Here is a 144,179-nt window from a genome sequence, read left to right as displayed (position 1 = left end):
AAAAATGAAGAACGTGGAACTTACACGTCACCCTTTAAAGGCCCTGCGTTACAAATTCATTCAGAAACACAGATTATGTCTGCTTGTAAGGGTGACACCGGGAGATGAATGTGATGCATCTTCAATAGGAGCTTCAGTAGACTCAGTAGGGATTTCCACGGCTTTCGCCTACCCTGCAAAATTTATTATTTTATGCTGTATGATGTTATTAAGTTCTAAAATGTTTACATCACAAATATAAAATATTGGCTTGTAGGCAAAGGAAGCTCTCGGTGTTCCCTCCTCTACCTCTGAGGTCAATCCCAGGAGGAGAGATGTTTGTATTGATTGGTCCTGTTCCAATCCAATATGCGGGGATATTCTTGGGCCATGCTTTCCACAGTGGGGCACTGGACGTGGAGCTTAAATAAGACTTCTGTCCTTGAGGATGGTTTTCTTCTGGAGGGAGAAAGAAGAGGGAGAGTCCTGACTACTTTGTTTCATTCCCTTCTTTCTTCTTTCCCATTTGTCTGGGTGAGTCGAAAGGGCAGAGCTGAACTGAGTTCAGCTGAGTGCTGGGGCTGACTGACTGCCCAGAGTGGCTCTGCCCTGGGCATCAGTACACCCGCGGGCTCGTGTTCTCTTCTTGGCTCTCGTTCCTGATTTCCATTGGATTGGTCTTGCCTTACCACCAAGTGTGGGTTTGAGGGGGTGACATTCAGGGGGTTAGACAGGAGGGTCAGTTGGGTGATTGGTGTTATTGCTAAGTTCCGGGCCACTTTACTTGGCTCAGCCTTGCCTGCCAGAGTCCAGTGGTATTTGAAGCCAAAGCCCAGGTTTCAAAGCTTTCGTTGTCTCAACACAGTTCATACATATGTAGCTTCTGAAGGGTTAGGGACAACCGCAGAGTTAGGGACTGAAAGGCTCTGATCTTCTCTGCAGGTCATGCGTTTTTCTGCTTTTGCAACAATATATCATAAGAGAAGGATTTTATGTAGAGAACGTGGAGAATGCACATTAATTCGGACAGTCCTGTGTTCGAGTTCATAATACACAGAATTGTTTTGAAATGTAACAGACTACAAATTCAAAGTTAGAAGACTAGGGGGCACCTGACTGGCTCAGTCAGTAGAGCATGTGACTCCTGACTTCATGGTTGTGGGTTTGAGACCTATGTTGACTGTAGAGATTTTTTTTTGAAACAGTAGAACAAAAAATAAAGTTAGAAGGCTGGGGTTCAAATCCCACTAAGTATGTGATATTGGCTAAGATATGTAGCCTCTGGTTTTTTGGAAGTGTGTGTGTGTGCGCACACGTGTGCACGTGTGTGTGCATGCGTGTGTGTGTGTGTGATCGTATACATTTTATCAGAGTTAGGAGTAAACGAGCTATAATATCTATCTTATACAAATAGTAATAGGTACTTGGTGAAAATTTACTGAATTTCTATGGTAGTTCAAACATGTTTTACTGGATTTAAGCTTTTGAAATGATTTCTCCTGAGCATTTTCAAAGACTTGCTTGTTAAATTCATAGCATTCTTTTAGCTTCAAATCAAGGGATTAAAAAACTCACATTCCTCAATATGCAGTCTACTATAAGAACCAAAAATTACTTCTTTTATATTCAAAGACTTGTATGGCTATGACATACAACTACTTTAAACTGTGGCTTCTGTCATTTAATTAGTCTCATTTAGTTTATTAGAATATGTTAATGCTAGTTAGGTATACTTTACCTAAAGGGATTAAAAACATGTCACAACAAATATTTTACCCATTTTTTTGTGCTTTCATTCTGCAAATATATATTAGTTATCCTGATCTAGGTTTTTTCTATTATTCTAATTGAGGGAGATTTTGTTACACAGCATCAACTTAGTATGTAATCAATTTTTTTTTAACAACTTGGCATTTTACTTTGTTCTTGCAATAATGTAATGGCAACATTAAGGGACAGTTAGCCATTTTATCATGGCTCTTGGATGGTTAATGTAAGCTTTTTAAAAGTGTCATATCTGCCCAAAGAAAACTCTAGTAATTGTGAAGTGTGATGTAGTGAAGTTCTGGTGTTTTGTTTTTAACAGCAATTTAATCCCTGCTTCAACTTGGGAAACAGAGAAGGACAGACATGAATGCCTGAGCTTGGAGAAAGATGGCTGTGGTCATTTGTGGTGACCTATCTTCCTCAAAAAAAAGCTGCACTGGACTCAAGACCCACGAACTTTTCTTGGGCAGGGCTGCTGCAGTAAGCCTCTAATCGTGTTAGGTAGGGACTTCCAGAGATAAGCAGGTGTCTGTTGAACACAAGTTCTAAAAAAAAATAAAGTGGGTATTTCTTAGGAGAGGTTCATTTGCTGCATTTTTTTTTTTAAGGTCCATTGTCAGAACTCAAAGAGGAGGACGCTGGTCCCTGACTGCCTCCTAGTGCCACAGGGAGACCAAAGGACTTCACAGTTCTGACACCTTTTCCCAGTGGATTTCAAATGAAAGGATCAACATGTATGGCAAAGCCTTATTCTGCACTCCTGCACCCCTCCAGCCAGGGTGAAATGGTCCAGCTCACCTGGTCTTGATCCTTAATAAAACTCACAGTTACTCAGAAAAACCATGAGCCATGCTAAGCACACTATATAGGTGATCTCATTTAATCTTCAAAACACATCTAAGGGGTAGGCTTTGCTTATTTTCTTTTAAGTTTATTTATTTACTTGGGGCGGGGAGGGGAAGAGAGAGGGAGAGAGAGAGAATCCCAAGCAGACTCTGCACTTTCAATGCAGAACCCGATGCAAGGATTGAACTCACAAACCATGAGATCATGACCTGAGCTGAAATCTAGAGTTGGACACTTAACTCGACTGAGCCATTCAGGTGCTCTGGCTTTGCTTATTCTTATCTGAATTTCAAGTATGAGAAAACTGAATCTTAGATTTTGTGATTTGCCCAGGGGCACACAGTTATTGAGTGGGAAAAAGACAATAGCCAAATCTGGGCAGCTGACTTTAGAGCCTGAACTCTGACCGGCACACCGCCCAGATCACGTTGCCCGGTGATCACCATGTATCCAGACTGTCTTCAACAGTCCTGGCTTCAAGTATTCTGTCCCTTTGGTCTATGAAGATGCTCTAACTTGTCCACTTGTTTATCCCATTTTCTGGTAATATTTCAAACATAGGTAGCAAGTAAGTACCTACTGAATAGGTACTTACTTTGTTCTTACTAGTCTAAATGCCCTTTTGAAATCAATTCTTGTCTCAACTGTATAAAATATGTATTACTATATCATCTCCATTTTATACAATGGGAAATAGAAGAACAGAGAGGTTAAGTAACTTGACTGAGGTTGAAGAGCGAATAAATCGTAAATGGCAGTGTTGGGATTCAAACCCAGGACACCTGGCTAGTAACCATTATGCCACATTACCCCTACATTCATGGCATTAATCACTGGGACATGTATCCCATGCTCAGCACTCAATTAAAGGAAATATAGACATGGACTCTGCTCTTCAGTTGCACACAGTTGCTATCATAAATAGCTGCTCAGAGAAGGGTAAAGTTCAAACAGGCCAGACCTAGCTCTGAAGGGGTGGCAGACACTGCTGATTGCCCATCTCATCTTTCGTTTCTTCCTCTTGCTTTCTAACCTCTTGACGCCAGTTTTGTTTAGGACAGCATTGAGCCCATTAAGAGGCGGCCATGCAGTCAGGTTCTACCCAGTGAGATGAGCCCCAGTGGGGCTCCCTGGAAAGCTATTACTTTTCTGATACAAAGACACAGATTCAGCTGACACGGACCTTTGACCCTTTGTCCTCGCCCTTTCTTTCATCCTGGGACCTGGACACAATACCCGGGGTGCAGCAGCCATCTTACAACCATGAAGACCAAAGCCAGATGCTGAGGATGGCGGGCAAGGAAGTTAGAAGCAGCCCGGTCCTTGACGATTTCTTTAGGCAGCTGTAGCAGTCCTGGACCGCCTACATCTGGACTTCCTGATGTGTGTAGTGAAGCCTCTGGCACAAACAATGGAACAAAATCCTCACTTCTGCAAAAGCCTTCATGGAGGAGAGTTCGACAGCTTTGAAAGAGAAATATTCAGCTTCGCTGGGGGAAAAGAGAAGTGTCCGAGGTATGGAGTATGTCCTACCCAGTGACAGGGAAGCAAAACCAGGATGGTGGCTTCAGGGGAAGGTGGGGAACCAGAGGGTCTGGGCAGAGCATAGTTAACACATCTCTGTGGTGTCTAAAGAAGAGCTAGAAAAGTAAGAGAGCGGCATCTGAAACAGCACAGAAGGGGCCAAGGCTCGGTGAGAGATGAATCTTGAGCCACGTCATGGATTTGGAGCTAAGATTTGGACTTTATGAATATGGAGGTTGGAGGCACCGAAGAGCTTTGGGCAAGAATCCAATGTCAACCAGCCACCACACACGGGCGAGTGTTCTGTCTCTGCAACTGTATCTTCACACAGTCCTCACACAGTTTCGACCATTCTAATATGTGTCAGTCACTGTTCTCAGCTAGGTGAGAGGTCAAGATTCTGTAGATAAACTCAGTTTCTGGGCCCCTTAACAAATATTTCAGAGAAGGGCTCCCTTTATCTTGTTTTAAATGATAAAAAGTGAAGTGTTCTGAGAGAGACTGCTTGGACTCAAATTCTGGTGTTGTCTTTTGACATTTCCGTGCCTCAATTTTCTCGGCTGTATTATATAGCCAATAAAAGGACTTGCCACATAGTTTATTTATGAAGGTGAAATGAGACAGCACTGACTCAGTATCCCCTGTCTGATGAATAGCGGTCCTAGCTTTCCATTGTTCAGTCCCCAAATCATGGACTATTCTTGACCCCTCTTCTCTCAGCAGCAAATCCTGTTGGATCTAAGTTGGAAATACATACAGGATCTAATTGCTCTGTATCCCTTTCACTGCTGTTACCTGGTTGTGGCCACCTTCATTTTTGCAGTGGCTACTGGTGCCCATTTTTCCCAGATGTCCGCTTGAGGACAGATGTGCTCATCACCACCTGCTGGGACTATTGGTTGTTGAAGGCACACAGGTATTTTCCCCATGGGGACTGCCTTGGTTGAAGAGAATTACTTCATTCAAAACTTACATCATTTCCCAAGGGCAACCCCACCGAAGATGGGCTGATGCAAAGATACAAAGACCGGCCACCTTGCCTGAATGGTCTCCATGTTTATACTCTTAACTCTCTGTAGTTCTTCTCCACATAGTAGACACAACAACTCTGTTAAAATGTAAATTCAATCAAGGGGTGCCTGGGTGGCTCAGTGGGCTGTGTCCAACTCTCAGCTCAGGATAGGATCTTGCACTTCATGAGTTTGAGCTCTGCATTGGGCTCTGCACTGATAGTGGGAAGTCTGCTTGGGATTCTCCCTCTCTCTGCCTCTCCCTGCTTGTGCTGTCCCTTTCTCTCTCAAAATAAATAAATAAACACTTCTAAAAAAACCCATAAATTACATCAAGACACTCCATAGCTTCCCCCCGCTGCATAAAGGTCAAATTCCCAACAGTGACTGAAAGGCTCCTTCATAATCTGCTTAATCACCTTGTCAACACCTCCTCTGCCTCACCTCCTATGATTCTACCCTTTGTTCACTCTACTCCAGTCACTCTGACATCCTTGCTGTTCTTGGACATGCCAGGCAAACTCCTGCCCCAGGACTATTTTTGTTTGTTTGTCTGTTTGTTTGCTTATTTAAATTTACATCCAAGTTCATTAGCATATAGTGCAATAATGATTTCAGGAGTAGAATCCAGTGATTCATCCCCTACATATAATACCCAATGCTCATTCCAACAAGGGTCCTCCTTAATGCCCCTTGTCCATTTAGCCCATGCCCTCACCCTCAGCCCCTCTGGCAACCCTCAGTTTGTTCTCTGTATTTAAGAGTCTCTTATAGTTTGTCCCCCTCCCTGATTTTATATTACTTTTGCTTCCCTTCCTTTGTGTTCATCTGTTTTGTATCTTAAGTTCCACATATGTGTGAGGTCATATGATATTTGTCTTTCTCTGACTAATTTCGCTTAGTGTAATACCCTCTAGTTCCATCCATGTTGTTGCAAATCTGCCCTGGGGCTTTTATATTGACTCTTTCCTCTGCTTATAGGCTACCTTTCTAGTGGGGTCTCGCCCATTTTCTCTCCTTTTTTTTTTTTTTTTTAATTTTTTTTTTTCAACGTTTATTTATTTTTGGGACAGAGAGAGACAGAGCATGAACGGGGGAGGGGCAGAGAGAGAGAGGGAGACACAGAATCGGAAACAGGCTCCAGGCTCCGAGCCATCAGCCCAGAGCCCGACGCGGGGCTCGAACTCACGAACCGCGAGATCGTGACCTGGCTGAAGTCGGACGCTTAACCGACTGCGCCACCCAGGCGCCCCCTCTCCTTTTTTTTAAAGTAGATATGTATGTATGTATGTATGTATGTATTTATTTATTTATTTTAATGTTCATTTATTTTTGAGAGAGAGAGAGAGAGAGTTGAGGAGAGGCAGAGAGAGAGGGAGACACAGAATCTGAAGCAGGCTCTAGGCCCTGAGCTGTCACCACAGAATCTGACCAGGGGCCAGAACCCATGAACTGTGAGATCATAACCTGAGCTGAAGTCAGATGCTCAACTGACTGAGCCGCCCAGGAGCCCCCTGCCCACTTTCTTTAAAATAGCAATTACCACTTGTCCTACTCTGGTACTTCTCATTCCTCTTACTTGCACTGTTTTCTCTCCGGGCCTGTAACTTTCTAATATACTATATAATTAAAAAAATTTTTTTTTAAACGTTTATTTATTTTTGAGACAGAGAGAGACACAGCATGAATGGGGGAGGGGCAGAGAGAGAGGGAGACACAGAATCCGAAGCAGGCTCCAGGCTCTGAGCCATCAGCCCAGAGCCCGACGCAGGGCTCGAACTCACGGACCGCGAGATTGTGACCTGAGCTGAAGTCAGACGCCCAACCGACTGAGCCACCCAGACGCCCCAATATACTATATAACTTAATTATTTTGCTATTGTTTTTCTCCTATTAGACCATACCATCTAAAAAAGCACGTGTTTGGTTTGCCAGGACAGTGTCTGACAATAGTGGTCACTCAATAAATATTTGCTGAATGAATAAATGACTCTATGCATTTATACATAAATGTATTTAGAATGGTGTCTGGCACATTGTAAATGCTCAGTGAGTGTTAGCTAGTGTTTTTGCCAGTAGAGAAGGGCTCATGAGAATCTTGGAGTTTCAGAGGCTGGTTATACAGAGGTTGATCCTGTGATCCTGCAGGAAGAGGAAGACAAGTAGTATCACACACTGATTAGGACCTTAGTTCCCTTGCTTTTATGGGTGTGAGCCAACCCCTGCGATGAGCTAAATTCCCTTTAGAACAGATTAAAAGCACAAGTCTGAGTTTCTCACATGGATCCAGGAAGTGATCAAGGACATGAGAGGAGGGTGTGGGCTGGAGCTCTGTTTGGAACCACAATTTGAGTGCAAGGAACAGAGGTCAGATGTCTGCTCTGGCTCCAGGTGGGGCCTGATCCATCCTGGGGCCTCTCTGGGAAATGGTGAATGTCCAGCGGTTATACTGAGACAGAGTGGCTGGTGGGAGTTTATAGTGATTTTAAACTCTTCAGTTATTGGAAGGACTGCCCTGTTTAGATGGGACTCCTACTAAGGGAGAGCTCAGAGCTCTATCTATTTCCTTGTTCACGAGCCTTATCCTTTTCTGAACTGAGTGTGTGGTCAGCCCTGGGTACTAGCCAAATGTGAGATGCCTTCTTTTGGTGGGTTTTGGGGAAAGAGGCTCAGAAATGTACTTTGAAACGAGAAGGAGAAGTGTATGTGCAAGTAAATGTGTAAGATATTCTGATTCCTGGGGAAATACACACTTGTCCTTAAAAAATACCTATTGAGGTGCCAAGGTGGTTCAGTTGGTTGAGTGTCCAACTCTTGATTTTGGCTTGAGTTGTGATCCCAGGGTCGTGGGATCAAGTCCTGTGTCGAGATCCACGCTGAGCGTGGCATCTTCTCTCTCCCTCTGCCTCTCTCCACCACTCACATGGTCTCTCTCTCACTCATTTTATTCAATATCAATATAGATTTGTATCTGACCATAGAGCAACATAGACACTTCTGCCATCTGATGGTTGTGTGAGCACTTTGAAGAAAGAGCTCTTGTATGTGTGAGGTACTTGAAATTGTTCAGTCCTTGACTCCAAAAAGTACAGAATGCCTAAACTGTTAGGAATAGGAGGGGGTTGGTCTTATTTTAAAGATCTTTCAAGACACGCGCTCCGTCTTTTGCTGCTTGTGCAATCCAAAGTTAGACAATAGATTGGAATGTCTTAGTAGTGTTTAAGCCCAGTTCTGTTTTGATCCCTATTAATGTCGGCACCTCATCAGATCTGTTTACAACAACCCTGGAAATTACATACTTGAAGATTATGAAGTAACTCCTGTGATTTTTTTCCCCCCTCAAATAAGGTTGATCTCTAATGATTTAATAGTTCTTTTTAAGGAGATGGGTTGGGGGAATTTTCTGAAATCTGTGTGGTTATTTAAATCCTATCAAAGTGCCCCATGACTTCCATGCCTATTGCCATAGCACTTGCCTAATACAAGTAGAATTCCTAACTACTGTGCAATTTAACTATCAAAATAAAACTATTCCAAATAGTGAACAAAATGTGACATAGACAATAAAAGGCACACGGAGGATTGCTTTTAGTGCTTGCATACCATACGTCTTTCTTTGTCATACTTCTGTTAATGCATTCTAGTATCTTGAAAACTTTTGATGTGGCATGTGTTGATGCTGCATGTCTTTTCAGTCTTGTCTCAGGACCCAAGAGGGATTGGACCGGATATGCAGCCTCAGGCCCCTACCCTTCCTGTATGAATTTCATCTTGGCCTTGGTGGGCCATTTTATAAATCTCATGTTGAGTAACAGCCAGACTTTCTAAGGTGTGATAGTCCTGTCCAGTGTTGCCTGCTCATCTCACCTGCCCCTCAAACCTTACAGTCCAGGACTGCTCCTTTGATATGGACTGATAACTGATATTTCTACTTACCTAGGACCTCATATAAATGATTTTTAAAATTTAATTTCTCCAAAAAATTTAATTTCCTCAAACATCAGTTATTACAAGGTTATTTCCACATTTTCACATACTTTTCCGAGAGGAAAAGTCAGTGAACGAATTACAGCCACGTCCTATCATTTCATGCTTTCTCAATTTCACACCTGAATCTGTGTTAACATACGCATGTGTCAACTTGCACTTATGTTAAAAACAAACAAACAAACAAACTGCTTTACTGCTCATTATCGTTTTGAATCCTGTTTCTTGGTATCTAAAGTATCTTAACAACACCTTTGAGCAACAACCATAGTTCTTTCCAAATATTACACCATTCAAGTCATCCTACTTGGTTGCTCATTGATATTTTCCAGGGAACCTATTTTTATATTTTAGGAATATAACAGGAATCTAGAAGCTAATGACTTACTGCCCATCTAACAACCCCTCAAGAAAACTCTTCCGGCCACGGGCACATTTCCAAGACTCCTAGACCATCGTAGGGAGCTTCTATTTGCTGCTGCTGCTCTATCAGCTATTGTTTTTGAGGTTTCCAGACAAGGCAGAGCCTTTTGGAGAGGTAGCTCAGCCCCTGTCCTGATGGGAAACATTACCAAGATCACTTACCAATATGAACACTGATTCTCACTATAAACCAGAGATTTAATTTTTTTTGATTGAGGGATAACGTAACTGTAAGGCGCACAAATCTGGCATAACCTTGACCATTATGCATACCCATGCCCCTGTGTAGCTGCTGCCTAGATCAAGATATAAACTATTTCCAATATCTCAGAAGACTTTCTTGTCTCCTTGGGCCTCTTCCCAGTTAATACCTTACTCCAGGTGACCATGAAACGGACCTCTCTAACCCCGTGATAAATGGAGCCCTACGGTGTGTGCACTTTTGTGTCTGACTTCTTACTCTTCAGTGTGTCATTCAGAGTCATTCAGGTTTGTACCTATAGCAAGACTGCATTCTTTTCATCACTAGGTCTTCCTCCACGGGTCAATGTTCCACAGTTTTTGTATCCATTCTACTGCTGATGGACACTTGGACTATTTGCATTTTTAGACTATTGTGAATAAAACTAGTTAGAGAGTTTTACATATAAAAGAACACTTCGCTATATGTGACTTCTGCTATTTGGACAATCCTTTGTATGAGGACAGACACAGAGTGGAAAACCGAATAAAAAAGCCTCTGATGATTTTTGTGAGATATTCAGACAGAACCCTTCTGCCATCCAAGTTGAGATGAACTGTAAGAGCATAAGCAACAGCGAAAAAAAAAAAAGGATAAATTGGACTTTATCAACTTCATGAACATTTGTGGATCAAAGGGTACTATCAAAGAAAGCAAAACGACAACTTATTGAATGGGAGAAAATATTTGCAAGTTATTTATCTGATAAGGGATTAATATCCAGAATACACAAGGACTTCTAAAATTCAACAACAAAAACTCAAGGGCAAAAATAAATAATTCAAAAAATGAATAAAGCACTTCAATAGATACTTCTCCAAAGAAGATATACAAAGGCCCATAAGCCCTTTTAAAAGATGTGCAATATCATTAGGGGTTAGGGAGATGAAAATCAAAACCACACTAAGATACCACTTCACAACTACTAGGATGGCTCTAACTTGATTTTACGAAAGAAAGAAGTGGAAGAGAAGTGTTGATGAGGATGAGGAGAGATTGGAACCCTCAGGCAGTGTTGGTGCGAATACGAAATGGTGAAGCTGCTATGGCAAACACTCTGCTGGTTTCTCAAAGGGTCGAGCACAGAACTGTCATATGATCCAGCAATTTCGCTCCTAGGTATATACCCCAAAGACCTAAAACCTAGGACTCGAACAGATACTTGTGCACCAATGTTCTTAGTGGCACTATTGACAATAGCCAAACACGGAAACAACACAAGTGTCTGTTGAGAGATGAATAGCTGAACAAAATGTGACATATGCATATGATGGAATATTATTCAGCCATAGAAAGGAATATATGTGTGTGTGTGTGTGTGTGTGTGTGTGTGTGTGTATGATATATACTACCAAATGGATGAATCTTAAAAACATGCTTAGTGAAATAAGCCAGACATAGAAGGACATCTACTGTGCGATTCCACTTATGAGTTACCTAGAATAGACAAATCCATAGAGGCAGAGAGTATAATAGAGGTTAGCAGGGGGTGGGGATAGACAGAAAGGGGGAAGTTATTGTTTCATGAGTAGAGTAGGGAGAAGATGAAAAACTCTTGGGTATAGTTGGTGCTGATGGTTATACAACAGTGTAAATAGAGTTAGTAACACTGAGCTGTACATTTACAAATGGTAAACATAATATTATACTGTGTATATTTTATCACAATAAAAAAACCAACCATAGGTGTAAAACAGTAGTTCTTTGGTATTTACTCATTCAACACATGCTTATTGAATATCTGCAGAAAGCAAGGGCACTTATGGAAACGAAGAATCAAGCATAGTATTCGTTTTCTATTGCTGTGGTAACAAATTGCCACAAATTTATCGGCTTAAAACAACACAAATGTATTACCTTACAGTTCGGTAGATGGGGTGTTCAAAATGAGTCTCACTGGGATAAAATCAAGGTATGGCAGGACTGTGTTCCTTCTGAAGGCTCGAGGGGAGAACCTGTTTTCTTTCCTTTTCTGGCTTTTGGGGGCCGCCCCCATTCCTTGGCTCATGGCCGTCTTCCATCTTGAAAGACAAGCGGTTAAAACCCTCCTGACTTGCTTCTTTGTAATGTCTCCTCTACCTCCAACCACCCTCCCTTCTTTCACTCATAAGGACCCTTGTGATTACATTTGTCTCACCTGCATGATCCAGGTTAATCTTATCTCTACAGCTGATTAGCAACCTTAGTTCCATCTGCAACTTTAGCTCACTTTCTGTGTGGCCTATCACATTCACAGATTCCAGGGATTGGGACATTGTCATCTTTGGGGAGCCATTATTCCACTTACCATACTTAGCTTCCTGACTTCAAAGATAGGTGGAGAGGGACACCTGGGTGGCTCAGTCAGTTAAGCGTCTGATTTTAGCTCAGGCCATGATCTTGTGGTTCCTGAGTTCAAGCCCCACATTGGGCTCTGTGCTGACAGCTTGGACCCCGGAGCCTCCTTCAGATCCTGTGTCTCCCCCTCTCTCTCTGCCCCTCTCCTACTCATACTCTGTCTCTGTCTCTGTCTCTTAAGAATAAATAAACATTAAAAAAAAAAAAAACAAAGAGAGGCAGAGAGAAACAACAAAACTAAATTATGAATGGTGCAGCTGAAACATTCTGAGCTCAGGGTGAGAGTATTCGGGTAGAGAGAATCGAGAAATTCAGAGACTAACAAAACCAGTCAAAATATATATATATAAGGGTGCCCTCTATGCCAAGAACTTTGGGAGTCTCGATGCTTCATAGTGTAAGTGAACTAGCTCTGTTCCACATCTGATGGTCAGGCAGGATCACAGAAAAGCAGCTGATCAGTGCATGTCAGAGGGTGATCCAGAGTGCCTGCCCAGTGGCATGATTCCAGCGGGTCAGCTGGGGATGGGACAGCTATGTTGCTGCTGTTTGACGAGGAAGGCTGCCAGGAGCATTAAGTCCCTGCGTGATCTATAGGTGATCTACACAGCACCTGCTAGCAAACTGGAAACCCAGAGAAATGTGAATTCTAGCATTAATTAGCATCAAAAGTGAATGTGAGAGACCTAGAAATGGCAGGCTGGCCCTGAAATTCTCTTACACATAGTGTGGCTACAATTTGGGCTACTTATTAGTGTTTGCATTTGCACTGCAATATCAAGAAAATGATCTCACAGGCTTTTTGATCTAAATGGTGCCTGATAAAAAGCAGCGAGACCCACTGTATTTTCCTTTTTTATTACTAAAATTTGTTTTCATGTTTATTTATTTATTTTGAGAGAGAGAGAGAATCCCAAGCAGGCTCTGCACTGTCAGCACAGAGCTCGATGTGGGCTCGGACTCACAAACTGTGAGATCATGACCTAAGCCAAAACCAAGAGTTCCATGCTTAACTGACTGAGCCCCCAGGCCCTCCTAGACCCAATGTACTTTCTGATGTAAAAAAATTCAAATAAAATTTTTTTAATGCTTATTATTTATGAGAGACAGAGAGAGACAGAGTGTGAGTGGGGGAAGGTCAGAGAGAGAGGGAGACACAGAATCTGAAGCAGGCTCCAGGCTCTGAGCTGTCAGAAGAGAGCCCGATGCAGGGCTCAAACTCGAACCCTGAGATCATGACCTGAGCCAAAGTTGGACGCTTAACCAACTGAGCCACCCAGGTGCCCCTGATGTAAAAATAAATTTAATGACATCTTTGTACCGTTGGTAGCACCAAAAAGCACTTTAGTCCCACAGGGAGCGGGCTGGGAAACACTGCTCTCCAGGTGTGGGACTGATGAGTTCTTTACATCCAACACACAACAGCATGGAACAGTCTACTACGTGTCTAGGGCATTCAGCAGTGGCCACTACCATATCCCTCCCCAACCTGTGTGATTTGGTTTTGTCCACCATATTTATCACTGAATAAATGAATCCACTGAAGATATAATATGTGCTCAATAAATGTTTAATAAGTGCAGGAAATAGGAATAAATAAATGACTTCAGGTACTTAAAATTCTTAACTTGGGCCTACACTGTGGTTCTGAGGGATCACACCTCTCTGATCCCATGTATTTCTTTGCAGTGACCTCATTGTGTGCACACATTTTTGCTTGGCCAATTTAACGGGCTTGCTTTCAGCCTATGTGAACTCTAACTAGAAAAATGTATTTAAGGATATTAGAAAAAATGTATTTAAAAATTGTCTTATAAAACAAGAGATATTTTCATTAGAATTTTTGCCTTGATCGAAGGAAAACGTTGTTGGACCCTTGCTTGGGTTCTGTCTCCAAGGACATATCCAACCACCAGATACAACTGCCTGCTGAGAGCCCAGAGGTTGGTGCTCCTTTCTCTCTAGTCTCTCTAGTCAGTGACATCAAGAAATAATAACCCCTTTCAGCTGTGTGACTCAAGGTCTGCAAGGTCCAAAGTATGTCACTGTTTACCCTGAGAGAATGTCCGGGAGAGCTGCTTGTGGGTCTCTAGACTCATCAAAGATGCCGCCCCAGACCAGTAATCCCCTTATAAATGGATATGTGAAGTCCTTAAGATACTAGGTGACCCTATCTCTGTGTAGGCCTTGTATAACCTTTTCTGACTCTCTTTTTTTCTTCTATCTCCTTCCTTCCTTCCCCCCTCCCTCCTTTCCATCCTTCCTTCCTTCCTTCCTTCCTTCCTTCCACATATTTATTAATTCTACAAATATTGTTGAAACCTACAATGTGCAAGGGGCTGGTTAGGAACTGAGGATTCAGCTGGGACTAAGACCAAGCGGTCCTTGCTTTCGTGGAGTTTCCATACTAATGAGAGGGGGAGGTAATGAACAAGAGAACAAATTGATTAGTGAAATATCCTCAGATTATAAATCTTAGAAAGGCTGTGAATAGGGTGCTGTGAAAAAGAATATCATGGGGGAAAGTATGTTCTTTCTTAATGCGCAGAAATCTAGGTGTCTGCATGTGTGTGAACGAATCTTTGGGGGGCAGCTCCAAGGGAGAAAGCTTGGCTCAATCTTTCTGGTAAAAGAGGGAAAAGAAAACCTAAAGTGATGGGGTAACCTATCTTGTGAGGAACTCAGGGAGTAAGGGACGTCCATCTTGCTTATCATAGCATGGCCAATGCATAGCACTGTGCTGGCATACAGAAAAAGCCCCTGAAGTAATTACTGATAGGAAAGTCACCTGATCCTGTAAAGCATACATTTATGGAACCCATTCTTTTTGTTTTTTTGTCCCATGTAGAAGAAAATCCAGCAGTCTTGAGTGATAGATAACCTTTCCATACATGGCCTCGGGGCAGGACCTCCTGTGAAGGCACTTAGTAAGGGGTGGCAATGAGTTCAGGGATGCAAGGCAAACTTTCTTCATGGCCTCATACAGGAGGTCAGACTGTGGGAGGACACCCCTTGGAGGTATTAAGACATTGGTGCCAACTGATTGGGTATTTGAGAGAGGATTATCTCTTGGGGCCAGATAGCTATTTCCGAGAAGAAAATGAGCACTCTTGACCCACCCCGGAAGGGTTCATTAGGAAAACACAATACCCATTATAGCATTTACCCTCTAGTAATTTATTTCATTGTGCACACATCAGTTTCCTACTCCAATAGACCATAAGCTTCTCTTGCGGCAGCTTTAAAAATCTGATGGGAAGATGGGACTAAATCTTGTCTTGAAGCTGCATTTCCATTAGCTTATGTTTTGAGAATACAGGTTTAGACCCATCAAAACAGGCTTTGCACTCTGTTCATAAGATTTACTATCATCATCCTCATCCTGGTGTTAACTGGGTGGTTTTGGGGTGGCTGCTGAAGATTATGGGCAGGCCAAATTCCTCCACACACACCCCTCCCTAAAGACCCCTCCCCCCAGCCTCTTTCTTGTTGATTATTTTAGGACCCAATGTCCAGCACATAGTAAGCAACTGTGGTATTAAGTATAAAAAACACTAAAATAAAAGAAGTCATTAAAAAAAAAAAAGGAAGCTTGGAATACAAGTGTCAATGTTATCTCACAACACCTGGACTTTGAATGTGTTTCCCATCATTATTTTTAGCATTTCCAATGGGATATAGAACAAGCTGCAACAGCATAATAATACTTGATTCAAAAAATTCATTCTGGGGCACCTGGGTGGCTCAAGAGGTTGAGCGCCCGACCCTCGATTTGGGCTCAGGTCAAGATCCCAGGGTTGTGGGATCGAGCCCTGCATGGGGTTCCATACTGACAGCACTCGAAGCCTGCTTGTGGTCATCTCTCTCTCTCCTTCTGTCCCTCTCCCCCGACTCGTGCACCTTCTCTCTCTCTCAAAATAAAAAACAAAAAAAATCATTTTAATGCTTTCCCAAACAAGGTGTACTGGAGACCACAGAGGAGAGAGTACAGAGGCTTATTATCTTAGAATAGTTCATGTAGGGGCTCCTGGGTGGCTCAGCCAGTTAAGTGGCCTGCCTTGGCTCAGGTCATGATTTCGCTGTTCATGACTTCAAGCCCTATGTCGGGCTCTGTGCTGACAGCTCAGAGCCTGGAGCCTGCTTCGGATTCTGTGTCTCTCTCTCTCTGCTCCTCCTCCGCTCATGCTCTGTCTCTGTCTCTCCCTCAAAAATAAATAAACATTAAAATAAATAAAAGAAAAAAGAATAGTGCATGTAAATGCGTGAACAGCAAAGATGTCCTTCGAGCTGGGTGCAGGTCAGACCTTTGTAACTGCTGCCCCATCCTGCCTCTCCCAACCCAAGTGCTTTGACCCCCAAAGCCTCCAAACCTTCTGTCAGGCCAGGTGCAAGAGGTAGAGACTAAAGAGGCCCTAGAGATAAAAGGCTGTCATGAAAGCCCCAATAAGCTTTTCTTCCCCAGGATATGGCATTAGAGAAGCCATCTGAGCTAAAACGATTATCGCTGGGCTGCTGCCAACAGAGAATATTCTATTCCCAGCTTAATAAAAAAAAAAAAAAGAAAGAAAGAAAAGAAAATGTAAGTTGAATCCAAATGAAATATAATTCTATTTCCTTTTTATCCAAGTGATTTCAGTGGACAAAGGATAGGAACTCTGCTGAGAGCAAATTAAATAAGTCCTCTGATGCATCACAGTAGCTTTTAGGGCGGTGAGGCCAGTGGCCTGGAGAGGGAGGTAAAGCCACCTTCCCCCCTCAGAATGAAAAGAGAGGGAGGTGAGGGTGAATTAAACCTCCACCCTACTGATATCTCCTCTCCGCACCAGAGGAGTGTTCATCCTCTGAACAATCGTTGCTGTAAGCAGTAGGGCGTTACAGAGGGTTCTTGAGTAGGGGAGTGGCAAGACAGAGGTAGCATTTAGGAAGCTGAACTTGTCAGAGTCTCATTAAATATTTGTTGAATGAGTGATTCAGATTAAGAACAAGACAGAGATGTGGATTTGGCCATTTCTGTATATGGATTTCAGTAAAGCTCTCTGAAGAAAGGATTAGAAAATGATGTTCAATCAACGCCACAAGTATAGCTTTAGGTTATTTATAGTTTTCTATTTGCTTATTCTTAAGTTAATGCAGCAAAAGTGTTGACCAGATTTGACTTACGGAACGTGATAAAACACAGCTTTACTTTTGTTCCTGCTGATCCGATGAAGTTTATTGTCTGTGGTAATCTTTCCCTGCCCTAGATAAATACGATTTACCCAGAGGCAATATACAGTCAGTCCTGTTGCCCTTTTAAGTCACAAACACTCTAAGGCACCCATTAGAATACCCAGCCCTGGAAATAATTAAAATGATGAATTTTATATAATGTCAAACCTCCCTTTGTCAGACCACACCACTAGTAGCTCGTAGCCCACATTTTCCCTTTATTTCTCTTTTCTTGTTCCTCTTCATTCATTGGGCTCACCCCTAGGGCTGGAACAGAGACAAAGGGAAGACAGGAGCAGAAAACGGTCTTGCTTCTGTTGTATCTGTATCACTTGGCTTTGTGCCGAGTTAGGCTTGTGTTTAAAGCTGATACTCTCTTGTGGCTCCGGGGTGGCTCAGTTGGTTAAGTGACCTGATTCCTGATTTCAGCTCAGGTCATGATCTCATGGTTCTTGAGATCAAGCCTCAAGTCGAGCTGTGCGCTGGGATTTTTTCTCTCCCTCTTTCTCTGTCCCTCCCTCACTCATGCTCTCTCTCTCAAAATAAATGAACTTAAGAAAAAAAAAAAAGCCGATACTCTCTTGAGCACCCTTGTGGGGGTCCTCCTGGCAGTTTCTCTGGAGATGTGTTGATACCCCTTCTTTAGCTGGTTGCTCCCAGCCCTCTCGGAGGACCCACTCCCACACTGTTGGAACCCCACCCCCCTGTAGATGGTCTTCTAGGCAGACCCTAAATCAGCCTCGGGAGGGCAGTCCTTGATCCTGTGCACCGTTGTGTCCTGCTGCAGGGGGGGATGAGGTCATTTTCCACATGAAGCGGTTACTTGCCCTGACTCCACCACCCCCAATATCGCTCACCCCCTCCTCTTCTACCCTGCATATTTTCTGGGGCAGCTCGCCATTCCTCAAACTCCAGGCCACACATATCCGACTCTCAAAGTGGCCATGTTGAAGGGCCCCCGAGATTTGAGCGGGGAGGTTCAGACACCCGCCCCCCACGTCTTATTTCCTCATGGGATATAGGACTTGAAGTTCTCAGCACAAATTTCCCCCATCCCATCTTTCCTCTTTCTTCCCACTGTCCAAAAACTTTTTATATTCTTGAGGTACAAAAGAAGTCCCTGGATAAATGTCCTGAATTTTTGAAGCTCAACCTCAGAATTTTTTTTTTTTTCTTTTTAAGATTCCTCTAATGGCACTCTGTCTCAGATATGCTTTGGTAAGTGAGAGCTAGACTATCAGTCCCCCTGGAGAAACTGAAGAGAGAGTGTTCTATTTAACATCAGGTTACGTTCACTTAACAAATTCTATGTAGGGCATGCTACAAAGTAAGTTCAATTTTTCTCATTTAATTTTCTTGTCCTTTCAAAGCTTGAAGTTAAAAGAACTTCCAAAGTACCCACACTGGTAAATAACATTTGCAGTCTTTACTAATCGCAGCAGTCGCTCTGGGTTGTATACATTTCACAGTTCAAGAAGACACTCTTTAAGGACATAAATGCAAAATTAAGAATACAGAATTGGTATAAAAACACATATTTAATTAGAATGAGAAAAAAAATTATAGCAAATCACAAATTTTGAAATGCTGGCTATACTGCAAACATCAAAAACCCAGCAAGATTACATAATGCGTTAGTGAATGAATGGTCTTAAATACATACCTCTGGAAGTTCTTTTGAATTTTGATATGGTCAGCAATTCTGGATGAATATAAAAGGTATCTGAAAATAAAACATACAGAGGAGTAATTAAATTGCATTAAAAAACCCCTACATTGCATTAAGCTACTTGATCATGTAATCACATTATTCTTAACACTATACGTTGCTTTGTTTATAAATAGGTACAGTGATTTCATTCTTTTGTTGTGCTCCATTGATAGGTAATTTTTCATCCCATTTTGTTTAAAACTACTGTCCTCTTCAGGATGTGATCCAATATATTGGATTAAAACAAAAAATTTTTTTTTAACATTTATTCATTTTTGAGAGACAGAGTGTGAGTGGGGGAGGGGCAGAGACACTGGCAGACAGAATCTGAGGCAGGCTCCAGGCTCTGAGCTGTCAGCACAGAGCTGGACACAGGGCTTGAACTCACAGACTGAGAGATCATGACCTGAGCCAAAGTCAGATGCTTAACTGACTGAGCCATCCAGGCACCCCCAATATATTGGATTTTTTAAATACATGACTAAACAAACATAGTCACCATAGAACTGATGTTGCTTTGTGCCCTACAAGCGCAGGAATGCCGATAAGTTCTATTTTGTGTGAGTTACATAAAAGAATACTGTGGGTTTATAACTGCATACAGTGCTTATTGAGTATACTCCAGGCAGGACAGAACTTTTGTTTTGAACGGGCATGTGTGAGAATCAAATCCTCTGCCTATAATTTTGCATATTTGAAGACTGGCAGAATTTTTCACAGACTAGCTTCTTGCTTCATTATTTTGGAAACTTGTTTCTTCTTCACTATCCACATACTTTCGATGCCCAGTGCAAAAGGTCATGTTCATATTGCAATATGACCCCTGGCATTGCTGAAGTGGGCGGTGGGAAGAATGCCAGAAGCCATTCCTGCACCAGAATAGCTAGCAATAACTTAACTAGATGTGAAAGTAAACCACATAAACCTAACCTTCTTAACCTAAACTCCACAGATCTTCAACTCAACTTCCCCTTAGCTGAACCCCTAACACCCCATGGTCTCTCTAACACCAGCCTACAGAAGGGCAAGTGTAACAGAGGGTGGGTTGGAGAGGAAAGGGACAGAGGTCCTGATTGTGGCCAATATACTTCTAAGTTTTACAAAAACATATTACCATGTCAACACATTGCATGGGCCCCAAACAGGGCCTTGAAAGAGGTGTGGGCTCATAAGGGCCCTGGGATGTCATTAACTTATCTGCCCTGCTAAGCGCGAACGAGTCCTGTTTGGACACACCACCTATTCACAAGACATTTCCATTTACAGTGTTGGTGCACTGGGGTGCATGTGGGCAAATGCAGGTTAGTATGTGCTACCACCAGCATTTGGCAGTTGGCTACCCTCCAACAAATTCAGCAACTGAATAGAGTTTTCCTGTGTTTTAAGTTTCATTCTCTAGCCTCAAGGCATAAGGAACCTCACTGACCTCATTAGTATGTTCACATGCAATTGAAAGGTGTTTCCCTTAGAAAGTAGAGGCAGTTTAGTAAATTGGCACGGAGGAGACTCGTGGAAGGACAAGAAAGGGGTGGGTTGTGCTCAGACTTTGGGCAAATTAAAGAGAGCACGATAAGATGTCCGAATTATCAGTTTAAGCATTTTCTTTGTCACACGTGTAGTCTAGAAGGGGGTCGTCACAGGAATGTTTCCAGCGGGAAGTAATAGAATACTCAACTAACAATGGCTTAAGTAACAGGGCTTAAATAATAAAGATAATTACTTCTTAGAACAAAAGCTTTGAGGGTAGGTGAATTGCTAATTCTGATATGTTGGGGCTATTTGTCCTTTTCTCTATGATTTTCTTGATCAAAAGGTGGTTGCTTCAGCTCCATATATCATTCATCCAAAGGCAGAAAACGGGAGGGGGGGAGGCAGTGAGAGAGTGTGTGCCTTTCTCCTTTTAGAGAGGAAAACAACCCTTTTCTAGCCAGTTTCCTATCAGAATTCCTCTTTAGGTCTCATTGGCCCAAACTGGGCACATGGTTGCCCCTCGGTGTACGGGGAAATTGGGAAAGTGGGTCTGGCAAAGGGACATGGGAGTTCCATGGCTTAGTCATGCTTCATCACTCTGGGCTGGGCGTATGACTTCTCTGAACAAAACAGGGACTCTATTATTAAGAAGAAAACGGGATGGGAGCCTGGGTGGCTCAGTCGGTTGAGCGTCCGACTCTTGATTTCAACTTGGGTCATGATCTCACAGTTTATGGGATCAAGCCCCAAGCTGGGCTCCATGCTGACAGCACAGAGCCTGCTTGGGATTCTCTCTTTCTCTCTCTCTCTCTCTCTCTCTCCCTCTCTCTGCTCCTCCCCCTACTTGCTCACTGTCTTTCTCTCTCAAAATAAACAAACTTTCAAAAAAAAAAAAAAAAAAGAAGGAAAATGGAATGGCTATTGGGAGGCAACTAACGGCATATATAACGGAAGCTTTTGTGTTGAGTATCATAAAACTATCTTTACTTGACAATTACTAAGCTAATGTAAATCAAGGACACACATGAAGACAAAGTATCGTTTAGTTAGCCAATATTCTGTGCCAGGATCTGGTGCTAGATGTTAAACATAAGTTTCCTGCAGTTAGCCTTGCCCTGCAAGATGGATATTATTATCATTATTTTCAGAGAGATTAGATTACCTCCCCATTAGGGAAATAAGTAGCTTCATTTTGATTTTATCATTAAAGCCATTGCCTTTCTTGAACATCAAATAAATCATATGCAATATTCTCTTTTGTTTCAGATTTATCTTGCTCAATATTAGGTCTGTGACTCATTCGTGTTGTTAAGGGTACTATCATGTGCCTCTTATTGCTGTGTATTATTCCATGGCTTGAAAATATCACAATTTAGGGGCGCCTGGGTGGCTCAGTCGGTTAAGCGTCCGACTTCGGCTCAGGTCATGATCTCACGGTCTGTGAGTTCGAGCCCCACGTCGGGCTCTGTGCTGACAGCTCAGAGCCTGGAGCCCATTTCAGATTCTGTGTCTCCCTCTCTCTGCCCCTCCCCTGTTCATGCTCTGTCTCTCTCTGTCTCAAAAATAAAATAAACATTAAAAAAAAAAAGAAAATATCACAATTTATTTATCTACTGCGCTATAGGTTGATATTTCGGTTGTTTGCCGTTCAGAGATATTATGAATAAAATTGCTTTTAACATTCTTAATATGAGTCTTTTGGCATTCCTTCCTGTTGGGTTTACACACAGGAGCAGCATAGGGTATTTTTAGCTTTGGTAGATACTCTTCAAAGATTTAAAGATTTTTAAATCTTTAATTAAATCTGGAAGACTTAAATATTTTGAAGTCTTTAAAAGATTTCCAAAGTGGTTGTACCAAGTTACACTCCCACCAGCAATTTGTGAGAGAGCCATCTGCCAATGTTTGGTGTTGTTACATAGAAGGTGGTAAGACATATGGAAAAAGAAAAGCTGGGCAAGACGAGGGGGATTGTTGGGGCTGGGAGAAAGTGGAGCAGGTTGAAATTTTAAATACAGTGGTTGAGGGGTGGATACCTGGGTGGCTCAATCAGTTAAGCATCTGACTCTTGATTTCGACTCGGGTCACGATCTCACAGTTCATGGGTTGAGCCCTACATCGGGTTCCACGTGGACAGTGCAGAGCCTGCTTGGGATTCTCTCTCTCTCTCCATTTTTCTCTGCCCCTCCCCATTCATGCTCTCTCTCTCTCAAAAATAAATAAATAAACTTAAAAAAATAAATACAGTGGTTAACATAGGTTTTTTTTTTTTTTTTCTTTTTTTCTTTTTGAGAAGGTGACATTCCAGCAAAGTCACAAGGAAGGTAAGGGCATGAGCAATGCAGGCATGTGGAAAATGTTGGAGGCAGAGGCCAGGGCCAGTACAAAGTCTGTAAATCGAGGCCCTGTGTGCTGGAGTCAGGGTAACAGATCAGTGTGGAAGAAGAGCGAGTGGGGGGAAAGCAACAGAAGATATTATAAGAGGCAAATGGCACCAGATCATGCAGGATCTTTGAAGACACAGGGAGGACTTGGCCTTTCACCCCAAATGCCAGGGGGAGTCACAACAGTGTTTTGAGCAGATGAGTGACATAATCTGACTTCCATTTTAGAGAGATCATTCTGGTGTCTGGGTTGAGGACAGGTTGTAGGGTGGGAGCAGGGAGAGCAGTTAGTAAGCTACTGCAGGAGGTGACAGTTGCTTTTGGGCCAGGGCGGTGGCAGTGGACATGCTGAGACTGATTAGATGCTGGGTGTATTTTGGAGGTAGAGCAATCATTTTTATTGGAATCACTAGCTTTAATATTAGCAATGCTATGGTAATAATAATAGTTATCATTTTCAATCTCTTACTATGTCCGTACTGTATATTATTCTCGTAAACTGAAGCTCAAAGATGTTAGGCAACCTCCCTAAAAACACAGGTTTCATAAGAGATAGACCAGGCACTCTATCTTAGCTCTAGCAGATTTCAAACTTAATGCTCCTAAAACTGCCTCATCACTAGGTTCTGGTTTCCGTTTTGCCTCTACCCCAGGCAGCGCCTTATACATAATAGGTGATCAATATATTTACATTGAATTCATTGACACCATTCACTTTTCCCTGAACTTTGTTTCTGGATTTTCTTAAAAAATAGGCTTTTACTGTTATATTTACACACTGTAAACTTTACTTTTTGGGTATATAGTTCCATGACTTTTAACGTGCATAGATTTACGTGAGCACTACCACAATCAGGATATAGACTATTTCCATTGCTTCTGCCTGCCCCAAATTCTCTCATGCTGCACCTGTGCAGCCAAACCCTCCCCCACCCAATAATTCCTGGAAACCCCTAATCTGTTCTTCATCTTTACTGATTATAAACATGAGTGTACAGGTTTTTGTGGGAGCGTAAGTGTGCAGTTTTCTGGGATAAAAGCCCAGGCATGTATTTGCCAGTCCATGTGGTTAATATTTGTTTAACTCTATAAGAAACTACCAAATTGTTTTCTAAAGTGATTACACCATTGTGCAAGTCAACCAGCACCATATGAAAGTAACAATTGCTCTGTGTCTTTGTCAATGCTTTTTGAAATTTACAGTGAAAGTATTTTGGACTCCAGAATATATTTATAGGCTAAATTCCATATTCCATATTTTTTTAATGTGTCACATAAATTTAGTCTGTGACATTTTCCTCATTGAAGATATTTTACAATACATTAAAATACATCAATATTTCATGAAAAAACCTAGTAGAAGAATTTAGATAATACCTATGATATACGAAATTTCACCCTGGCTATACATTTTTTTAATTTTAAGCATCAGTTTTTAAAAAGTAACATCAAGGGGCGCCTGGGTGGCGCAGTCGGTTAAGCGTCCGACTTCAGCCAGGTCACGATCTCGCGGTCCGGGAGTTCGAGCCCCGCGTCAGGCTCTGGGCTGACGGCTTGGAGCCTGGAGCCTGTTTCCGATTCTGTGTCTCCCTCTCTCTCTGCCCCTCCCCTGTTCATGCTCTGTCTCTCTCTGTCCCAAAAATAAATAAACGTTGAAAAAAAAATTTAAAAAGTAACATCAAAATGATAAGGATTGCTGTATTCTTCATATATCCCATGTCTCATAAATTTGAATTCAACTGCTAGTTCTTTTCCCAACCATATATGTATTTGCTTCTGTTTTTGAATGGTAACAGTACCCATTTTCTGTTCCTTATGAGTGATACTTAGGTCTTATTTTTCTGATTCTTCCAGAAAATGCTGCATGTTGCGTTTGAATAGGAATTGAGGGTTCAGAAAGGGGTGGGCAATTACAGATCTCTCTAATTTTAAAAACCTGAGGTATGGGTCCAGCCAAGTGCTCAGCTTGATTTCCATGATTTCTAAATAAACATGATATTGGCATACTTTACAAAATTTACCACCTGCCCTTTTTGATCCAGATACCTTTCCATTTGGAGACTGTTATTGCGATGTAATTAACACATATAAATAACACAATGTGCTTGCACGACTTCCAATAAAGAAGTCCCTATGAAACAGGCCTAAGCTTTTCTTTTCTTTCAGGGATGTTGTAGAAGTTAGATAATCAAAGGTCATAAGGTAGTGAATGAAAATTTGCTTTAAGGGACAAAAACATGTTACTATTATTATAAAAGATAAGTCACTTCTTAATTAAATGAGTACTAAGTACCTCATATACTGAATATCATGTAAGATATGTTCATGGAGAATATAAGTATAAAACAGAGCTCTTACCCTCATGTATTTATAATCTAGTTGGCAGAGAAGTAAAATGTTTAAAAAAATTTAGGGGCGCCTGGGTGGCTCAGTCGGTTGAGCATCCGACTTCAGCTCAGGTCATGGTCTCACAGCTTGTGAGTTCAAGCCCCGCATCAGGCTCTGTGTCGACAGCTCGGAGCCTGGAGCCTGCTTTGGATTCTGTGCCTCTCTCTCTCTCTGCCCCAACCCACTCACATTGTCTCTGTCTCTCTCTCTCTCAAAAATAAATAAATGAATGAATGAATAAATAAACATTAAAACAAAATTAAAAAAAATTTTAAGTAAGTATTCCAGTAACACATGAATATACGTTACAAGGCTTTATGTATGTGTGATTGCACAAACAGTAAAATATCCCACACATTGGTCTATTACATACATATATAAGTTTAAATGGTGCACTCTCACAAAGTATTGGTTTCGTCTCACAGCAGATAATGTGTGAAGTCATAAGCCCACTATTCTTATCTCAGTTCTCTGAGCAGGTGAAGAAATTTGAGCTGGACTCAGCAGAACATTAGAGAGGAGGGAGAGGACATTCCAAGCAAATAAAGCGTCAAGAGCCAAAGTGCAGAGATGGAAAGTGCAAGCATGTGCCTGACCTGTGAGCAAACCGGTTGGCTTAACAGAGGAGTAATGATAACAGCAGTCATTAATTGAGCACTGAGTGTGGCAAGCACTGGGCTAAGTCTGATACACGGGCTACCTCACTAAATCTCAACAACAAATAAACTGAGGATTTGGAATCTTCCATACAGGTACACAGCTAACAAGTTGTAGACCTGGGGTTCCAACCCAGATGGTCTGATTCTAGTCCTTAATCTCAACATTATACTGTAACACTAAGGCTAGAAAGGCAATTTGAGGACACATTGTAGGGAGCTGAGATGTTTGAACTTTAGCCCAGACGACTAGGGGTTCTCCATCTTTTCCCCAGCCCTCTACATTTAACTGATAGGATATCTTGAGGAACATCCCCTTGATAAAAATCGTTCAACATGAGCATGGGCTGGGGAAGAGCATCAACATCTCCAGCCTGTGTGTGGAAATGCTGCTCATTCTGTCCTGAGAGTGAGATGCTTCTCAAGGAAGGGTTCTCCCTTTTGAGGGTCACCACGATAGATGATGGGGGAAGCCTGAAAGTCTTAAAAAGAGAACGTAGAAGAACCAACGAGTGTCAATGAATTTGGCAGCAAGGTCCAAAATGGACTGGACACAGGTCCAGGCAATGGACCACTGTAGCCCAACTATGCAGATAAGGGAGAGCTAAGGTGGGACAATGGGGATGGCTGTTGGGAAGGGAAGATTGATAGGACCTGGTGACTAGAAGGATCTAGGGGCAATGGAGTGGAGGAGTTAGTCAATAAAGATTGTATAACTGTGGTTTCTTTGCTGTGCTTTCAAGAAGAGCAGACTGGTCCCTACAGCATCCTTGAGCCCTCAAAGTCTATTGTCATATCGGCCATGGCCACTAGAGGGCTGCCCCATCTCGTCTGGAGCCCAGACTGATTCCTACGCAGGGAAGACAGTGGGACTGTTTAAAATCCAAGTCCTGCTGGTCCCTGGAACTTCATGAGAGCCTCGGTTTACAACGGTTGATTTTCATTGAGACAGAAGGTTGGAAGGTCTCCCACGCACTGACGATGGCTGGAAGTGGCCTAAGAGGTGGTGATAAGTTACGGAGTGCTGGTGTGGGTGCCCAGGCCGCCAGGGGAACAGGAGGGCAGGAGGAGGAAATCTCAGGTTTGAAGATATCCTGGTCGCGGAAGACAGAGAACTTGCACGGTTGAACCGCAGCTGGAGCGGATGTGTGTGCCCATGTGCGTGAGTGTGGGGATGCATATGGGCGGTACCTGTGCACGGGTGAGTGTACATGTGGATGCATATACGTGCATGCGTGAGAGTGTGGATGGGTGAGTATGTGTGTGCACGTGTGCAGGTGTATACGTGTATGTGTAAACGTGTGCATGCCTGGGAGAGCGTGGCACATGTGGGGAGGCTTCCAAGTGTCTGTGTGTGTCTGCTCCGCAGGGGGGAATGTTCATGTTTGTTGCTTGGCTGCAACCCAAAAGACAAACAATGAGGTGAATGGAAATGAACTGGAGTCTCTGCTTCAGCAGTGATTAGCTCCCATCAATTCTGACCAAGCAGAGATACAACAGGCACCAAGGAGCAAACACTGGGAAACTCAGAGACCTGGGTTGTGCAGGGGTCTGCAAAGCCACTCGGCAGCGTCCTTGGACAGCAAAGGTCGCCTCTGGAGCCTGGAGCGGGAGACGGGTCATTCCTGCCCTCAGACACAGATCTGTGTGCTATTCCATCCTGGCCAGTGGCTCTTCGGTCTGGCCTTGGTCTTACTAAACATCACTTTACTTTCTGATGGGTGGACAGCTACCTACCTCACCTTCCCCTGGCAGTTTTCTCGTTCTCTTTGTCAGGCTGGCCTCCGTCTCTTCCCAGAGATGAGGTGAGAGCCCTCTTTCCAGCTGCTCAGAGGAGCCCGGCTTCGTGCTATGTTCGCACTTAGTCATGTTGCCTTGTCCTCAGGCTCCCCTCTTGCCACCTGTCAGGGGTTGGAAACAGAATGGTGAAGGCAGAAACACAGACTGTCTGGTGGGTTGGTGAGAAGGAGTTGTTCCTTATCTCTAGACCTGTGCACATATTTATGTGTGAGCAAGTGGGAAAGGTGGTGGTAGGGAGGGCATTAGAGGACCCTGGGGCAGGCCTTCAGCCCTCAGAGCTGGGGTCCCTGGCTGTGGGTTCCCCGAGGCCCAGAGACACTGGTTTAGCTGGGGACATGAGTGTCCGCCAACCTGCTTAAGTGCATGCCCTGTCCTCACAGAACAGGGTCTTTCCTGGGCTCTCACAATCCCTCATGAGCACGTCTCAGAGGGCGCCAGGCCCCTCAAGCAGCATGGCTATGAGAATTTAAAAAAAGCTCTCTTTATGCTTGTATACTTGTATGCTTGTATAAGGTTCTCCTTATGCTTGTATACTTGGGTGTGTGGGGAGGGTACTTCATCATCATTCACATCCTAATAAATCTAGAGTAGTTGCTTCGTAGAAATTACTCATTGGGCACCTGGGTGGCTCCATTGGTTAACTGTCTGACTTCGGCTCAGGTTGTGAACTCAATGGTTCGCAGGTTCCAGCCCCGCAATGGGCTCTGTGCTGACAGCTCGGAGCCTGGAGCCTGCTTCAGATTCTGTGTCTCTCTCTCTGCCTCTCTCCTACTCACATTCTGTCTCTCTCTCTTTCTCTCTCAAAAATAAATAAACATTAAAAAAGAAATTGTTCATAACACTTCCAGTTTGCTTTTAGTCTTTAAATAGTTCCTGTTCCCATTTGCCCCCTCAGGGCACAAGTGGCCCAGTCCTGATTTTCTTTCTAATGCAGTTCTTGTTTTATAGTTCACTAGATTGAATAGCTGTGGGAGTTCTCAAGCTTTAATATTAAAAAAAAAAAAAATCTCCTGAGGAGCTTCTGTTATTTAAAAAAGAAAAAAATAAATTCTAGGGGCACTTGGGTGGCTCAGTTGGTTAAGTGACCAACTCTTGGTTTTGGCTCAGGTCATGATTTCACTGTTCTGTAAGTTCAAGTCCCACATCAGGCTTCATGCTGGCAGTGCGAGCCTGCTTGGGATTTTCTTTCTCCTCTCTCTCTACCCCTGCCCCACTCACTCTGTCTCTGTCCCTTTCTTTTCTTTTCTTTTCTTTTCTTTTCTTTTTTTTTTTCAACGTTTATTTATTTTTGGGACAGAGAGAGACAGAGCATGAACGGGGGAGGGGCAGAGAGAGAGGGAGACACAGAATCGGAAACAGGCTCCAGGCTCTGAGCCATCAACCCAGAGCCTGACGCGGGGCTCGAACTCCCGGACCGCGAGATCGTGACCTGGCTGAAGTCGGACGCTTAACCGACTGCGCCACCCAGGCGCCCCTGTCTCTGTCCCTTTCAAAATAAATAAATAAATTAAAAAAAAAAAAAAAAGTAAATTCTACCCCCAAAGTGGGGCTTGAACTCACAACCCTGAGCTTTGAGATCAAGAGTAGCATGCTCTACCGACTGAACTAGCCAGGCATCCTGAGTAGCTTGGTTTAAAGGCAGATTTCTCAGGCCCCGTTTAAATCTATGGAATCAGAATTTCTGGAATGAGACACAGGAATTTGCATTTTACCAATCCCTCCCCCACACCCAAGATCCTGAGTTGGGTGATCCACAGAACACATGCTGTGAACCATGGTGTGGAAGGATGCTTGGATCCATTTTTTTTAATGTTGAGTTTCCAGAGTTCTTTATATATTCTAGACACAAGGCCCTTGTTGGTTGTGTGATTTCTAAATCTTTCCTCCTAGACTGTAATTTGTTTTTTCATCCTTTTACAGGGTCTTTCACAGAGGAAAAGTATTAAATTTTGATAAGGTCCAATTTGATGAGGTCAACTCTGCTGAGCCCTAGGTCCCAAAGATACCTTCCTGTGTTCTTTTCTAGAAGTTTTGTAGTCTTATGTTTACATGTAAGTCCATGATCCATTATGAGTTAATTTTTTTTAATGTTTATTTATTTTTGAGAGAGAGAGACAGACACGAGCAGGGGAAGAGTTGACAAAGAGAGGGACACAGCATCCAAAGCAGGCTCCAGGCTCTGAGCTGTCAGCACAGAGTCTGATGTGGGGCTCTAACTCACAAACCGTGAGACCATGACCTGAGCCAAAGTCAGACACGTAACTGACTGAGCCACCCAGGCGCCCTATGAGTTAGTTTTTATATTAGGTGTGAGGTTTATGTCCAATTTTTCCAGCACTACTTATTGAAAAGGCTGTTTCTCCTCCATTGGATTGCTTTCATTTCTTTATCAGAATTAGTCAGGGACATATTTGTGTGGCTGTAGATCTGGGTTCTTTATTCTATTCCACTGATCCATGTGCCTATTCCCTCCACCAGTACCATGCTGCCTTGATACCAGAGTTATGCATTAGGCCTTAATGTTGAGAAGAGTGGTTTCTCTCACTTCATTCTTGTTTTTCAACATTGTTTTGGCTATTTTTTTTTAAGTTTATTTAATTTATTTTGATAGAGAGAGAGCATGTGTGTGAGCGGGGAAGAGGGGGAGAGAGAGAGAGAGAGAGAGAGAATCCCAAGCAGACGCCATGTTTTCAGCACAGAGTCTGATGGGGGGCTTGATCCCACGAACTGTGAGATCATGAACTGACCCGATATCAAGAGTTGGATGCTTAACCGACTGAACCACCCAGGTATCCCTGTTTGGGCTATTCTGGGGCCTTTTCCTTTCCAAATAAATTTTGGAATAAGCTTGTCAAGGCCTACAAATTAACTTGCTCAGATTTTGATGGGAATTACATTAATACTGATCAGTTTTAGAAAAGGACTGTATTTTTTTTTTTTCTTGCACCAGAATTTTGGGAGAGCAGGGTTTAACCAAAGCAGTTCTGAAGTCTTACCTTGTTAAATCTTTCTTGCCTGGGATATACTTTTACTTCCAGCCACTACAGTCTCTTATCTGGCTGCAGAGAAGAAACCATGTGGAAAAACTGGGCAGCTACAGTTGGTGCAAGGTTCACCAATAAGCTTTGTTCCAACCTAGAATCCTAGAAATTAAGCATACTCAGTGCTCTAAATTGTCTCCTTAAGGGCACATTGTAGCTTCTTGGGATTCATCTGCTGTCTTTAGGAAAACAGAATAGAGATATCTTAAGAAAAGTAGGTTGTGGGACGCCTGGGTGGCTCAGTTGGTTAAGCTTCCAACTCTTGATTTCTGCTCAGGTCATGATCTCGTGGTTCATGGGATTGAGCCCTGAGTTGGGTTCCACACTAACAGCATGGAGCCTGCTTGGGCTTCTCTCTCCCTCTCTCTGCCCCTCCCCACCTACTCTCTCTCAAAATAAATAAGTAAACTTCCAAGAAAGAGAGAGAAGTAGGTTGTACTTCTTGAGTCTGTGAGGTCCAAATGTTTACTTCATTCACTTGATCCTCACCTCTGCTTTGCCAGAGAAGGAAGATTGAATGGACTTGAGGGGTTACTGGGAACACCCATCTCACCAGCACCACCAAGCACTGTTCCAAGGGTGCGAGAAGATGTGGTGACTCAAAAAGAGGATGGTTTTGTGGAAGGTCTTTAAACTTAACCTCACACTCTGCAGTGCCTGCTCGTGCACTCTTCCCATTTCTTATCCTCCTGGGAAGCAGCTGTCAACATGCGATCCTAATGTTCTCGCACCCTTTTCCTCACATCGTTCTTCCCACCCCCCCACCCCCCCACCCCCAGTCACACCCTTCAGTTCTCCAATCGGTTATTTGTAGCCAGTGACTCAGATGTTTGGCACGTTAACATTCATCTCAGTTAACACCAGACGAAGTGAACCCAGTTTCATTTCTTTCCTCATCTAAAAGTTGGCCCCAGAATAGTTCACAGAATCTCTGCAGTTTTCCTTGGCTGGTGTAAGCTATGTGTGTCCCTTTAGTGATCTGATTGATACTGGCCTTTGTGGTGGATGTCACATCCAGAGAGCTGTAAGGACACACTTGATAAAAGGGACTACTTACCTGGAATTTACCCTCAGAACACCATAATCTTGACAATGACAGTTTTGTGCACCTCCAGTGCTTTGAGGGGTTCTTATAATTCTGAGTTGTACAGAGGCAATCAAAAGATTTCTTGAGAATGACTAACTCCCCATGTGGAAAGAGAACTGTACGCAGTTAAACAGTTAATTGTACCAATAGCATCTAAATGTGGTATCCACACAATAAGCTTCAAGAAGCATCCAGTGTGTCGTAACCTAAAATGCCCCTATCTTAGAGAATTAGCAATACCCTTGGTTGGATCTGGCTAGAGAAATGACTTTACTGAAGCCTTAAAACCTCTTTGCCAAGTTCTCCCCCCGCCCCCAGTTTTCTTTATTCTTTATGCCTTCCCTACCCTCTTATGTCTTCTGCCATGTCACATTGGGATGGTTCCTTCTACATGCAAATGGCAACTGATGTGGTCATTGGGTTCCATGTCCCTCAGTAGTTCCCTCCAGGAACTATGTGAGAGCATACCCAGGGCCTGAGGGCTGGAACACAAAGAAAATGAGGGTGGAGTGTTGCTGAACTAACCCCAAGAGCTATATATTCTTTCTGTATTTTTTTCTCGGTCAATGAGAGCACACAGCTGCCTTGCTTAGGGATTACAGAAGTTTGTAAGGCTGGGCTCAGGGCTATGGAAACAGTAATACCCATGGGACTAAGGCATCCATTGTCTGTTCTTTGCTAAAGTCACTTCCATCACCAATGCAAACATTACGGTCATCCTCCTTTCCCCCCATCGCTTCCGCCAATCACCCCCCGATCACCTCCTCCTAGGCTGGCCAGACGCTTCTGCCGTTTGCCGGAGGAAGAGGGGATATTTTTTGGTATGCACAGGAGAGCCCTGGTTTCCTAGTTACACTATTCTGTCCTTCCTTGTCCCAAGCTCCTTCTACTAACTGCAGAGAGCTCTCAGTTCACAGGGGCTGCTGCTTTCAGTGCTTGCTCCCTGAAGGAGCATGCCTAGCTGCTGTTTGGGGGATGGTATCCTCCACTGACATCTGCATGGACTCTGTCTTTGTAGGCTGCAGGGATGTGAGGGATGAGGTTTTTAGAAGAGTGGCTTTTCTGATAGGAAGGGAGAAGCTTCCAGACTGCATCTAACCTAAAACAGGTTTTCCTCTCCGAACAGAAGTCATCGATGCTTCCCGTGTTGCAGTAACAACAACAACGACCCGTCCTAGCTGCTGCTGGGTATGGGTTTGAGTGTTGAATCCCTTTGGGCTCATTAGGGATGTGGGGCTGGGAGAGTGCAGTGGGAGGTGGGGGGCCACCCTTTCACGCTGGCTCCATCTACAGAACGCTTCCCGAAGATCCCTTCCTGCTTCTATAATCTTGGCAGAACAAAGCGGCCACTATTCCTCTTTGCCGAGCCCTGTCTGTGCTCAACACCTCCTGTGCCCTCTCTAATTTCCCTCTTCCTCACGCAATCCAGCTGCCTGTTGAGGCTTCTCTCCCTGTATTTACAGCCATCTAATCAGCTGGTAATTTACTTTCAATCAGTGCCAGATTGTGTCCCTCAGATTCATATCTCTTCTTTCGTTTAGTGAGGAAATTATTGCCTTTCCTTTTTACCATTCTCTTTACATATCAGCTGCCATGTTGTGCTGATGAGTAGGCCCTTCGATAGGAAGGGATAGTCCGACATTTCAAGAGTGCATCTGTCCAAAGCTGTCCAGGTTAAGACTTACATCACAGGTAAGTTCAAATACTTGGGACTGGGGGAGAGTCTTTCACGGCCAGTCTTATGGTCAGTGTCTCAAGTTCTTGAGTTGTTAGTGGCAAGTGTAGTTTGGCAGAAACTTCGTGTCATTTAATCCCAGCTGGGAATTAATTTTCTGGTAGGCTGCCTGTCAGGATCATCCAGAATGGTTAGGGATGGGGGAAGGGTGGTGCCGGGCTGTGGCCGAAGTCCTATCTCTTAAATTTTAGCTACATGAGGTTGAAGAGGCTGCCTGCTAAAGTTTGAAAAACTGCAGGCCAAGAATAATAACAGATTATTTGTGTGGCTTGTGAAGCTGGTTGAGTCGCGTGGAAGAGAAATTAAATCGGGAAGATGAAGAGAACAGATGAGGGTACAGTCAGAGACTGAATGAAGGACAGATGGGCTGAGGGTCAGTTGAGGTCCACCCACCCACTTTCCCCTCATACGTGTGTTGGGATGCTTTCCTGGATGGGGGCATGTTCTCAAATATGGCTGAGTGGGTAATCTGTCTTACCTCTCTTCTAGGGAAGATTCTCCTGTGGGACAGGATGGGGCTGGAAAACCTTCACTTCTTACCCACCCCTCCAGCTTCTTGCTCTTGAAACCATCATGCCCTTTCTGCCTCTTGAGCCTGAAGATCTCTTCCTCTTCCCAACCCTGTTAACATTAATAATTATTAACTATAATAAATAATATATTGGTAATATATTAATAAAATATTATATTCTTCACATTATATTAACATGTTATTAATAATAATATATTAGTATATATATGTGTATATATATATATATATATATATATATATATTTGGTCTTGGTTTTAAATGGAAGCTTCTTCAAGTTGCTTTCTCTACCTCTGAGCCCTCCAGACCCTGGTCAGGTGCTCCACCTCTGTCCCCTAGGACCCTATACTCATAGGTAATGTGCATCCATGTACCTTTTCGTATCCCTCATTAGATAGTGAGCCTAACATGAAAGCCAGAGGGATGTGTATAGTACAAGGTCTAGCACATTGTGTCATCTAAATAGTTGCTGAGCTTGGTTATGGAGAAGCAGCCAGGTTGGTGCATTCTGTGTCTAGAGGGCAGGGAAGGGCCCTTCATAAGTCAGGTACCAGTCACTAAGAATATTTCCCATGCTGGGCACAAATATTTCCCATGCTGGTCCCTTAAAAGACCAGAATGTGGTTGGAAATTGATGGTAGGGGGTGCTCAAGAAGCAAGAGAGTGATCAGTTATTGGGAGGATCTGTCTTCAGAGTTTAGTGGCCTAGCCACCAGGCTGGGGTCTAGGGTCAGGGTGCTTCTCAAGGAGAGGACTAACAAAGGCATGAGGGAATAGCAGGCCCCCAGCCTAGACCTGGTCCTGAGAATAGGCACCAGAGGAACACCAGGCAGCACGAGAGCCCTCTGGCTATCACTGGGGGCGTTGGATCCTGGCTGAGCTTAGCAGCAGAAGTGGATCCATCAGTTTTCAGATGTGCTAAGGCCCTGGGGCCAGGGAGGGGACTAAACTACACAAAGTCAGTTAAGTCCTTCCTACTTCTCATTCCAGAATTGTCTATAAGGCTTAATAAAAATCAGATTCCTATGCTTCACCTTACAGTTACTGAAATGAAAATATCTGGAGGTTAGGTCTCAAGTCTGAGAATCTTGAGTGGGATAACAATGGGCTCTGATGGAGTGAACTAGAGCAGGCAGAACCAGGGGAAACAATTAGCGTTCACATTAGAATCAGTGGGCAAACTCTCACATCTTTGTACTAATTCTGACTGTATTAGATTGCTAGGGCAGCTGTAACAAAGTATCACAAAATTGGGTGACTTACACAGCAGAGTTCCAGAGTCTAGAGGTCCAAGGTCAAGATGTCAGCAGGATAGGTTCCCTCTGAAGTCTGGGAGGAAGAATTTGTTCCATGCCTCTCTCTTAGCTTCTGGGAGTTTGCTCCCAATCTTTGGTGCTCATTGGTTTGCAGATGCATCACCCCATCTCTGCTTTCATGTTCATATGGCATTATTCCCATGGGGTGTCTATTTCTGTGTCTAAATTTCTCCTCTTAATTGGAGATGAAGATATCATTATTATTGGATTATGATCTCCTTTTAACTTGATTACCTCTATAAACACCCTATTTCCGAAAAAGGTTACATCCTGAGGTACTGGGGATTAGGGCTTCAACATATCTTTTTTGGGGGACATAATTCAACGCATAACACTAAGTGGGAGAATTCATTGAGGAATAGTAGAAAGGGAGTAGATTCTCATCAGAGAGTCCAAAATTTTTGACGAAGGACCTCTTGGCTGCTTCTGATATGGTCTCAAAACTCTTAAGATACCATTCAGAAAGTTTCTGTAAAAGAAAAAGAAAAACTCACAGGTATAATCGAAAGATCCAACCATGAGAGATGAGTAATTCTCAAAAGTAAAATTCTGATGACATAAGTGAAAGTGGTCCTGAAGGAATTATTGTGCCTGCAAAGAGAGCTCTTTGATGAGTTTTCGTCATAAATGGTCACTGGTGGTTAAAGAAGTGTTGGTGGAAGGAGTACAGTCAACAAAGAATATAACCTGTAAGAGGAAGCTAAGAATGAAACACATCTAATAAAAATGCTAAGGGAGGGGCGCTTGCGTGGCTCAGTCATTTAAGTGTCAGACTCTTGATTTTGGCTCAGGTCATGATCTCACGATTGAGACTGAGCCCCACGTCGGGTTCCACACTAAACATGAAGCCTGCTTAAGATTCTCTCTCCCTCCCCTTTCCCCCTGCCCCTCCCCTCTTCTGCCATGTTACATTGGAATGGTTGTCATGAGGGGAAGGAATTAGATTTGCTCTGTATGTCATTGAAGAACAGACTTATGGCCAGAGGGAAAAGGATACAGAGAATATTCTTTGTTGTTGTTGTTGTTTTTTTAATGTTTATTGACTTATTTTTGTTTTTTGTTTTTTTTTAAATTTTTTTTTCAACGTTTATTTATTTTTGGGACAGAGAGAGACAGAGTATGAACCGGGGAGGGGCAGAGAGAGAGGGAGACACAGAATCGGAAACAGGCTCCAGGCTCTGAGCCATCAGCCCAGAGCCCGACGCGGGGCTCGAACTCCTGGACCGCGAGATCGTGACCTGGCTGAAGTCGGACGCTTAACCGACTGCGCCACCCAGGCGCCCCGACTTATTTTTGAAAGAGAGATAGAGCATGAGCAGGTGAGGGGCAGAGAGAGACATACACAAAATCCCAAGCAGACTTCTGGCTGTTAGCACAGAGCCCTGTGTGGTGCTCAAACTCACGAACCATGAGATCATGACCTGAGCTGAAACCAAGAATCAGATGCTCAACAGACTGAGCCACCCAGTGCCTCAATACAGAGAATATTCTGGTCACTGATATTTCCTAATGATGCAATGGGCTTCCATGTGAGGCAGTGACCATTTAGGGGAAGACGGATATAAGTTGTCTTCTAGCTCCTGCCAGAGTACTTGACACAATCATACAAATTTGTGTGAGAATTATGTTAACAATTCCATCATGAAAACTTGTACACACCCATAGGACTTTCTCCAGAGTTACTCACCTCTAATCCACCTGCTCCACATTTCTCATTCATCAGCATCCTGGGTATCTTCTTGTTTGGTTCCATATTCTTTATTTTCCCTCTTGCACTCGAGACTGGAAAACTTATTTGGTCCTCTTTTTCCAGGTCTTAACCTTAACTTCTCATTCAGATGTAACTTTCTCTATCTGTTCTTTGACCCTTCAGACCACAACTTTGGGCAAAAGATACCACAGTTAATGATCTTTCCTCACCAACAAAACAACACGCAATTAAATTGCTATTCATCTGACCCCATCTGATATAGGAAAGGTATAGAACACTGGAAGACTCCTTGTCAGGTCTGCATAGAAGAATCTTACATTAGGAGAGAGGTTGGACTTCATGACCACTAATGTCCCCTTTTATTTTCAGATGTTATGATTTTCTTATTTATATTTGTCACTGCTCACAGGATGGGCAATAAATAGAAAGTTTTCAGTGGTTCTTTGTCAGTGGTAATGCTCTTTCCAAGAACACCACCATTCAATAGGTCACATATATGTAGAGATGCTTCCGCTCTTTGATATTGCCACCGAACTACCTTCAGCAGGTCATAGGCAGCTCTTGGAGCAGTGGAGATGAACTAATTCTTCCTCATTTACCTTCTTGTCTGGTGTCCTATGAGACCAAAGGGAGCCTATGAAGTACAGCCAGCTACAGAGGCAGAAGGGGTACGGTTTGTCATGGAGCAGTGCCATGCTGATGGCCGTATGGCCAAACCATGGCTTTGGCCTCCTTGGCGCTCTGAGCTAACCAAGATTCAATGCTGTTTGAAGGCTTGTGGGGAGGAAATTACAGCCACAGTTGTGTTGATCCTGAAATGATTCAATCCCGTGGAAAGTAGCAGAAGGCTAGGACCCTGGCCCATAGATATCCATGAAGGGATGGTCTTATTAAAAAGACCTCAGGGGCGCCTGGGTGGCGCAGTCGGTTAAGCGTCCGACTTCAGCCAGGTCACGATCTCGCGGTCCATGAGTTCGAGCCCCGCGTCAGGCTCTGGGCTGATGGCTCAGAGCCTGGAGCCTGCTTCTGATTCTGTGTCTCCCTCTCTCTCTCTCTGCCCCTCCCCCGTTCATGCTCTGTCTCTCTCTGTCCCAAAAATAAATAAACGTTGAAAAAAAAATAAAAAAAAAAATAAAAAGACCTCAAAATCTGATCAATCATATCGCTCCACCAATACTCTCCAGCTGCACCTACAATAATATCCAACTCCATATCAGTACTTAAATGGTCTGATTTCTGGCCCTGTCTCCAAACTCATCAACTTATTCTAATTGCTACCTCTTGAAAGCAGAAACTACTTCTGTGTCCTGCTCCATCTGCAGTGTTGAGAACAGTACTTGGCATATACTTTAATAACTATTTGTTTCACAAATGGATCTAGACTCTACTTGCAAAGAACTTTACTAAGTTTATATAATGGAATCTCTCATTACTAAATTCTTAAGAATAATCCCTTTTTAAAAATTCTATCCTCATATCCCCATCATGCTTTGGGGATGAAAAGCATTCTTTTGATTAATAATAGGAGAATTGAAGAAGTGAAGAATAATGTCTTCTCTCGTTCAAACTCCTTGGGGGAATTTGGTTGGGAGAATGGAATTACCCAAGTTGGACTCTGCCCAGCACACCAGGCTTAAGTTATTGGGTAAGAGTACATTAGATAAATGAATTTTGGCAGCTGACAAAATATTCTCTTTATGTGGAAGTGAGTGACCTTGGATTTAGTTTCTTTTAAAGGCTGGCTTTCTCTGGCAGGGGCAAGAGATGATACTTTGAAGGAGCCATCATTTTGCAGTAACAGCAGCAGTACCAGGAAATTTGTGGGTGATTGTAGAGCATCCATTATCTCAGCATCCATTAGGGTAGGAATGCAGTGGACAAATCTGCTTTTCGTTTGCCAGTGTTTAGCCCCTTCGCTTGGAGAATCACCCATGATTATAGCTGAATGTAGTCCAAGATTCATGAGTGCTGTGAATCAGATACCTATGGGCAGAAAGGAAACCATTTATTCATTCCTTTCTTTTTTCTCTGTTTTTCTTCCCCCATTTAATTGTCCCACATTGTCAGTGAATGAGTCAAATGTTCAATATTTTTTCCCCAGAGACTGCCTTTGGCAAAGCAATGCAGTGTATCATACTGTTTCTAAACTAGTTCATCGTGACATTCTGGGATTTCGATAGGACATCTTTTCTGTGTCAAGCTGTCCTAGGATAGCTCATACCCCTTTGTTCACTTTTGACAAGATAGATGGAAGCCAGGGTTATAACATGGCAGGATGAAAGGGAGAAAGTGGGCAGATGAAGGGTGTATGCATTCGGAGGGGAGTGTGCAGACAGCTGAAGGAGTGGTAAAAGTCGTCTTTGTCTGAATAGTCCATATTCCAGCAAGCCCCCAAAGCTGGAAAAGAATTTAAACAGTGGAGGGCTTGAGGTAGTTATATTCTCTGCCAGTAAGGTCATAAGTAATCACCTTTATTGTGACTCCAAATAGAGTATATTGTGCCAATCACTGTGTGATTTGGAGGAAACCACCCCAAAATACCTCCTCCACCAGCTGGTTGAGTGTTTTATAAGCTCTACGCACATCCTTTCTTTGTGTGAAAGTCCTATCTCTCAAAGTCCTTGAGAAAATGCTATCTCACCTGCAAGGGGCAGGTCAGTTAACAGGATCAGGGATGGTTTATTTAGTCAGAGACAAATGCAATGTAGGAAGTTTGGAATGGGGTGGGAGAGGTAGGTCAGCACCAGCAACTGCTCTCACAGTGGAGAGCTCTGGGAAGGCAAGACCAGCAATAAAAGACACTGGTTTGGGGGAACAAGTGAGGTGAGCCACAGAATAGTGGCAACATGTGCGAACTATGAAATATTGCTCACTGCTTCCCTTCAAATCTCACACAAGATCATCTCTTGTGGGCAGTCTAATGAGAACAATGCAGGGAAGGGAATTCTGGGAAATGTAGTTCGGCTTCTCCAAGTTGACACCTATCAAGCCACCATTCCAGGTCACCTGATTCCATATCCTGTGGCCTTTCCATAACACCATGTTGTCCCTTTCCAAATGGACTTTTAAGTTACTTGTTCAATCTTTGAACCCATGAAAGACATTTTTCCTAGTTCCACCTAGTCTGAGTATTGATACCACAGGCCTAGAGCAGGGCTGGCTAGTGGTTAGGGGGCAACATGCATGAGAAAGACTAGGAGGTTAGCATCTCCTAGAACAGATCCAACAACAGACTAAACTCCAGCTGCAAAGGAAAAGGGTCTCATCTGTGGGGGCGTATGCAGTGGGAGTCAGGCATTTTGCTCTTCGTGTACCTCTAGCCCTGCAATACCCCCTCTCACACAGCCACCCCCCCAGGGCCAGTTAGGCAGTTTCTGTCCTGCACAGAGAGGTCCAAACAATGAGAGGGGGAAGGAAATGGCTGAAATAAGCCCTGCTTCTCTCACCAGGGTCAGGGACGCTTCAGCCTTGAGGAATGAAAAGTTTTCTAATGCATGGGCCTGGAGGAGGCAACTTTTATGGTTTGCACAAAGACACTGGACGTATAGTTGAATCAGTTACCTACAGCTCACACGACTTTTCTTTTTTTCCTTTGGGAGAGCCAAGCCAGGACAGTCTGCTGGACTTCGCAGACTTCCCACAACTAGTTCAGCTCCTGTCCTCCCTGTCTGGAGCTTGGGTGGACCTCCATGTGAGGGAAGGAGCTGAGACGAAGAAACCGAATACTTGCACACTGGTCATTTCAAGGCATCAAGACAATGGGACCTTCATCATGACTTTGAAGAATTTCTGCTTTCCCTTTTGAGGGTCAGCAGAGCATTTCAATAAGAAAACTGAGCTTGAGGGACGCCTGGGTGGCTCTGTCAGTTAAGCGTCAGACTTTGGCTCAGGTCATGATCTCATGTTTCCTGAGTTCAAGCCCCGCATCAGGTTCTGTGCTGACAGCTAGGAGCCTGGAGCCTGCTTCGGATTCTGTGTCTCCCTCTCTCTCTACCCCTCGCCTGCTCACACTCTGTCTCTCTCTCTCTCAAAAAGAAATAAACATTAAAAAAGAAAAAGAAAAAAAAAACTGAGCTCGCTATAGAAGGATTTGGTGTGTGTGTGTGTGTGTGTGTGTGTGTGTTGTAGGAACTGAGGCAATGCAAGTGCATTTTGTTTTGTTTTGTTTAATTTTTTTTAATGTTTATTTATTTTTGAAAGAGAGAGAGTCAGTTGCCCCAATGCAAGTGTATTTTGAAAGAACCAACTTCCCATCAAGATGGAAGGCAGATTGTTGATTGATTTTGGCTTTACATACTCCATGAGCTTGTATAAGGGGAACATGCCTTATTAGGATGCCCTGATATCTACTTAATATCTACTTAAGATGATTCTTTCCTGCTGCCTGTTGCAGCTCAGTTCTGCCTGCTTTAGTACTTCCAAACTTTTGCTCTGATGCCCCTCTGAGCTTCTGCTTTGATCCTCATAGCCTGGTACCCTCCTGGTAATGGTGTTGTGGGGTGGCTAACTGGAGTTGGTTTTTGGACAATTCTTCATATTTTCTTTTTTAAAATGTTATTTATTTTGAGAGAGAGAGAGAGACAGAGACATAGAGCATGAGCAGAGGAGGGACAGAGAGGAAGACACAGAATCCGAAGCAGGCTCCAGGCTCCAAGCTGTCAGTGCAGAACCAACAAGGAGTTAAATAAATCGAAGGGCCACTGTATAAGGATGGTTCATTGTGTCTACACCAGAGAGTCTTTAAAATAATGTACATGTGCACGTTAGCCAGCTGGCGCACCTCTTCTTGACTCTTAGAGCAGAATCTGGTGTGGGCCAACTATACTTCTATAGGCATTATGCAACTATACAGGCATTAAAAACTTCCAGTATTTCACTTGATGCTTAAAAGGAAATATGAGGGGGTGCCTGGCTGGCTCAGTTGGTTAAGCGTCCTACTTCGGCTCATGTCATAAAAAGATAACGAGAAATTTAAAGGTAAAATGTATGATATGGAGAAGATGGGAAATGCTTTGTAGAAAAGTAAAATGAGGAAGGGCTTTAGGTTGTACTGGTGAGGGCCCAGGAAGGGAGGGTGTGACTCTTCTAGATGAAGATCTCCTGAAGACCGATCCATATGACATCTCTTGGGTCACGTAATATTGTTATCTTCATTTTACAGGTGAAGAAACTGAGGCTTAGGATATAAAAACTATCTTGCAAAAATTGATCTATTAGCTATTCATATGGTGGAGTCTCCCAGAAGTATTTGCTGCGGCCTTCTTCCTAGCTGTAGAATGCAAAGCAGTTGTACACAGTTAAGGAATTGTAACATGAGGGATCAGCCAAAGGCATGAGATAGAGAAAAGGTTACATTTCCTATGGCTCCTCTCATCACGATGGCTTAGCCGGCCTGCTTACCCACTCTTCCTCTTTTTTTTTTTTTTTTTAATTAAAAAAAAAATTTTTTTTTCAACGTTTTTATTTATTTTTGGGACAGAGACAGAGCATGAACGGGGGAGGGGCAGAGAGAGAGGGAGACACAGAATCGGAAACAGGCTCCAGGCTCCGAGCCATCAGCCCAGAGCCTGACGCGGGGCTCGAACTCACGGACCGCGAGATCGTGACCTGGCTGAAGTCGGACGCTTAACCGACTGCGCCACCCAGGCGCCCCTAATTTTTTTTTTTAATTTACATCCAAATTAGTTAGCATTTAGTGCAACAATGATTTCAGGAGTAGATTCCTTAATTCCCCTTACCCATTTACCCCATCCCCGCTCCCATAGCCCCTCCAGCAACCTTCTGTTTGTTCTCCATTTTTAACAGTCTCTTATGGTTTGTCCCTTCCCTGTTTTTATATTATTTTTGTTTCCCTTCCCTTATGTTCATCTGTTTTGTCTCTTAAAGTCCTCATAGGAGTGAAGTCATATGATATTTGTTTTTCTCTGCCCAGTCTTCTTCTTGAGCTAGGATCAACCTCTGCATGATGCTAGGCAGGGTTCTGTGGCCATAGAATAGGTTTTAAAAAGAAATTTCAGCCAATTAAAAATTTTGTTTTAGGGGCGCCTGGGTGGCGCAGTCGGTTAAGCGTCCGACTTCAGCCAGGTCACGATCTCGCGGTCCGTGAGTTCGAGCCCCGCGTCAGGCTCTGGGCTGATGGCTCAGAGCCTGGAGCCTGTTTCCGATTCTGTGTATCCCTCTCTCTGCCCCTCCCCCGTTCATGCTCTGTCTCTCTCTGTCCCAAAAATAAATAAACGTTGAAAAAAAAAATTAAAAAAAAAAAAATTTTGTTTTAACATTTATTCATTTTTGAGAGACAGAGAGAGACAGAATGTGAGCAAGGGAGGGGCAGAGAGAGAGGGAGGCACAGAAGCTGAAGCAGGCTCCAGGCTCTGAGCTGTCAGCACAGAGCCTGATGCAGGGCTTGAACCCACGAACCGTGAGATCACGACTTGAGCCGAAGTCAGACGCTTAACTGAAGAATCCACCCAGGTGCCCTTGGCCAATTTTTAAAAGTTATTGGATTGTTTAGAGCAGTTTTAGGTTCACAGCTAAACTAAGCAGAAAGTACAGAGAGTTCCCATATACCCCCTGCCCCACACATGTACAGCCTCCCTGACTGTCCACATCCCACCAGACTTTTTATTTATAAGGTTAACTCCTTCCATGTCTTGCTTCTTTCTTGTGAATTAAATCTGGGCTGCAGATTCAAATCATATCACTCCCCAGATGCTGAGTCCCCCATGCATACCTGGGCTGCCATGTCTGTTGGGGGCTTGCCGCTGTCCCTCATAGATGGAGGTACCAGAGCCTGCAGAGGAGGTCAGAAGGCACACAGGGGACACAGACAGGTGGTCGGGTTCCTGTGTGCTTGCAGGCCCATGAGCCACTGCAGGTCTGATGTCATCCCTGCTTAGTAGCTCAAGTCACCTTCTCCTGTCCAAGGTTATGATTTCGTTTCTAGGAATTTCTCAGCCCTGGATTTCCCCTTTTGCTTTTTAGTTTCTCATCCTAAGTTGGCTCAGCTTGTCCTCCAGACTTGCCTGAAAACTCCTTATTTAATGTTGAGCCTTGAATAAATTCTCATCTGCCACAGAGTGCTGAGTCACAGTGATGTCACAGACTGCAAGCTGCCTTCCAGCCTGGTGGGCTTGCCCTGCGGCTGGCAGGAAGCAGCGGCCAGCCAGACACCCACACCTTCGGGCAGAGCCACTTCTGAGAAGCAGTCGGGGTGGAAATGTGTCATCCGCCAGGCGGGTGGGAGAGAGGCATGAGGGTGGGAGTGACATCATGCCTGCTCCTGCTGGATTTGAGGGGAGGTCATGCTTGAGCTTGACTTTTGAGGGAAAAGGAGTTGAAGTCATTGACCAGCTTTCTTTACTTGAGAGTCAGGGGAGGAGGTCACACTGGGGTTTTTACCTTACTTGAGAGAAGAAACAATGGGATCGTGCTGCATGTCCCTTACTTGGGGTCCAGGAGTGAGGGGAGAGGGTACAGCTAATTAGAGGCTGGGGAAGTTACAGAGCGTCCTAGCCTCCATGTGGTGGTTTGCCTTCCTCCATGAAGAGCTTGCTTATCTCTGGGAAAGAGTCTGAGGGGAGGACACCCTCCTGGGCAGCACAAAGCTTGGCTAATTCTGCTGCTCTGCTCAGGACACCCAGGGCCACGCTAGGACTTTCGTGGGCCCTGCTCCCTTTTTTCCACCATGGGCACTTTCCTTCATTAAAGAAAGAATTAAAAATTATATATATATCATATTATATTATATTATATTATATTATATTATATTATATATTTTTAAAATATTTATATTTGAGAGAGAGAGAGAGAGAGAGAGAGTGAGCAGGGGAGGGCACAGAGAGAGGGAGACACAGAATCAGAAGCAGGCTCCAGGCTCTGAGCTGTCAGCACAGAGCCCCATGTGGGTCTTGAACCCACAAACTGTGAGATCATGACCTGAGCCAAAGTTGGATGCTTAACCGACTGAACCACCCAGGTGCCCCTAAAAATTATAATTTATAACTGTGTCGGTATAAAGATGAATATAATCCAGGCTAGAACCATTATTATATAAGCATTATGATATTCGTTTTCCTTAGAATTTTAAAAGAAATTAAGATTAAAATATTTTTGTGGGCCTCTATTTAAGTAGATAAATTGGCCCTAGGGTCAGGGCTCTCCTCACCTTCAGAAAGGAATCTGCCCCTCTCCCCCACCAAATCCCTTGCCCTCATTTTGCTGATAGGAGATGCCCCAGCGGGGAGTGGACTCACAGAAGCCCACAGAACCGCACCAGCCTCCACGTACAGACAGAAGGCACAGTGAAGAAGCTGGGTGGTCCATCAGGATGCAGGCTTGCTTAAAAGGACTACTTTCAGGGGCGCCTGGGTGGCTCAGTCGGTTGAGCATCCGACTTCAGCTCAGGTCATGATCTCACAGCTTGTGAGTTCAAGCCCCGTGTCGGGCTTGGTGCTGACAGCTCGAAGCCTGGAGCCTGCTTTGGATTCTGTGTCTTCCTCTCTCTCTGCCCCTAACCCACTCGGATTCTGTCTCCGTCTCTCTCAAAAATAAACATTAAAAAAAAAACAAAAACAAAACTTTCAGGTAGTTGTAAGAGCTGAGTTATTCATCCAAGAGGAGATACTAGTCATTTCCTCAGGCAAAGGCAGAGATCAGAGGCATGATTTGGAAACAATGTCACAGGTGACCAACTAGTGCAGAGGAAACAATTTAAGGAAGGAGTGATCACATAAATTATCCACATTCATTTGCTCATCTCATTCAACCAATATTTATTGAACATCATCTATGTGCTAAGCTCTAGGCCTTGGGGATACCGACAAGTTCTGGCTTCCGTGGAGTTTAAATTAATACTATGCACCGTACATTTGAATTCTCCAATGTATCTATTTATAACCACAGGAAAACCGGCAGGGGGTACTTATGAGTCCTGCTGCCCCCTGAGGCAGGATTAGATTTACTAAATTGAGTTCTCCAAAATGTGAAATTGCTCATTCATTTTGCACTGCCTGTGTCCTAGCATCTATTAAATGTAGATGTTTAAAATACACTTAAAAATAATGTAAGTAGATCTGTCCTTGTTTTTCCTTTCATACTGAGACCCAAAAAATCCCCGGTCCCGCCCCACGCAGGCTGGGTCACATAATAGTAACTCTGTGAGAATAATCTGCCGAGACCCATAGTTGCCATTTCTGTCATTGACTAACCTCTACCTCCACTTCTAGGCCCAAACCCCAATATCCACCCAAGTCACTTTGAAAATAGAAGATGGCTTTTTCTTCTTTTCCCTCTAAGTATCTGCCAGAACCAGAGGAGATGAAGAAGTCATTGCTAATTAATGAAGTTTCCAATTGTCAAAACAGAAATCATTCCTGTCACTAAACACAACTAGAAGTGAAATGTGTGAGCAGAATTGCCTAGACAGTTCATCAGCTAATCCCAGAAGAGCTGGGAGATTCAGGAGCAGAGGAAGGTTCCTGCTGTGACACTAAGGTATGAGAAGTGACTGGCAGCGGGGGAGGAATCGCACAGCCAGGAAATGGCTTTTTTTGGAAGAAAAATTACCTGAATCATTTCAACATTGAAAAAAAATGTAAACAAACCTTGGCATGGGGAAATATCCTAAACAAAAAAAGTTAATACATAGACAATAAGGAAAAGTGTGGTACCTATGATAAGGCTTAAATACACAAACAGCAAACCCCAATCCCCTTCCCAAGGACGGAACCACCAGGTCACCCTGCCATTTCTGGACCTTCCACCTGGCCTGAGTGATGAAGTTCACCCCTGACCCTTACTGATGGAGGCTGTGCTCTCTACGGGAGAAATCTATGAGCCTCCAAGACCAGCAAGAGGAGAAGGGAGGATGTAAGGGGGCAGGACTCTCACCCCTCCAGGGAATTATCAGGCAGAGTAGGATATTAGACATTTGTCCAGACTACACAGAGATGTACCAAGCCCTTGGAAGCCACATCGCTGATGCCGACATGTGAGGCTTGGATGGAGTCCACTCTTCCTAGTCTGTATATGTAGTCACCCTCCCTCTCTCCCTCTCTCCCTCTCTCCTTCTCTCCTTCCCTCCCTCCCTCCCTTCTCCCTTCCTTCCTCCTTTCCTTCCTTTCTTCCCTTCCTTCTGTGTAGGAAGTCGTATATACAGAGTATACAGAACATCATTTAATCTGTTTTAGTTGATAATAAAAATCTTTCTGGAATTTCAGATTCACCATTAGGAATTATTTTCATCGGATATGACAAATATTGACGTAGAAAGTCTGGAGACTAGTCTGAATTGGCAAAGCCTTAAGAAATATCCTGAAAGTTGGTTATGAGAAATTCTCAATTTGCAGTCACTTTCTTGAGAGTTTGCATTCTCTCTTAAAAGTCAAAGGCAGAAGAATTTCTGATTAGCTAAAGTTTCTGGTTGTTTAGTCTCTGGTGGAAGCTTTCCTTGCTCTTGTCCTCTCTTCTTTTCTAGATACATCAGGGTTAAAATACTAGGAAGAATTAATGAGGGGAAAATCCCCCTCCTATTTATATAAACCATCCACATATCTGGCTGCAAAATCATCTTCATATACATAATTATCTCTGGTTGAAACATTTTATCTTGATTAATTAAGGCACTTCAGCTGCTCCCAGCAGCAGGAAAGAGTTTCTGGAAAGGACTCCAAAGTCACTTGGCCTTCTTTAACAGCTCTGCTGTCCACAAGTCTAGACTGGCAAATGCTTACCGCCGCTTTATAATTTTTTTATCTCATAGAACAGAAGTGTGGCAGTTACATACTTCAAATTACTTCTGTTATAACTGAACACTACCTACATAATTAAGAACCTCAACCTGAAAAAAATCCTTTTCTTTTTTAAATGTCACAGATTTTCACTGTAGAAAATTATAAAATACAGAGAAACAAAGAAGAGAATAAAGATCACCTATAATCACATGACTAAGTGATCAGTTTCATAATATTTTGGTGAACATCCTTCAAGTATTTTTTCAATCCATATGATTTTTTTAATATTCAACTGAAAGCTTACATTCTAATAGGGATGCTTTTTTTTTGGCCACTAAAAAATATATCACACACATTTTGCCCATGCAGTTAAGTATTCATATGGAATAGGACATTTAATGTCTATGTGGTTCTCAGTTGTGTAGATGTGTTATAATTTATTTAATAAATCTATTGGGAATTCCAATTAGATTGTTGTCATTTTTTTTCACTGTTGTATATAACACAGACATGGACAGCCTTGTGCATAAATCTTTTCAAGAATCCCTAATTACTTCTTTATGGCAAATTCCCAGATATGGAATAGCTCACTGACAGGGCTTAAACATTTTCACGTCTTTTACTAAAAGACTGAAAAATGGATGCATACATTTATTCTCTTAAAGACTTTTAAGACTTTTATCTACATCTTCAACAACATACCATCTTCAAAATAAAGCTTTACTAATTTGGTTGTTGAAAATGGGAATCTCATTTTCATTGAAATGTCTTTGAATACCAGTGAGGTTGAGCACTGTTTTATGCATTTAATTGGCCATTTGTTTGTGGGCTCTGGGGAACGGTCCATCATACCATGTACTCAATTTCCTACTGTGATGGTTATCATTTACTGATTGGTCTGTGGGTAGCTAATTGTTTGTTCTTTTCCACTGTCAGGCCATTTCTAAAGTTGAATTTTATGGCAATGTTTGTTTTACATGCTTCCTTTCTGTCACCTTTTCTACGATGGTCATGGAAAATGAACACATATTAAAAACTGGCCAAATTACTTTGCTTCCAAATTTGCAAGAAATTTTTCTTCTTCTAAGTCTACTCATGTCATTACTCTGTTTTGAAGTTTTGCAGTGGCTCCTTTTCACCTTTAGAATGAAAATGAAACTTACCAGAAAAAAATGACGAAAAAGATCTAGCAGCAGATCTCACCGCTGTTGTGCTGTTCAATACTGTAGCCAGAGTATATCTTCCGCGAAGTGTTCTTATCACACACATAGAATAATAATAAATAAGACGGCAGGAGCAAACCCTTGGAGGCGATGGAGGTGTTTAGGGCATAGATGGTGGTGATGATTTCACAGGTATATACTTACCTCCAAACTTATCAAGTTGTATTGATTCTGTACAATGTTTTGGTATGTTAATCATGATGTGGAGAACAAAGGCAAAAGGAAACGTAGTAAAATTAAATTTCCTTAAAACTTGCAGCCCATCGACAAATACTTGGGACAGGCAGTGTAGGACATTCCTCCAGGAACTCCCAACTGTCTTAATGCTTTTCTAAAGGCAAAAAGCAATCTTAGCTTGATGATAGCCAGGTCTCCAGGATCCTGTAAGGCCTCTCTAACCCATGAAAATCTTTTGGGAACTTCTTTGTCTCTACCCCAACAGAAAACTAGCAGCTAGCTATTTCTGCCCTTGGTTCCTATCCCTGTGCCTTAAAAAAACCACCTTTTTTGTACCGAAAATATCTCAAGAGTTCTTTCTTGACCATTTGCTCCAGGACCTCACATTAAATCACATCAAAGCATGCCTCAATAAAGTGATGTAAAAAATACAGTAGCCACATGCGGCTATTTAAATTTAAATTAAAAAAAGAAAATTAAAATTCAGTTCTCTTGGGGCGCCTGGGTGGCGCAGTTGGTTAAGCGTCCGACTTCAGCCAGGTCACGATCTCGCGGTCCGTGGGTTCGAGCCCCGCGTCGGGCTCTGGGCTGATGGCTCAGAGCCTGGAGCCTGTTTCCGATTCTGTGTCTCCCTCTCTCTCTGCCCCTCCCCCGTTCATGCTCTGTCTCTCTCTGTCCCAAAAATAAATAAACGTTGAAAAAAAAAATTAAAAAAAAAATACAGTTCTCTTGTTCAATAGCCACATGTTATCTTGTGGCTCCTGTTTTGGACAGCAGAGGTATGGAACTTTTCCATCTAGATAGCACTGATCAACAGATTTCGCTTTTTCCAGTCCCTGGGTGTGCTCCCTTCTACTTCTCTGAGCTGGTGCTTAGAAGGCCCTTCTCCTTTTCTTTGGCTAATTTCCACACATCCTTCAACATACAGCTCAGATGTCACCTGCTCTGGGGAAGTGTCTCCTGACCACTCATATCTCGAGTCTGGATGGCATGCCCTTCTGTGGCTCACAGAACTCCGGTCACAGCATGCCCACTATTATCAGCCACAGACGTCAGTTCACTGGTCCACATCCCCTACCAACACGTCGAGGGAAGAATACACGTCTTCAGTTCCATATTCCCCAGGACCCAGGATAGTGTCTGGGAAACAGACAAAGCTTAGTGGACCATATGGACTGCCCACCATTTGCCCCAACCTGTGCAAATGCAATGGGTTATTCTTTGAAATTCTCAAGAGTTAAAACACACACACACAAAAAGTATTCAAGGAGCAACCCATGTTTTAAAGAATAGTACAATGATTAACTATAATAATGAAATACATGGGTGTTCTTTATGAGCTTCCTCACAAAAGATAGTTACAATGGCAATATGGATCCTTTCTCTTGTTAGAGCTATAGACATAGGACCTTTATACTTGAACACATGTGTATCATTGGAACAATGTCAAGTCATATCCTCTTGAGAATTTTCACCCCAAAATAAAATACTATAAAAACTTAACTGTTATTATTAGCCTTCCAGAGTCTCTCTGGAGTCTTCATCTCATTTTCCTTCTAAAGTTACAGCATGTTGCTGGCAGAGTGTGCATTTTTGAGCAGCAGGCCCAGGATACATTTTTCCTTTTAACTAAAAAAAAAAAAAAAAAAAAACCAAAAAACCAAAAAACACAATTAATATGTATTTCTTAGAGGAAAAAAATTAAAAATACTGATACATATAAGGACTTAAGGAGAACTCATTCATAATCCTACTACCAAATGACATATTCTGTTTGTATTTGGCATGTAACTTCCCCCAATTTTTAAAATCACAGATATATGTATTTTTATTTCTTGCAAAAGTGAGGTCATACTGTACTTTGATTTTTTTCGATTAACACATCATGAATGTTAATGTGGCAATAAACATGCCTGTAACATAATTTTTAATGTCTATCTAGTGTTTTATTCTATAAAGGTACCATTTCAAAAAAATCACTCTGTTTTTTGGAAGCTTGGATTATTTCTGTCTCCCCCCAACCCCCCTTGTTAATAGTGCTGTGATGGATGGTTCTCCTTCTGACTAAATGTTTTCTAGAGATCCGTAGATCTGAATTTCTCCAGTGCAGAAATAAAGAATGCCCTTCCTTTGGGGTTTTAGAGTATGATGGGCAGAGGTGAATATAAACCTGCCCAGGATGACCTAGGAGAAAAGCAACCAAATTAATGGGTCCAGAGTGTTATTTTGAGGTCAGTGAGCCACGGGTAGTGGGTTCCCTAGAAAACAGACTGAGGCAAAACTTACCTGCTCATGCTTCTTTGGGAGGTGCAATGGCAGGGTTACAAAAATGAGAGAAAAGGACAATCAAGGCCGGGAAAGAGGAAAGTGAATACTGGTTAATGGGTTGGTCACAGCTTCATGATACAACACAGCCAGTCCCTTGCTAGCATGGGATGCTCTAGCAGGGCATACCAAACAGCTGAGCATAGGGATGATCCATAGGAGGAAAGAAGGGAGCAGAATACATTGCTAGAGCCCTGGGGTCTCCTTTCTGTCTTTGGTTCAAGTAAACCCCACGGGGCATGAACTCCCCCCACTTCCAGGTTGAATCACCTGGTCCCTCTGGACAGCCGCTGCCAGCACGATGTGATGCTCAGAGGTGCCATGCTTCCTCTGTGTCTGAAAGCGACTGGAGGAGGGAGGGGCTCCAAGGCTCTGGTCAGGGAGAAGGCAGGTGACCAGAGATGCTCCCACTGTGGCAGGCTCACTGGGGTCCAGCCAGATTCTGAGCCTCACCCTGGGGGGAGGCAAGGGAGTGAGAAATACACTAAGAAATGGTACCAGCGGAGGAGGGGGGCGACCTCTAGCTTTTCTACCTGCAGTTTTCCCTGGAGGCCCATCAAAGGCCTCGGTTTTGAGAAAAAAAGGATTCTATTGAGTGCTGTCCGCAGGATACACCAAGTCCCATTCTCCCCAGGAGGTAGGACAGGAATGCAGTGTTGCAAAGAACGGGAAAAGGAAATTAAGTTCTGTGGGCAGGAAAGCTCCACCTTTCCTCTGGGGACAGAAAAAGAGCAAGAGGTCAGACGGGGACACTTGGCTGAGCCGAGCCACGTCCTCTTCCACTTCTCCTGGTCTGGACCATCCAGCCCACGTGACTCAAACAGGCAGCCTGGGCTCGCCCAGGAGTGGGCTTCAGAGAGGGTGGCAGATACAAAGTGTGTACATCCTCGTGTGCCCTGAGATCAACCAATGGCACCTCCAAATGACCAAAACCTAAGGGGCAGGGGCAGAGGAAGGAGGCGAGTTATGTCGTGAGAATTACACTCAGAGTTCAATTTAATTGAGTGGTTTCCTTTATGACTTTCCAAACTCTCAACAGGGAAAATTTCCTGCAATTAGCTGGGCTATTAAAAAAAAATGGCAGCAAAGCAAAGGAAGAAACTAGGGTGTGAAAGAAGAGGAAGAGGCAGGGACAGAGAATGAGTCCTCTGGGTGGTTTCCCTGAGGTGTCCTAATGCCAAGGACAAGTTCAAGCAACACATTGTTCGTGAGTCTCGTTATGCACAGCCAAGTTTGTTCTGGGCATTGTCAGTCTGCCGATGCTTGGCTTCTCCTTGCAGCTTTTGGTTTTCTGCAAGACCAGATGGTAGTGTTTTCTTTTTACAAGGATTTGAAAACAGGGAGGAAATTCTCTGATAGATGTGGTAGGATTATCTAGGCTTTGAACGTAAAGGAGGATGGGTTGAAATTCTTTGCCCTTTCCCATTGCCTGAAGTTATCGATAAGCCCAAGGGCTCCCGGGCTTGGGTGACACGGGCAGGGTGCGTGCCAGTGGCTCCACCATGTCTCTTCATCTTCACCTTTCATCAGTGCCATGGTTCATGATTCTTCCCTGGCCCTAAGCCCTCCAATGACACTGGGTGGTCTTGCAGGTTTCTGTGCCCTCGCAAAAAGCTCTTTCCCCACAGTCTTCTCATTTTTGCTTGGGGGGTCACATGCGTCAAGACTCAGCTCAGGTTCACTCCCAGAAAGCTTTCCAGTCACCAGGTGAATGTGACCGCACCCTTGCCCTCACGTGTAGCATGAGCTCTTGTGACACATTATTGCTATTGAATACTTGGTTGTCTTTTCCTATTGGATTAGAAAGTGCTTCAAAGCAGGGATCATCTTCATTTTTGATCCCTCAGCACCTAGAAGAGTGTCTGCTACCTGCAGTGTGCTCGGTAAATGTGGTTAGTGGAAAAAGAGCGTGTGTTTCCAGAGTACTGCACTTTCACACTTGCTACACCACTCGTCACGTGGCCCCCTGGCACTGCTCACCTGTGACTCTCCTGGGATGCACCGGCTCCTTGAGGCCAAAGCTACAAGCTTACTGCCTCTAAGACAATGCCTAGCACGTCCAAATACGAGTTGGCTTTTGGAAAATGTACAATACTGTATGGTATTTCTTACATTCCCCAGAGCTCAGTCCACAGTCATCATGATACTGGCAAAACTCCTGAGTGCAAGCGCTGAGCTGGGCACATTGTATGCATCACACCCTAAGCATCACCACAGCGCTTAAGGGGGGTACCCCCTACCTGCTGCCCATTTTACAGAGGAGGAGACCGTGACTCAAGGAGCTAAGTGATTTGCTCCAATACACACATCCGGACAGTGACACAGGTGAGAGGTCAATTCTGGCTTTAATTCGGATGCTACGAGGCAGCAAGACTTTTGGCTCCAGCCCTTACCCCCTGTATTTCCAACTACCTGTCAGCATTTGAACTCCTGGAGAAAAGGGAATAAGTCATTGCTCCCTAACTCCATCCATGTCTCCTCACAGTCCAGTAACTGCTGCAGGATATAGCTAACCATCCACTTGGCTGACTATACATATGATTACATAGTCACTTCATTGTATTCTCTTGCTATTAAACCTTAGGCCATATCATAGAGGCCCTGCAAATAGCTATGACTTATGGCTGAGGATACTGGTAGAATTTCAAGAGCACAGATTGTCTTTTATTTATTTTTTAATGTTTATTTACTTATGAGAGAGAGAGAGAGAGACAGCACGAGTGGGAGAGGGGCAGAGAGAGAGGGACACAGAATCTGAAGCAGGCTCCAGGCTCCAAGCTGTCAGCACAGAGCCCGACGCGGGGCTCGAACCCACAAGCAGTGAGATCATGACACGAGCCGAAGTCAGTCGCTTAACCAACCGAGCCACCCAGGTGCCCCATCTTTTCTTTTCTTTTTTTTTTTAAGATTGTTTTTATTTTTAAGTAATCTCTACACCCCATGTGGGGTTGGAACTCACCACCCTGAGATCAAAAGTCTCATGCTCTACCTACTGAACCAGCCAGGTGCTCCAAGCACAGATTGTCTTTACCTTGATTGAGACCAGGACTGGTGATAAACTGTGAAAATAGATTTACAATTTAGCAAGGACAGAATTTGAGGTATTATCAACATTGGGATACATAACATTTTAGTATTTCCTGAGAGGGGCCAAATATGCATGTTTTTAACATACACAGAGACCAAAGAGTTTATATTCACTGTCCCAAGGTTATGCATCAGGTAAATGGACAGAGAGGATTTGAATTCACGCTGGATTCCGGGGCTTGTGTTGGAAACGTAGGTCAGACCTAGATTATGGTAAACCTTGAAACACAGGCTAAGGTCTACAGACTGTATTAAGAAGACAGCAGAAGGTTTTGAGCGGAGGAAGCAATAAGATCAGAATTACATTCTGGAAAACCAGTCCAGCAATGGAGAAGAGGAGAAAGCAAGGATGGAGGGACAGCACCCTGTGGAGGCTGTTGCCAATAGTTGTGCTTAGATAAGGTTGCTGTTCTCCTATACATGCAACCTGAGATGACAGGACAGGAGGAAATGCCCAGAAGGCTGCTGAAGTGGGATGCAGAGAGCAGTGGTAACCAAGGGCACAGATCTGGGAGCTGCTATAGGAAGGCAGCCGACGTCGCCCTGAAAGTCATGAGGTCACTAAGGGTTCCTGGGAGGGCCAAAGGGGGACAAAGGGCTGAGGATGAAACTTGGAGATTTGGCACATTCAGAGGGTTGGAGAAAGGCCAGGTAATTTTGAAGAAGACAGGAGGCATAGTCAGGTGCAGCCCAGAGCAAGGGTTTGTAGCAAACTGGCTGATGAAACAATTTAACAGCAGACACCAGCATTCCTTTTAACGGAATTGTGCTGAGAAAATCTTGGACAAGCTGCCAGGGTGGAAGAGATGAGCGAGGAGGTGGATAGAGGAAGGCGGCGGAAGAATAGAGAAAGTTAAACTGCCCAGCTCTGGACCGAGGACTTTGAGCTTGGGGGTGGGGCAGAGAAGAGGGGGGGAGGGGTGGGGGTGGTCGAAGAATTCCGTGGACAGGCTGAGGGCTTTTACAACTATGAGGCTGGAAAGTGGCTTGCATGGCTGTCCTGAATGCTCTGCTCTCTCCCCAAACCTCCACTAGAGTCTCCAAAACGCACCCACGCCTGGTGTGTGTGTTGGGGGAAGTCAAGGACCAGGGCCGACTCCTCTTTCAGGTCTGGAAGGGGGATCCAACACTTGGAACGGTGAGGTGATGCGCTCAAGACATTCCACAGTAACAGAGGCTCAGAGCCGGTGGCCTGAAACCATAAACATACCGGAAATTTGTCAAGGTTTTGGGGGAGGGCAAGGGGCTGCAAAGGGCGTGGAGCGGAGGGTATAACCAATTTCACCCAAGTCTTAAGACCCATTCCGACTGCAGCTGACCTCCGCGGTACAAGCTTATGACGGAAGGAAGGCATGCCATTGAAGAGTTATTCTTTCCGGATGAACTGAGCACGCTGGTGGATTTTACGAGAGCGAACACGAGCGAGGGGAGCGGTGCGTGGTTTGACGATGAGTAGGCTGGAGGGAGGGCACCGATCCCGAGGCAGCCTTACACACCCTCGGTTCACATCGGCCCGACGGGGCAGGCTGCCCAGCTGCGAGTCATTAGTTTACCCTGTCTGCTGGAGCACATCTCTGGGACTTTTCTGGTCCCTTTGCTCGTGAGTAATTGTTTCCTAGAAAACGTTCCCCAACCCTAAACGTTCCTCCTGAGCTGAAAGGATGCGAGGTAACAAGACAAGGCTGTTGCGAAGCAAGGGGTGGGCGGCTCCCTGGGCGGGTGCGTCGGGAGGGGAGGGCAGGGAGCTGGGCTGGGGCGGCAGAGAGGGACGTGGCTAGCGGGTGGCCCCACGTCTCTCCACTTTTCCACACAGACTCTGATGAGACTTTTCCTCCGATTGCTTTAAGTCACAGAGCAGGGGTGTGTGCGTGTACACGTGCATCTCCCAGCACCATACGAAGTTTTGGCTGACATTGGGAGAGACATAGGATAGTCAGGAAAGTTTTGTGAAAGCACCTTGCTTTAATCGTCAAAAAGTCGACGGTTAAAAAGAATATTTTTAAGAGCTGTGCAATTTATTTTTGTGAACTCACAACGTGGGGCTCAAACTCAGGACCCCAAGATCAAGAGTCGCATACTCTACCGACAGAGGCAGCCAGGTGCCCCAAAAGTTGATGATTTCTTAAGATGCAATTCCATAAAATGAAATGATGACTTCCTTGCAGTAAATTCATAACAAACTCTGCCAGGCTCTCCCAGCTTGTCCAAAAAAAGAAGAAACAGAGGAAAGGGGTGAAGGAAATATTAGCTGGCTCAGTTTTCGGGTTTTCTTTAATAATCATTGGATCTCCTAAAGGAGTGTGTAAAATTTATCAGTGTTATTTGGCTTCTGTGGATCCTGTATTTATTATATACAGTTGCTAGTGAATGTTAGAGTGTCAGCGAGAGGTGGTGCTTAATGGTTGAAGAGACTGGTGTGGATAGTGTCACAGATTGTAATCTTCACAGATGCCACAACATTTTTTGTTCCACGTATTCTTACAATCCTGACACACCTCTTATTGAAAGGTGGGGTGTGTAGTCCTTCTCCCCTACTCCTAAACTGGGCAAGATTTACAACTGTCTCAACCAATAGAATATGGCAGTAGTGATGTCACAAGAGTAAGGTGATACAGCATCCTTTCTGCCTACTAGAATAGTCTGTTCGGAGCCCTAGGGTATCACATAATGCCTCTGATTCCCCTGAAGCTGACAAGCTGTGTGAAGGCTCAGGCTGTGTGGAGAGGACCAGCTGAGGTTATAGCCAACAGCCAGAAGCAAATGCCAGAGGTAGGAGTGAAGATGACTCCAGATGATTCTAGCTCCCAGCCATTGAGTCTTCCCAAATGAGATTCCAGACACTGTGGAGCAGAGATATGCTCTGCTATGTTTGATATGTTTTTGCTATGCCCTCCAAATTCCATACCCATGGAATCTGAGGTATCATGAAAGAGTTGTTTTAACCTACCAAGTTTTGGGATGGCTTGTTACAGGGCAATAGTAATTGGAACAGGTATGAAACCAGGAGCTGTAACTAGTCTCCGAATCCTCCTGAGATACTTTGTTGGAGCATTAGAGTTTCTTGGAACACTATTTGAAAACCTCCTAACTAACCAATCTTTAAGGGCTCCAAATTCTCTGTTTCTAATAAACCTGGAATATAATAGCTTTATCAAGAAAGTGAAGTATCTTATCTAGAGTAATGGATTGAATGGTGTCCCCCGCAGTGGCCAAGGACAGGCTGTCCCAAGATGGGCCACTTTGGCATGAAGATTATTTTCAGTTGAAGGGAGTTGAGACCCTGCAGGCTCAAGAGAAAAATTTTGCCCCTCCTTTAACTAAATAGAAGAATATAAATTGCGGTCTTTCCCAGAGTAAGGGTTATTAACAGATAAATTTTATCTGAGTGACCTATCTATATGGCAGAGCAAACATCTAATTACTAAACATCTGCTTGTCTTATTGCCCTGTGAATGGCATTCCTTCCCTTCAAAGTCCCAGACCTCTATCCTCTTCTCCTTAGTTCATGATGACATACAGATCTCATTTTTCCTGACTGTCTTTGGAGTTTCCAGTCTGTGTATTCCCCATACATATGCTATCAACATTTTTTTTCTCCTAAAATTTTTTTTTCTTGTATCAATTTGATTCTTAGGCCAGGGACCTGGAAGAGAACAGGAATTCTTGCTCTTCAACATCCTCAGAATGATAAAGTCCTAAGCATTTGGAAATAGGGTCTTTGCAGATTATCAAGACGAAATTATTAGGATGGGCCCTAATCAGTATGATGGAATCCTTATAAGAAGGGGAAGTTTGAACACAGAGGTAGACACACACAGGGAGGACGCCAAATGAAGATGAAGGCAGACATTCAGGGATCCATCTACAAGTCAAGGATTGCCAAAGATTGCCAACACACCACCAAGAGACAGGAGAGAGGCGTGGAGCAGATTTTCCCTTACAGCCCTTAGCAGCCACCAACCCGGCTAGCATCTTGATCTAGAACTGTAAGGCGATATATTTGTTTGTGGAAGCCACCTGTGTGTGGTAGTTTGTTACGGCAGCCCTAAGGAAAGTGTGCGTCCCAGAACCAGTTTGGACAGGGATGATGTCCCTTCACAGCCCCAAGGCTGTCAGTTAATAGCCCTGTCCAAATGTTAGAGTATGATTTTTTAAAAATGTTTATTTATTTTGAGAGAGAGAGAGAGCAAGCACGGGAGGCGCAGAGAGAGAGGGAAAGAGAGAATCCAAAGCAGGCTCTGAGCTGTCGGCATTGAGCTCCACAGGAGGCTTGAACTCATAAACCATGAGGTCATTACCTGAGCTGAAACCAAGAGTTGGACAATTAACCGACTGAGCCACCCAGGCGCCCCCTAGAGTATGATTTAACAAAATTACTCCGCAAAGACCATATGAAATCAGAAAGGAATCCCAAGAACCTGTGCAATGAAGATTGAAGAAACGTTACAAAAAAAATTTTTTTATAGCAAAATCACTGCTAGAAGTTTCTTATTTTTTTCTTAGACTATGGAGGAGATATAAAACATAAAATTTACATGCTACCCCTTTTGTGTCGCTTTTCCCAAGATCTATTATTACCTGATAACTGCTACTAAGACACTTTGTTTTTAATGGTGATGTCTAGATGTAGCTTGAGTTGAAATAAAATAAATTCCTTGAAAGATTAAAAAATTAAAGAGAGAGCCCATTTTCTACTTGTTCCCAAACTTTCTAACAGGAATCCCTAAATCAAAATAATCAGAATGGCCAATTTGGTTTACATTTGGTGATATTACCTTTGCTTCATGCTGTGTCTTTTATGCAAAATATTTTAACTTTGAAAAAACTGTCATCTATTGTGGGCCCAATCTTATATGTGGTTGTACGTTGCTTTGTTCAAATATGAAATGTAAAGTATAGCCTGCATTCAAAGATTTACACACAAAAATAATTCAGCCTTTCACTTTTTTTACTACTTGGATATTTAGGATAACATTCAAACTTAGATTTATAAATATGGAGGCCTATGGCCATGTAAGTACCCCCACTGAGTCAAAAATTGCCTTCAGTGACTTTCCTCTTACAGACTTCTGCACCCAAACAAAAATGCTTATATCTTACTAGCCTGACCAACAGTGAATGAATTTATTTAATTCCAGTGTTTATCTCACTATTCTGTATAAACGAAAGGACCAGAAGATGGGACATTAGAAGGTACCAGTGGATAGTCTTTTTCGTATGTACAAATTGCACTGAAATCACCAGCTGTGTCTATTCTATTGTATTTCTCTGCTCTTGTGTCCAAAATTTCTCGAGCTCACACACAATCTGATGCCCACATTCACAGGGCCTCTCCCCAACTCAGAATCCTTCCTAGTCTCAATAGTCTTTCTCCAAAGGACTATCAGTTGATCATCAGTAAAATAACGAGTCATAGATGACTATAGAAAAATACGTTAAGTGACAAATTAGCTTCAAAAGTTACCAATCGCGGTTTTCTTATGTATAAGTGGTGTATTCACTTTTCCTAAAAAGGGCTTCCATAAGCCTGGTGTGTACGTGGTTAACAAGGGGAGGCATCCTAACTGAGAACCATTCTGATTCCTTTAAGTAACCACGATCATGACCATAAAAGTATTTACTGAAAGCTGGGCTGGACAGCAATTGTACAATCTGATCTGGCAAATGCACAGAAATTGCACCCCAGATTACATATTAATGTGCTAATTGCCCAAATGAAACTCCAGGGGCACCTTAGGTAGATGCAGTGCAGTGAATTAAGGAAGGAAATAATTAGTCACAATTGCAGAAACAGGCTGGACACGAAGTGGAAGGATCCAGGCAGCCTACTTCCTGCAGAGTACGGAGAGCCTTGGCAACACAACATGCAAAACACCAGAGAAATGCAAAAGATAAATATGATTTCTACAATCGAATAAGGGACAAACCTCAATTTTAAATTACAAAAATGTCTTTATTTAAGTTATTTTCCGTTCCTATGTACTACATAGCCAAATAACACTAAGACATTTTATCATGAATTCGCACTGTGACAAATCAACTTTCAAGCATTTCCTTGACAATCTTAGAGGTTTACCAGCATTTGACACAATCTGAACACATAGAGACAGTGAGAGAAAACAAGTCGTAGGAAGAACAAACAAACAAACAACAACTGAGTGAGCACATAAGGCATTATGAGTTTCAACCCCAGTAAAGATACTCATTGAAGAGGCAGGATCAGGTGGGAGAGAGACTAGTATTCCGCAGAAAGCCAATTTATACCACGTTAAAAACCATGCAGAGGAACTGTTACTTAACACGGCCAACAAATTAAGCTCTTCAAAGTACCCTTTTTCAAGGTCTTCTGATTTAAAAAAAAAAAAAAATTCCTTGGGGGCGGGAGGACACTCTTTCCTTTCCCCAGAATGAACTTCAGGATGTTAACTTTTGTCAGTGTGTGGCTCTGGGAGAAAGGAGTAAGAGTGGACACCTAGTTTGAAAGCCAGTATGAACTTGTATGAGAAGCATGTCACTGAGGCCTAAATCTGAAAAATCAATGGCAGGCCTGGCTGAGACTGTCCAAATTTTCCTACAACGTGTCTGAATAGACAAGAGAAGATGAGAATACCTTACGGACTCTTGAGGCATCCCCCTCACTGCTCACTGCTCTGTTTTGTTCCTTTGTTTTACTGACTTAAGGCTGCTATTGGACCCTACTGTGAACTATTGAGATCCTACCAAAAATGTGAACTGCTTGACCAGCGTGGTCACTTTCAGAATTAATAGAACACGAGTTGAAATTATATTAAAATGTATCTTATGTATTCACTACTAAGTACTGCTGACCATTTTCATAAAGATGGATCATGAGTGTTCACTGTTTAAGTAAATACATCATTACTATGGATCAGGTATTTGGCATGAAATTGGAAAGTAAAATAAACTACTTATAAATGGACTTTTTAAAAAAAGAATTAGAAAAATAAACAACAGCAAAACTCTTCTTGGGGGAAATGGTAAGAAGAGATGTAAAGAACTTGTCTTCTCTTTCTTAATATCAGAGATCATAAGATAGCATATTGCAAGAACTTGGGCTCTCCTCATACCAAGTAGCCCAAGAAAGAATCCAGGAGGTTTAAGATGCTCTTTCATGAAGACGGCGTGAGAGGCAAATAAAGTAGAACCTCTGAATGAACAAAATACTCATAGCAGGCATATTTTCCAAGGCTTTCTGAAAACGCAGTGCCTGCTGAACAGGATGCCATGTGAATTGTTCGAACTCTTTACAGTAGCTACATAGGAAATGTAACAGCAGGGAAGAGGTGCGTGAACAATAAGAAAAAGTTTACAATTGTAAGTAACAGGTTTCACTGTATCAAGAACATTTATATTAAAAATGTTGTGTTAAGAACAAAACAAAACAAAAACCTAACACATGACTAATTTCTGAGGTGTGGTCTCCTTAGGTGTGAGTTCCATTGGGATAGACTTATATGCTCTGTTTCAACCAGACCATCACCAGACAAATAACCTGTTCGATACTTAACCATTAAAACTGACCAAAAAGCATACCCATCATGGGCGTCAAGCAGCTATAGGAGTTATGATTACATATGGTGCTTTTATATTTACATAAGCAGTTTCTCATGAATCCTATAGAGGTTGGAGAAATAGAGCTAGTTTGTTCCTTGTTAGCAAGAGCACTTGTAAAATACAGAAAGGGATTAGGTAAATACCCCTTTTACACTGAGTTGATCCATTAAAGGACTTTAGAAAAGTCAGCAGTTCGTTTACCTGAGTTTCCCATTTAAAGGCTAAACGTAATTGAATACTTTTTGCTTATAAATGTGAACAAAAACTTACAATATTAAGAAGGGCCAGAGTCAGAAAATTGAGACTCAAGATGACATTTGAGACTTTTGAATTTTTATAAAATCTAATAGAAACATCTATGAATTTTCCTTCTTAGTTAAAACATAAAGTCATAGAGCAATACCGATTTACTGGATGTTATTTAGAATTTACGTTTGGGGTCAGCCTGTGACATCATTAAGAAAGCAGATCAAAGTCTCTTGGAATTGTGAACAAATTATTACAAGTGAGAAAACTACTTATTAGTGCCTTACTTCAGTTATGAACCCATAGGAGATTATGAATTAACACCAGATAAACACTTCAGCATAAATATGATTTTTAACCTGAATAGATCCCTTTTGAAGGGTGACATAGAAAATAACTATAAATTTTGTCCAGAAATATAGTGCACCCAGTGTTTTACCAGTAGTTATTTAAGCTTACCTTTCAACAGGGTACTTTTGTCATGCTCGGCCATGGAGAATCTTCCAGGTCTTTTGTTTGCTTAAAACAAAATAGGGCTATGTTTCTAAATACAACACATTGTTCATAATCAGGATCCTAACCATATTCTGGAATTGAATATTTTATCATACAAGAAATATAACCATGTTACTATTTTAAACATATCATTTCAGTTCCAGTGGGAAATAAATCAGTTATACAAAATCACCATTTGAACACTTTAACACAGAGCAGAAACAGTAAAGCACTTTGGACTATGTGATTTCATTATTAAACAAATGAAAAGCATCTCTTTCCCAAATCCTTCACTCCATGACATCTCATAACATTTAAAACACGACTGAGGTACATGTATCCGTTGAGGAGTTTCTGTAGTTATGTTCTGTATACGACTCGAAGCAGCACTGAGCAAAATCACTAGGACCAAGGAGCAAATTCTAAAAGCAGTGTTCTGAAACCCCCAAATCATCTTCCTATTTTCTTGCGCTGTTAAGTCACAAAACTTTCTTAGATCAGACTAGAGTTCCGGAAACAGTCCGTATGGATTTACTACGTAAAACAAAAATCCCATGATTGGTAATACTGTTCCTGGATTGAGGGCACAAATAGTCTTTTCATTTTCCTGTTCTAACAGAGTAAGAATCAGTGATGGATTTTGCCCAAGATGCATACTATGTTGGTTTAAATACAAAGATAAATAAAAGCTCTGCTGACCATCAAGCAAAAATTAGTTGAGTGACATCCGCTTAGCTATTTATTCGCCCCTTTAAAACAAAAGTGAAAGAACCATTTTAGATGAGATGCTTATTTTAAGCCAAAAGAGAGCAGAAAGTTCCTGTGCTTGCATCACTGGCATCTGCGGCAAGGGCAGGATTAAGGGAGCTCCATTTCTGTATATATGGGTATTTTGTGTAACAGGTAGAATCTGAATAGATGACCACCCCACACCGCCCAGGGCAATCAGGGCGCCTGACTACAGTGCGCCAGCCCTTTAACAGAGTGCTTTCGCAGCGATTTTTTTTTCCATCTGATGTACCCACATATCAAGATATCAGAGATTATTAAATTACTTAAAAACCAGGCTTCTGATTCTGATTTTTAAATTTAATTATCTATTTTAATTAAAATAAATCTAGCTTCTCTAAGGTTGTTCACCAGTACTACATAGCAATATTAAGATTAAAAGGCGAGGGGAGGGGAGGGCCTCTGTATTTTGCTTTTAAATGATATTTTTGAAACGTCGTTGAAAACGCTGATCAGTTAGATTACAAATGACCGATTCGAGGAAGCCAACCATGGAAGATTATTGTCTTCACTCACAAAATCCTAGTCTAAGGATAACTTTCACTGTCAGGTATATGAAATAACACAATTTAGGGTTCTTTTGGAGAGGAGGAGAAATTTTAAGAACACTCGTCTGTGACAATGCACTTATGTGAATTTACACTCCAGAGAAAAATTTTCTGTAGGATGAAGGACTTGGCCAATGGAGAAGGCAGCTGGTATTACAATAAACTAGCTGAAATTCCTTGGTACATACACAATGAAAACAAAACAAGGACTCTGTACAGGTGTAAACAAGCTAAAAATGACCTTGGCAAAATGACTATTTAAAAAATACCAAAAGCATGCAACTCAAAATTCCCTCCCTTTCACAAGAATGGAAAAAAAAAAGGAAAAAAAACAAAAAAAACCCAAAAAAACAAAACAAAACAAAAAACAGATGGAACCACCTGTTCCTGTCAGTAGAAAACAATAATAGATACATTAGGTTCCAGGACAAATAAAACTTTAAAATATTAATGTTGAGAAAATACAATTAAATTTTTATTAAAAAATACATACTCCTTGCTCAATCTCTGTGTACATTTTGTTTTGTGTGAAAGAGAAAAAAAATAAAATAAAATAGGAAAGGCATTAAGACTACCTAATTATTGATACTGTATTTGGTAGAAGCATGTGTCAGTCAAGCTCTAAAGAAAAATAAGTTATTCTGCTTTCATTTGTTCCCGGACGTCAGAAGGCAGAGTTTCAAACAGAGCATCTTCAACAACTAACCCAGCTCGCTTCAGAGCCCGGCAGTCGCCCAGTTCAGGCGGGAGAATTTCAAAGTGATTGCCTTTAACGTCTAAGTAGGAAAGAAATAACAAATTTCCGATTTTCGGGGAAAGTACAGATAGGCTGTTTTTCCCAATCTTCAGAGTTTTAAGTTTCTTGCAGAAGTAAAGTTCATCCGGAAGGCTCTCCACTTTGTTACAGGTGATGGAAAAGTACTGTAAACTTTGTAGAACTCCGATTTCAGGTGGGATAAACCGAATGTCATTGTAGGATAAGTCCAAGTATCGGATTTTGTTGCATAGGAAGAGGTGGGAAGGGAGCACCTCTATTTTGTTATGACTGAAGGCCAGGCGCTCCAGGCTGGTGAGTTTCTTGATATGCTCCGGGATGTAGGTGATGCTGTTGTGCCACAGTTTGAGCACTGTCAACTTTCTCAAGTGCTGGAAGCTAACGATTTCTTCTATAGATTTCAGATTGTTTTCTTTGAGGTCCAATTCCTGGAGGCTGAGCAGACTAAACACGGCATGGGGAATGCGCTCCAGGTCGCAGTGGACCAGCTCTAGCTCCGTCAGATTGGTCATCTTCTTTAAATTGTTGAGCATCACCAGCTTGGTGCCGTCGTTGTGTATGCACATCTTCTGCAGATGGCTGGACACGTCCACCACGGCCTGAGGGATTTTGGAAACGTTGCTTTTGATAGAGAGAATTTTAAGGCTTTTGAGATCCCGCAGAGACTCAAGAGTGACATTTTTGGAAATATCGTGACTTAGAGACCCAACCAGGTAGAGCTCTTCCAGATTCCGGAGCCCATACATCCAGGGCGGCAGCTCTCTCATGTCATCAAACTTGACGCTCAAGACCTTGAGGTTTTCCTTCAGGAAAGAGAGCGCTGCACTGTGGATTTTGACTGAGCACTGGTGCAGCGAGAGCTCTTGGAGATTGTCTAGCTGTGCGATGGTGGCTGGTATCATTACGTTCTTAATGATTTCAAGCTTTAAAGACTGCAACTCTGTGATTTCGAAAACCGTGTCTGGAAGGCCAGAGAGCATGATGAGAGGCAATTCTAGCCGGTTATGGGCATTCGTCTGGAGCTTCTGCCTCAGTTTGTCAGGAGTCCACTCGTTATTTAAGTTCAGCTGCTTTAATTTGTTCTCACTCACTTCAGATAGGAACACCGCAAATCTCTTGGAATACAGAGGGTCATACTGATCTATCATATGAAGCATAAAAGCAAAGTCATTTTTCACATCGGGAATATCATCGATTCCAGTCTCCTGCCGGACATACTCGAAAGAGTATTCCCGGAGAGAACGATAGAACAGCCAGTATAAGGTGTAAAGGCACGTCAGTCCATAGATACTCACAAAACACAGATAGCAAAAGGACAGTTTTGAGAACAGATGGGCCATGGTATGATTACAAGAAAAGTTTTTATATCCAGTCATGTCCTGAATGTCAACGTTACAGTCCACTGTAAATTGAACTTTGGAAACCAGGGCGCTATTATAGGCAATGATGATCAGGAACTTTATAACCTTAAGTACAGTCTGGCGAACATACATAGCATATAGGATATCACCTTCTTCTACATGCAGCCTGAACTTCTTCACCTTCTCAAATAAGGCCTTTGCCTGCTCACCTTCCTTCTTATCCAGTGCTCCCGCCGTGGACTTGTCGACCACAAACTTCTCGGGAATCGACTTTAGTGACTGAGCGTTGACCAGGCTGCCTTCCGGACCAGACTGGATGGTGTTGGACCTGCTCATGTTATTCTTCCTGTTGTCCTTTTCTTCGGAATCCTCCCCAGACACTTCAGATAAAGCCCGGGTGGTCCACGGAGAGTCAAAACACTTACCCAGGATCGAGATGAAATGTTCTATTTTGGAGCTGGAGCCAGGGAATTTGAACCAGAAGTTGCTGCAGAGCATGAAGACCAGGGTATGGATGAGCACAAGGTAAGGGAAATACTTGGCATACCAGTGGAGGGCTCGCTCGTAACACATCTGGTTTATGAAACTGTACTGCTGAAGGTCCAAATCTGTCTTTAGTCCTTTCATTTCCACAGTGGCGGGGTTAGTAGGAGATGGTTTAGGGGGAGGCAGTGGGGTGGTGCTGGCAACTGCCTGAGAGACATTTGAAATGGAAGAGTGGTTCTGAGAAGGCTGAACCCTTTTTGGAAGGCAGATTATCTTGTCTTGCATGACCTGAAACACAGAAGTAATATTTTCAAATTATATTACTCAAAGAGCTTTGATAATGTCATTAGTGTGGAGAGGGCAGCAATAACATCCAATAAATGTCCATTTCCTTTGCCTGGAGAATACAACGTTCGATTCCGGCACCAGGATTTTATCCTCAGCCCACATGGTGGGAAAAGTGAAATATCTGACTTTGTTCAGCATGTGTAAGTCATGACATAAAACACAGCGGTTCTGCTAGGACTTAGAACAACTCACAACAAAATAAATATCTAAAGAATATTTGTGTGTTTTAAAATTTTGCATTTCTTCCCTCACTGGAGCCTGGGAGAATCAATCACTGGGAAGTACATGTCCTTCTCAGACTCAATCTTTTCTTAAGTAAGATTTATGCCAACATGGGGCTTGAACTCATGACCTCAACATGAGGAATCACATGTTCTCCTGACTGAGCCAGCTAGTCACCCCTTATCAGGCTCAATCCTGAATCGGATGGCTTCTGAGATGACATAAACTTATGTATGAGAATTAAAAGGATTGGAAGGAGGGAATGTGGAAGAATTTGTCTTTATCATTTCCCCTTTACTTTCTACCCATACCCCGAACTGCATGCACAGGAGCGCAAATGGCCTTATTACAATGGGAATTTACCAAGCTTTTATGAAAGCCATTTCATCTCTCTGCAGAAAGATATGGAACAATACAGAAGTGTTCCACAGTAAAATAATTAGGTTTAAACTTGCTGGCTTTTTATAAAAAATATTACCTCAACAACTTTTATTCCTGTACCAATACTTCAATTCATCGAAAAAAATAGTAAGCCCTAAAAATGTCCAGTAGCCCCAGACATTGAAATTTGGGTAAGAGATAGTGCACGCATACTTTCTGAATATGAGGGAATGTAAGGCAGCGTCCTCTTTGAATCAACCAGGAGGAATTGTCCCTACGAAGAAGTCCATGTAGGTGGAACTCTTTGAACAACAAGCAAACGGTGTAGAGGGAGAATAACCACCCAAGGAATCGACAGCAATAACATGTGGGATTAATAATGCAGGGAAGATCTATTTGTACTGTAAGATGTCAAATGGCTGGAAAACCATAGCATTCAGTGATTCTGCAACAGCAAAATACTTAGTGATTTTGGTCATAAACAGCAAAGCCTTTTCTATGGATTATAGAAGCAGAAACTGAATCCGTTGCCAAGTGGGCTGCTGTGGCATGGGGATGTGACCACGCGTTGATGGCATGGGAGATACAAGCCACCGGAGAGAAGTACGAGGTCTGACAATGGAGTGGAGCATCCAGCACTTCGCAGAGCGCCCAGTACAAAGGAGAACACCAGTATGTACTTGCTGAGAAAGTGGGTGAATCCAGAACTGACACTGGTAGTTCCAGTTCAGAGTTCCGTATGTCTGGGTGTGGCCCATCTCTCTCCGAGGGATGAAAATACGGATGGTGATTATAGTGGGTGACAGCAGAAAACTTCTGCTGTGTTTAATATGCAACTGACCCTATTCTAAGAATGTCACAGGTAATCATTCTTTTCATTGTCACCTTAATCTGATGAGGCGGGTACTCTTATTATTCCCGTTTCACAGATGAGGAGAAAGGCACAGAAAGGTTAAGTCACTCAGGCCACCTGCACCCAGAGCCCACATTCTTATTTTATTTTACCGAATTTCTAGAATTAAACAAAAAAGATACCAATTTTACTTTATTGTAAGTAACAAATTACCTTATGCAAATTATGTTTTAGGGGGAAAAAAAGCTTACTTCTTCAATACCCTGTGCAGATAACAGTGAAAGAATGAGGCTAGGGAGAGAGAGGAAGTCTCTCTACAAGAGTTATAAAAGTTCTGTCCTGGGACACCTGGGTGGCTCAATCGGTTAAGCGTCCAACTCTGGCTCAGGTCATGATCTCACGGTTTGTGAGTTGGAGCCCCGCATCAGGCTCTGTGCTGACATCAGGTTCCAGGTGCCTGGAGCCTGCTTCCGATTCTGTGTCTCCCTCTCTCTCTCTGTCCCTCCCCTGCTCACGCTTTGTCTCTCTCTCTCTCGGAAAAATAAATAAACATTAAAAAAAATTTATAAGTTCTGTCCTGGAAGATTAAGCAGGGAGCAATTACATATTATGTCAATCAAAAGAAGCAGGGAAGAGGGAAAATGGGTGATGGGCATTGAGGAGGGCACTGCTGGGATGAACAGTGGGTGTTGTATGGAAGCCAATTTGACAATAAATTATACCAAAAAAAAAAAAAACACAAAAGCAGCAGGGAAGAATAATAAATGGGTCTGCATTTTACCAGAATTTGTTGGCTACAGAGGTGTGAGAATAGAGTGGTGGTCTTCGAACATTTTTATCACTTACCCATGTCAGGGAAAAATGTTGAGCGTGCCCACCCGGTATATTTATTTCTATTCAAAATTATAACCATAAAGTTCTGTCAATTCATATGTGAAATATTAGAAAAGCTTGATTCCCTTCCCTTTAAGCCTAAAATAAATACAGGCATACCTTGAAGATATTGCAGGTTCAGTTCCAGACCACCACAACAAAGCAAATACTGCAACACAGTGAGTCAAATGACATTTTTGGTTTCCCAGTGCATATTTACACTATACTATAGTCTATGAAGAGTGCGAAAGTGTTATGTCAAAAAAATACGAACCATCATCTGAGCTTTCAGCAAGTCATAATCACTGATCACAGATCGCCACAGCAAATAATAATAAGAACGGAGAAGTTTGAAACCTTGCACGAACTACAATGTGACACCGAGACCCAAAGCAAGTAAATGTTGGAAAAGTGGCGCCAACAGACTTGCCCAACACAGGATTGCCACAAATCTTCCATTTGTGAAAAACACAGTATTTGCAGAGGACAATCAAGGGAAGTGCAATAAAATGAGGTATGCCTATCTAAAAGTTTTTGTTTTTATCTCACCTTTCAGTGGAGCATCTTTTGCACTTCTGGGGGGTCAAACACTCTACCTTGGAAAACCCTGGGATCGAAAATAGGAGGAAGCCTAGAATGCCAGACTATCCTTAAGGAATACAGAAGAGAGACAAGTAAGCAGTTCAGTTTGGGGTCAGGTTCTGGATGTTTTCCCATTAGTGGTCTCACTGGATGCTGTAATGGTCTGTGTAGTAAGCAGTAGGTGGGGGCCAGAGCTGAGCAGGGACAGGGAGCGCTTCCCCGAGGACCTTCCCCAAGAGGGACACATTTGAGCCAGTATGTTAATAAGGCATTGTCAGTGTTGTGATGAAAACACAGGAGAATCCACTTGTGAAAGCAAGACCAGTTAGAAGGTAAAAAGGCGGACACCTTCTTCAGTGCTAACTCCCTGCCAAGCAACCAGCAGACCCCATTACTGTCCCCCTGCCCAGTGCTTCCCCAGGCTTGTTCCTAATGGTGGAAGATGACAGACCTCTGGAGTTTGTGTAGGGTTTTAGGATATGCAGGGCACGAGAGGGTGCAGAGCTAAGGGGGCAAGGGTGGGCTGAAATCCTGCTGTGTTTCCCTCAGCAGGATGGGAGCTCCATCCTCCTGGGGCTACCTATGGTCACACAGCGGGGATACATTTTTAGATTCTGCACAAAGGTCCCTGACTGGCTAACATCTGCCATGCCAGGGAGGCAGGTCATATTCTCTCCCTTCTACAGAAGAAGAAACCCAACTGAACGGAAGTGACGTGCCCAAGTTCACATAGCTAGGAAATGGTAGCGCAGGAATTTAAACCTGTCTTTTGTTTACAGACTTGTGTTCTTCTAATTCCACACATCTTCCCATCTCACCCAGCTTCTTCTTTGAGGGCTTCACGGAGAACAGCCCAGTTGATCTCCCCAAGTTCCTTTCAGCCTTCTGATGCCCTATTTCTCTTTCAATCTTCACAGAGACAGAATTTTAAAAAGGTGCCTACTTATTAAATTCCAGGAGGGTAAGGATGGTGTTCTATTTTTCAGCAGCTGTTAACTATTCAGAAGTGAGCAGAGAGTCAAAAAAAAAAAATACTGGTGTTCACTTGCTAAGAACAATAGCTGCTCGAGCTGCTGAGAGAACATTTCATAGAAGACTCCAGCAGAGACGCAACTCAGAGGAGAATTCCCAAAGAATGTGATGGCAGGTTGCCTAATCCAGGAACCTGGATTGAAAAGGATGAAAAGGAACAGGGCAGGTTAAGGAGTCCAACAGTAAGAGCATGAAGACTGGAATAGTAAAACGGCCACAGGTGAGAGGAAGTTACCCCTGCCGTGTTTAATAGACATAGAATTTGTGAACATTCTAGCATTGAGAAGAACCAGAGAAGAATCTATATTTTCAAAGGTACAGTAAAAAAGGGAAAGACAGACAAAGATAAGGCAGCAGCAAAAACAACAAATGGTAAAGGGTGTTTTTGTGGTATCTTTTGTAAAAAAACAGCAGCTTACAAGAACTTGAAATTTTTTGTTTCACTTTTCTTGCTCTTTTGAGAAATTTGCTATTTAAATCTACATACCTCTTTTCTCTTTACCTTTATCCAGTAATTTAAAGGTTAGAGAACCAAACAAGCCTTACCGAGAGGCTAGAACACAAATTTCAAAGGAATATCAGGGTCTCAGGCTGCTGGTGCAGGACTAAGGGAGAGCACCTGGGGGGTGGGTAGGGAGAAAGCCCTCCACGAAACACTAAGGTTCAGACCATCACCACCAGCTTGTACACACACATCACAATGCAGAGGAAGTCCATTTTTATTTAGGAGCAACCCTCAGAATGCCTTTGGAGGAAAAGGGCTTGAGACCAGGAGCTACAATGTGTGTTTGTGAAGGGAAAGAGAGACTGGAGGGGGAAGAAATGGGGTAGGGGAAGAGAAAAAGATTGAAAAAGCAGGATGAGCAAGAGAATCTAACTCAAAATATAGCAAGGTGAGAAAGTTACTATCCTAAAGGTGGATATGAGAATAATTCTTGAATAAAATCATCTATATTAAGGAAAATATCTAAGTTAGCTTGGAAACAAGGAGGAGAGGGACACAGAATGTGATCACTGAGAGCAAAGGTCAGGTGAAGCCATGGCAATAACAATGGCCAACCCTACTTTATCTGGGGATGAACAGGTTTGGAGGTGGGAAGTGGTGAGTCAGCAAAGCAGAGAGGGGCTAGAATCAAACAAAATAGGTCAGGCAACATGGAAGGAGGCTGGAGTATATGCTCATTATTTCTTTTCTTTCTTTTTACATTTTTAAAAAATGTTTATTTATTTTTGAGAGAGACAGACAGAGTGTGAGCAGGGGAGGGGCAGAGAGAGAGGGAGACAGAGAATCTGAAGCAGGCTCCAGGCTCTGAGCTGTCAGTACAGAGCCTGACATGGGGCTCAAACTCACAGACCACGAGATTATGACCTGAGCCGAAGTCAGGAGCTTAACTGACTGAGCCACCCAGGTGCCCCATATTTCTATTTTGAGATATAAATACCTTTCAATCTTCCCCGAAACTTTGGTATAATCTGCTACAGAACATACACATACACACACACACACACGCACACACACAGCTTTTGTGAGTAAATTTTGTAAAAATCACAACAAAAAGGAAGATTTCATGCCTGGATCCAAACTGTACAGATGGGGAGAATTTGCCAGGGATGGTAATAGTCTATCATCTAAACTGTTTCCACGGAAGTAGGAATGAGAACCATAAGAACCAAACCCTTCCAGGAGTCTGTAGAACTTGGAGAGGGTCATGGGGCTATGGACTGCAATTTGATCCATTAGGCTCTGGATCCTAAGGAGCAGCTGATATCTAGGTGATAAAAATGTATACTATGACCCTCAAGGTCTTGCAATTAAAGAACCTGGAGGAATAAAACTATTCATGCAAAAGTCTTCCATCACTGTGATATATAGGAAATAGTTCTGGAAAAGAAACCTAAAGGTTTCAGAAGTGGGCTCAGTGAAATTTGGATTCATACATTCCTACTGGTAAATTATTTTGAGATAACACAACAGCTGTTTTTGGTAGGGGGAAGGAACTCAGTGTGTTTTCAAGAGAAATAAAGTAAACATTCAGGCCGCCTTAGGAAAGGAAACAAGCTATCTAAACCATGCCTGACGTGCTGCTCATATCTAAGAAAAGAATCAAATATTTAACATTGTAATTGTCAAATTTATACCCACAAAGAGTGGAATTAAGTGGAATATTAAGTGGAATATGTTGAAATACTTTATCACCTATTGAAATGCCCTGCATGGTCAATGGAAATTGGGACCTTTTAATAGTAATTTTCACTATTTTAAATCATTACTGTTCATTCCTCCATCTTTGATTGTATGATATACCTTTGATGATAGTGATTTGATTCCCAGTACTTTGTTAGGATTATAGCATTTACTGTATAATGTAAAAATAAGATCTGCTTAACTTACACAATTTCTAGAAAAGCAATGCAGTACAAAGCAGAACCCACCTGCGGTAACAAGTTGAAAAAGTATCGTATTGGCATGAATGAGACACCAAAAGAGCTGAGGGTAAAAGCAAAACAAAACAAAACAAAACCACTTAGCTTCAGAGAAGCTGCTTGAAATAACAAAGAGCAACATGAAGAAGGGCCAGCTTATCTATTACATGTCACAGATATAAATGGCATTGATGGCAGTGGGGTAGGGCAGACAGAACATGAAAGTGGAGTGTTGTATGCGTGCCCTCAGGAGAGGTCAGGCATCTTGGAGTATCTACTTATGCCAGATATTATGTGAGGAATAGAAGAACAAGAAGTCCTTCAAGGTCGGGGCGCCTGGGTGGCTCAGTTGGTTAATCATCCGACTTCAGCTCAGGTCATGATCTCACAGTTCACGAGTTTGAGCCCTGCATCGGGCTCTGTGCTGACAGCTTTGGATTCTGTGTCCCCCCCTCTCTCTACCTCTCCCCTGCTCACACTCAGTGGCTCTCTCTTAAAAATAAATAAACATTAAAAAAAAAAAAAGAACCCCTTCAAGGTCAAGCACAGCAGAAAGACAACTAATCAGTAATTGGTGTGGTAAGTGCTCAATCTCATGCTTGTCTTTCACGATGAACTTTAAAATCAACTTGTCTAGATCCAGAAAACAACAACACCTTGGTGGCATTTTTATTGGGACTAAATTACATTTATAAATTAATTTAAGAAGAACTGACATCTTCATGGCATTGATTCTCCTCCTTCGTGGTGTGTTTTCATTTGTTTTCACCCAATTTTATGCCTTTCAGGAGTGTTTTATAGCTTTCTTCACATAGATGTTGGGTACTTAATGTCAAGTTATGCCTAAATAGTTTTATTATTCACTATCATAAATCTTCTTTCTAATCATTTTTTTAACACTTTTTTTCTGGGAGAGAGAACATGAGAGAGCATGTGAGTAAGTGGGACAGGGGCAAAGGGAGAGGGAGAGAAAGAGAGAGACTCTTAATCAGGCTCCATGCTCAGCATGGAGGCCTATGCTGGGCTCAATCCCATGAACTGCGAGATCATGACCTCAGCCGAAATCAAGAGTTGGATGGACGCTAACAAACTGAGACACACAGGCGCCCCATGAATACTTATCTTTAACACAGAAGGTAGAGTCCTCCTTTCTCCCTTTCTACCCTTGTGCCATTCCTTAGTAAGCCCGGCTAAGTCTGGTGTACACTCTTCCAGATCTATATCTGTGTATTTGCATATATATGACATATAAACACATGGGATCTTACTATATAGACTATTCATGCACCTCGAGCTTTTCACTTTCATTATAAGTCCTGAAGATCTTAACACATTGGCACATAGGGCTCTACTTCATTTTAAGGACCACCAGAATTCATAGTGTGCATATGCTATAATTTAAAAACATTCCAATGACGACATGCACTTAGGCAATTTTTCTGTTGAAACCAATGCCAGTGTTAAAAAAATGTGCCATCTGACTTTACACGGCATTCTGTAAAACAGGACAGAGAAGTTGTGGGCAGTTGCCGGGGGTTCCCTCCAGAATTTCAGCACAGGGGAATTCCTTAGGGTGTTGGGATTCCTCTGTATCCTGTCTGTGGTGGTGACTACAAGAATTTACACATCTTTTAAAACTCATGTATGTATCTTGTTCTGATAAAGAGTGCATTCTTGAAGATGGCAAGGCTAAATGTGTCTAATATTGACAGTGTCCCACCAGCTTTTTTTTTGTTTTAATATTATTCTTCAATCTACTTTGCACCCCTGTCTGTGATTTTATTTTTTGGGTATGTCTTTTATGGATTAAAAAAAAATCCAAACAAATCATTTCTTTCTTTTTACAAGTGAATTAAATCCATTAATTACTTTGCTCACTCATATTTGTATATTTACTGGTCTTTGGATTTATTTCTGCCTTCCCCTGCACTGTTAACATTTTCCACATCTCTTATTTGCCATCCTGCCTCAGCTGGGTTAGTAAGGTGTAGACTGTAGTTTTAGAAAGATACTACCTATAATTTCTTAGAATATACGCTTTAAAATTTTTCACTATTGCAATCCCACTCCAAGCACATTTTAACTACCCACTGAACTATCACATTTTGTTATTGTTGGGGTTTTACTTTTCTTCTGAAACACACATTTTAAAAAATGACCTAGAGGTGACTGTGTTTATTTACATATTTATTAAGTCATGTGCTCACCAGTTTTCTTAGATCCTGTATCTTCTCTCTGGGTTCATTTTCCTTTTAGTTGAAGTAATATCCCTTAATAATTCTTTTAATAAAGGTCTGTGGATAGAAAACTCATATACTTGTATGTCAGAACATGTCCCTATTGATTTCATCTTTTTTGTTTAATGTTTGTTTATTTTTGAGAGACAGTGTGCATGAACTAGTGGGGGAGTGACAGACAGAGGGAGTCAGAGGATCCAAAGTAGCTCTACACTGTCAGCAGAGAGCCTCATGTGGGTCTCAAACTCACAAACTGTGAGATCATGATCTGAGCCGAAGTTAGATGCTTAGCTGACTGAGCCACCCAGGTGCCTCTATTGCTTTCATTCTTGAATAGTTTCATAAGTTATAAAATTCTCTGTTGGCAGTAATTCCCCTTCAGCACATTAAAATACTATTCCATCTTCTTCTGGCCTGTATTTTCACTGCTGGGAAGTCTGCTGTCACTCCGCATTTGTCCTTTAGTGGGCAATCTCCTTCCCTATGACAACTTTTAAGATTTTACCTTTAATACCAGGTCTTCTACAATTTCACTTTCATTTTGAATGTGTGTGGATTAATCCTGCTCAATATCTATAGCTAAGGACTCAACTTTCTTCAATTTTGGAAAATTTCAGCAAAATCTCTTTAAATATGACTTCCACACTTGCTCCATCATTTCTTCCATTTTTTCCTGTAATTCCTATTAGAGGTATGTTAGAGTCTCTCAATCGATCACCCATGGGAGTGTGTGTGTGCTTTTTAATCTCTGCCTCTCTCTGCTGGGATCTGGGTAAACTCAGAATGCTTATCTAATTCATTACTTCTTTCTGCAGCTGAGTACAGTCTTATTTTTCATATTTTTAAGCTCAGTGACTTTTTTCATCCCCAAACTTCTAAATTAAAAAAAAATATATGGGGCGCCTGGGTGGCGCAGTCGGTTAAGCGTCCGACTTCAGCCAGGTCACGATCTCGCGGTCTGTGAGTTTGAGCCCCGCGTCGGGCTCTGGGCTGATGGCTCAGAGCCTGGAGCCTGTTTCCAATACTGTGTCTCCCTCTCTCTCTGCCCCTCCCCCGTTCATGCTCGGTCTCTCTCTGTCCCAAAAATAAATAAAAACGTTGAAAAAAAAATTAAAAAAAAATACATATATATATTTATTTTGATGGGGCGCCTGGGTGGCTCAGTCGATTAAGCATCTGACTTGGTTCAGGTTATGATCTCCCTGTTCATGAGTTTGAGCCCCGTGTCAGGCTCTGTGCTGACAGCTCACAGCCTGGAGTCTACTTCAGATTCTGTGTCTGTCTCTCTTTCTCCACACCTCCCCTGCTTGTGCCCTCTCTTTCTCAAAAATAAATAAACATTAAAAAAAAATTATTTTGAGAGAGAGAGTGTGAGAGCGAGTGGGGGAGGGGGAGAGAGAGAATCCTAAGCAGGCTATGCTGCCAGTGCAGGGCCCAATGTGGGGCTGCATCCCAAGAACCATGAGGTCATGACCTGAGCCCAGCAGTTGGATGCTTGACCAACTGAGTCACCCAGGCTCAAAATTTCTAAATGTTTTATAGCCATTTGCTCTTATGTCATATGTACCCATTTTTTAATCGTTATGCTTTTATCTCTTTGACCACTGTAAGTATATTTATTTGAACTTCACTGTTTGTTTCAAAATTTAGTTTCATCTCAGGTGAATCAGTATTCCAAAGGCTAATTTTGCTGAGAGCCTTTTCTTAGCATAGTTTTCTTCCTGTGCTCTGGGTGGTAGGCTGGTTGGGAGATGAAACTGTTTCCCACCATCTCTTGAGCGCTCTTTTGCGGTTCCCTGCACCCAACCCCCAGCCCCCCAACCCACCATTAGGTCTTATCACGGTATTTTGACATTCCACTGTAATATCAGGATCCCATGGATCCGGTCAGGATACAGCAGGCAGGCTGGCTCAGCTCCCAGCTGGAGGCACAGTTTCCTCAGAAGTGTCAGTCCGCCATCCAGTTACTCGCCATTCTTTTCAGCTTCCTTTTGGGAGTGGGGGCCTTTGGCTTCAAACAGTGACCAGGCTCCAGTCTCTTATCTTGCTCGGTGCATTTTTAGCTCCCCTTGCTGGCAGGAGCTGAGCCCCTGGCTGCTACTGTCTGCTTTTGGCTAACAGCCCGGCAGCTGCTTCAGCCTCACTCAGTATTCTGTTCCTGCTCCACACAAATGTTGGTCTTGTTTTTGAGTCCATGTATGCATTTTCGTTATCTCTTTTTACACTTTATCATGGCTATATACACTCAACAGAGGGAATGTTTTGAAGTATAACACTTGCTTTAGTATCTTTTCCAGAAGGAAAAGAGTGTATGTGCATTCTAGTATAAAAATTTAGTCTTAAGACTAACATTATGAAGAACCACATTGCTCGGGTAGTGCCAAACAAGGCACATCTATGATGCCAAATTCCTCTCCCCACCAAAAAAAAAAAAAAAAAAAAAAAGGCTGACTTACTTTATACATCTCCCACTGTCACAGCATATGAGAGTACTTATTTTCCTACAACCTCAACAATTAAGTACATTACTCTTTTTCTTTGTACTATAACCCAAAAATTATTTCTCTGGTTTAGACTTTAAGTCATAGTTATGACTATGTTATCACTGAAAGAAGTGAGAACATTTGATGCATGTGATAAAAAGGCAGGTGTCATTCCAATATGCTAACTTATGATCCAGACGTATTCTTTAGATTGTGGTTGATTCTTCCTTCCTTCGTTTGCTTTTCCTCCATCTTTTCTTTTTTCTTTTCTTTCCTTTCCTTTTCTTTCTTCCTTCCTTTCTTTCTTCCTTCCTTTCTTTCTCTTTCCTTTCTCTCTCTTCTTTCTTTTCTTTCTTCTTTATTTCTCTTTTCTTTTTTTTTCTTTCTCCCTTTCTCTTTGTTTTTAAATGTTTATTTAAAGAGGGGGGGAGGGGCAGAGAGAGTGAGACAGAGGATCCAAAGCAGGCTCCGCTATGACAGCACAGAGCCTGATGGGGCTCCAACTCATTAACCATGAGATCATGAACTGAGCTGAAGTCAGAGGCTTAACCGACTGAGCCACCCAGGCACCCCTGTGGTTGACTCTTTAAAGAGATAGTGCTTTGGGGCGCCTGGGTGGCGCAGTCGGTTAAGCGTCCAACTTCAGCCAGGTCATTATCTCGCGGTCTGTGAATTCGAGCCCCGCGTCAGGCTCTGGGCTGATGGCTCAGAGCCTGGAGCCTGTTTCCGATTCTGTGTCTCCCTCTCTCTCTGCCCCTCCCCCATTCATGCTCTGTCTCTCTCTGTCCCAAAAATAAATAAAAACATTGAAAAAAAAATTAAAAAAAAAGAGATAGTGCTTTAACTGGGTTATGCTCTAGTTAGATGGCAGCCACAGAAAGGCAGATGAGCCAATATAAAAGTGATTAACTTTATCCTCTCTCCGCTCCATAGATTCAAATACAGTTGATTCCAAAGGGTTCTACCCTGCAGCTAATCATCCAAATTTCTCCCAGTCTGACAGATCAAAACAATCTCTGGTAACCCAAGAATGGCCTTGCAAGAAACAGATCCTAAAGACCTATTCCTCAGACTTGTTCAGAGACACTAGGATAGAACACTTTTAGTTTTATCAACTAAAACTTCTTGAATATCTACTCTATGCAAAGCATCACAGGGAAATCAAGGAGACATAACCAAGGTTTGCTGTTCTAAAAGTAGTTATAATCTGACGGGAGTGGCATAAAGAGTCATATAAAAAGTCAAGCAGGGGTGCAAATAAGGCAGGATCTACAGCAAATGAACGGTGTGGTAAGTACAATGAACACTCAGGCTTGGCGTCAGTGGGGAAGGCTTCATGGGGTTGGAGCACCTCCATCTGCCCCTCAAAGCTACTGGACGTGGTGGTTACAGGAGGGTCAAGTCAGAACCTCGTGGTTGTAGAGGCAGGAATAAAGGATTGCACTTGGGAAGGGAAAGAGAAAAGATGATAAAGGTCGAGTGCAGCTCTTCCTCTCTGAGGCACCCTACCTCCTCCTTGGAGAAGGGATGGAGAACCAAGGGAAGGAAATGAATTTTCACATTTCTAAGTCATCAGTGAGCGTACACACTTACTCCCCCAGAAACAAGGTGCTAGAAGATAAAGAAAACACCTATTCTCAAGAGATGCAATATTTGCCTCTGTCAGTGACAGGATTCACTCTGAAAATGCAGATTTTGTTTCAGGGCTAACTACTGAAAATATTTTTGGTACACACAAATCTTGGTGAGAAAGAAAAGGAACTGAAAAGGTAGAAAAGATGGTTCTCAAGGGGGGAACATCTAAATGCTTTCTTTCTCAGCAAATGCCTTTTTCACAAGCCCAGAACATGTGTATGTGGGGCGGTGACGGCGGCAGCACAGACACAGGCACCCCCGAGCGCCACACGCAGCAACGCTCTCACCAGCACAAACCAGGTCCCAGTCTCCAGGGGAGTTGGGGACATGTGGCTGCTGCAAGGGTGTGAGGTTCCCGGCCTGCTGTGCGCAGGGCACCGGCCTTCTCTTCAAGGATGGCGTTTAAGACTTCTATCGTGGACAGGAAATAATACCCTGTGTATGGAGGAAGTATATACCCAGATAGTAAGAGGAAAGAGAGGGGAAAAAAACAAAACAAAACAACACCAGCCTCAAGCAAATTGCCCAGTTTTAAGGTGTTTATTTAAAACACAAAAGGGCCAAGTGAAATGCCTGTTTTTATCGGTTGCTCATTTTCTCAATAACAACAGGAAAAGGAAAAGGGAAAAAAAAGGTCATCCTCTGGCACCTCTGAGGCATAGTTGAATTTATTTTATTTGAGAATAACTCCAAGGGATCAGAGGGATGAGTGACTGAAATTTGGATATCTGAGTTTATGAATTCTCTCGGTGGCAAGGTAGAGCAATAGTACACTTGCTAAAGGGTTCATCTGTACACGAGTGAATCCCAGACAGCAAGTACATCTTCTCAAGTTAAGCATTATCAGAAATGTCTAAGCTTGAGGGAATTAAGTGCCACTAGTCTGGTGGAAGAATTAACTACTGAAAAAGTTAAAGCCTCATTTCTTGAGTCATTACTATACAGAACAATGGTATACAGTCAAACAGAACTGGAAGTCTTTTAAGCCCTGGTTTTCCCCCATCATAGCACCTAAGGAAACCTGGCATAATTATTTATTATCATTTTCCCTCCTAGACCAAGAAGCTCTTTAAAAGTGGGCTCCATCCTTATTACACTGCCTGGCACAAATTAGGTACGTAATAAATATGAGACAAATAGACAAACACATGTTCTCACCTAAGGAAAACAAACTACAATGGCAAACACATGCATTTATAAGATCAGATGCCAGTGAGCATCAGGAAATATTTGGCTTCTAGCTACTTTCCTCTGAGATGAAACAATTCATTTCACACATCTTCCAAATTGCCAGGTGATGTCTGCCTAGTGATTCGTAAAGCTGGAGCTAAGTGCTTACTCATTTAAGATACACAAAGAAGGGGCCAAGATTTGCGAGGCACTATCCCTTTATTCCCAAATGAAAAAGAAACCATCATGCCTCCATTAGGATCATGTATACATTCGACACTTCACTTAACAAAGGTGATTCTCTTACCACTGTAAATACAGACATACTGACTTTTTGAGGGAAGGATTATATACTATAAATGTTATATATTTTTAAACCATTGATTAGCCTGAGACTTTCCAGCCATCAAGGATGCTCTCAATTTCTGTATCCTAGTTGTATTTACCTTGTGTTTTCTTTTCCCTCTTTGAGGTCAGCTGCTCTAGGATACAAAAGGAATTGGAAAAGATAATTCAAAAATGAAGGAATGGGTCCGATTCAAAACTGCTTTCATTTTGCTCCATGGCATTTTCCTATAAGCCAAGTGGACTAGTGCATTATTTGATCCACTGCAATTCAAGATTTAAGTGGAAAGTATTCATTTTAAAGCCAAAACCATGTGAGAAGATTTAGTGAATATAAAAAAAACTGGATAAACATTAGGAACTTACAGTTAATGATTCATAATGGAGACTGTTTCAGTTGCTTGAGAAATTTAAAATATTTATAATTATGCTCTTGAAATAATGAAGGGAAAGCTCTTTTTAAAGCAATCTCCAGGGACTGAAATCCTAGTTCTGTACTCAACATGACTTATCCCTGGACACACTGCAGTTCTCTGATAAACTGTGAGCTGAAGGAAGAGGAGAGAAACTGGGGGGGGGGGGGGGGGGGTCCAAAGAGAAACAAATCCTCTGGATGGTCCACACAATGTACAACCAGTATAAAGATGCAGAATTCTAAACAATGGAAGCATCCACACACAAACAAAAAACTGTTTTACTAAACAAAAACTAATTTACTCTAATAATCAAAGAATAAATTGCTCATCAAGTGAACGATGTCAAGGCTGTGGTCAATCTATGGGAGGGAACTGATGGTATAGTTTACGAGAAAATGCCTGTGCCTTGTTGTGACATCCTGGAAAGCTTGCCGGAAAGGCAAAAGTCAAGGCAAGTGTTATTCATTTAGGTGTGTTGGATGGTAAGGAAAAAAGTTGTTTTTAATCATCATGCTTTTTGGAAGCTAACCTATCTGGACTCCAGAAATATCATTAATTTGGATAAGAAAGGTTCCATACATTCCAGGCAAATGGATCTTTTACCATATAGGATGAATTTCAGTGATGGGTCTTTTTCTGAGTTATCTAGGTGGTTGACCTCAGGGTACAACTCAAGATTCTCCTTTGTTCCTCCTTCCTTCTTTCTAGGAGAAATGGGGTTAGTGGAGATAGCTGCATTCAAGGAAAAGTAGTGAATCTTGGTGCTCATAAGGGGTGAAGGCTCTGAGTTCAAGTGGCATGAGCTCTCAAGATGAGTTCTTCTGGACTCTCTTTAGAGCTTCCCTTGGGGGTCACCACTTTGAAGTCTCTCTTCTTTCTTGAAGCTGATGTGATATGATGGCTCTGGAACTGCCTCTGTTGGAAGCGGACCATCTCCTCGGAGGGCCTGGGGAGGATAGCTCAGACAAGTTCTCCCCCTGGCTTTAGGGAGAATCGACAATCAATCTCCTCCCCCCACTGTCCCGATCTCAGTGTCTTCCTTGCCCTTTCCAACTCTGGACAGGCAGGGATTAAAGTGCAGGGAAAGAGGATAAGGCAGCTTCTTGAGCTGCCCTCCCCCTCCTCCTACCCCAGATCACATAGCCTTCAGTGGTTAGGCAAAGGAAGGCCTTGTGACTTATCTGAGGCCTGGCTTAGCTCACCAGGAGATTGATATAGTGAGTTTGGGGACAGAGTGGGGCTTTTATCAAATGTTCTTTTATTACATGTTCTTTTTTTTTCTTTTATCAAATGTTCTTTTGCCTGGTCTTGTCCTCTGTCCATATAGCTCCTGTAGGGTCCTCTGGGAGAGGGAAGAATTGAGCATTTGGTCCTTTCTCTTAGACCTTTCTCAATCTGTTTGCCAGAGACCCAACTAATCACACCTAGGGCTGAAGGAAATGCACCAGATGAAGGCATGTGAAGTCTATAGTTAAAGAGACTAAAAAGAATACATTTCTATTTTACCACCATTTTTTTCACAATAAACTGTGAAATGGAAATGATGCCAATCCTGCTCATTGAATAAAACTGAGGCTCAGAAAAACCATGTGTTTCACCTAAAAACCTATGGGAGAGTTCATGTTTTCTGTTAAAATGGTGATGTAATTGATGGCCTGTTTATTAGACAGAAGATTTGTGGTTAATGGTGCAGAATTTTTTGTTTTGTTTTAGTGTTTATTTATTTATTTTGAGAGAGAGAAGGAGAGAGAGAGAGTGAGCAGGAGAGGCAGAAAGGGAGAGAGAGAATCCCAAGCAGGTCCCTTGCTCTCAGTGCAGAGCCCGGTTCAGGGCTCGATCTCACACACTGAGATAATGAACTGAGCCGAAGTCAAGAGTTGGACGCTCAACCCACTGAGCCACACAGGTGCCCTGATAGTGCAGAATTTCTAAAAATATAAAACTAAATGACTAACCAGTATGATCATGCACAAAAGTGAACTAGAAGATATGTTTCTACCATATTTCCTCATTTTGCCGTAGGCATTTCTGAGTCCAACATCTCGCACCCACATTTTAATTTTTTTCCCTCTTTTTTTAAAATTAGGTTTTAATTTTAATTCCCATTAATATACAGTGTTATATTAGTTTCAGGCATACAATATAGTATTTCAACAATTCCATACATCACCCACAGTAACTACATTTTAAAAGTTAACATCGGGGCACCTGGGTGGCTCAGTCGGTTAAGTGTCTGACTCTTGATTATGGTTCGTGGGATTGAGCCCCAGATCAGGCTCTGCTCTGACAGCATGGGGCCTGCTTGGAATTCTCTCTCTCTGTCTCTCTCTCTCTACCTCTCTCTCTCTTCCCCCCCAAAAACAAACAAACAAAAACTTTAAAAAGTTAACATCAACATCACAAAACATAAGCTAACATATTTGAATTTAAAGTTACACAGCCTTAGCTTAAGGTATCAGTGCCAAGAATCTCACCAGCTCTTACAGACTAATATATTTTGAGTAGGGAGACACAGCTCAATTTAAAAATAGCTGACCCTAATTTGCCAGTTAGCAAAGTTTACTTCTTAGAGAAAGCTAATGTTTAGACCTTGCTATTATTACCTGATGAAAACTCACTATGCATAAAGGATTTAAAAGCCTTTACTCCTTTATTCTTTAGGAAGAAGAAGTACTGTTAAATAAAAAATCTAAGAGTCTTTATTTGCTATAATCTTCCAAGGGAACATATAATTAAATTTTACTTTGCCTCACAAGTCTTATTTTCTGTAACACAGCGTAATACTTTCTTCCCCCAGGAATATAATTTAAATCATCCTATATAGAATGTAGACAAACTTGATTTCCCCAGGTAGACTTAACTGTTTTTCCTGCTTTGTAGTCATTGCAATAACTGGTCGTTGAAATATGACCATATAGCATGCACGCATACACACACACGCACATGCACACACACTGCAGCAATTATCTTGCGTTTTAGAAGGATGTATGTGAATGTTTATCTTTGCAACAGTTTAAACACCTTCAGAGTCAAGAGCAAGTTTTGTGTTGTCAGAACTTAGCATGTAACACAGCATAGCAAACAAAACGGTATAATGAAAGTCTGTTATTTTGCTTCTTCAACTATTCCTTAAGGAGAGGGAGCCTTAATTATTTTGTATCCCCCATAGTACCTAACACAGTCCCGGGCACCTAGTCAACAGCCAGTACTGATTTACTTGCAGTTTCATGGCAAAAATTTCATTGAACAAAACACTTCTCCCTATCACCACATATACTCAAATAGGAACTAGGTATTAATCTGTCAAGGATGTTATAGAAGAGATTTCTATATTGGATGGGAACTTGTATTAACTCACCTCTAAATTCTCCTCTAATTCTGAAATTCTATTTTTATTTTTTAGAGAAACTTAATTAGTGCGGGACTACAAACTTCAAAGAACAGAATAAACCGATATCATGGAAGTATCACCGTTACTCAAGAACCAGTAAATGTTAATTTTTAAAACCCCCTGAAAGACTAACGTATACTAAAGAGTTAATGAATATAAAAAAACCCCTCAAAAGTCCATTTGAAAACTGGTTGTTTAGAATGAAGAAACCATTTTCCCACAAAACAACATGGAGGTTTTTAGACTCTTAGGGAAGCTCATAAAATCCAATCCCTGGGTAGAAGGTCAAGTATTAATATTGCTTTGGAACTTAATCACTGCTCATAATATGGTTTATTTTGGGATGCTGGCAGTATACTTCTCTGTACAACATCTGAATAAATGGGCAATTGTCTAGATAAGAAAAACCTGGTTTTCACCATGACAGTCAACTACAATTGTATTAAAAAACCACCACACATGCCAAACATAACAAATTTTCAGTCTGTAAAATATACTCATTGGTCTCACTGGATTGACTCTATAACTTGCTCTGCTGAGGTGCCTCAATTTCTGTAAATTTCTTTGCTCTAACAGCATGCTATTTTTTTGTATACAAATTTTGGCTCTAGTTTTCTAACACATGAAGCCACATAACCACCTATAAGTCAGGGTGTGTTGATCTCTTTCTAGTCCATTATTGCAAAACATCCTCAAAGGACTTTTTCCCCCCAAGTTTGTTGCTCAGACACAGAGCCAGTCTTACTTCTTTGTCACTGGGTTTATGCTAATTATTCTAAGGATGGTGCTCCCCCAGTCTTATGCAGTTCTAGAAGGTCGTGGTTACTCTCTGATATTACTAAAGGAAAATTATTTGCTACTGGCTTCTTTTTCTACTTTTGGGGGAAGATCTGATTTTTATCACCTCCTTATTAATTACCCCACACAAAACTTTCCTCTGTCAGTTTTTGGTTCAGTTTTAAATTGCAAGTTCATATAATTGTTTTTATTATTATGACAGTCACTGAATCCTTAGAGCTGCTGAAGCATATTAATGCATCCACTCAACACATTTCTTGAGTGTATGTCAAGTCTAAGACATGCAGGTGGGCAGCACAAAGATGAATTAGACACGCACCCTGCCTTTTAGCAACTTGAAGTCTTTTAGACTTGAAGTAGGCGTGATGAGATATGCTCTTGACATTTTCTGCCACACACTGTGGCTGAAGTGTCAACAAAGGGTCATGCTAATTGCTTTAGCAGTTCATAAGGTCCTAGGTTCCAAATGCTGTAGGATTAAATTCTTTGTCTTACGTCTGATGTCGGAGTCGACTTAAATCTGGAAGCGTCAACCTAAGACATGCTATTTGCAGGAGCACAGTGCTCCAAGGCATTAGTGGTAATGCTCACTTTAGGTTAATAGTGATGTCAAGCCTTATAAAGAGGATCCAAGCAAGAAAAACTGCAAGAGACCATACTCCCTGTTCTCTCTCTGTACCTGGAACACTGTCCTCCTCTGTTTCCTGTCTGGCATTTTCTTCCTCTAGATACCTACACACCTCCTTCTTTCAGTTCCTTTAATTCTGCTCAAATGGCACCTTTTCAGAGAGAACTTCCTTGACCACCCTATTTAGAGTAGGACACTTGTCACTCTCCTAACATGGCTTTACTTTTCACAATTCACTTATATCTAATGTTGCACTTTACATTTTTCATTTTTTTTGCCAGGGACTTGTCATGTTTTATCACCACCTAACCTCACTGCTTGGCACTATTTATTATATGTAGAGAACAAAGGAACATTGTTTGCATGACACATGGACTCTTGAGCCATTCACTTTCTGGAAGGGCATCTCTAAGAAGAGAAAACTCACTACTTTGCATGACATTTTCAGAAAGTTCTTGACTTTTTGAGAGTCTGAGTTTGTACTCAGCCCAAATCTTCTTTCCTAAAACTTCTGCTATTGGTTCTATTTGGTGTTCTAGGACACATGGAATGGTTTAAGCCATTTCAACTTTCCACAAGGCAGCCCTTCAGGTGTCTGCTGTCTATTCTCATGTTCCCTTCAATCTTCTCAACTTTAGGCTAAGTGTACTTCCATCAGGCCTCAGACAGGGGCCGTGGGTTCCTCTCTTGTACTGGTCACAGTCTCTGAAGTTAAGGTGTGAAACACCCACAAATGAGTATAGTATCTTTGTGATTCAAAGGTCTCAGCTCCTTCCCACGGCTGTTGGATGCTCACTGTACCTTAGCACATGGCAAAACATGTCTCATCTACTCTTCCTTGCTCACTCACCCCTTCATTCCGCAGGATGGCTTCTGGTGAGCACTCACACCTGCCTGTTACTGCTCTCGGTCATGGGGATATAGGATAAATCTGACAGATGAGGCATGGTCTTATGGAATTTATGTTACTAGGAATTTATGTTACTAGATTTTTGCTTTTGAAACAAAAGGATGATAAATCTTAGAGTTAGTGATTCTTCTATTTGTAAAACTTGGAGTTAAGAAATTTCCAGCTTATGAAATCCAATAGAAATATTTGTACAGAGATTTAGAAGTTTATAACTGAAAGAAAGAAAAAGGATGAGATTTAAATGGAGCACCTGACTCATATTCTATAAAGAACATTTGAATAAATTAGTTTATATAGTTGGGGTGGGCTGAATGTGTGTGTGCGCGCGTGTATGCATGTGTGTGTGTGTGTGTGTGTGTGTGTGTGTGTGTGTGTTAGGGAGAGGGGAACCTCAAGGGCAGAGGCTTGAATTACCCATATTCTTCAGTGCACAGTATATTATCAGTTCACTCAAAGCCCCTTTCTTCCTCCCTCCTCTCTCCCCTCCTCTTCCCCCTCCATCTCTTTCTTTATTCCCCTGTGCCATTCTAGCCCCCCCCCCCCCAATGAGCACTTGTCATATAAATTTTGTATAAGTTTATCAAATTTCTCAAAAAATCAAGCTGGAATTTTATTAATATTGCTTTTATTTCATAAAATAATTCATGGGGACTGGACCTCTTTGTAATATCAATTCTGTGCTAAGGGCACATAATATCTTCCCCTTAATTAAAATTGTCTCTTATGTCATTTACTAGACATTTTAAAGTTTTCTGTGAAGTTCCTGTGTATCCTTTGTTAGCTTAATTCCTACATACATGATAGGTTTGGTGCTATTTTGAATGGTATCTTATTTTTTTGTTAAATCTTCTAGTTGGGAGTGTTTTATTACATATTTTAAAAAGTGAGCACAAAACAATAATACTGGGTAAATTTTTTTAACTATACAAAGGCTAAATGTTCCCAAACAACAGAAATTTTAAATATAACAAAAATGTAAGAGTTTATAGAGAAAACATTACCACAGAGGGAGAAGACACAGCAAGCACTCTTTATATTAAACAGAAGACTCCAGATATAAACTAGAAATTTCCTAGCCTTACAATTAAAATGCAGTCCCAGTGCTAGCCAAATCTTTTGATCTCAGGGCCCCTGTGTGGCTGAGATGACCCACATGTCATCAGTGTGGTGTCCTCAGTGAAATGGAAGAAGGGGACTTGAAGAGGAACCAAGTGAGGGCAGGGGAGGGCTAGTCGGTGTTTGGTTGGGAGGATTAGAGGACTGGGGAGGGTCTCCAAGTTCAGGACCCTGATTAGAAATACAAGATCATGCCCTCCATATCAGAGCACACCTACTCAACAGAGACCTTTAAACATAGGTCTTGGTGAATTACAATCCAGGCTCAACAACAGAGACTAAATCTCCTTTGCTTCTTATAGGAAGAAAAAAAAAAACCCACAAAAAATCCTAAAGCCTATCAGTGCTGTGCTATTGAGGGGAAAGGTGTATTATTAAACAATCAATAGGCAACACGATCATAACAATCAATAATAGTGAGATAAAGGGAAATGTTCCTCCTTCACTGACTGGCATTGGACGGCATTAGACGACCTAAGAAAAGCATTTAGATTCATACCCCATGTTAAACCCAAGAGGATGAGGTGAAAGGCACTCATATATTATTCTGGTGGCCAGGGATTCACTGCATATTCAGTTGTCAAGGTGAAAGATGACAAGAGTCATGTTCTAGGGAAGATCAAAAGTATCAGTCTGAATAAACCACCATAACAAGGAAGTCCTAACTAAGACATATTTTTGTTACTTAGATGTAACAGGGACTTTGAAATAGTGCTTCTCTTACAGGACCCACCACCATCTTACAGAGATGGGAAAGGGTGCCCTTTAAAATTATTTTTTCCACCAAATGATTTCTGTTTATATTCCCCAAAGACTCAGAGCAGAATGATGACATGAGGGTACACAGAAACTTCATAAAACATGATCTTAGATGAGGGTTTCATTTCGAGCCTACCCATTAGTGCCATCTGCTCTTTCACCAGGACTCTGAATTTCACCAAACACAACAGGCTAAGTAAGAATTTCTGAGTCTCCATTTTTAAATTCAAATTTGACAAAAGAAAAAGATCAACTAGAAATCCAGACAGTATGGGACAGAGAATGGGGGAAGGAGACAGAAGCCAGAACTCAGGGCACATTATCAAAGTGAACTCTTTTGAAATCATTCTGGAGTCTACAATTTTTACCACCTGTACTTTCCTGGGAACTGCCTGTAAGCATTTTCACCTGAAGGCCATTGTCGTGCACTTGACACGGACGGCTGTAACTCAGAGAGGTGGAACTTACCTTCAATATGTACCAAAAAATCAAGGTGGGACTCAATTCCCACCAATAAGCCAGATGTCCCAAACTCTTCTCCAGTGTAACTCTGCTGGCCGGACTGCTCCTGGGGATTGGGTTAAGTCCCCGAGGATTTTTTGGTAGGTGCTTTCAAGTCATTGAAATCATTCTCTTGGCTTTTTTTTCTTTCCTAATTCAGAAAGCAGGAAATGTCTTTCTTGTGTAACAGTCACAAAGCAGTCCCCTTGGGCTTCCAGGGGGCTTGTTTCTTCCAGTTCCTGTTTCTGGTTTCTAACTACTAACTCTATATTTGGAACAGCCTGCCTGGGGGCTGTTTTGGATTTGGTCATAATAAGATAACCTGGAGTCACTGAGCAGAGATCTAAAGCAATCTTATTTTTCCAGGAAGCAATGTGTTGACCTTTCAGGATTTGTTCCATTTTATTGAGTGTGTTGAGTTTTTGAATAGTGTTGTTTATAGCAAAAAGTTGGGTGTTTACACTACTGGTCCTTAAGGGTGTATGACTATACAGGAATAGGATATGCACAGTCTCCCGGTTCACAATGAGTTTACATTTGCTTCTTATGTGGACGGACGTAATCTAAGGAATGCTCTTTATACATTCTCTTATTCCATGGCAGCCTTGAAAATAGCTACTTGCTTGGAAATGGACAAATATTTGTCAGAAGAGTAAGACCAGAGTGTTGACGACAATCCTTTTACATCAGAGCAAAAAAGAATGAACACTGATAACAACTTATTGATAGATGACAACTTCTTCCTTTCCCCAGTAGTTTCAAAATGCATAGTGTTAAACCTATATGAACACAATATTATAGGAATAAACAGATAATCAACTTGCCACTGGACAAAGCCATTTGAAGAGTCAAAGAGACTCTTACCACCACTGAGCACTCTTGTAACCCTACCTTTGATTTTTTGCTTTGTCATGTTTTTGAACCATAAGAGTAACTTGTTTTGTAAATAAGATCGGAAAAAATTATCACACTTTCATTTTACAAAGGGAAACCCAAGGCATAAAAACACATTTTATGATAAGATTTTATGATTATTTAAATTATTGCCTTGGGAACGGGAAGGGAATTTGAGCTTCACAGAGAACCTTTTGTTTATGAAGTTATCAGTCATCAAGTCAATTTCAGAGGATTATGATATCAGAACTAAAATAAGAGTGCAAATTCTCCCCCTAAAGAATATTACTTTCATGTGTAATATGGATATATGAGATGGTTTTACTTTAAGTAATTTATACCATATTTTATTTCTTGTTTCTTTAATGTTTACTATAGGTTAAAAGTTATTCTTTCTTATAGTAGGTGTACAGTGAATCATCTTTGAGAAAATCTAAGATGTAATTCAGGAAATTCCTTCTTTTTCTAACTTTCTATTTTCCCTTTTGGTCATTTTGCCCTTGTTTTTATTCTTAAGATCCTGTGTCACAATCCAAAATTTGGCCATATGATCTGTGCAGTTGTAATGCTTCCATACTATTCCAGAGCAGTGTGCACAGCGTTCATGAAAAGACCCATTCTGGAGAATCAACAGCAGATTGGAAAATCCACTGTATCCCTCTTGGCTTTGGGACAAGTCACCTAACCTTTCAGATAAAAATTCTCATCTGAAAAATGGGACTAATTTACTTTTACAGTTTCATTCTGGGAGCTAAAATACATGCAGATTCTAGAACAGGTTCCCTTATCAGGGTTACTCAATGCAGATGCGATTAGCATTGGAGATAAGACAATTCCTCTGCTATGCAGGAATGTCCCACCCACCATGAGACGCCCTCTGTAACGCCATTGATACTCATCAATGAGGGCTTTGTGAAATGATCACACTAAATCTTTTGTTTGTGCTGATTTTTCCTTCCACTCCTTTAAATATATATATATACACACATATATATATACATATATATGTATATACATGTATATACACACATATATATACACATACACACACATATATATGTGTATATATATATTAATACACATATATATACACATATATATACACACATATATACATATGTATATATGTGTGTATATATACATATATATATTAGTTTTGTATATTTATTCATTGAGACTGAGTTCAATTTTCATTTCCTCAAGTTCCTAACTTCCAGCAGCTGAGATGACACCATATTTAATGCTCTTGAAGTCTATCACCATTGAGGTGCTTACATGCTGAGTGGCATTGCTTATGGATTTCTATGGTCTTTTGACTACTAGCAATCTGAGGTCAGGGGCTGTATTATATTTCTCTTTCAGTGTCTAGCACTCTACACAATGCCTGACATATTGTGGGTACTTGGGGATGTTGTTGAATCAAATGGTCCACCTCCTACGAATTCTGAGACTGGTAACCTTCATATTCTGACACAATCTTCCTTTGAGGCATTTCACATTGTTTACAGCCTTGACTTCTCAGACTATACTTCCCATATCTAGATAACTAGGGTCCGTTTTCTTCTAAAGACTATGAGAATGAAACAGGCCTGTGTGTGAAGGGACCAGGTTAGGTCAGTATCTGATACGCGGTGATGCTGGGTGGGGTGCTAGGTGGGGAGTTCCAAGAGCTACAGCACAGCAGAAAGATGCAACAGGGCTGTGCTCCAGGAACAGAATTCTGACCATGACACAGGAACAGGTGCTCCAGTTGTGCTTGAACTCACTTGTCCCTTCTGAACTTGCTATGGGTGCACTTCTTAAAGGATGTTCACTGTAGATATTTTCATCGGTTCTTGCTCGTTTTCATTTTGTTCCAGGTTAACTACTAGTTTTTATGGATAGTCTGTGTGGTTTCTCTTTTCTGCATTTCATCCTGCCATGGGATATGCCAACAAGAGAAACGATTCCAGGCCCTGCCATGGTAATAAAGTAAAACAGGCACAGAGTCCTCCTGCTGATCTATGTCACCTCCCTCTGTGACTTCCCAAACTGGCCATTCTAAATATTTGCCTTTCTCCTCAAGGACCCTACTCCAGGCCTCCTTTCTTGCCACATCCTATGGCCTCCCACACCCTCACAAGCTCTCTCCAGATGTGTTGCTTTCTACCTCACAGAAGCTATTAGGTGCAAACTCTCATCTTTCTGTGCCTCGCCCCTGCCCCTCCAACCAAATGCATCTGTAGCCATCATTCCCATTGTGGTGGAAGATGCCCCCTCCCCCCAAATCAAGGGTTGTCCTGCCACTGGATCCTGGATCCATCACCTCCTCCTCTGTGAAGACGACCATCCTTCACTTACCCTGAGCTCCTTCCTGAGTCTTCTATCCAACTTCTGACTTAAGAGGTCTACTTGGATATCTAACATATAACTCAAACTTATGCTCAAAAACAAGCTTTTTCCAGTTGTTCAGGCCTAAAAATTTTAGTCATGATTTTTTTTCCCTCATACATCACATTCAATGTTTCAGCAAATCTTACAGCTTTTCCTTAAAAATATGTCCAGAACCACTGCTTCAATCCTGGTGCAAGCCATCTGATTCATGTCTTGCCTGGATTTTATTGCACTAGCCTTCTTCTTCTTCTTTTTAATGATTTTTAAAATTTAATTAATTAATTAATTAATTATTTATTTATTATTTTTTAGAGAGAGAGCATGTGAGTGAGGGAGAGGGGCAGAGGGAGAGAGAGAATTGTTTTTCAATGTTTATTTATTTTTGAGAGAGAGAGAGGTAGAGAGGGATGGGCAGAGAGAGATGGAGACACAGAATCCAAAGCAGGCTCAGGCTCTGAGCTGTCAGCATGGAGCCTGATGTGAAGCTCGAACTCATGAACAGTGAGATCACGACCTGAGCTGCAGTCCAAGGCTCAACTGACTGAGCCACCACGTGCCCAAGAGAGAGAATCCTAAGCAGGTTCCACACACAGTGCAGAGCCTGACATAGGGCTCAATCAGATGACCCTTGGCTCATGACCAGAGCCGAAATCAAGAGTTGGAGGTTTAAATGACTGAGCCACCCAGGTGCCCCTGCACTAGCCTTCTGAAATTAGCCTTCTAAACCTCCCTGCTTCTGTCCTTGCCCCCTCTACTGTATTCTTCACAACTAGAGTGGTCTTGTTGAAATACAAGTTAGATAATGACACTCCTCTGCCTGAACCTCAAAACATGTTCCATCTCGCTCAGAGCAAGGCCCAAACCTTTACAGGGACCTACAAAGCCCTGTGTGATCTGCAACTATTGCCTCTCAGGCCTTATTCTTCTACTCTGTGCCTAGCTCACTCTGCTCTAGCCCACTGGCCTGGCTTTCTTCAGCATGCCAGGGACATCCCTGCTTCAGGCTTATAACATCACCAGGGGTCCTTCTAGGTTTATCTCAACATTCGGACTTTAAGATTATCCTAACACTCATGTGGTACCAGAATCACTTAGAAAGATCCAGGATTAAAGTCACAGCTTGCCAGCAATGTGGCATCAGGCTTTCTACCGTGGAGGAACCTTCTTAACTGTCTGTGTGGAATCCACACCCTGCCTGCAGGACCTCGTCTCTCCCCAGGCCCCTCCTCTCCGGATCATCTCAGGCACAAGGAAAAGAGATCCACTGGACATGGGGGTCTGCATTTACCCTGGCTTAAAAGGCTTATTATGCTCCAAAGAGACTAATCTCTGGTGTAACTCAATAGATACACTTTCTGTGTGTCAAGGGACATGCCCTGTTATAGGTGTCACCACAATCACAGAAGTCCGGTGGTGTGGCTTCCTACCAAGCATTTATCATTCTTCCAGTCCAGATGCAGTTGACCAAACAGTAGTCATTTATATCACAAGCAACGTTGCCTAGTAACACAGCTAACATTCTACTTTTATCAGGTCTCCAGGGAAACAGAGCTAGAAAGCTGAAGAAGTCAAATGTCAAGTTCTCCTGGAGAAGGGCAAGGAGTCTGTGAACACTCTGTCCATGTGTCTTTTGCTTTTGTTGTTCCCTCTGCCGGGGACGCTCTTCCCTGGACATTCGCGTGGTCTGCTCCCACACTTCCTTCATCAGAAGTCACCTTCCCAGTGAAGGCTTCCTACATAAGAATTGCAACTCCTAATATCACCTGCTGACACCATCCACGTATGCTGTATTTTCTTTTTCATTGTCCTTATTACCTTCTAATATATATAATTTATGAGCTGGTTTTGCTTATTTTGTTTTCCCATAGAATTTAAAGTCTATATGGCTGGGGTATTTGTCTTTTTTCTCCTGCACTGATAATTCTTAGCACCTAGGACAGTGCCTGGAACACAGTAGGTTCTTCAACAACTACTTGTTTTATTTATAAATGAATGTATGTCTTTTCTGTCTTTCAAATTCTGAATTTTCACTGGTATCCTTTTTTGGGGGGTAGAGAGAGGCCAAATGTTTTCGGCCTACAAATACAAAGGGGCATGGTGTTTAACACACAGGCCAAACTGCCTGGGTCTCAGTAAAGGTTTTGCCACTCACCTTGGAGATTTCCCTAATCTCTCAGTGCCTTTGTTGTCTCTCTGTAAGTGGGGATAATAATAGCACCGATATCTCACTGTTGCCATGAGGATGAAACGAGTTAAAATATGTGTCAAGTATTCAGAAGAGTACCTGTCACTTAGGAAGCATTATGTGTTAACCATTATTAAAATCAAATTTTAAAAGGCCTTTGTTTCCACTCTGCACCACTTCTAGATATTTCCCTTTCTTCCAAGTTTTTCTTCCTCTCAGCTGATCGACCTGAAAGTCACACCTACGCCAGTCTTTAATTTCCATTCACTTTTCCAACCACTCAAACTATGATTTCGAATGACCCAGGTGCTACTTGTTTCTCCTTAGTCCGTGAGTGAGTTGTATGCCTGCCATCGTTGACCACATGTGTCTTTCCACTCTCTCCTGGGTTCCACCTCTCCATACGGCTGCCCCTTCTCAGTCTCCTTCAGAGGCACCCCTTTTTCCTTTGCTCACACGTTGGTATTCCTGACGTCATCTCTCTCTCCACATTCTCCCTGGTGACTCCATTCACAGGCATGGCTTCAACTGTCACGCTGATGACACCCAGTGAGTGCCAGCCCTACTGACAGTTTCCCAAAGGTGTCATGTTCTTCCTCACACCCATGACTTCAAGCTTTCTGTCTCCTTCCTGGCATCTTTTTCTACCCCTGGCTCTGTCTCCCTTAATACAGTTGGTTCTCCAAGTTTTAATACAACCATCACCTTTTCTCTTATTCCCAAGCCACGGGCCCCTCCTCTGCACTCTCTTAGTGCTTTATGGATGCCCCTATCATAGTAGAACACTTGATGGCCAGTTTATTTAGTTTTATACAAATATATATACATATATGAAAGTGCAGTGAATATGTTTTGGGCTCCCTTCCATGACTACAAACACCATACACAAGTAGAGCAGGACAACTAGTATTTACATGGCTGAAAATCATACCACCAGCTCTTTTTAAAGGTTTCAACAGCTCAGTGTCTTGCTCTGGCTCCCATTTTGATGTGAGTCTAGGCACCTACCTGCAGAGTACATCCGAACACACCGATCATCAGCATAGCTACTGAAAGGTAGTCGGTAAACACATCCCACCATGGTTTCAGCACACGGAAGGCAGGCTGCTGCTCAGAGAACTGCCGGAATTCTGTCACCGGAATCATGTTTCTGAGAAAGGAAAGGCTGTGAATTAATTTCTCTTCATGTACAACACACCGCATTAACAGCATTTGATGTGCTGCTTCAACCCATGAGAAGCAGTGACCTGAATTAGTCCAGGAGTTGTCAAGGCACCTTGGTGTTTTATGAAACCATTGAATAACGCCACTGGTAGAGGAAATAAGCCCCACACGGAAATGGCAAATACTTGACTATTATCCCATAAGTGGGTTGCCTTTGGCTCCGCATGACCAGAAAGACCATGGCCAGAGCAGACCATTATTTCCTGGACCTTCCCTTCCCCTAAACAAAACATGAAGATGCCAGACAGAACAGAGCCCAGCCTTTGAAACGCTTCTGTTATTTATCTTAGCATCCTGGGTTGCTGCTTTAAACTATTTTAAATGTAATCTCAGCATTGGTTTGTGTTAATTATTTACTAGTCTCTATTTGTAAAGCATTTACTTGCCCCCTGGGAAGGCAGACTGCTTTGCCACCTGGCCCTGGTCTTGTAAGATGGAAGGACCTCATTGGTTGTGGTTGTGGTTCTGGTAGGGGGAGGGGATGGTTTGCAAAGGACTTCACTTTTTCTTGCTTCCCATTTTTTGTCCCCGTGCTTTGTAAAACATTCCTTTCTTTTCTTTTTCTTTTCTTTTTTCTTTTCTTTTTTCTTTTCTTTTTTCTTTCCTTTCCTTTCCTTTCCTTTCCTTTCCTTTCCTTTCCTTTCCTTTCCTTTCCTTTCCTTTCCTTTCCTTTTCTTTTCCTGTTTATTTCTGAGAGAGAGAAAGCACAAGTGGGGAGGTACAGAGAGAGGGAGAGAGAGAATCCCAAGCAGGCTCTGCGATGTTAGCACAGAGCCCCATGTGGGGCTTGATCTCATGAACCCACAAGATCATGACCTGAGCCGAAATCAAGAGTCAGATGTTCAACCAACTGAGCCACTCAGGCATCCTGTGCCTGTGCTTTTGACTTGATTTATTTTTCTCTATTTTCTGTATTCTGCATATTTCACCGTGAACCTCACATTTATCCTGATTTTCTGCTCTGAGAAATGAGTTGTCCTTGGAAACGCCTATCTCTATCTCAACGACAGAAGATAAATGAGTAGGATGCAACTGAGGCTCCAGGAAAAAGGAGAAAGAGACACATCCTTCTTAGACTGTGTTGTCCTTTCTCATGGCTCAGTCCCACTGCCTTTCCTATGGTCCGGGACTTGAAGTTCATCACCCTGCTACGTGAGAAGAAATGTTCTGTTCTTATGACAATAAGGGTAGCCAGTGTGGGACAAAAAGAAAATTTCTCTCCCTTTTGCCACCTTTGGATCCAAGAATCTAGCTCTCTGCACCTGTCCTTATTACTCAGTCCTAATTACAGAGCAAGAGCAAGGCTGTGTTTTGCTGCTTCTTCTCCCAAGCCTTGTTTATTTTGTGGATCTTCCCTTCCCTCATACTGAATTGAGGGCTGTACAATAAACAGCCCACAGCCAAGCCAAGCCTCCTCTTTGAGTTCACAGGTGGTTATCTTTGGAAACGATTTTAATTATCCATTCTGTCTTGTTGCTTTAGCTGACTTCCTAAAGCGGCAATCTGTCTTCCTTCTAGGCTTATTCCTTAACACAGTGTTGAAAATTTCAACTGCCTGCTGCCGCTCTCATCTGTGACCTGCCTACTTGACATCCATGCAGCATTTGATACAATTTTCTCATTTTATCAAAACACGACTTCCCTAACTTCATTCTGTTACTACCACTAGGCTGCAAGCTTCTTGAAGGAAGAACCTATATGCTATGCATGTGCGTTCTCAAAACATATGTTGCAGGTAAGCCATACAAGCTAAATTAAGAACTTTGCAGATTCCTAGTGTCCTTGACATTTCAGACTAGTTCATATTTCCTAACACTTCATGACTGCTTTGCTTCCCAGTGAGTCATTACAACCTCACTGCCCCAAGTGTTTCCTACTCACGGTTGGGCCAGTGACAGTCACAGAGGCTCTAACTCATCTTAACTTCCGAGTTCTGCTTCTAAAGCAGGCTCTGCGATGTCAGCACAGAGCCCCATGTGGGGCTTGATCTCACAAACACACAAGATCATGACCTGAGCCAAAATCAAGAGTCAGACGCTCAACCGACTGAGCCACATTGTCTCATTCCATTTTGCATTCCCATCACTGACCACAGCACCTGGCAAACAGGAGCAGGGCCTGAACAACTGCTGTTGAGTAAGTGAATGACTGAATTCAGATGCTTGTTCATGGAGCTCTGCTCACCCAAATGAGATTGGAGGTGACCCCAGCCAGCTGCAGTGACAGTGCTAACGAGGGCAGTATACCTGTGTGCTAGTCCACATTCTTTGACAGATTTGGTGGTTGTTTCCTTCATGGTGAGTTCCTGTACACCTTTGGAGGAACTGGGCTTGTTCTTTGAAGTAAGGACCAATCTCAGGAATAAAATGCACCAATGTAAAGCAGTGGCTTTCAAATGTTTTGATCTCAGGTCACTTTCACCCTCTGAAATGTAGAAGGACCCCAAGGAGCATTTTTTTAAATTTTATTTTTTATTTTTTATTTTTTTAATGTTAATTTATTTTTGAGACAGAGGGAGACAGAACATGAGTTGGGGAGGGGCATAGAGAGAGGGAGACACAGAATCTGAAACAGGCTCCGGGCTCTGAGCTGTCAGCACAGAGCCCGACGCAAGGCTCGAACCCACGAACCGTGCGATCATGACCTGAGCCGAAGTCGGACGCTCAACCGACTGAGCCACCCAGGCGCCCCAGGGAGCATTTTTTTATGTGGATCACACCACTTAATATTTACTGTATTAGAAATTTAAACCAAGAAAGTTTAAATATATACACTAAGTTAAAAATAAACCCATTACATGTTGATTATAACTAGTCTCCAAAACAGTAACAAAAAAAAAAAAAAAAAAAAGAGAGAGAGAGAGAGAGAAGCATGGCTTTCCACTTTTGCAAATCTCTTTAACATTTGGCTTAATGGAAGATAGCTAGATTATCGTATCTGCTTCTGCATTCTGTCTGTTGCAATGTTATTTTGATCGAAATTTATGAATCCAATAGATAGGCAGTTGGAAAATAGAGTATCTTAACAGCCTTTTCATATAATTGTGGATATTAACTTTTGATATCAAACTGACCTAGTTAGTTGCAATATGGAATCTGAAAACTATATCAACAAACTTTTCAAACTTCATGATATGTTGGTATTTGGTCATCTGGAAAATATTGGATTGCTGAGTTATGCAGATCTTCCAAATGTTGAAAATTATGTAAAAAAAACCATCACATTCATTAATATCATTACTGCTTTCACAAGAAAAGTTTTAAGGAATGGGAATTTTTCCAAAATTCTAATCACCACCTGAAAGTTTGAAGTTTGTGGTAGCAAATGGTATCAGATGTTTTCCTTAAAGCATTACGCTCACTTCATTCAATTCGAGAAAATATCTTCCACAGGCTAAAGTCTGAGTAATCAGTTGTTTTATTCAAGTAAAAGTGACATAATACGATAAAGGAGCTAACTCAACTTTCAACTCAAATGAGGACTTTTCCTTGAGACAACCGCTGTACTGTGGAATGTACCAGAAATGCTTTATGTATTCTTCTCCTTCATCGTACAGCACATTAATACAGTGTGTAGCCAAGGCTTATGAGTTATTTAAATAATTTTAATGCATCAATGAGGAGACTAAATAAAACTGGCATTTAAGTTGTAAGTGTATGCTAATGAAGAATGTAATCACCACAGCACAGTCTGATACCTCTATCTTGGTTCGTGCTGAGGTGCTTTACCCACCACTGCTTTGGCACCATAAGCGAAAAAGGCAAAAATAAAAAATAAAAAAATAAAAATAAATCTGAGCATGACAAAATAGTTTTGACCTTGTGGACTCCCGGTTTAGGCCACCAGGGTTCCATCAACCACACTTTGAGAAGCACTGAGGTAGAGGCTCACTGTTCTTTCATCGACAGCTCTTGTTGAGAAAGCAAAGCATAGGCACTCAGCAAAGGCCATGTTCTCTGAGTCCTTGGCTACATTGCCTTCACAGGCATTAGTCTTTTTAATGTGGAAAATAAAGACAAACTAAGGAATCTAAGAAACTTAAATAGTATGTACTGCCTCCCCATACTGGCACAACCTAACTAAGATGGGTTTTTAGAGAAGCTGCCGGCCAAGATGACACAGCCTTTTTGTTAGAGCTCTTAACACACTTCACCGCTTTTGGGTAAGTGTATGTATGTGTCCATGTTTATGGCCATGCCATATATGCGTGTACACACATACTCCACGTGAATGTACATACACAGATCTACCCTACACACACAGAGACTTTATTATTTTTACATATCACAGGGCTCATCCTTGTAATTATTTTTGACGCAACAAAAGGGTGGGGATAAAGAAGTTGATTAAAAAACTCCAAAAACTAAGGAGAGAGCAGATGGACCTTGTGCTTGCTGATTGAAAACAAAAATTTATTTTGTATTCTTCTTTCAAAAATTTCAGCAGCTCTGAAGACCTGCATTATCAGTGGCTACCCTGGACTTCTCTTTCATTACTATTGTGGCTTCCAATGGATTTGTTACCATTTCAAGAGTTACTGTTTCAAGCTCAGGGAGTCACCACTGAATCAACTGCTTGGGTTTAAATATAGTCTTTTCCCCTAGAGATCAATCAGCATAATTTTATTTCTATTTAACTTTTTTCTATTTTGGAATTTTGTCCAACTTTGATTTCCAACTTATTATGTAAGAGCTTAGTTTACCTAATTAAAAAATGCCTTTGGAAATATGGCATTGCATTTCAATCATGAGATTCTGGAGTCCTAATTAAAATTATATAAATTTTACATTATGTTATAGAGCTGCTTCTGTGTCCTTTTGCAGAAATCCACGTGCATTTCCTTTACTAGAAATATTTATTTCCGAAAGCCATTTTAATGGCTTTATAAAATTTACTTCTCAGAAGATCATATGATATAATCCTCTGGTAAAGAATATTGGTAAAGTTAGTTGCAAACCCAGAGTTTCTTTCTTTCATTTATTTGGCTCTTCCTGAACAATCTGTCCTCCTCCCTCTCAGGAGAGTTTTATTATTTTCTCCAGAATTAATTACACAGAACAAATTCTGCTCTATTAACCCTTGGCTCTAAGAATATGAAACCTACTCTATTTGATTCAAACCTGATTGCTAACACTGCTCTCCAATGCCTATCAGTTGGATACAGCCAACATTTGCTTTGTTCCACAGTTTTTTGGCAGTTGGAAAATGGCATTACCTTTAGACAGACATCGTTCAAGGGAACAAGAGCCAATTCCAAATTACAGTAATGTGGTGAGTGAACCATTACAAAAATGAATTTAAAAGTTCAATAATTCCTGGGGCGCCTGGGTGGCTCAGTCGGTTGAGTGTCTGACTTCACCTCAGGTCATGATCTCATAGTTCATGAGTTCAAGCCCTGCATCAGGCTCTGTACTGACAGCTTAGAGCCTGGAGCCTGCTTCAGATTCTGTGTTTTCTCTCTCTTTCCCTTCCCCACTCATGCTCTGTCTCTGTCTCTCAAAAATGAATAAATGTTAGGGGCGCCTGGGTGGCGCAGTCGGTTAAGCGTCCGACTTCAGCCAGGTCACGATCTCGCGGTCCGTGAGTTCGAGCCCCGCGTCAGGCTCTGGGCTGATGGCTCGGAGCCTGGAGCCTGTTTCCAATTCTGTGTCTCCCTCTCTCTCTGCCCTTCCCCCATTCATGCTCTGTCTCTCTCTGTCCCCAAAATAAATAAACGTTGAAAAAAAAAATTAAAAAAAAAATGAATAAATGTTAAAAAAAAAGTTAAAAAAAAATAAAAGTTCAATAATTCCTGAGCACATGCAATATGGATTCTACAGAGAAGAAATCCACATATATGCTTCATCTATGTTGCTAAACCTATCTAATGGCCAATGCTCAGGCCTCACCTATTTGCTCTACGAACATATAAGCAGCATGGGCAGAATCTGACCATCCTTTACTTGACTTTCAAGACGCCATAGCTGTTAGGTTTTCCTCCTCCTTCCCTGGCTGTTCCTTCTTTAACCCTTTTGCTGTTTCTTCCTCTTCTCCTTCACCTCTGACTTTGGAGTGCTCAGGGCTTAGTCTTTGGACCTCTTCTCTTCCCAAAGTCATTCATCCTCTGGCGATCACATCTAGTCACAGTGCTTTAGTTTTTTTCAATTTTTTAAATGTTTATTTTTGAGAGAGAGAGACAGAGCATGAGTGGGGAAGGGGCAGAGAGAGAGCAGGAGACACAGAATCTGAAGCAGGCTCCAGGCTCTGAGCTGTCAGCACAGAGCCCAATGTGGGGATCGAACCCACGAACTGTGAGATCATGACCTGAGCCAAAGTTGGACACTTAACTGATGGAGCCACACAAGGTGCCCCTAGTCACACTGCTTTAAATAGCATCCAAACTAAACACAAATTCAAACCTGAATCCAGACTCATGGACCCAACTGTCTACTTGACATCTCCATCTGGATATTCACCAGACACATTAAATGTGGTATGTCCCAAACCAACTCCAGGTCCCTTCCCTTATTCCTATTTCCCCCAACCCCACACAGCCCTATTTTTCTTGTAACTTTCCTATCTCTAGGAAATATGGCAACTCCATCTTTCCAGTTGATTAGGCCAAAAACCTTGGAGTCATCCTTGATTCTTCTTTGTCTCTTATATCCTACATCCAATCTACCAAAACATATTGTGCTCCTTCATGGTCTGTCTCCTACCAGAATATAAGTTTCATGAGGGCAGGTACTTTCTTTTCAGTTCTACTCTATACATTGACGTATCTCAACTATTTAGAAAATAATGCTTGACATATAGTAGGCACTCAGTATTTGCTGAGTAAATAGTGGATACATGGTAATTTTAATGAGGAAAGGGAAGTACAATTGCCTTTAGCTTTAGAAATAATCACTGTAAAGGCAAAGGGTGTCTCTGGATAATGTTATGGGAGGAAGATCCCATGGTGCAAGGCCAGGACATCAGCTGGTGTCCTGAGGCTACTGTGGAACAGGAGTGCAAGTGAGGAAGAGCACAGAAATACTTTGATTTATTTAGGGATTCTTCTCAGCTGTACCCAAAGGTTCCATAAATCAAAATAAAGTCCTCAAGATATGCTCAAAACATCAATCATAAAAATAAAGCAAACTGCTTTTCTTCTAGCAGTGCAAAGATGGAAATAAAAAACGAGAAAATGCCAAATTTTCCAATTCCTAAAAATGATACCCTTCTCTCTTGGGAGAACGTGACTCTAGATTGTATTTTATTCTGTAGTTGTGGCACACATGACAAAATATCTCTAGAAAAGTCCACCAAACAAGATCATAATTACATGGTTCTATAGAAATATATCTAATTAAAAGGAAGTAAGAAATGAGTTATAAAATTTTAGAACCTGAATGGCACTTCAGAGGTCATCTCGTCCATAACTCTCATTTTAAGAGTGAAAAACCTGAGTTGACAGATTAGGTGACTCATGCCCAAGGAACACGGCCAAGGGTGAGCCATGATTTCTAACCAAACCTTACCCCATACAGCTCCTAGTTAAAACTACATCATGATGACTCAAATGCAAAACAATTAAAATATACTAGGAAACAAACAGTTTAAGTAGAAGTTCTCCTGTATTCAACTTCTCTTTTCATATCCCTATTTGATAGCAGGAAATTTCTAAAAAACCTATTATTAATACATTTAAGTGATTCTTGAACTCTACTGCCCTTACAGCCCCATAAAGCAAGAACTTTGCAGTCAGAAGGAATCGAAAGAGGCAAGTGAAACTTGGAACCCAGTGGATACTTCTGTATTATTAACTCCTTGCATATTTCCACAATGTCATACATTAAATTAATGGCCCAATCACATTATTTCAAAAATATTCAAATTGAGCTTGCCCTTTTGTCTAAGGGTGGTGGTGGTGGTGGGAAGCAAAAATTACTCCTACCTAGCAATTCTCATTCTTAAAGAGAGATATCATATCTTCTCTTCCTCATTATACCTTTCACATATTAAAGAAAAATCCCTTTAATCATTGTACTTCAGGCCATACATCTCAAGGACTTTGCTTCACATGATAGTTTCCACAGTTACCTATACTGTAGCCAGAAGCTTCTGAATCCACTAAAAATTTAGTATATATGATGATCAACAGCGGATTTTTTTTCTCTCACAAGCACAGATTACCTTCATTTACTTATGCACTTGCTGTAGAATAATGAAACCGTAAAATATGTCAGGTCCTGTGCTAGGGGAATGCAAGTGAACAAAACAGAGGACAAGGTACCTGCCTTCACCCACATGGACTCTCATGGGAGAATGTGTATTAAAGAAATTCCTATAAAAGCATGAATTGTAAGTGATCTGCTTTGTAAATGTGACTGATTAGTGTTCCCTGTGCCAGTGGTGCATTTAAAGAGGTTATTTCTATTTCACTGAAGCTGGAGTGTATATCTTGTTTATATCTGTGTCTTCTAGAAAACAACACAATGCCTTAGAGTGGACCCTCCATTCCTATTTGGTAAATCAAACCAGGCCCCCATATACAAGCATACACAAAGATACACACACCCATTCAAGCATTTTGTAGTAAAGACCAAATTCTTTCTTCTATTATTATCCTGTTATAAAGTTTGACACTGCAATAAATGACTATTACCATTAACTATTCACATTATAAATAGTGATTATTCAAAGAACATGCACTATGAAGAGAGTGAGAAGAAGAAAAGAGTCAGGAATAATTTATAATTTCAAAGTTAAGGATCATTGCAATTTTAATGCACAATGTTCTGTCACTGGTGCTAAAGAGGATGTGTCGATCGATAATGATTTCTTAGGTTTAGCTTGTATCCAATGGCCAACTTTTGTGACTCCCTTATCAGAACATTGCTCTATTAAGAAACAAGAGACAGAAAACAGATCCAAACATAATAGTCTTGTTTATGATATAATGGTTTGGAATAGTGCCCTTCTAAATCTTAGTGAGATCTCAAAAGAAGGCTTTGCTTTCTTTGGGAATTTCTGTCCAAGAGCTTCAGCTTCATCTATATGACAGTAATAATAATTTAAGGTTTATTCTGTGCATTTCAAGTAAATTTGGATTCAGAAACATTTTCTAAAATGAGACTAACTTGTGATCTAACAGTCTCAAAAAGCGATCATAAAGGATATCAAGGCCTTCCTCATCTCTGTCATTCAGAATTTACTAAAAGTCTCTCCGAGAAACATGGCTCCAGCTCCCTGCATCCCACTGGCATTCTTGGTCACTTCTGTTTCATGTCGTTTCTCTTTCCCTTAAACCAGAAACATGTCTTGCAGGAGGCACACTGTACATGTCAGCCTCCACTCCTTCCCTGACAAGATTCTAAACCCTTGAGAAGATTGTGTGTTTCCCCTCCAACTCTTGATATCATTTATATGTGATTGAGAAAAGATTTCAGCTCATCTTATCAGTCCTGACATCCAAAAACTAAGTCTAGGATTCAACTGAGCAAATCCATAATGACTGTTTTGAAGACTATCTTCTTCCTTCAATGGACAAAAAGAAATTTATCTCCAGTCCAGTTTTACCCCCTGAGCCAAGAAAGCGCAATAGTTCTAAGCAGCAGAAGCACCATGAACATATGGTGCAGGTCAGAGAGTCCAGACAAAATTCATGTAGGATCAGTGGTAGGTCTACCTGGAAGGCAACTTTCTTTCTAACAAAAAGAAATTTATCTCCAGTCCAGTTTTACCCCCTGAGCCAAGAAAGAGCAATAGTTCTAAGCAGCAGAAGCACCATGAACATATGGTGCAGGTCAGAGAGTCCAGACAAAATGCATGTAGGATCAGTGGTAGGTCTACCTGGAAGGCAACTTTCTTTCTAACAAAAGGAAAGCAAGGAGAGGATGGTGGAGAAGACAGGATGGCTCCTGCCCTTCAGAACATTAAAACTGAAGGTTCCTACTTAGTTTTCACTTTTTGGAGTTTAAAGTAGTCTGAAAAGGCAGAGGCCATCTTCCATTTCGTATTGTTAGCTCCAGGACCCAAAATGCTCCATAGTTTTGAGTTAAATTCTTAGCGATCCTATGGGGGAAAGTTGCCTTGTCTATTCCAATAGGCAGTTTGGCTGTTTTACAAATACTTTTCATAAACATAGATTGATACTTTTATTTTTTTTTTATTTTATTTTTTCAATATATGAAATTTATTGTCAAATTGGTTTCCATACAACACCCAGTGCTCATCCCAAAAGGTGCCCTCCTCAATACCCATCACCCACCCTCCCCTCCCTCCCACCTCCCCATCAACCCTCCGTTTGTTCTCAGTTTTTAAGAGTCTCTTATGCTTTGGCTCTCTCCCACTCTAACCTCTTTTTTTTTTTCTCCTTCCCCTCCCCCATGGGTTTCTGTTAAGTTTCTCAGGATCCACATAAGAGTGAAAACATATGGTATCTGTCTTTCTCTGTATGGCTTATTTCACTTAGCATAACACTCCAGTTCTGTCCATGTTGCTACAAAGGGCCATATTTCATTCTTTCTCATTGCCTCGTAGTATTCCATTGTGTATATAAACCACAATTTCTTTATCCATTCATCAGTTGATGGACATTTAGGCTCTTTCCATAATTTGGCTATTGATGAAAGTGCTGCTATAAACATTGGGGTACAAGTGCCCCTATGCATCAGTACTCCTGTATCCCTTGGGTAAATTCCTAGCAGTGCTATTGCTGGGTCATAGGGTAGGTCTATTTTTAATTTTTTGAGGAACCTCCACACTGGTTTGCAGAGTGGCTGCACCAGTTTGCATTCCCACCAACAGTGCAAGAGGGTTCCCGTTTCTCCACATCCTCTCCAGCATCTATAGTCTCCTGATTTGTTCATATTGGCCACTCTGACTGGTGTGAGGTGATATCTGAGTGTGGTTTTGATTTGTATTTCCCTGATGAGGAGTGACATTGAGCATCTTTTCACATGCCTGTTGGCCATCCGGATGTCTTCTTTAGAGGGATTGATACTTTTAAAAACAGTCAGCAAAAGTGCAACAGGCAGCTGAAAAACTTATTATGAAAACTTTCCCACTAAGCTTGCTTGCTTTTTCTTTTCTTTTCTTTCGTTTTCTTTTCTTCCTTCCTCCTTTCCTTCCTTCCTTCCTTCCTCTCTTTCTTTTCTTTTCTCTTTTCTTTCTTTCTTTCTTTCTCTTTCTTCTTTCCTCCCTCCCTCCTTTCTTTCTTCCTTCCTTTCTTTCTTTTTCTTTTCCTTCCTCCCCTCCTTCCTCCCTCCCTCCCTCTCCCCTTCCTCTTTCTCTTTCTCTTTCTTTCTCTCTCTCTCTCTCTCTCTCTCTCTCTCTCTCTCTTTCTTGGTAAGATTTAAAAGTTCCAGCTATGTTAAATCTAACAACTAGGAAACAAAGTAACACTGCTCAGGAAACAAAAGATTGGGACTTAAAGTGAGAGACTGAAAGACTAATAGATTTGTAGTATGAATATTTTTATGGCCTTTTTTATTAAGCTCATGTTTGCAAGAATCTACCATTTAAAATCTCTCTTTTTAAAAAATGTTTATTTATTTAGAAAGACAGCATAAGGGAGCAGCAGAAAGGGAGGGAGGGAAAGAGAGAGAATCCCAAGCAGACTCCATGCTGATGTGGGGCTCAAACTCATGAACCATGAGATCATGACCTGAGCTGAAATCAAGAGTTGGACACTTAACTGAATGAGCCACCAATGCACCCCTAAAATTTCTCTTTTAAGAGAAGATTTTACAACAGTAAAAAAAACATTAACTGTTAATCCTCTTAGGGGCTTTTCAAAAAGGTTGTTTTGAAAAAGTTAGCTCTTGGTTTGTCTTTCCTGTTGGATGTGCTCAGTAAAATCCACGATGGAATGAAATCCAGGCCCTCCAGCCCCCAGGAAGAAACAATTCTACATAAAGAAATTAACAACCACCATACTTTTGTCAGAATATTAAAATGGATGTGAATACACCTAAAATTTGAATATTAGGTTTTTGTTCATCCGACCAATAAATATTTAATGCAAGGCTTTTTGCCTATAGGAAAAATATTTGTTGGGTTTGGCTCTAAATTTAACATATTGATTTAATGGCCTATCTTTTCCAAGTTAGACATTACAGGACTTCCCTCTTTCAACTCTTATTTTCTCATAGCAAAGCTAAATAAAATCTAACACGATGATATTCAATACTAGAGGCTCACATTTTAGAAACTGAAGGAGGGAATAAAAGTTTTTTTATATGAAGGCTCTAGGAGAACATGGTCAAAGGCTACTTGCCTCTCGGACCTAGAATGTGCCAAAAATTTAAATGAAAGAAATGCTTGGAAAATATGAATCAACTTGTTAAAGTACATCTGTTTCTGAAGATTAAATAGAGTCTTTAGTTAAAAAATGAAAACAAAAAACTCCCCCCCCCCCACCAGAAAGAAATAGTGAAATAAGGTGGTATACATTGCATGATTGCAAAAGTCAAGTGATCTGTGTGGCTCTCGAAACGTCACTATGAAGGAGATTCAAGCAATGGCAGGGCCTTGTGGTATTAGTCCTAAAGCTGGAATGTTCTTCCAACCCCCCTTGCTTTGCAGATTCCTATGCATCCTGCAGACCTCAGCTCTAGCACCACGACCCAACCCTGATCTCCCTGACTGGGTCAAATCCAGCCCACAGGCTCTTGGAGCACCCTGGACTCCTGTCATAGACTCCATTTTCCACTCATTTGCATGGTTCTTGGATTAATGTTGGTCTCTATTGTTTTCCCATCACCTAACAGTCTTCGGCATGTCATAGGTGCTCAGTATAGAGTCATCAAATAAATAATTAAAAAGAAAGTTATAATACCAGTCTAAGTGTGAGACCTAGACTTACTCATTTGAATACTTTGTCGGCAAAAAGAAAATGGTGGTGTGGGGGCAGGGGGTGGGAGGAATAGAACCCATTAGCCAACTTGGAATAAGACCCAAAGCAGTGCCCTCTTTGTAGACAAACTATAGTATTTTGAAAATCGTTTGCTTGCAGTTGCTAATTTTAGAAAGAAAGATGGCTTGGGGCCAAGGAAGTCTTCCTGAGAAAACTATCTCAAAGACATTGAGAGCCCTGCCAAATGCGTTTTCAAAAATGGCAGAAAGACCTAGAAAACAAGACCCTGAAGCCCCACAATCTGTCAACTTGCAGGGTGCCATTTAGTTACCTAAAGTTGCTTGGCAGTTTCATCAGCAGGATGAAAAGGTGGACTAGGGGTGCTTGGAAGGAATAAAACTAGTTCAGTGGTTGTTGAATTGGGAGGTTTTATGTAGTGATCACCAACATTAAAAAAATGAGAAGCTGTGTAGAAAGGTCACAGAAATTTACCTAAAACCTTAGATTTAGTTGGAAAGAGCAAGGAAGAAACAAGAAAAAACTTACATTTAAAAGTCAAACATTTCAAAGCTGACAGACCGTCAGAAGTTCTGAAGTAGGGGTGCCCGGGTGGGTCAGTTGGTTGAGTGTCCAACTTTGGCTCAGGTTGTGGTCTCACAGTCCATGAGTTTGAGCCCTGCGTTGGGCTGTGTGCTGACAGCTCAGAGCCTGGAGCCTGCTTCAGATTCTGTGTTTCCCTCTCTCTCTCTGCCCCTACCCTGCTTGCTTGCTGTCTCTCTCTAAAAAAAAAAAAAGTTCTGAAGTAAAGTGGGACTTAGAAATGGGTGGATGGTCTTTTAGGTGGCTCAGGTCCAGGGGAAAATCAAGGTTTATGGAACAACAACTGTGGGGATTTGTTTGTTTTTGTTCCTTCTGTAATGTTTGATCCTATTTTCAGATGACCCCTGTTAAAAACTTAACAGACTAATGTTTTAGGAACCTAATAAATGGCTACATAGACATAAATTTAAATTGTTTGGGTAAAAACAAAATAAATATCCATTTCAACAAAGAAACAGAAATTGGTGGAAAGATAGGTTGGTTCATTTCTATGCCAGTCCTTAGATACAAACAAAGTCTGTGTTGGGATACTTGTGGTCAAAGAGGTAGAATTTGGGGAAGTGAGGTGGAAAAAGCCATACCATTGTGATTCGCCCTTGGTCTTTCCCCTCTAGAAACTGAGAGAGGGATAAATTATCATTGGAGATACCTACTTCAGAAGCACAGTTTCTCAAGGCTGGATGTAGTGTCTTTGAAAGCTTTAAATCCCTAGCACCTATCACAGTGCCTGGCAGCTTTATTCATTCTTTCTGCAAGTCCTAGAGTAGTTTTAAACTGCGAAGTACTGGGATGCCTGGGTGGCTCAGTCAGTTAAGCATCCAACTTCGGCTCGGGTCATGATCTCATGGCTTGAGCCTCACGTCGGGCTCTGTGCTGACAGCTCACAGGCTACAGTCTGCTTTGGATTCTGTGTTTCCTTCTCTCTGCTTCTCCCCCAGCTCATGCTCTCTCTCTCCCTCTCAAAAATAAGTAAACTGCAAGGTATTGAGCTCACTGATGTGGACATACCAGTGAGTAAGCCAGATATAACCCCTGTCCTTATGAATCTTACATTATAGTGGAGAGACAGACAGAAGTAATGACATACAACCACTTCATCGCAGTTGTGATAGTCTGATGAAGTGGACGTTTAGGACACTGATATTTACTGAGGTACCTGAGCCACTGGGGGCTTGGGAAGTGGTGCCTGCACAGAAAGATGAAGTATAGGTAGGGACAGTCATCTAGGTAAAGTTGGAGGCCAGGGCCAGAACATTTCAGGCACAACGTAAGGTCTATAATATGACGGCTCTTTGTTCCCACTTTAAGGTGTATCATTTTGGCTTCCATCACTCACCAGAAATGATTTGTTTCTGTTTATTTTGAATCAGGTTAGAGCTGATATTTTCCGTGTCTGAAGACACAGGGTAAGGGTAGCCTGAGCTGGTCCAGATTCTGAGACCAAGTGGGCAACTGAAATGCCAAAAGGCACCAAGACTCACCAAGTCTTTCTAAAGTGTACATAAAAATTCACCCAAAGCAACCTTTTTGTAGAGGAAGGTAGACCTTCTCAGCTTCACCTTGTACCTTGCTGCTGAACTGCCTTCTAAACACATGAACCAACCCACCACTGGATCTCTTGAATCATCCCCCACACAATGCCTTCACTCTCTTGTTAACTGTCTAACGATGCCCCAAAGTTCTGGCTGGGTAGGCTATGTTCAGTATTGAATTCACCAAATTCTCACCACAAATAGCAAACATTCTTCTAGAATCTCAGTAGGCCAGTCATGACCAGTGAGGGGGCTGCTGAGTAACTTCCTGGAACTGAGCACAGGTGGCAAGCATGAAAGCCTAGGGCTGCTCTTGTCTCCTGCACCTGTCCAAACACGTGCCAGCCTGCAGTGTAGTCACCTCACTCAAAATCCATCTAAGCTAAGCGCGCACTCTACCACTGAGCTACACCCCCTCCCTTCAAAATCCATCTAGAATTCCCCCTCAGGAGCCGACTTCCAAGTTACACACAAGAAATTCAGTCTTTGGTCAGAGGATAGTCTCCTATGGTCTACTTATTTCCTCCTTGTCTTCTTTCCCTCGAATATATCCTCCTCCTTTCCTTTTCTTTCTTCCCCCTCCCCTTGATCTCTCTTCCTTCCCTCCCTCTTTCAACATTTGCTATCCAACTATTATGTGTCAAGAACTAGGGATAAAAGACAAAAAGAAGCTATAGTCAAATGTGTGGGCAACAGATCTGTTAAACAAGGAGATTCAAAATCTGGTATCTTTCCTCTTTGCTCCTCAGCTTTTTGTATGATTTCAAACCCAAAGGGCTTGTAAGCCAGACCAGCACTGGGAATGATGCATGCCAACTAGCCATTTAACTCGGGCGTGTACTTTGCCAAGAGGTTTTCCAGATGACAGATATAAAACCAAACAGGAGACTGCCCTGGGATGAGGTAAAAATGAAAACAGAAATAAACAGGTGCCTTAACTTTCACAATCTGAAGTTAGAATAGATTGGGACAGATTTTTTTTTTGATGAATCCCTTGCTATACCAACTCTTACAACTTGCTACTCAAAACCTAAGACCCAAATAAATTTGGATAAGAGATACTATTTGTTCAATATTTTCATCCACCATGTCTTTTTAAAATTGAGATATAATTGACATATAACATTGTATTAGCTTTAGGTGTATAACATGATTTGATATATGTGTCTATATTGTGAAATGATTGTCCAAGTAAGTTTAGTTAATATCCACTAACCACATGGAGTTACACTTTTTTTCTTGTGGTGAGGACTTTTAAGATCTATTCTTTTAGCAAGTTTAAAATATACAATACAGTATTGTTAACTATAGTTGCCATGCTGTACATTACATCCCCAGGACTTAATTATTTTATAACTGGAAGTTTGACTCCCTTCACACATTTTGCCCACCCCTGCCTCTGTTAACCACCCATCTCTTCTCTGTATCTACAAGTTTTGTTTTGTTTTAGATTCCACATGTAAGTGAGATCACACAGTATTTGTGTTGCTCTGTCTCACTTAGTTCACTAGCATAATGCCCCAAGGTCCATGCACGTTGTTGCAAATAGCAGGATTTCCTTCTTTTTATGGCAAAATAATATTCCATTGTATGCATATATGCACCACATTTGCTTTATCCACTGATCCAGCCACAGACATTTAGGTTGTTTCAATGTTTTGGCTATTGTAACAATGCTGCAATGTACGTGGGGGTGTAGGTATCTTTTCGAGTTAGTATTTTTGTTTCCTTCAGATAAATACCCAGAAGTGGAATTGCTGGATCATATGATAGTTCTGTTTTTAATTTTTTCACGAACCTCACAGTTTTCCACAGTGCCTATATCAATTTACATTCCTACCAATAGTGCACAAAGGTTCCCCTTTCTCTATATTCTCTCCACCACTTGTTATTTCTTGTTTTAATAATAACTGTTATAACAAGTGTTTTGATAATAATTATTATAACAAGTGATGGATAACAAGAGGTGATATCTCATTGTGGTTTTGGTTTGCATTTCTCTGATGATTAGTGATGCTGAGCATCTTTTCATGTACTTGTTGGCCATTTGTACCTTTTCTTTGGAAAAAAGAACTATTCAGACCATCTGCCCATTTTTAATAGAACTGCTTCATTTTCCTATTGAATTATATGAGTTCTTTACATATTTTGGATATTAACCCCTTATCAGATATATGATTTACAAATATTTTCTTCTATTCCATAGGTTGTCTTTTAATTTTGTTGATGGTTTCCTTTCTTATATAGAAGTTTTTAGTATGAGGTAGTCTCCACTTGTTTATGCTTTTGGTGTCAAATTCAAAAAACCCTTGCCAAGACTGATGTCAAGGAGCTTATCTCCCTTCTTCTAGGAGTGTATGGTTTCAGGTCTTACATTCAAGCCTTTAACTCATTGTGAGTTTATTTTTGTGTGTGGTATAAGACGGTGGTCCAGTTTCATTCTTTTGTATGTCACTGTCCAGTTTTCCCAACACTATTTATTGAAGAAACTGTCTTTTCCCATTGTACATTCATCCATTATTGCTTAAACTGGCTTTCCCCCCCCCCCCCCTCTGGTGAGAAGGTCCATAGCTCCTTTCTAATCCTCAGTGGGATTTGTAATTCCCCCAAATACTTAACTACTATACCAACAGGACCTCATCTATCATGGCTACAAAAAAGCAGAAAACATCTGTGTAAAGAAAGTAGCTGCGGGAATTAAACTAGAAAAAAAGTAAGAACATGAATGAGTCAGCATGAGGGTATAACAGCTTTAAAGGCATCAACTTCAAAGAGAAAATGAAATTATTTGGGTTGCCCTAGTAACACCAAGATAAAACGTGGAAGTGAAAATGCAAGATTTAACATTAAGAAAACCTCCTTCAGCACTGAGGTCTCTCACTCATGGAATGAGCTTTACCATGGCAACAGGCAAAAAAACATGTAAACAGATTAAAGAAAGAGAATATCCAAGGGAGTAGAACCATAGTAATCAGGACTAAGCTAATCTAATAAACATTCTGTACCTTTCTTTTCTTTACCTCCCAGAATTAACTCTCAAAGGGTCTACAGGGATCAAATGAGACTTTCTTCAGTGACATGTGATCTTAAATGACTTTAGAAGTTCAGCTATATGTATGATCTCCCACCCACTTACTTTTCTGCAAACGACATGGAACTTCCACACATTCTGGAGCTCTGGTTTTATTATAGGAAAAGACAAACATAAAATAGGTTACATTCTGCATGCCCAACCTCTACTTTTTTGGAGGTGATCCGTCCCTGGTGATTAAGGCAAGAACAGATAGTCGTATTAATGTAGTACTAGAGTTTTAAAGTATTCCTTTAGAATTACAGTGATTAGGAGCACAGCACTCAAGTCCAAGTGCCTGAGTGTGAATCTTGGTTCTGCCACTTGGGATCAGGATAACAACAGTCAGGGTGCTTAATCTTTGTTTTTTCTTTAAAAAAAAAAATTTTTTTTTTTAACCTTTATTCATTTTTGAGAGACAGAGTGTGAGTGAGGGAGGGGGCAGAGAGCGGGAGACACAGAATCCAAAGCAGGCTCCAGGCTCCGAGCTGTCAGCACAGAGCCTGATGCGGGGCTTGAACTCACGGATCAAGAGATCCTGACCTGAGCTGAAGTTGAACGCTTAACTGACTGAGCCACCCACGTGCCCCTTTCTTCTTTAAAATAGAGAATAGGATAGTATCTTCCTTCATAGGATGGCGGGGAGGAGTATGGAAGAGGTAATTGTAGCTGCAGTAACTACAGTAACTACTTGTAGATACAGAGTAACTGCAGAGCTATAGCACTGCTACTAATTCAAGCAATAAAGCGAACAACCAAATTGGTAAGTGCGATCGGGAGTTTTACTAGTCAAAATAAGAACTCCTTGGTGTTTGGCGCCTTGGTTCTAACTCGAGGTATCACACTAAAAAATAATCCTTTATAAAAACAGAAGAAACAGAACTTTGAATCATTTTTAATGGGAAAGTAAAAGTACAATAACATTGAACACTTAATATTATTGTGTCTATTAACCACCAGGCATTAAATGTGCTATCTGTGGACCTTCCACATTATACCCATGAGGTAGTATTATCTTTGCCCTACAGATGAGGAAGTGTGCAAAGAGAGATCAAACAATTTCTCAAAAGTTACACAGGCTGTGAATGGCAGAGCAAAACTTCCCATTCCGTCAAATTCCAGTGCCCAAGCTCATTCCACTTTATGAGAGAAATTATTTCAGTCTCTAACAACTTCCTTTATGGGAAATTCGTCTTGTCATCCACTGGCAACAACACCTATTTGAGGCATTAGGTGTCTGAGGACTGAATTCAGGACAATCATATTTGTGATGTGCACACTCTGGCCTAAAATCTGGCACTGAGAGAGAAATCCACTCTGAAGTCAGATCTCCTTAGACGTTAGAAAGGACTCAGCTTCTCTCCAAAAAGGTGTAACTGGTAAGAGACTTACCCGTCTATCATAAACAGCTAGGAAAGACATAGTTTTACCAGAGCCACAGAAAGCTTTTAATGTTCTACTTTGGGTTATACCTACTTTTCATTTGACACTAACCCCTTGGTTTGAAAATGCAGTCCTCAACTTTATACTGTTCCAAACTCTTTCAGGAGGAATCTCCATGTTATTTCCAGGAACTCAGAGCAGCAAAATAGCAAGAACCTTCTGTACTGAAAACTTGAATACTGGGAAATGTATACCAAATGAAAATAGAAGGACAGCGACTACTTACTTCCTTTTCATTGTTCTTTTTCAAATTAATTTGGTCAACACACTTAACTACTCTTAGATATTAACCACCACTTGCCCCTATAAAATTATCAGGATTTCCCTTCCCTGATGTTCCAGCAAAGTGTATTTGCTCTACTGCAGTAAGCCCACAAAGAGAATTGGCTTTTCTTTTTTCTTTTCAAAAAATTTTGTTAACGTTTAGTCATTTTTGAGAGACAGAGAGAGACAGAGCATGAGTGGGGGAGGGGCAGAGAGACAGACACACAGGATCTGAAGCAGATTCCAGGCTCTGGGCTGTCAGCTCAGAGCCCGACACAGGGCTCAAATCCACAAACTACGAGATCAACTACGAGCTGAAGTCAGATGCTTAACCGACTGAGCCACTCAGGTGCCCCTCTTTTTTTGTTTTTTAATTTTTTTAAGTTTATTTATTTATTTTGAGAGACAGAGGCACTGAGAGAGAGGGAGGGAGAGAGAGAATCCCAAGCAGGCCCTGCACTGTCAGCATGCAGCCTGATGCAGAGCGGGAACTCATGAACTGAGAGATCATGACCTGAGCCAAAAATCGCGAGTCAGATGCTTAACGGACTAACTCACCCAGGTGCCCTGAGAATTGGTTTTTCTAAAACAAAATGGTTCAAATATTCAGTCTTTTAAAAATTATGACTCTGGATTTCTGGCTTCCCCATTCAGGTCCACAAAGTTTCCAGAGGCAGGGGACAGAAACTACCTCAGGTGAACTTTACGTGAACATTGTCGTGGGTACCTAAAGTCCAGCTAATGTTCGATGTTGAGACACATGCATACATAGTGGACCACTCTGAAGTTCCAGCTCTCCTAGGGTCTCATCTGGCTTACGATGCGCTTTCATATCAACCTGCCTTCCAGGGCTCACATTCCCTTAGCTTCAATTTTCTCCATAGCACCAAATACTGTCCTGCGGATACTTCTATTACTGCTCTGCTTTCTACTTTACCCCAATTCCTTTGTCCCAACTTTCCAAGTCTCCTCGTTTTCTAGTTTTCTCCAGTATGAGTAATCCTGATCATCTGATTGGTCGGATATGGGGTTTCAGTGAGAGGGAGAGGACACCAAGGTTTTTGACTTGAGAAAGAATGGAACTGCCATTTGCTAGGGGAGAGGGAAGCCACAGCAAGAGCGGGTCTGGGGAGGGGGCGATGAGCTTGGTTAGAGATGTGTTAAATCTGAGCCCACTATCAGACATCCAATGGGGCTCCATTAACAGCTGGATACATGAGGCTCAAGTTAGGAAGATCTGGGCTGGTGATACAAATGTGGTAGTTATCACATGACAGGAAGTGGGTAAAGCCACAGGGCAGGATGCAGTCACTTAGGAAGTGCATGGAGAGAAGAAAACTACCTAAGGACTTCCGGTAGCAAGGAGCGTTTTCCCACCAGATGTGGGACTGAGTCACTCACTTCCTTAGGCTTCTGTGCAAATGTCCTATTATCAGATGCCTTCTCTGGTCACCCTATTTAAAATACTAATCCTAACTGGCTACTGCCAGTAGCACAGCAGCCCAGCACTCCCTTTTTCATTCTAAGTTACTTTTCTCAACAGCATTATCTTTGTCAGATGCACTACACCGTATTCACTTGTTTCCTTGTGTTATTGTCTGTCTCCCCATTTATAAGCCCAGTTCCATAATAAACAGGAGCTTTGTCTTGTTCATTCCTGTCTCCCAGTGTGCAAAACAGTGCCTGGAACATAAAAAGTACTCAATAAATAAAGACGAGTGTATGCTTATTCTGAAATTCTTCCAGTTGTTAAAAATGGGTAACAGAAATAGTTCCGTGAATACCAGAATTTAGAGTTAAGAGCACTTCGTTTTGGGGAAGAGAACCACCAGATTTCTTTTGCGGCACTCTGCATTTTCTCATGCTATCTGCTCTCTGCTTAGGGGCACAGGGGAAGCATAGAAGGCATCAAAGGCCCACTGAGAGATTGATTAGTAGGCTAAAGAGCCACAGTCTGTGAGTTTGAGCCCCACATCGGGCTTTGTGCTGACAGCTTGGAGCCTGGAGCCTGCTTCAGATTCTGTGTCTCCCTCTGTCTCTGCCCCTCCCCTGCTCATGCTCTCTCTCTGTCTCAAAAATAAATAAAAACATTTTAAAAAATTAAAAAAAATAAAAATATTAGTATTGTGTTCTTTCCTCTACTCCTATTGCCTGCCTAAGCTACCTTCCAGGGACTCAGGTAAAGGCCACAAAGAAGGGAAGAAAAGCACCAGCTGTACAATAGTGATCATTGATAATTTGGGTCAAAATACTCAGTGGCAAATGACAGCAATGCACAAGCACAGGAAAATGTGGGAAGTTATGGTAGATCAGAAGTAGAAAAAATCAGCAATGCTGGTGTCCTTTAAAAAACCAACAGGATACTGAATTTGGTGTGTTCAGGAGCCAGAAAGTTAAACTTTTTAAATATTATAAAAAAATTGTTTTTAACGCCTATTCATTTTTGAGAGACAGAGAGAACAGAACATGAGCAGGGGAGGGGCAGAGAGAGAGGGAGACAGAATTCAAAGCAGGCCCGAGGCTCTGCACTGTCAGTACAGAGCTCAACGCAGGGCTCAAACTCGCTGACTGTGACTGTCAGACACTCAACCAACTGAGCCACCCAGGTGCCCTGAAAGTTAAACTTTAAAAACAAAAAAAAATTATTATTTATTTTTATTTTTGTTTTTTAAACTTTTTTAGAGAAAGAGAGAGCATGCTCATCCACAAGTGAGGGAGGGGCAGAGGGAGCAAGAGAATCTTAAGCAGACTCCATGCTCAGCACAGAGTCGATGTGGGATCATGACCTGAGCCAAAATCAAGAGTCGGACCCTCAACCGAAAGAACCACCCGGACACCCCTAAACTTTTCTGTAACTAGAATTACTCGGGTCTCTTCCTGGGGTTTAAGACTCTCTTAAGGGGAATGTGGAAAAACATTAGACACTTATTTGAGAGCCACAAATTCTACCTTCAAAAGTACATCCAGATTCAACTGTTTCTGACTCAACTCTACTGCCATTATCCTGGTCCGCGCCATCATTATCTCTCAACTAGATTATCCCAACAGTCTCATAACTGGTCTCCCTGCTTCTACCACTGAGCCATACAGATTAGTCTCAATGGAGCAGCCAGATGATCCTATTAGAATGTCGGGTTTCTCCTCTGCTTAAAACCTTCTAAGAATTCCATTTCGCTGAGAGAAAAAAGAAGTCAATATCTTTACCAAAAGCCTGTAAGGTCCCCTGCCATCTGCACCCCTCCCACTTCCAATACCAGTATCAGAGCCCTCTTTCCTTGACTCTCACTTTGCTCCAGCAGCACTGGTCCTTCCTGCAGCTTCTTGAACATCCCAGGTTAACTCCTGCCTCAGGGACTTTGCATTTGTAGTACTCTCTACCTGGAATTCTCCTCTTGGTGATGTCTGCCTGGCTCAGTCCCTGGCCTTCTTTAGGCCCTGCTGAAACTTACCCAGATTCCAACCAGTTTTCATCATCTCTGTCACTACTACTCTGGTCCAAGCCTTCACCAGCTCTTGCTTGGATAACACAGCAAAGCCAATTTAGTATCACAACCCAGGCCCAACCCCAGCACTCCGTGCCTCCTGTCCTGCCTTATTTTTCTTTATAGCATTTAACCCCTCTGAACATACTACATATTTTTGTTAATTATGTGTTTCTCTTCTGTTTCCCCCCACTTGAACATAAGTCCCACGAGGGCAGGAATTTTTGCCTGATTTGGACACTATTTTGTCTGTAACGTCTAGGAGAGTGTCTGGCCCATATTTGTCACTCATGAGATATTTGCTGAATGAAAAAGTAGAGGAAACAGAACCTATACAGAAATATTACATGAACAGAGATAAACAAAGGAATTAATGAGTCTAACAGATGAGTCAAGAACCTGGAAGCATATGGACAGACTGAGGTACCAAATACAACGATGCTTCACCTCTGTGTATAAACACAGACTTCACACTGCTTACATGAGACGTTTAGGGCAGACCAGAAGAACCTGTTATTAAATGATTGAACAGAGGCTCTAGAACAAAACCTGTCAGTTGGTCATGCCATGGAGATGTGAAAATAGGCAAGACTCTCTGGAAGCAGAATGCTAGTGGAGAAAGCCCTCTGTTGCTCCACTTAGATAGAGCCTAAGGTCTGAGCCAATGTCACTGAAACAGCAGAAAACGGTATGTGTTTCCAAAAGGAAAACACATGGACTGATATGAAATTGGAAACTGCCAATAGGAAAATCTGTTCACAGAATCCGGGCTGAGCCAGTCTTGTGAAACTTATTATATTAGAACATCTTGAGGAAAACAAAACCCTGGGTAGGTAGAGTAGTGGCTCTCAATGTTGGCTGCACATTGGAATCAGCTAGAAAGCATTAAAAATACTAACACTTGGGTCCAAGTAAGTCAGTATATCTGGAGTGAGATCCAGGCATGAAGTTTCTCAGGTGATTCTAATAGCTGAGTAGCTGAGGCTGAGACCTATCTCTCTAGAAACATCTTTTTTTTAATTTAATTTTTTAAATGTTTATTTAGTTTTGAGAGAGAGAGAGCGAGCGAGTGAGGAGGGGAGGGACAGAGAGAGAGGAAGACACAGACTCCAGGCTCTGAGCTGTCAGCCCAGAGCCTGATGTGGGGTTCGAACTCATGAACCCATGAGATCATGACGTGAACTGAAGTCAAACACTTAACTGACTGAGCCACCAGGTGCCCCTAGAAAACATCTTGATTCCTCTTCTTGGGATAAAACGTAAACCCAAGCATCAGATGAAATCTTAAAGAAAAATCAGAACTTTCTCTGGGCCTATCAAGGCAGAATTCACTTAACTTAAAATGACTTCAGTACTCTATGAATTTATATTTTATAGCTGTAAGGAATAAGTTAATCACGTATTTAGTTACTACATACCTCAGACCCTCTCTCTCCCCGGATCACCACATCAAGACAGACAGGCTTTCCCTGCAGCCCCCTTCCCATGAGAAATACATGCGACTGGATTTGCAAGGGTCTTAGACCATAAGGGCAGTGTCCTATTTTGGAAGCCTGTGGCTGAGTATTTTCATATGCAGTCCAAGATCAACACCTTCCCTACCTGCTCTGCTCACTCCTTCACTCCCCTTCCTGGGTTATTTATACACCCATCTATCTCCCCTCCCAACTATAAATCCTGCGTGGGCGGAGTGTAGCTCATCTTGGCACGCCTCGCCTCTGACCTGGTTGTCTGAGCAGTAATGGTTTTACATGACAAGAAGGCGATGATTTGCCTCTCTAGAACATTCTCTGAATGTAGACGATGCTTTAAACTGTAAATAGAACTGCAATCTATTTTTATTTTATAGGTGTTTTACTTTAGAATAACGGTGAGTACCGATCTTACCTGGCAAGGATCTCTGTATGTATAAAGGAAAACTCCACTTCCAACATAACAGGAGCTAAGGTTTACTGTGCACCTAGACAGTGCCTGGCACTTCACATGTGACATATTATTTAATCCCCAAACATTCCGAGGCTCTAGGTACCATTAGCTTGCTCTTACAGATGAAACTGAGTCTTTGGAAGGTTAAATATCCTGCCTGGCGTCACACAGTGGTAAGCAGAGAAGCCTCAATACAACCCAGGGAATCTGTTTTTAGAGCCAGTTTTTCAAAGTCACTAAACCTAACATTCCATGGACAACAGAAACAATAGAATTGAAAGTTGAATTCCTTCTAGATTTAATTTTGGAAATGGTTAGCAAGAAAGGGTGTTTTCCTCTATAGAAAGATTTCTTTAAAAATGGTAGTGATATCACTTAAAATTTCCTATTAACTTACATTATAATGTCAGAGATTTTTTTAAATTTATAATATACTTAAGGTGTAATATATCCTCTGTGTATTATATTAGTGTGTGTTTTCTTTTAATTTCTCTTTGCTTTTCCATTGGCAGTGGCTCCTAACTCCCTGCCTTTAAAACTCTTAGCTCTTCTGTCTCTTGGTCAAACACTTAACTTTAAAGAATTTAAAGGGTAAAATCTACTTCATCCAACAGCTAAGTCAGAGTATGGATAGTCCATTTTCCTGTTAGAAAAGTGCCTATTTTCAGCATACTGTATATCTTTATTTTTAATAAACATCGTTCATCTTGATAATGAATAATATACAGGTTTAATTTTTATATCCACAGCTTGGTTTTAGAAAGACAATGAGGATTTCTTTAATCCTGTTCATAGGTGACTCTAATATAAAAACAGTGATGGTGCTTAGGTATAATCTTTCTTTCTTTTTTTTTTTTTTAAGAGAGAGAGAGATCAGAGGAGGGACGGGGGTGGGGGAGAGAATCTTAAGCAGGCTTCATGCCCAGTGCAAAGCTCAATCCAGGGCTCAACCTCACGGCCCTGAGATCATGACCTGAGCCGAAATCAAGAGTCCGACACTTAACTGACTGAGACACCCAGGAACCCCTAGGTAGAATCTTTTTAAAGGTGAGGACATAGCTGTCTATTTTTAAAACACTGTGTTCCTCCACCTTCCTCACTTCCACTAAATAAATTCTTGCTGTGAGATGGTGGATGGCTGTTTTAATACATCATGGAGGTTACAAATTTTCTAACTTTTTAGATTATATTCTAAAAACAAATATATTTTACAATAGGCTTCATTCCAGGTTTCCAAGCAAACACACCCAAATAGATTAATATATCAGACCCTTAGACTGTTTTCCAATGCTATACACTGCTTATGATGTCACACAAATAATTTTGATTCAGTTTGAATATGTCAACAGGAAGAGGTCTGGCAGAAACATAAAAATTCTAAGCAAACTAATTCGGAGACTTGGGCAATTCCATTACCAGAAATGTTAGTTAAACCAAACAGTAGTGTGGCCAAAGAACATCAAGGAACACCACTGTTCTCAAGATTTGTGGTTCCCTCATATAAGGGATCTATTCTGCTTGTATTTGGATGTGGCACAAGGGGGCTTTCGGAAAAGCATAGCATATTTTGATTAAAAAAAAAACCTCTCAACGCAGCTGGGTAAACGTAAACATGCTCTCAGGCATATGCTTACATTCCTGAGATTCACCATAAATATGTTTGACCTTCACACTGATAACACGCCTTACTGTCTCACCTACATTTCTGGTTTTGCGTATAAAATATTCTAGGGGTGCCTGGATGGCTCAGTTGTTTGAGTGTCCGACTCTTGATTTCGACTCAGGTCAGGATCCCAGGGTAGTGAGATCAAGCCTTGAGTCAGGCTCCCTGCGGAACATGGAGCCTGCTTGAGATTCTCTCTTTCCCTTTGCCCACACCTCCTGCTTGTGCGCATGCAAGCACTCTCTCTCTAATTAAAAAATAAAAATTAAAAAAATTCTAATGTGATATGGTCCTTTGCGCATGGCTCCAGTTTGGGTGTCAAATTTTCTTCTCTTCTATAGCAAACTAGACCCCCTAAAATTCTCTGCAGAGGCATGCGGTCATATTTATTTATTTAAAAAAAAATTTTTTTTCAACGTTTATTTATTTTTGGGACAGAGAAAGACAGAGCATGAATGGGGGAGGGGCAGAGAGAGAGGGAGACACAGAATCGGAAACAGGCTCCAGGTTCTGAGCCATCAGCACAGAGCCTGACGTGGGGCTCGAACTCACGGACCGCGAGATCGTGACCTGGCTGAAGTCGGATGAGGCATGCGGTCATATTAAGCATCTTTCTTCTAAACCACAATGGCCACTGCTTACTGAGCCCCCTACCATCCTCAGGTGGACATATGAAGATATGATATGCTCCTACTCAGGACACCAGCATGATTTTAATAGTATTTTGATAGAAAACTTAAAGGTAGTTTCTATAAATTTCCTTCTCAGTGATTACAGTTGCTGCGCACATCTAGGGTGATATAAAGTCCTTATTCCAAAACAGTATATGCCCACAATAAAACTAATAAAAATATTCCTGTTATTACCTTATATGTATATATTACCTCTTTGAACATCTACATTCCCAGAACTCTAAGTTTAGTAATAAACAACCACATTAATCTAAAAAATAAAAGTCATCTCTACTTTCATTTTGTTCAACGTGATGTACTGGTTACAATGCAAATTTTACAGCTAGAAATTTATAGGGGGTTTGAAATCTAGCTCTGTGCCAACCTCTTTAAATTACGTGCACTTAGAAAAGTGCCTGGCAGTAAATATGACAATTATCAACCTCATTATTTAATTAAGAAAATATTAGCTAGGCTTCTCTCTTGGGAAGATTCTGGATCCTCAAAAATCCTATTTACTCTGTTTCTTTATATCTAATGTTCATAGAATGTGCCCAAAAAGTACTCCCAAATTGTGGTGACCTCTTTAAAACATTTGCTAATTTTTTCCCTTGCCTCGAGATTGGCCAGTTTCTGTGGCACCTGGGTGGCTCAGTCAGTTGGGCGTCCGACTTTGGCTCAGGCCATGACCTCAGTTTGTGGGTTCTAGCCCCACATCGGGCTCTGTGCTGATGGCTCAGAGCCTGGGGCCTGCTTTGGATTCTGTATCTCCCTCTTTCTGCTCCTCCCCTGCTCATGCTCTGTCTCTCTCTGTCTCTCAAAAATAAATGTTAAGGGGCGCCTGGGTGGCTCAGTCGGTTAAGCGTCCGACTTCAGCCAGGTCACGATCTCGCGGTCCGTGAGTTCGAGCCCCGCGTCGGGCTCTGGGCTGATGGCTCAGAGCCTGAAGCCTGCTTCCGATTCTGTGTCTCCTTCTCTCTGTGCCCCTCCCCCATTCATGCTCTGTCTCTCTCTGTCTCAAAAATAAATAAATGTTAAAAAAAAATTTTTTTTAAATAAAAAAAAATAAATGTTAAAAAAAAAAGGCCAGTTTTTTCAAATCAACCATCTCTAATTCCATTTGTTATCTGTCCTTGTTGTATGATATAATGAAACAAAACCCCATGAAAATGCCAACCTATGCCGGTTCTTGAAGTAGATATCTGCAAACACAGAGGTCTCAGGTGTACAAATCTGCTAGATCCTCCATAGACTATGTGGCTTCTGGACCTTACTCAGCACCTAGCATCTCTGGAGTATGACACAGAGTTTTAGGAAACTCTTGAGTTTAAGAAGATCTTAATGATAATGATAAGGTCAACTGAGTAACTGAACTGAAGAACAAAGGCCCATCCCTACCCCACACCTTCAGGTGGTTACACCTGCTAGTGTGAAGAACACAGCACTTTGGAAAGGCTGTCTGAGTGCTGCCATCTACGAACACAGCTGCCTTTCTGAGGTCTACAGCATGGTCAGCAGCTGTGCTCCTATGTTCCTTGTGCCTTCGGCTATAAGATAGCAGTACCATTGTGGGAGAGATCACTTATTGCCTTCCAGTATCTAGTCTCTCCTTTTTACATAATAGAGAATACCTGTTCCAACCTCCTTGCAGGCAGGGGTGATCATGTGACTTAGTTCTAGCCAGTGAAATATAAAGAGAAAAAATATAGTCAATTCGGAGTTGTGTCCTTAAAAGCAAGGAGTTTACCCTTAACATATCCTCCTCCCCTCTTCTAAGCTGGGATGAAGGTTTAGTATTCAGGATCTTCAACCATGCCAGTGAGGGATACACAATAGCAAGAGCAGAGCATCAAGACATGTGGAGGATGAACTCTTGACATCATAGATCCACATGACTGTGTTCCTACTAGTATGAGAGAGAATGTCCTTTCTTGTTTGTCACTATTAGGGATGGAGGAGGCAGAGATTTTGACAGTACTTGCATTCATAACTTAACTCTTTAGTTGCATGTGACACTGCTCACACTGGAGGAGGTGAATGCATGCCAGCTAGGGAGTGTGAGAAGTCATAGGTTCCACACGGCCTATTTTCCAGGCACACTGGCTTCACTCAAAAGATTAAAAATTTTTTTTACCTTTATTTATTTTTGATAAACAGAGAGAGACAGAGCACAAGTGGGGGAGGGGCAGAGAGAGAGAAGGAGACACAGAATTGGAAGCAGGTTCCAGGCTCCAAGGTGTCAGCACAGAGCCCGACGTGGGGCTCGAACTCACAAACCGTGAGATCGTGACCTGAACTGAAGCCGGACACTTAACCGACTGAGCCACCCAGGTGTCCCTCTACTCAAAGATTTTGGATGAAAAGAAAGTGTCACATTGAAACCAACTAGGGTGTGGTTTAATGTGCATTTTAGAGTTAAAATACAAGATAATAAATGAAATTTGGTGCTTCAAACAATGCTTCTGGCTCTACTCCAGATTTATGAAACGAGCTGAAATTCTGAAAGTCTGATTTCTGAAAAATCTCTTCTATCCCGAGGGAGGCTCTGATAGACAGTATGAACAGCATTACTTGTAGAAAGAACATTAGACTGGACGTTCAAGGTTCTAGACCAAACTCTACTACTGACTATACTGTATTAGACCAGTCCTAGTGCCCTGGTGCTTGTTACAAAAATAAAACAGAACCACATGCCTATATGTTCAGCCAATATGCACTATTAAACACACACACACACACACACACACACACACACACACACACACAGACTAATGGGTTGCATGAGGGATAAAGATAATGTAGACATGATCTTGAAAGGCAGTGAGATGTGAGGTACTGTAATTCTGGCACAATGACGTCTAACTGGAAGCCTTCCAGAAAAGGGCTGCTTACCATCTTAACACCTATTATGAAGCTCTTTGGTAGAAAAATTCTACAACTCCCACAGTACTCCTAAACAGCTTTCTATGCTTCATTATTAAATATGAACACACCATTACAGATTACCAGCCATCTCTGGGGAATGCCTCCAACCTGAAAGACGGATCTAAACAAACACATAATCAAGAGTGAATGAACACACAGAAAAACCAAAAGCAGGAGAAACACACAAAGCAGATTGTAACAGATCACACTTAAAAGACTCCAACCTATATTTAATATCCTCAGAGCGCTAGCAGAAGATACTGTGTCCATAAAATAAACACATCAGAAGAAACTTGGAAATTAAAAATAAGATAATAAAAAAGTCAATCTAAGGGTTAGGTTGCAACCTGGAGGAAATTCACTGTAAAGTCAAAAAGGCAAAGGGAAGAAAAACCAGAAATATAGATTCCAGATCTGATAGCTGAAAACAGAAATTGTACTTGTAAAGAGTCTGATAGCTGAAAATGGAAATCTTATTTGTAAAAAGTAAAAAAGATAAAATGAGCAGGGAATTATTGCAAGAAAATTTCCCCAAACTGCAGGATATGAGACTCAATATTTAAAAAGGCTGACTAAAGTGTCCAGCACAACGAATGCATATAAATACCTGTACCATCATGAGATTTCAGAATTTTAGGCATAAAGAGAAGATCCTAAAAGCTTCTGTGAGAGAGGAGGTTAGAGGGTACATACAAAGAAACAAAATTCAAATCAGCATAAGACTTTTCAGTAACAACACTGAACACCAGAAGATAATGGTTAAAAAAAAACAACTTTAGAACTCTTAGTGAAATAGTTTTTTGTTGTTGTTTTGAATGCAGGGCTCGAACTCACGACCCTGAGATCAAGACCTGAGCTGAGATCAAGAGTCCGATGCTTAACTGACTGAGCTACCTGGTGCCCTCAAAAGTAATTGTTAATTTAGAGTTCAGTATCCAGCCAAACTAACTTTCAATTCTGAGAGAATAAATAATAGATTTTAGACTCTGAAATGTTCAGAAAACTTACACTCACATGTGCAATTTAAGAAATAAAACAGATGAACATAGGGGGAGGAGGGGAAAAGAGAGAAGCAAACCATAAGAGACTCTCAATTATAAAGAACAAATGCAGGGTTGATGGAGGGAGGTGGGAGTGGGATGGGCTAGATGGGTGACAGGTGGGTTTTAAGGAGGCAATTGTGAAAAGCACTGGGTGTTGCATGTAAGTCACTAAATTTGACTCCTGAAACCAATATTACCCTATATGTTAACTAACTAGAATTTAAATAATAACTTGAAACAAACAAAAAAAGTACAGAGGGATGTAAAGGCAATTAAAAAATCCCTCTCTTAAATCCCAGCTTTAGATATTCAGCTGGGGCGCCTGGGTGGCTTGGTCGGTTAAGCGTCCGACTTCGGCTCAGGTCATGATCTCACGGTCCATGAGTTTGAGCCCCGCGTCGGGCTCTGTGCTGACAGCTCAGAGCCTGGAGCCTCTTTCAGATTCTGTGTCTCCCTCTCTCTCTGCCCCTCCCCTGTTCATGCTCTGTCTCTCTCTGTCTCAAAAATAAATAAACGTTAAAAAAAATTAAAAAAGAAATAGATATTCAGCTGCAGACTTGACATTTACCATTGAGTGTTTACTAGGCATTTCAAAATCAATCAGTCCAAAACAATCCTTCATTTCACCCCCAAATCTGCTCTTCCCACATCTTCTACATTTCAGTTCCTCTGGTCCAAAACCTTGAATTCCGACTTTATTTTCTCAAATCCAGGTCTATTGTGTCTGCACACCTACCGGGCCCACCTTTACAGTATCTCCAGAATAGGAACATTTCTCATTACACTAGGACCTGAGCCACCAACATATCTCGTGTGGTTTACTGCAACAGCTTCCTAACAGTCTCCGTGCTTACCTGCTTGCCTCCTATAACCTAGTCTCTTCTCTGCCTCTGTTTCTCAAAGTGTGCCTTTTCAGGAAATCAGTAAGTTCAAAGAATACTACACATTACCTGCTTTTTTAATTCTCATTTTCTCATGAGTATACAAGGGAGTTTTCTAGAAGCTACATGACATGTGATAGTGAACAGACTGAATGCCAAACACTGAGGAAATTGTAAAAATGTAAACACTGTCATTTTCTCTTTTTTGGGTGAAAATATAGTTATTTTCATTAGAAAATGTTCTCTGTGTTAACATGTAGTGGCTTTATTAATGTTATTTTAAAATAAAAACTTAGTTTTAAATTCCTAATATGGTAAATATCTACAGATATAAACCACACAAAGCTCTGTCTTTATATAATTTTTTAACTATATAAAAATTTCAATAATTGTAAAAATTTTTTTCCACTTTTTAAATAAGCTTTTAAATTCCAATATAGTTAACATACAGTGTTATATTAATTTAAGGTGTACAATATAGCAATTCAACAATTCTATACATTATTCAGTGCTCATCATGAAAAGTGTACTCTTTAATCCCCATCACCTATTTCACCCATCCCCCCATCCACTTCCCCTCTGGTAACCATCAGTTTGTTCTCTAGAGTTAAGAGAAATCTGTGCGTTTAACAATCCATACCCTTCATATGTTTGGTAGCTACTGATGAAGAGGACAGAACCCTGGCCTATGAGCTTGGAGTCCTGGATTCCTATCAGGGTCTCCATGATTTACTTCATAACTTCATTTTATTTTTTTAATTTTATTTTTTAAAATTTACATACAAATTAGTCAGCATATAGTGCAACAATGATTTCAGGAGTAGATTCCTTAGTGCCCCTTACCCATTTAGCCCATCCTCCCTCCCACACCCCCTCCAGTAACCCTCAGTTTGTTCTCCATATTTATGAGTCTCTTCTGTTTTGTCCCCCTCCCTGTTTTTATATTAGTTTCCCTTCCCTTATGTCCATCTGTTTTGTCTCTTAGAGTCCTCATATGAGTGAAGTCATATGATATTTGTCTTTCTCTGACTAATTTCACTTAGCTTAATACCCTCTAGTTCCATCCACGTAGTTGCAAATGGCAAGATTTCATTCTTTTTGATTGCGGAGTAATACTCCATTGTATATATATACCACATCTTCTTTATCCATTCATCCATCAATGGACATTTGGGCTCTTTCCATACTTTGGCTATTGTTGATAGTGCTGCTATAAACATGGGGGTGCATGTGTCCCTTCAAAAGAGTACACCTGTATCCCTTGGATAAATACCTAGTAGTGCAATTGCTGGGTCATAGGGTAGTTCTATTTTTAGTTTTTTTGAGGAACCCCCATACTGTTTTCCAGAGTGGCTGCACCAGCTTGCATTCCCAAATAATTTTTTAAGAGTGAAAGGCCCTGAGGCCAAAAAATTAGCTAAGGGCTTCTCTACACTGCCACCAGAGTGATCCTTTTAAAAGTCAAGTCAGATTTTGACCCTCATTTCCTTGCAATCCTCTAATGGCTCCTCATTTCACCCGAGTAGAAGTGGACAAAAATAAAATCTTTAAAAAGGGGGGGGGGGCGGCTGCTGGGGCATCTAGGTGGCTCAGTGGGTTGAGTGTCCTGACTTTGGCTCAGGTTGGGATCACACGGTTCCTGAGTTTGAGCCCCACATCGGGCTGGCTGCTGTTTGCGCAAAGCCCACTTTGGATCCTCTGTCCCCCTCGCCCTTTCCCTCCCCTTCTTGCATTCTCCCAAAAATAAATAAATATTTTAAAAAGGGGAGGGTTCTTCGCTGGCTCAGTCGGTGGAGCATGTGACTCTTGATCTCTGGGTTGTGAGTTCAAGCCCCACACTGGGTGTAGAGATAACTTAAAAATAAAAAAAAATTTTTTTTTTTAGAAGAAGTGGACAAGATACTCCATGAGCCTACAACATCCTCGTTTAACAACTACTACTCTCCCCCTTGCTCAGTGCCCTCCTCTCACTTTGGCCTTCTTGCTGTTCCTCCATCATGCCAAGGATACACCTTTGTACCTGCTGTTCACTCTGCCTAGATTGCTCTTTCCGCAGATGTGGATGGCTCCGTCCCCGAGTCCAGGTCTTCGCCTTCCGAGCCATATTTTTAATTGTTTCCCTTTCTGGATAATTCAATACATGCAAATATTTCCTTGTCCCCCTGTGGTAGTACTGTCCCTTACCTTTGCCATGCACGTATTTGTTTGCCTTACCCCCTCTGCCACAGAGTAAGTCTTCAGGGACAATGGCTGGTTTTTAATCTCCTCAAAGGATAGCAGGTCTGGTGGTTTGCACCCAATATAGTCTTAAATGAAAAATACATGATCTCGAGGGATTATCTGGCTAAACCTTCAGGCAAGACCATATTCAACCCATGACAGAGAGCCCCAATGCTACTCTATTTTTAAAGTATCTTAAAGACCCAACCTCTATGAAAATTCGTGTAAAGGCTGATGTCTTGATGTCATCCTCATTCCGCAGATTAAATTTTTACCTCTTTTGAGAAGAGATGTATAATCACTCCTCACACTCAGTTGGAGACCCCTTTATACCCTTGGAATTGTAACATTTCTCCTCATCCTCTTAATCTGAGCTGAAACATCCCAATTCTTTTCATTTTTTCCACATAGATTCAGTTTTTCAATGTTTTAATTTAATCCTCTTTGTGATGGTCTTCTGACTTCCTTCCAAATTTTTCATCTTCCTGCTTATTTGTGTAGTCCTAAATTAAACCGTAAGAGCTAGTGTGGCGTCAGAGGTTCCTAGAGTCTGCTTTTCTTTTACTGCATCCTGGGTATGCTTTTAAAATATACAATACATTGCCTTGTAAAAGAAAAATTGTTCCTAATCTGTTTGTCTGATATAACTTGCAACCTCCTCCCAGAAAGAAATGTGCTCTCGATACAATGCTTAAGTAGTTGAGTCTCATGAACTTTAATGACATTAAGATTTGTTCTCGGAAATCAGTTACCACCCACACAGCTGACCGGCTGTCAACCACGTTTAGTAGCCTTTAACCAATATTATTTTCTTCTGATGTTGAATCTAATGCTTTTCTAACCATTCTTTTCTCCCATAAAATGTCCCTACCAAGAGCAAATCTTTCAATTAGCCTACTAGGGAGCTTTTCCCTTTCAAGAAGTTTGTTACATACTAACAATGAAGTCGGGGGGGGGGGGGGGGGGGTTGTTTTGTTTTGTTTTGTTTTTGTTTTTAGTAAATGAAGAGATAAGTAATCTTGTTCTATAAAGGGAGAGACAATAAGTATTTAGGCTTTTCAGGTCACATATAATCTGTGTTGCATATTCTTTTTAAAAAATTTTAAACAACCTTCCAAAATGTAGAAACTAATTTCAGCAAGTGAGCCAGATAAAAACAGGTTGCAGACCTCAAACTACATGGGTCACAGTTTGCCAATTCCTAGTGGAATGGGTCTTGAAGTTTCAATGGAGACTCAAAAGAAGCAGAGCTGTGGGCAGCCTCTGGATCAAGGACCCTCAAGGCATGTTTGCCAATGAGATCCTGTATGTTTCTCTTCCTGAGCCTTGGAGTTTTTGCTGCAATTTAAGCACTTCAATGTGAAAGTCTAAAGGCCATCGGAAAGGAATCTCACCCTACGAGACTTAGATAACTTGTCATCCAAGTTGAGAGCCTGGAGAGCAGTTTGGGCCCTAAGAATTGGCTGCACTTGGGGGTGAAGTTAAAATAGAACTCCTCCCCAGAATGAGGTTAGAGAGGTATACTGACACAAAGGATTCCCTAGAAGAGAAGTCAAGGGTAGAACCCAAAGTTTCTGTTCCATGTTTGAAGTTTGAGGATTTCTATGGCCAGTGTTTTGTATTTGACACACTCCATGGCTGAATGTCTGTTATTTTACTAAGAACAATCAAAGCCCTTAGAAAGAAAGTTGAGGATGAGCAAACGTATGCATTGTTAAGAAACAAAGTATCCAAAACTTAGAAATGAGACAAAGGGAAGGCAGTACACTCTTTCAAGGTAATATTAAAGAACTGTTTAACTGGCTCACCCAAAGGTTATTTAGGGAATATAGCTTTCTTTGACTTGCTAATTACTGCTGATTCAATTCCAGACTTGTAGATTTTTGTCCAGTAGGAAACAAACAAACAAACACTGGTGTGTGTGTGTGTGTGTGTGTGTGTGTGTGTGTGTGTTTTAATAGCCCTGAAGGACTCTACCTAATTTTTGTATCTAACTGAGAAATGTTATTCTAACATTCTTTTTTCAGATAGTTCCTTGAACGCTCTTTGAACCAGCTGGCTTCTTTATTAAGAACCTGAATAATTCCTCGACATGTTCATTCTATATTAAGAGTCATGTTCAACTTTTTGAAAATTATCCTTTGACAACATTCACAGAAGCCTTAAGTTATTTTGTGTCTTGGTTGCAGTGGGTTTGTGCATATATTTACATTTGTCTAAAAGTTAAAATTGCATGTAGGAATTTATTCAGGGGTTTTCTGTTCATTTGCCTGTATCTGGAAGTGGTTATTTATAGTGTTCTGCTTTTATGGTGAGTGAGTCCTTTGGGCCCCTATGAAGCGTTAGCTTCCCACTTGCTCAGAACATCTCTAAGAATGAAGGTTCAGTGGTTGCAGGAGTTCGTCTTTTGTGTGTTAGGAGAATACCTGTTTAAACAAATAGATTCACTTTGAAAGGAAGGGAAAAGGGAAATCTGTCTGGGTGATTTCACAAGGGTGTGAAGAGAAAAGGTTAGGGGAAATTTCTGCCAGGTCTTGGTCGGACAGTGAATTAAAAGAATAGTACTAAATAGACTGAAACGGGTCCAATTAACCAAGGTAGTCTCTCCATCACCATCCCCTGCAAAAGAGCAGTGCCTGGAAAAAATGTTAACCAATGAGAGGTATTTTACTTTCACAGGTGACTTTCCCTCTTTCCAGAGAGAAACTAACAAGACTGTAGACTTTCAAATGAATGGAGTTCACATTTTTTAGGCAGAAGCTAATAAACACTTACATACTTCTAGACTAAGGGAATATGAAAAATATCCCCCTCCACCCTACAATAAAAAGAGGAAAAAAATGCACAAAAGGGAAGTTTGGCGTTAATGGGTGGTGTCCCGGTCACTAAGGATAAGGAACCAGAAAATATACAAATAATTATGTAGTCAGTCTTCAGCAGGCCTTTTCATATTTCTTAACCAGAACTGTTATTCCAAAATTTAAAGAGATTTTAGTTGCACTTTACTAGTACTTTGCAAACTGTGGCTGAATTATATTAAAATTCAAAATTCAGCGGATACTTCTGATGATGAATACTTAGACAAATTAAACTATCTTGTTAATTTTCATTAAAGAGCCAGTTAAATGCCTCAGCCCTGATTTTATTCTAATTTGGGATATGATGCAAAAATTATACTCATTTACATCAAACTCATTTACATCAAAATTTTAAACACACAGTTGCATACAACCCACCAATTCTATTTCTACATGCATCTATCCAACAGAGAAATGAAAACCTATGTCCACACAGAAACTTGTATACCAACATTCATAGGAGTATTTCTCAGAACCTAAATGTCTAGCAACTGATAAATGCATAAAGAAAATATGGCATATCTATACAATATTGTTTGGCAGTACAAAGGCAAGGACTACTGATAGATATTACAACATGGATAAACCTCAAATGTATGCTAAATGAAAGAAGACACTCACAAAAGATCACATATTGTAGGATACCATTTACATGAAATGTGTGCACAATAGGCAAATCTATAGATATAGAAAACAGATTGGTGTCTTTTGACAGCTCAGGAGGAAGAGAAGTGGGAGGGTACAGTGGGGAGTGATAGCCAATGGGTACAGGTTTCTTTTTGGAGTGATGAAAATGTTGTACAATTAGATTATACTGAAGAATTCTGTAACTGTACTAAAAAACCACTGAATTGTATACTTTAAGCAAGTATTATAGTATACAACATATCTCAATAAAGTTGTTAAAATGTATTTTAGCTTATGTATGATTGATACGTTCTCTGATAAGATGTATATTTAATTGGAAGTTACTGAATTCCTTGTATTTATCTCACAGATCAGATCATTATCTACACTAAAAGTTTAAGTGCTTGTAGATATGTTCAAAATTGAATTATAACCATTCAATGGTATAAGCATTCATACAACCATTATAACTATTTCTCTAATGATGGTTGTAAATTTTAGGCAATGCTACAATAATGTGAAACAATGGATGTTGTATTTCTTTGAGATATATATATATATATATATATATATATATATATATATACTTTTTTAAATTTTTTTAATGTTTATTTATTTTTGAGCGAGAGAGGCAGAGTGCGAGTAGGGGAGGGGCATAGAGAGGGAGACACAGAATCTGAAGCAGGCTGCAGGCTCTGAGCTGCATGAGATCGAGCATGAAGCCTACCTGGGATTGTCTCTCTCTGCCCCTTCCCTGTGCACACACATGTGCATACATGTGCTCTCTCTCAAAATAAACAAACATTAAAAACAATTAGATAATGAATAATCTTTGACAAAGTACTATCATGTGATAATTTAAATTTACATATCATATATACAAACATAATTTATTCTTCATAACATTCAAATAATGATTATAAACACTATTTTATAACACGCTTTATAAAGTTAATTTTATCTCAAAAAGTAAAGTTTCCCATTTTAAATACTGTCATCCCCAGTGCTTAGCTTATGCGATTTATATGATAAATAACATATACTGAGATACAATTATTTTTTGAAAGAGCTTAATAGATAACTGATAACTGAGAAAGAAAAATAATTATTATTATTATTTAAAGTTTATTTATGTATGGGGGGAGGGAAGACAGAGTGAGAGAGAAAGAATTGCAAGCAAGCTCCATGCTCAATCATGAGATCATGACTTGAGCTGAAATCAAGAGTTGAATGCTTAACTGACTGAGCCACCCAGGTGCCCCAAAAGAAAAATTATTTTTGAGATGACCTTTTCTCAGTATGAGGCTGTAAAATCATTTGCTTATATATCCTACCCGGATAGCAAGTTATTTTTTTCTTCACCCAGCCCCATCTATTATTTCAAAAGGGGCAATTAGCTTTTTTGCTTTTGTACTGCTTTTTGGTATTCCTAAATTATAAATAACTGAAAGCAAACAAGCAGAGTAATAAGAGATTCCTGGCCTCGAGAGATATTAAAATTCTGACATGTTGTATAACTTTCCGATTTAGTTGTTAGTAAATACGACTACCAACAATATGGCTTCTCTTGTCACTGAGCATCTGTATTCTTATATGACATTTTATAATTGTTCTTTTAAGATTATGTTCCAAATTTGAAGCAATAAAGATTTTTTATACTCAGGACATATTTGATACACACTAGACAGTATCCAGGTGGCATCAAAGGTTTGCTCCCTCTCCTACAAGCCAGATTATGGCATTCATAAGTAATAGAGATGCTAGCAATCATTAGCTTTAATTGATTTGCTCCCTAATTCCTTAATTAGGTCAACAGTAGGCTGCTCTGTGTATTGCAATCACATTATGGGGAAAGCTATCAAGCAGAAAAAAAAGTCAATAGGTAAGATGTTATTTAAAAAAAAATTATTTTAGAGACAGAGAGAGCATGAGTCAGGGAGAGGGAGAGAGAAGGAATCTCAAGCAGGCTCCACGCTGAGCATGAAGCTCAACACAGGACTTGATCCCAGAACTCTAGGATCATGACCTGAGCACAAATCAAGAGTCGGAAGCTCAACCGACTAAACCACCCAGGCGTCCTGATAGGTAAAATGTTATTAATGTGACTATAATGTTAGGTACACTCTCAGGACAAGTAAAATCATCTACATGTTTACATACAAGGGCCGACTGAAATAGTGACTGACAACATATTTACTTCTAAGCTTTTTTGGTAAATTTTGAATACCTGCAATTCAGTTAGAGATTAGTGGGGCACTTATTGTTAGTTGCTGCTTTGTAGATTCCTTAGATTATGGAATCTTCTCTTCTTTCTTTCTTTCTTTCTTTTTTTTTTGAGAGAAAGAGACCATGAGCAGGGGTGGGGGAGAGGGAGACAGAGAGAATCCCAAGCAGGCTCTGCACTGTCATGCGGAGCCTGATGCTGGGCTTGAACTCATGAACCATGAGATCATGACCTGAGCTGAAGTCAAGAGTCAGACACAACCGACTGAGCCACCCAGGTGCCTCTGGAATCCTAATTTCTAATCACAAAGTTATAGGGAGAGATATTTTTGCTACATCCTTTCTAATCTTTTATGTCTTTAATTTTTTCATCATTATTACATTTGCTAGCCTCCTGTATAATGTGGAGTGGGGATAAGACTTATGCTTGGAAACCAGCTACCCAGTGACCCAGTTAATTGCTGATTGTAAGTCAAGAGTCTAGTAACCTTTAATGCACATTTTGTATTTGGTCTCACAATTGTGTCTGACCATCCATTACTTTTATAAAATGGCCTTAGTAAGAATGAATTTTCTTTTTAAAAAAAAATTTTTTTTTCAACGTTTATTTATTTTTGGGACAGAGAGAGACAGAGCATGAACGGGGGAGGGGCAGAGAGAGAGGGAGACACAGAATCGGAAACAGGTTCCAGGCTCTGAGCCATCAGCCCAGAGCCTGACGCGGGGCTCGAACTCACGGACCGCGAGATCGAGACCTGGCTGAAGTCGGACGCTTAACCGACTGCGCCACCCAGGCGCCCCAAGAATGAATTTTCAAGCTGACATACCAGAAACCTTTTTTCTTATATGTCAGACTAAAATAAAACGTTAACAAATACACTATTCTAAATACTGGTGATACAGAAATGAACATACCCAAACAAAACTCTGGCATATTCGTATGGTAGGCTTGTTTATTGTTCTTCAAGATATAATCATATGCTTTCCTTAAGTAAATTTTATTGCTTATTTTTGACTGTTTCCTTTTATTTTATTTTAATTTTGCCAAGCTTATTTCTAATCCTTGCTTCAACACCAAGCTACTCTATTCACCATGAAGCCATTTAAAGAAATATCAGATACATGTTTTCTGTTATGCCATCCAGATTCGTAGATAAAATGCCTAAGCCCTCAACTCAGATCCAAAGCCTAGACATACCTCCGGCTAGCTCCTCAACTTTAACCACTCTCTGATTTCACAGATCCACATAGCTTTGCATTAACTACAAAGTTGTGTATGCTGGACAGTATTTCCTAACTTTGCTGATAATAACATTATCCTGGACCTAAGGTCAAGGGAAATAATACAAATTAGCCTGATGGTGTTTTCCTAATGAAGCTATTCTCACAGTTATTTTGAAAAAAATCAAGGTGTTATTAGATTAATCCTCTATAATATTTTTTTCCAGAAGTTGGATTATATTTTTCCCATTTCAAAAAAAAACATATTTAAAGTGGCTTCAATTGTCTAAGCCTCAACAATATTTAAGAAAGACTACTTAATTTGTATTGATGCGACAAGGTCTTCAAATACACAGAATGAACTCATAGGACTCATGACCTTTCATATATTTAGCTTATTTAGTGACATTTGTCCAGGATTTATTTTGGAGTCCTGACTTCATATTTTGCTCCTAATTTCCAATCACACATAGAAGTATTTCCATATACATATTTCATGACCCTAAGAAGGATAACTTCTAGTTACACTATCAAATTTCATAATCAGAATTTAAAGCAATAGAAAGGGGAAAAGATACATCCCCAGCTAGTAGGTTAGAAACGTTCCTGTCACATATACCATATACTTATCCCGTGACTATATCTTGAGCAGCTATGTCTCAGGCACTGTGCAGGTGCTGTGGATACAGACATGCACAAGGCAGATATGGTCTCTGCCCTGAGGGAGAGGCTTCAGTGCAGCTCCAAAAATCAAGAGAAAAGATGCTGAAAAATAAATATATTACTGGAGGTTTGAGGGTGAAGGAAAGGAAAAAGAACACTATAGTCAAAGCAAAAGCTACAGGTGATGAGGATGAGTCGTTTGAAGGGAAGGGAGCGTACAGAGCCGATGAGCTCCAGATGCTGAAAGAAGTCAATATACAAAGAAGCCAAGCTCCCCTAATGCTCGTGGCTTCTGAGACCGAACACCAGAAGCCCAGTCTATGATCCCCAGGGAACTGGAGCAAGGAACAGAACACGAGAAAGCCAAGAATGACTTCAGAGCCCCACTCTCCCGTGAGATCATGACCTGAGCTGAAATCAAGAGTCGGACGCTTAACCGACTGAATCACCCAGATGCCCTCAACTGAGAAAGGATTTGCAATGGGAGGTATATGGGCTCAGGAAGGAGGCAGCATTTAGGCTGGGCCTCGAAGAAGATACAGCTAGTAGAGATCTGGTCAAGGGTGAGGTATGTGGTAGGAAGATACTGGGATTGTCATGGTGCCTTGAGTGATAAGCAAGGCTGAGAAATCAGGAGAGGCAGAAAACAGGAAAGTGTGTTTGCCAAAAATTACAAATTCCAACTCACTGAAATATGGCTAGTGAAGTTCTAAAAAAAAATATGCAGAATGGAGCAAAGAAAAAACTGCATTAGGTGAGCAAATGTTTTTAAGTCAGGACTACAAAAAAAGGATGTGATTCAAAAGTTAAAGATGCTAAACACTTGATTAGATGTTTGTATAGTTGAAGAATGAATCACTGATAGCAATGACTAATCACTAGGTGCATGTAAAATATACACGGAGTTAAATACAGCAGAAATTTCAATCAGTGCTAGGATACAGGGGTGTTAATCCTTACCACTTACTGAACACCTACCAGGTGACAGGAGCTGTCCTTTATATGGATTGTTACACTTAGTCCACAAAATAATCCAACCAAGCAGGTTTTATTAACCTCATTATACATAAAGAAACTGGGGCTCAGAAAAGTTCCACGGCATGAATTCATTTACACTCCTCCTTGATAGCAGAGCCAAATTTTTGGCCAGCTTTTCCCATCTTGAGGCCATGCTCTTTCCCCCATGCCAATCTAGACTGATTTATATTTTAAGAAAAATTAAGTGGATTCAAGGATACGTCCATAGTAATGTCACCCTCATTGGTTATGGGTGCATTTCATATAGTGATCTAGGGCTGGAGATACAGCCTGCACTTCAGGGATGGAATATAAAAACTTGAGAGTGTATTGCAGCCTGAGAACATCATTGTCAAGTGGATGAGAACAGCTGATGAAAAAGAGTAAAATGTTTCCTTAAGTTCTTAATCAGTCATGCAATAGAGATCAACGGCAAGAACACAGGTTTGAGAAACAGAAGGCCCTGGATTCCAAATTTGAAGTCTACTCTATACTAGTTACATGGAAAACCATGGACAGGTGATTTTACTTCTTCAATCTCAGTTTCCTCATATAGTCATTACGGCAAATTAACAGTAAATTTATGTAGAAATAAGAAAGGCCACTTTGGATAATAGAAAAGTACATCATTAAGGCTAAGGAGAGTTGGTCTCATTCAGGCATTAAGTTAGCTCTCTGGTCTTGGGCAAGTCACAAACTCTCTTCTGTAAAATGTAGACAGTCACCATCTCCCTAAACATTTGTTGTAAGAATCTGAGTATAGTGTATGTTAGGTACCTAGAGCAGCTACACTATAGCAATGTACCATATTAAATCATTAACACAATGTGTGGAAAAATATGTATAACTTTCCACCCTATTTGCTTCTAAACTTGGGCTATATTATAATGTTATTGGTGACTAACTTAAAAATGCTACAGACTATTGGAAAATCATAAAAACAACTTGGTAAAAATTGGGCACCTCAGGAATTTTTAAAACTTGCTAACTTCATATTGTTTTAAAAAGAGAAACTTCACATAAGTGGAAAATCATTCAGTCTTTTCCCTTACGCTCTCTAATCAATCCCCCCCACCCCCCAAAGCATTCCCTTCCAAAACATGCCATGAAACAAAGTACTTAGTCAATCTGGGAAATAAGAGAATAGTACTGTTAACAAAGACTTTGATAATTTTGTTACTAAGAAATCATTAAACGTGCTTGCTATCTCTGATACCATTGTTAAATCGGTAGGACTGATCTGTGGTCAATCCATCATGTGAACCATCAAAAAATATCCATTCTTGCAAAGCTGGTCCCACCCCTCAAAAACAAACTGACCTCAAGACAGGATTTAAATGAATCACTCCAAAGTAAATCGGGGTTACACTCTTGGTCTTCACTATTTGAGCAAGTCAGGAGAAATGCAAATACTAGATTCGAGTTGTATACATCTGTGTCCACACATCCAGCACATGGTTTATCGATCTGAGCAAATTTGGGGAAGTTCAACTTACATTTTGGGTTTAGAAAAATAATTTAAAAATGAAGAAAAAAATGTATACACACATAAGGGTGATTTTGCAGTGTTGTGCCAAACAAGAGGGTTACCATCACTTTGCCTCCTGTCCCATCTAGATGCCATTTTCCTGACTTGTCCATGAAGTAGCCTCATGGATGCCTTAGGACACCACTCCATACCTGTCTGGAAATGTGCCCATTGGTTGAGGCTCCATTTCTTACATTATAAGAGGTATGTGACTAATTCCTCCTCCATAGAGCTGCGACAAATAAGGTCACTCAAGCCTCCCCTTGTCCAGCATTTGCACTCCCACAAAGATTCTTTTTTTTTTTTTTTTTTTTACTTTAAGGAGGATGGGGACTTGCAGGTGTTTTCCTAACTGGTTTGCCGAGAGTTTCAAATGCTTAAAAAGAATCTGAAACCAAGTGAAGTTTGGTCTTCACACTTTGAAATATCCGTCCTGGGACGTGGGCTGGGTGTCTGTGGTTATTCAGAGCTAGGTAAGGTGTGAGCTTTTGAAGGAACTATAATCTGATGCACACCGGCAGGCGTAAGGTGGGGGAGGAAAGAACTGTCTGAGCAGCAAAGAAAGGAATTGGAGTCTATAGAGCACATCCTAAGGTTCCGGTGTTGCTAACTCCATCCCTAACCACCTCGCTGCTGGGAGGGGAAGGACCGGCGACCCTGGCTTGGGTCTCAACCGCCGGCCTAGACACCTGGCCCTCCGGATCCGGCTAAACCCTCTCTCCCCTCCGGTCCCGCAAAGGGGCAGGCGCCGCGCTCTCGTTCGCGTTGGACACCATCAGACTGCTCTCTCCCTGAAAGTGCTAACTTCAGGGGCTTGGGGAGAGCAGACCAGAAGGGCCAGGCTGTGGGGTCTCCGGAGGTTTTCAGGTAGGGAAGAAGGACGACCGCCCCGGTGGTGGCCGCCTTTCCTCCTCGTCCTCCACCCCCGGTGCCCCCACCCCCCCACCAAGTCCGCAGGACCTGCGGCGGCCGCTCTGTGCTCGGCGCCAGGCTGGGGTCCCCGGCCCCGCCGCTGGGGCTGGCGTGGGATGGGTGGGGTAGGGGCTGGCGGGTCCCCGAGCCCTGGCAGCGGGTGGCTCCAAGGACCACACAGTGGGCAGGCGACCACATATTCTGCGCGCCCGAGAGCGGGAGCAGTCAGGGACGCGAGCGAGGCGGGGCGAGCGGTGGCTCCCGCGCACCTAGCGGACCGAGCCCCGCGGTCCTCGGCGGGCCGCCCCTCTCCATCCCTCCGCGGTCCCCGCCCTTACCTCTGGGCGCGAGGGTGCCGGCGGGGAGGGCGCTGGGGAGCGGCGAGCGGTCTCCCGGTCGGACTCAGCGGCGGCCAGCGGCAGCGGGGTCGTCGGCGGGGCCGCTGCTCGGGGCGAGTGGCGCCCGGAGCACTGCGGCCGCGGCCACGGCGGCGTCTTCCTCCTCGTCCTGTTCGCGGGCTCAGAGCCGGGACGCAGCTACCGCCCCAGCCCCGCAGCCCTCCTCCCCTCCGCCTCCCCGGCGGCGGACGGAGCCGCCTCCAGCGCCGCCCCGCGCGCAGCCGGGCCAGCGGCAGCCAGCGCCGCCCAGCGCCCGGCCCCGGGGTCGCCGCCGCCGCCCGCCCCGCGGTCCCAGCCCCGCTGTGACGCAGGCCGCCGTGCCCGGGAACTTCCTCCCCTGCGGAGACCACCCCGCGCCGGGACTGGTCGGCGAGGCTGCCGCCGGCCGCCGGAGGCTTTCTTCTCCAAGTGGGAAACGAACCCTCCCGCGCTCTCCCGCGGGGCCGCTCCGGCCTCCGAGGCGGCCACCTGGCGGCCTCTGCCCGGGGAGCGGGCTGCGTCTAATACCTCCCCCATCGCTAACTGGGCGCGGGAAACCGAGGCTCTTCTGCGCTCTGTGGCCACTCCACTGCCGCAGCTCCTCCCCTGGGTGTTAGAGGGGAGCAGCTACCACTAAAAATAGCCCTTCTGGCAACTCCCCTGCTAGACTGGGGTCTGGGTAGAGATAATCCCTCCTCCTCGTCTCCCGCCCCTCGTGACAACAGAAGGACCCCATAAGAACACAAGAATGGGAAGGGGCGCACTGAGGGAGACGGAGGAGAAAGGTTAAAGCCCGTATCCGTGCACCATGAAGCCCACGAGCCCCAGGACACCCGGCTCCTCTCCAGCAGGAACCCCCATGTTCCTGGACACTGACAGCTGGGCTCCCCTGTCTCTCAGCAGTAGGTTCTAGGGACGCTGAAATTGAGCGCTCCGCCTACAATTGTGAGCTGTGTATAGAAGAGTTGACGGTACTCGTCAAAACCACCTGTTGTTTAAAGAGTATGGGGGAGGGGTTCTCCCTTACTGATTGATCTGAAGTATGTTTTTCTTCTCGTTCTCCTCCCACCCAATTTCAGGATTGAAAGCCAAACTCTGTCTTCTTAGAAGCTGACAACTATCTGTATGGAAAATCTTCTGCCCAGTGAAAAATGTACAGACAAGATTACTAAGTTACATAAAGTCTCCAGGGATGCCTTAGTAATATCAGTTATTCTAAGAGTACCTAAAATTAACCCATTGCTCTGTCCTGGCAGTCAGGAAAAGGCTGATGTTTCTAATTGTCTTTCAGTAGTTGATTTGTTCTTACACAGGAAGCCTTAAGAGGGCAGGTATTTCCTTTTACCCCATTTCTATTTCCAAGTCAAAATGAAAAGAAAATTTGTCCAGAAGCGGTTCTCTTAGCTTTTAACTATTTTCCCCCTACTTGCTTGGAGAACTATCACACTTTTTCCAACTCTTGT

The 144,179-nt window shown here is 41.8% G+C and overlaps 1 protein-coding gene across 1 annotated transcript; it reads right to left on the bottom strand.

Moving 5' to 3' along the window:
• Positions 1 to 60,624: 60,624 nt before the first annotated feature.
• Positions 60,625 to 142,955, bottom strand: LRRC8C (leucine rich repeat containing 8 VRAC subunit C). Its single transcript, XM_043575529.1, has 3 exons — positions 142,678 to 142,955; positions 96,532 to 96,673; positions 60,625 to 67,255 (listed from the first exon to the last, which is right to left on the bottom strand). The coding sequence occupies exons 2-3, from the start codon at positions 96,667 to 96,669 to the stop codon at positions 64,982 to 64,984; spliced, it is 2,412 nt and encodes an 803-aa protein (XP_043431464.1). The 5' UTR covers positions 96,670 to 96,673; positions 142,678 to 142,955; the 3' UTR covers positions 60,625 to 64,981.
• Positions 142,956 to 144,179: the final 1,224 nt, after the last annotated feature.

This window comes from Prionailurus bengalensis, chromosome C1 (assembly GCF_016509475.1).
Source record: "Prionailurus bengalensis isolate Pbe53 chromosome C1, Fcat_Pben_1.1_paternal_pri, whole genome shotgun sequence".
NCBI lineage: Eukaryota > Metazoa > Chordata > Mammalia > Carnivora > Felidae > Prionailurus > Prionailurus bengalensis.
Note: the sequence above shows the minus strand (reverse complement) of the source record. Positions and strands in the feature narration are given on the sequence as shown.

Bases quoted from the DNA above. Each gene is read 5' to 3' on its own strand.
- LRRC8C (XM_043575529.1), bottom strand. From the start codon at position 96,669: ATGATTCCGGTGACAGAATTCCGGCAGTTCTCTGAGCAGCAGCCTGCC. The intron at 67,256-96,531 runs GTAGGTGCCTAG...TCTGTGTTTCAG, and splicing joins TGTTCGGATGTACTCTGCAG to GTCATGCAAGACAAGATAAT.